Source organism: Caloenas nicobarica, chromosome 1, assembly GCF_036013445.1.
Source record: "Caloenas nicobarica isolate bCalNic1 chromosome 1, bCalNic1.hap1, whole genome shotgun sequence".
NCBI classification, from domain to species: Eukaryota; Metazoa; Chordata; class Aves; order Columbiformes; family Columbidae; genus Caloenas; species Caloenas nicobarica.
In genome coordinates, this window is record NC_088245.1 from 83,391,828 (window position 1) to 83,536,006 (window position 144,179).

General features: G+C 40.8%; 1 protein-coding gene across 1 annotated transcript; it reads left to right on the forward strand.

The window, feature by feature from the left end:
* Positions 1-1,174: 1,174 nt before the first annotated feature.
* RERG (RAS like estrogen regulated growth inhibitor) lies at positions 1,175-108,136 on the forward strand. The gene is made up of 5 exons (XM_065656732.1): positions 1,175-1,255; positions 2,919-3,093; positions 94,055-94,111; positions 106,769-106,842; positions 107,545-108,136. Exons 2-5 carry the CDS (start codon positions 3,033-3,035, stop codon positions 107,950-107,952), a joined length of 600 nt encoding a protein of 199 aa, XP_065512804.1. The 5' UTR covers positions 1,175-1,255; positions 2,919-3,032; the 3' UTR covers positions 107,953-108,136.
* Positions 108,137-144,179: the final 36,043 nt, after the last annotated feature.

Genomic DNA, 144,179 nt, shown 5'->3' on the forward strand with positions numbered 1-144,179 from the left:
TTTTTTTTCCTTTGTATGATATGCAGTACAACTATTTTAAGATCTGCTCCTGAGTGCCTGCAGCTGATATAACTTGGAGGGAATGGTAGGTGCTCGTTTCTCCTCAGGACTGCCACCCGACCCCCTAAATGCTTATCATGCTCTTGTAGAGAGACTTGGATCACGAAAGATCTTTTCCAACCCACCTTTAATTTTGTATCAAGAAAAACAGTGAGGAGAGAGCTTTTTCTTCTACTCATCTTGTATCTCATTCAGATCTGGGCTGGAACAGAAACAGAGGAGGAACATCCACTGAACTCTAAGTGCTTTCCAGCTTTTGTTCACATCTGTTACTAATGTATCTTTACATTACTGGATAGTTTAATAAACAAGGAAACCAGAGTTGCCCAGTGAATTTGGTCATATCATTTCAGAACTCCATCTCTGGCTCTGACACCGGCCTCTTGGAGAGACTGCTGTAATTACACAGTTGGTTCTCCCCATTTGCAAATTGAAATAACGATGCTTTCCTTTCCCATAAGCCATGTTGGGATGTAGAGAGGAAGAATTCTGGGTAAAAAGTTGGTGCTACTAGAAAGCAGTTTGATGAGGCAGCAAACTTCCTGTCACTTTGCTGCTATGGTTGTCAGGACAGAGAGAGACAATCTGGCTCTGTACAGTTATACAGGGCGGTACTGGTGGGCAGCAGCAAGCAAGCAGAGAAGGGAAAGAAAGTACTTGAAATGTTAAATTAAACTGTAGAGCAGACTTGGCCGGGCCCGCTAGCAAGCACTTAGCCAAAATTTATGCATGTGAACAACAGCCATTGTCCCACATAATTAAAGGCTGCGCTACCGTTAAATACGCCGAATTACAGGGCAGCGCTCGTTCCTCTCGGAGACCACGCCAGGCACCGGGTAACGCTTGCAGGAATGCGCAGCGAGGGGACGACGCCACCTCGCCCGCCCTCCGTATCCCGCCCGGCGCCCCCCGCCCGCCGGGCCCGGCACCCTGCGCACCGCCGCGCCGGGCGGCCGTGCTGCGCCCAGCGGCCGGCAGGGGACGCCGCAGTGCCGCACGGCGGCGGCGGGCGCTGCGGGAGCTGCCGCCGGGCGGGCGGAGGGGCGGGCGGCCTCGCCGCATTGTGCGGCCGCGCCGCTGCCGCCGGCGGGAGCGCCGGAGCCGGGCCGGGCCGCGCCTCCCTCGCTGAGCGCCGCGGTGCAGCCCGCACACCGCCGAGCGCGGCCGCTCCGCTATGCTCGCTGCGCGCAAAGAGGTGAGCGCCGGGGGGGCGGCGCGGAGCTGTGCACAGCCGCGGGGCTTCTCCGCGGGTGCGGGGAGGAGGAGCGTGAGTGGGAAGATGCGGCGCGGGGGACACGGTGCCCCCTGCTTGCGGGGCCGCGGACGCGGAGCAGGGCGTACAGGGGAGCTCTGCGCCAGGCGGGCGGCACCTGCCGGGACCCGGCCGGGGAGCAGAGCTCACCCGAAGTTACGGAGCAGGCGGTCATGAATCAATGATTACATAGAACTGTAAAGTATACCTGCCGGCAAAGGGCTGGCGGGGCTGCCGAGCGCCCGGCGGCGGGGAGCGGTGCCCGCGCGGGCGCGGAGCAGCGGTCGTGCCGCAGGAGGCGGCTCGCCGCTGGCCGGGCGCGCAGCCTCACGGCGGTGGGTTCGATACCGGCAGGCGTCTGGGAGCCTCTTTGGGAGGGAAATGCCGGTGTCCCCCTCACACCCCAACCAGATGGATGATACAGCTCCTGGAACACTTTGCCTTTCTACCTGTTCGTGTAAAGTGAGCGTGGTCTGATATTTACAGTGAGGCAAAATTAATGGAAGTGTAAAGACCTCAGAGATATATTGGGACCCTCCTCTACATTAGGCATCTTTACTCTTTCTTTTTGCAAGCTAGTTTTTATGGGCAAGTTCCCCAGGCCTTTATTTCAAGAAACATGTTTGTAATAAGTTTTGCTGTAGAGCGGCTAATAGTAACATAGAGCTTCCTGCATCACTGTTAGAATTTGTGGCTAAAGCGGACACTTTAGCACAACAGCAAACCTTTATATCAGGTTGCAGTCATAAGAGATATTCTACTCTGTTTTAAAGGGAGACTAAATTTTGGAGGTTTTAGTCAGGGGTGAGGATCATCATCATTGTTACAGGTGACCTTTTCTGCCCAAGATCTTAACGCATTTTACAGTGACAGGTGCTGTTATGTTTTTTACCCTGCAGGCTAGAGAAATCAAGGAGATGAAGCATCAGGTGACTTGCTCAAGGTCATGCAGCAAAGCTGTAAATATAGATAATTCCCACGTGGCCTATTTAAAGTGTGTTACCAGAAATTCTGGCATCCTTTTTCTAACCCTACGCTTTGCCAAATGTTTATGTATGAGCTGAGGCAGCTTAAACAAGGAGCACTAGAGAACTTCAGGGTACGGGTTTGTTTAGCAGAATAGGCAAGGTACAAGTGCTTAGAGGTTTTTAAGCAACTGCAGCTGAGTAATTGAAACCTTTCTGGAACTGGAGTGCTTGAGGAAAGATCAGCTACCTGCAGGCAGTATTAGTGAGTGCTCGTGGCTTTTAAATATGTTCTACAAAAACTAATTCATTGGAGTTGAGGCAAATCCAGTAAATATAAGCAATTGCAGCTGAAAGAGAAAGAAAGAATAAGAAACCTTATGCGTAGCTGTGAGGCAGATACTTTGAGTTGTTAAGTACCTTTTGCAATATTACAGTGCCAGTGTGAAGCAAACAGTGAGAGCTAGAAAGCTGAAGGTAGGTTTTGCATGAACAGTGCCTAATGTGTCAGTGGTGTTACTGCAATGTTTAAAGCAGGAATGTAGCATCAGTTATTGTGACTATTTAAGAATGAAAAAAAGGGGGAGGTTGCGGGAGAGCTGGGCTCCTTGCGGCTCCATCCTCATGGTGTTCTTCCCCAGGCTCTGCATTGACGTCACAATGACATGGTGAAGCCGAAGACAGGAGCTGGGAACGTTTTTTCTGCTTCACTTTTGATTATCGAGTGAATTTGTTGCCACTCCATTCCTTCCAGCATGGCTAAGAGTGCAGAAGTGAAGCTGGCGATCTTTGGTCGAGCCGGCGTGGGCAAGTCAGGTATGTTCACTGTCTGATTTTTTTTCTTCTGCTTGTCATCAGGTAACTTTTTGCTTCTGCTGTGCAGAAAAACTTTTTGTACAAAAAGACAGCTGCTGTGACCTTATTCTTGTCAGGGAGATCAGGATCAGGCCAGGAGTTCTCTCTTTCTTGCTTTCCACACTATTTTGTCCAGGTTCTCCAGAATAAAAATACTTTCATTGCTTTAAAGAAACCAAACAACAGTAAAAGAAACTTCCCACCCCAATTCAGTTGCACTTCTCATGAAGTGAGTGGCAAGATTCCTCTTGCCATTGGAACAGAATTAGTAATATTTAATTTGTCTCTTCATAGCTTGTGCTAGATCAAGGTATTTATGTTATGCTCCCTATCACCTGAGATCAGATCCTCTGTTAAATATTGGATAACTTTGTTATAGCTGTAATTCTGGTTGTTTTCACTGGGAAATGTTAGACTCAGCAACTCAAAGGATTTTTATTCTCAGTGCTCTCTTGGATTTACATATTTAACAGGAAACCAAGAAAATATGATGTGAAAAGTTTGCATGAGGAGAGATCCTTTGAGAAATAAACATAGTCTGGTGAGATAATATGGTAGAAACACAAGGGGGAGGCATTAATGTTAAAAAAACCACATTTCTACAGACAGCCTTTCCTTTGGTGAGACAAGAAGAGTAATACAGGTGTTGCACGCTCTCTTGGGTAGTTCGGTGGTGTTGCATTAATTTGACAGCTCCAGGACCACTCTAACACGTCCTTGCACCACAGGGATGAGGAAATAAGGAGACTGGGTCTAATCATGCTCCTATGCCAGTTTGGGAATTTGAGATACTGTTTATTTTAGAAAAATCTGCACAAGAGAAGCCAGGAGGTAGGATGTACTGGTAAGAGCATTAGGCAAGACCCTCAGTTGCTGTCAACCAACTCCAGTTCCTTGAAGTAACTTGTGTATTAGAAGTGCCAATGTTGTGGCCCATAAACATCTTACAGTTTCATTAGCTTCAGAATGGGTTGCTTATAAAAGCACATTTACCCAGAAGGTGTTTTACCAGAACACTTATCAGTGAAGTAGCTCTGTCAGCCTTCAGGAAAAAAGGCGTATGTGAGGCAGAGGTTGTCAGAGATTATACCACTTATATAAAGACAATGCATATTAAATTCTACCTTTTTGAATAAAATACCGGAGGGAATGCTGATAATATACTGGGATAACTTTAAACTGTTCCTTCTCCCCTGCTGTGCTCACCCCACCCCTCTTTTGTATTTATATCTCACTGTCCTGTCCAAGTTTTGCGAGTAACTTCACTCATTCTCCTTTTGGTTTGTCTTGCATTCAGTTGATGGTTTCTGTGGTCGTCCAGTCTTTTGGCTGGGTTCAAAACAATGCAAGAGGATGTTGAAGTATATACAGGAAAACTGAAACAGAAAAAGACTACCCTTGCTGTGATATTCGTAATCATTTGAGAGCTTGTATTTAAAAAATACAAAACTACCGGTTAAGTACTCAGTTAAAATGCCCCACCAGCACAGGATCAACAAGAGCCGTTTTCACCTGTTGTATCCTTTTTGTAGACTCCACTATACTAGGACTTTATCGTAAAAAATGTTTTCCTGTAGGCCTGGAACTGGGTGGGAGATCATTTTTCACGAAAAGCCAGTGAAAACATCCTAGTCCTTCAGCGTCCTCCTTCTCTCTCTTTCCTTTATCCCTTTGAGATGCAAGGAAATATTACATAAAATATGACTAAGGTCCCCTCTTTTTGGTTGTGACCACGCATGTCAATCTGTGTGGAAATGAAGGCACAAATAAGTGGGCAGCACAGCAAGGAGAATTTAAGGGGGTGGAGAGACTACAGAGTGCTGTCAGCCACCTCCACAGAGCAGCAACTGTGCCTCCCAGAATCTCCAGCTTGCTTATGAAAACCTCTCTTGTACATTCCCATAAAAGGATCCGGTTTCAACAGTTTGGCCAACTCCAGAGAAAAAAGTGTGTGTGTTTGTGGGAGGGGGGGTTGTCTGAAAATACCTATTTGCCTGTAGCCAACAGTAGCAACAGTGGGAGCTGTGGAAATGCTGTTACGCCTTTGCTAAAAGTGGAGCTGGACACAAAGTAGTCTCCATATAGCTGGATCTGGCAGATTAAGTATCCTACTAGATTGATGTTTATAGTGTCTTTTTTTTAGTATAGCCATGTAATTCCCTATCTCTGTGACCAGTTTGTAATATGTTGTTGAGACAGGATCCTGTGACCATAGGTTTCTAGAGTGGGCTTGGCCAGACAGCTGAAAGATAAGCCAGACTCTAGAAGCAAGAATGCAAGGCAGAGCACTGGAGCACACTAGATACATGTGATGAAAAGGAGTCATTGGGTGATAAATAAGGCCACTGTAATTGCCAGAAAGTCATGCCAAAATATGGTCACTGGCTTGCTTTCTTGGCTCATCTTCATTTGCTAAGGAATAGCCAGGCATTAGGTTCTTAATCTCTAAGTGGCTTCACCACCTCACAGCATCTGTGAAGTTACAGAGACATATTGTAATAACCTGGAGAGGCTTCTCTTCCTGTTCCTGACCAGGACTTTGGATCAGTGAGTCAAAGCAGCTATGAAGAAAGAAGTGTTGTGCTTCAGGATATGTGTAGAATTAAAGCTGTCCCTTATGCACCATGAAAGTCAATAGAGCTGTTACCATTACTGAAAGCTGAGGATCTTCCTAGTGTTGTTGTTAATGCTAGACATCTGTTTAATGGGATGCAAGATTCCTTGTTCTACTACGTAGTCCCTTCCAATTAATCCAAGACTCTTCTAAACATGAGGTGGGAAAACAGAACACTGTTCACAAGTCAGAATAGCGATAGCATCTCAAAAGAGTTAAAGCCAGAGAAACAAAACTTTTATCCGCTTTCTTGCTGCTTATCTAGTTTCTGTGGTTCAAAGGTTTGAAAAACAAACAAGAGGGAATAGCAAGTCTGAGTGTCAGCTTTTTACTGTTTTCCTTCCTTGCCTTGTCTCTCCCCTGCTTGCTGAAGAAGGCCAGCAGAATTGCTAATCAAATCACCTGTCCTTGTTTTGTTTTGTTTTTTTTACTTAATGTAGACCTCAACCTTTCAAATAGAAAAGGAGGAGCAAACAAACTCAGAAAGGGGCACATAAGAGTGCTCTTTTAAAACACTTGGTTCAGAATTACACTGAGTAGTAAATCACTGATCAGCTTGGCCTTCTCCTGGGCAAGCTCACCAGGTATGAGCATCCCAACCTACTGCTGTACAGTGGACTGGATGCTCCTCCTTTCACTTGGTTCTTATTGTATAAAAGGCCTTTAAACATTGCTTTAAACTAGCCGGATGTGGAAAAAAAAATAAATTAGGAGATCTGCCTGAGCCAAGGAGCACTTTGCTGCTGCTTTACTCGGGAAGAAGAGGAGACACTTTGTGGGTGGGAAGAGACATTGCTAAGCCCTGCTATAGATAACAAGGCTGCACCTCCTAATTTAGGCTAGTCAAGAGGCACTGAGCGGGAGAGAGAGCTTTTAAAGTCTTTTTCTTTATGTTCAAGAGGAGCTTGGAGGGAGCGGAGAATTAAAGTTGAAGTGAATTACTTAAACATTGCCATTTAAATTGTTCTGCTGAATCCTACAGCTTCATTCCTATGGTGACAAAAGTTAGAATTTCTGAAATGGCTCATTTTAAAAATACAGTAGAAACAATTGATAAAGGCTTAAAGGCCTTGTTCTTCCCTGTCATCACAAGGTACACTATGTGCCCAGAAAGCTAAAGAGCAGTGAAAATGTGTGAACCAGGAGGAGAAGAGAAGGGCATGTACCAGATAGCACTGCATGGCTGATGCTTTTCCAACTCATAACTCAGTTGACTATGAATGCTCAAAATACCTCTGCTTAGGAGCCTTTATATTTTGGCCAAAAAAAGAGAGAATGTCCAGCTGTGGCATGTGCTATCCAACTTGCCTTTTTGCTGTGTGTCTGCCAGGCCAAGTACTCCAAGTTTCTGCATTAGCGTGTGTGGTGCACCCATACACAGGGCAGATGCAGTTCTCATCTGTCTGGCTGGGTTGTACAGCTGTGGTATGTGACATGGAAATGTGTGTGGTTTCTAATGGTGATTAAGCGAGAGGGAAGATACTAAAGTTCTCACAGGCTCCCCGCAGTAAATATGTGTCTGCTTCTAGGCAGCTACACAAATCATTTTCTTATGCAGTCAGGTACACAAGATTTGTGGCTATTGTCAGCTTTTGATCCAGCAAACAGCTCAAATGCTTGTTTTTGGGCAAGAGGGTGATCAATAGAATGGCATCAGTAAATACCATCCCATCCAAGAAACAAAGACGTCACCAAGCTCAGTCACTGTAGTGTCACAGTTGGGAAAGTCCTGAGTAGCCATAGGTTTGTGTTCATTGGCTTATGCTATTTTCCTTGTCTAACGCAGGATGGGGGTATGTACCTGGGAGAAAGATATCTGGATTTGAAAGTTCCTACAGAACAAATTCAAGCAACAGCCAAGCCAGAGAGGCCTACAACAAATCTATGTTTTGTTTTCATTATTTGGGGATATGTCTGAAATATACTACCACAAATTACTTTGCAATTGTCCAGGCATGTGGGGGATAGAATTGAATTCAGCACCGGTCCCCTCCCTTAAATAAAACATACAGGTTACTGGGAAAGAAGCCCATTTCAAAGTGATTTTCTACTTCACAAATCCCTGCTCATGTGTTTTCCCCCACTATTTTCATTTCAGGGACTTTTGGGGAAGAAACATAAGTTATTAAGGAGCGATTAGTCATCTAGCTCACAGCTCTGCTAGTAAGGCAGGAAAAGCTTGTAATAAGGTGCCTCTGAAATCCAGAAATGTGGGTGGAAAGAGACTGTGGATTTTCTGTTGTTTGTGCCTTTTTTTTTTTTTTTTTTTTTACACTGGTGGAGTAGATCAGTTGCTTTTCTTTTTCGCCTTTGTTCTTAACAATGGCAATGACAACCAGATGCTTAAGCAATTATTCAGTGATCAAGTTTAACACCCCCTATATTACTTGTCCCCTAATATTTTGCTGGTAAAGTATTCATTAAACAGTCCCACTTTTTGCATACACTTTTCCACCAGGTACAGGTTCACTGAAGGTACTGTGTATGTTTATACATACTAGTAGAAATGTAGCAGTAATTAGGTCACTCTGGGTGAGGTTTTGCGAGGATTTCTCCCCCAGCAAGCATGCAAATATGTCCCCTTGGAGCAGGTAACGTTGCAAGCAACCAGTTGCATTAACATGACTTTTCTGCATTCCTGTCCAGTGGATGATGCTGATACTTTTATGGAAGGTGAGCCCTGGGTTCATGGATCAGTAAAATAAGTCACTGTCACTCACGACTGTGTGGCCATGAGAGTCCTTGCCATGCCAACAAGGAGGGTGGCCGCCGTTGTACTGGCCCCAACATGTGCAGTTTTGGTGCCAAACAGGGTGTACATTAACCAAGTGCAGGGCACTGCTGGGATCAGCAGTAGCTGTGGGCACCCCCAGCATGCTGCTTGGAAAAGCCATACTGGCATCACCACACAGATGCAAGTTTTTAGTCAGCAGCTGCATGACAACCAGTCTTGCTTGGACTTTCTCAAAACTGCGTTTGTTGGTTCTTGTTATGCTACCTGGGCTAGACAGAGAAGCATTTGCCCAGACTAGCAAGATGGTCTACTTGTATCTGTTACTTCCTCCCTTTCCTCTGCTTATTTGCCTGTCTGTGGTTCACCATAGCCTTGTCCTTGGTGTAGAAAGTATTCATGCTTTGCTTGACATCGATATTCCTTCTGGCTAACCATGAAATAATAAAAAGCAGCATTTCTCTAACCAAACACCAACGTTGTTCGTTCAAGCATAGCTGCCTTCCCTGTTCCATCTCATTTAACTACATCTGACATCGGCGCTACCTGCGTCCCTTCTGAACAGCTGGTGGCAGCTGTTAGAGTTAAGACTAGTCCTGCTGTTCTTTGTTTCTGTTTAGGTTGGGCTAAATATAGCCTGCTGCTTGATTACTGGGGAAGGAATGCCAGGGTTCAAGATTTATGTGTGCAGCACAGCTTTTTCTCTAGGCTCATGCCCAGCCACCCCCTGCAGCGCTTGCCTTGATAAAATAGCCATCCTGCCCACTTCTGTCTCCTGTAGTTGTTGCAAAAGACAACTGAATAGCTTCCTGGTGGAGTCCCAGGAATCCTTCTCCTGCTTACCATGATGCCTTGCAGTGTTTTGTCGGTCTGCAGTTCCCCACAGAGTTACTTAATGCACTGGTATCTTGCAGGCTGCTGACCCTAATGGTTCTTTCAAAATGCTTTGCTTCTCATTCTTCCACAAACTTGTTATTTGCTTCCCTGATAGCTGGAGTCCCTGCCTGCCCCTTGCCTTGCATATACGTTTTTTGCTTTGTTTCTCCTCAGCTGTCACCCTTTCCTCTCCCCTTGGCAGTTCTAGTACATATTCCCCAAAGTCTGTGTATGGTGGAATCACTTCTGCTTTGTACTTTACATTAAAACTTTGTATATACAGTTGCCTTTCCAGCCTTCTCACATAGTACTTCCTCCCATCTCTGTTTCTCCTCTCTAGCTCCTTCGTTACTCTTTGCCCACACTGTCAGTGCATCACTAAAGGCTCAGTGCATGAGATCCAGATGAGCCAACCTGGTAGCAATGATGCGATGTGGCAAAGAAGAGCCACTCTGAAGGGGTTCCCTCTGTCTTGGAAACCATTCCCTGGCATGGACTTTGAGGATGCTCCAAGCTTTGACTACTCCAAACAGTCCTTGTGTGAAGCCAGCTTCGTGCATGTTAAAAAAGGAAGTGGTGTATATCTTTACATAGCTAGCCTTAGTCATAGTGAATAGGTAAATTCACCTATTACAGTGTGTAAATTCACCTATTTTGGGCTCATAGCAGAGCAAGAGAAACAAGTTATGCCTGTATTTCCCAAGCAAACTTTCTTTTTCTGCATTTATCTTTGCACCACCCTTATGCCTTTTACATTTACAGCACCCAAATATAAATATGTAAGTATATTAAAAACTAACACTACCTTGAAGTAGGATGAACAAAATGCTTTGGGTTTCAGCTGAGCTGTAGTTACAGGGCTGTCATTAGCTGCTGTTGACTGAAGGTGTTTGTACCCTCTCACCGCACGCCTGGCAGGCACTCCCAACACTGTGGTGAGCGGGAGAGTGAAGTGGGCAAGGAAACTGTGGCATCCTCATCCATTGGCTCCTTTTATTCCAAGTGTGTGTTTGCTCGGTGTTGCTGACAGCCTGTTATTATAACCCGCTGCTGTAGAGGCAGAGTTACAACTTTGGGAGAAGCCACCCCTTGGCTTGCTTTCCCTTTCTATGCACAATTTATGAGGCACTGCCATTAGCACTCCTCTTTGCCACTCTACTGGTTATGGGACTCCCACCTCACCGGCTCTTAACCTGCCCTGCTGTTTCAATGAGCATTTCTTTCCATTTGCCTCAGATAAAACCAGCCCCCCCAATTTCATTGACTCTGACCTCTTCCTGGAGTCAGAAAAATAACTGAGAAGGGAGGTGCATCTGTTTCTATCGCCTTTTCGTAACTCTGAATGGGAAAAGCGCTTTTGTGATTGTTTTCCACCAGGTAGAGCATTCACACTGCTGGAGTTAGTCTGCAGCTGTTACAGTTTCTAATGGATTTGCCATGTAGGTGTTGGGAAATGCCATATATTATGGTAGTGAGGCTGTAGATAACTCATATTCTATGCATACAGTATGAAAAGATGAATGGCAAGAGAAGCATGAAGCCCTGGGGAAGGAAGTTGTAGATATGTTAAACATATGTGCAGCTTTAAAATGCCATAGAAATTGGCTGGAGTCTCCAGCTGCCTTTCCAGAAATGTTAGACAGTAGTCTGCGCACAGGAAAACAAGAGAGGATGTTGAAAACATCAAGCCGGGTTTTGAAAGCACATGAAGCTCCTGACGTTCACAGGTTGTTTTGCTGCTGCCGCTCAGGGGTTTGCAGAAAGGAGGCTGCAGACAAGCAAGAGCAGAGTCCTGGGTCAGCAACGCATTACCATGTGGGAACTGTTTAGATAAGTGGCTTGAAAAGTTTTCAAGCTGGAAGGATGCAACTGGAGAGTGCACAGGATATACTCTCCCAGGGAGAGAATTTTTTTTAGCACTTGAACAGCCCTTCAGCTTTCCAAAGGGCTGTGGGAACAAGGGCCACCACCATGGCGCTCCTGCAGGGCACGCCACTGTGGCTGTCCTCAAGTGGTCAAAACAGAAACTGAGGTGAAGGCAGGAGGAGTCTGATAGTCTCAAGTCACCAATGTAATTGTGAGACTTAGGCATTGCCAAAGCTTCTTTCCATGATTTCTCCTCTGGTCCAGGGCTGCAGATGGCTCCCAGGCAGGCAGTTGTTACCCAGCATCTGAGCCCCAACCAAATAGGCCCTGTTGGATCCTTATGACCCTTTATGGCTCTTCCACTGCCATTAAATATTGACAAAGAAATAAAGCATTGAAATAACATTTGTTTTCATTAAAAACATGTTTGGCATTCCTATCTTTCACTACTTATCCAATAGGGCTTAATTTCCTTTTGACCCACGGGACCACAAGCATAAAAAGAAGCTTGTTTTTACCTTCTTTGTCCCCTTTGTGCAGTTATATTTGCTATCCAACTCTGAGTATAACTGTAATATAATCTATCATAGATTTTCGCAACCCTACTGTAGAGGGCTGCTTTTGTCCATGGCTTATCTCTGTGCCTGCCATGGGAAACAGAATTCCCACTCCCCACAACAGCGGAAGCTGGTTATACAAAGCTGTCAACCATGATCTTTTCCTGACCTACACAGCAACTGACCTGTGCCCTCGAGGAGCTTTACAAGTGAGAACTTCAAGTCTGACATTTAGAGCAGGAAAGTGCAAGAAAAAAGGTAGAAGCCAAAAAATTGGACTGGGTGGTTTATTTCTTCACTGAAATAGGGCTGCAGAATAAATAGAAATATATTGGAGAGTCATCACAAAAGAATGTTGTATTAGACCCATGGGGAGCAGAAAACAAAACAAAACAACCCCCTACAAACAAACAAACAAACAAAAACCCAAACCCTCAACCTCTGCAAAACAGGGAGCATGGGATTGTGAGTGCCAAAACAAACACCTTGTGTTAACCAACCTCAGTGGCAGAATCTCTGACACCAAGCACTACTGCTTAACCCAGCTGAATGCTTGTGTGATTACATACATTGGAGCTGGTTCTGCTCCAGGCTGAATTCCAACATAACATAATTTAATAGTGATCCACAGCAGGAGTTTGTCCCATGAGTCCATGTCTGCTAGATCTATTGCCAAGCAAAGTTTTGGGAAATTTATCTCCTATTAAGAAAACTTGGCCTTTATCTACATGGAGCACAGTAGGTCACAGGAGGTTTTTGAAGAGGAGTGGAGAGAAATATCAGCATCCTTATTTTATGTTTTTATTTAGAAAGATGTCCTTCAGTGATGCGTGTCTTTTACCTGTTCTGGTAGTGGATGCCTGCTTACCCCAGATGAGAATCTGGCCAAACAAGCTTCTTTACAAAGCCTGGAGTGTGAAGTAGGCTGCCCACCTCCTGCTGCCATGTGGTGCCCGTGCAACTACCTTTCCATATGCAGCAAGCAGGAGCTGAGAAATTTGCCTTGTTTCCTGACCACAGTCAACAAATTGACTAAAGCAGGAGGATCGAGAGCTCTTGTAATTCATATCCTAGCAAATGCAACTGCAGATGTGGCCCTTACATCCACTTCTTCTGTTTATTCGTGTTTACCTTGCTGATCAAATGACAAAAACTGAGAGCACAGCAATTTTCCCATAAAGATGCATAATCATGAAAGAACAGCTGCCTCCGAAGAGCTGCAGGCAGAAAGGTTGAGGACAATAAGAGACAACTTTATCTAGGACACAGCTTACTGTATTTTAATTATCAAATATTCATGTATTCATGTACTGTGTCTTATTGATGAATTTGTGGCTAAAGAAATAGGTTCGGACACAGGGCTGTGAATAATCCAGCTGGAGGCTGGTGAACATAGGCTGGCCATAGATGGAAAACAATAAAAACTGAGTAGAAATAAACCCTTGCTTTTGAGATTTGATGAGTGAAAAATGTAAATCAAAATTGTCCTCATTAAGTGTCAATGGAGGAAGGTCATTAATGAGCTGTATTGGTAAGACATGAAAAAAGGAGGTGGCAGCAAAAGGATCCAGGCTCATGTTTTGCTTGAAAGGAAGTGACTGACCAGACTGGATGGCTCAGACCCCTTCAGAGAGAAAGGCAGACCTGTCCTGGAAGCGCCAGCTGACCATCCTTCTTTCTCCTTATATATCTGATCCCATCTTACTGAAATAAAAGCAAGCACCGGCTGAGGCAAGAAATCAAGTTCTGGTCTTTAATCTTCAGTGCCCCATGGTAATCTCATATAAGTACATCTCATGCAAGAATGTTCTTCCATCAGTGTTCAATGCTATTAAACCAGTCTGTTTCTCACCACCCCCACCATATATCCTCAATATCACTTTGGTAATTTCTTGGGGATTTTTGTTTGCAATTTCTGACCTGGCATTTGGAAAACAAAACAAAACACAACCCCCCCAAAAAACAAACCAAAACAAACACAAGCCTCCCTCATGAAAACTACCTCTATTTAAAGCATACTCAGTATGACTGTTTTCTTCGTTAATTTTCTATTTAGGTTCTAGCCTGAAAGAGGCATCTGAGCTTTGGCTTGGCACCACTATGGTCGAGACCAGTAGAAGTTCAGCATATGTTGGGAGGACTTTGGGAGCCTGTACTGTAAGAATTATTTGTATAATTTGGACAAGTCTTATGTATATATAGCGCTGCAGATTCTTAGGGCTGCAAGGAAAAAGATCATGCACTATTTCCACTTTTTCCTCCTTGAGAAGGCAAACACATTGGATTTTGAGCTAAGAAAGGAGCTTTGCCTGTTCTGATTTTCTAGCTCTGGAGCAGGCTAGCCTGGCATGCCTTTAAAGATGCGGCAAGAGGCAGACCACGGAACATGCAGAAGAATGACCCTAGAGGATTTTCTTAAGTTTGAGCACTTTACAGGTATGAAAAGTATAATTTCCTGCAGGAGGTCTCTAGACGCAACTGAAGAAAGCTTCAGTGTCATTAGGTCTAATTTCATGTGCAAGATTGTACATCTTGCCTCATATTATCTCATCTCCTATTATCTTGCCTCATATTAGGTCTATAACTAAAAGACTTTTTAGTCACCTGAAATAGTTTTGGCTGGCTCATTTATAGCATTTCTTCAATTGCCAAAGGTTCACTGAGTGATACTTTCTAGTAAGCTGTGAAAATTTTAATACCATCAAGTTTGAGAAACATTGTTGGACATTCTAGTGCTGCAGGAATTACTTTTTGTTCTCAGTGCTGCAGCATGGACAGGGACTGGCTGCAAATAAAAACCAAGGACTTAATGGAAAAGTGTGACCTTCACAGCTGAGTTAAAACAGTACCTTGCTGCCTTAGATCGTGCCTCTAGATTCTGCACAGGAGGTGACTACATTCATGTTGTTCAAAAAAGCAAGGAAAATACCAACAGTGGGAGTTGGAACAGGGCTTAGAGAAACACGTTCATGATTAAAACACCTTGAAGTTTGGTTGTCCACTGTCATTTTCTGTTCATTCCCATTAATACCATTGCTCTTGGTGGAGGTTAAAATGCTTTTCTGTTTTGTAGATAGCAACACAGAGCAGATGGAAAAAATGTCTTAATTTTCAAGCGTGGGTAGACTGACATCATCATGTGTTAAAAGTACTAAATCATTGCGCAGTTCCAGGACTTCTCTGTTGTCTCTAATAAGTGACAAGGAGTCAGGGCTCTACACTCCTGTTACATTCTAAAGGCATATTTCATATGACATTTCAGAACGCTTTGAACCTACTGATTGCAAAAGTGCTCTCAGATCACAAACTGTTCTGCTCAGAAAATAAAAGTTTCTAGGGCAGTCATGAACTTATGATGCACAGTGTGCCTACCAGAGCACTAACTTAGTGAGAGTAGTTTTGCACATAGGCCTCTTTTGTAACACATAATCCAGTTATACCTCTACAGTTTCTGATGAGTCTTAGGGATGGTCTTAATTATGTTGCTCTTGTATTTGGAGAACAAAATGAATGTGGTTGTTTGTTTTGGGTTTTTTTAGTCTGAATATTGACCTCTAAAAAACTTATCTGTCTCAAGCTTAAAGTACGGAGTGACATTTTCTAGTTTCCTGTTGGATTGCAGACTTTCTGAGGAGCAAGGCCAGTGTCCCAGTAAAAGTGATGGTACATGGCTCAAGAGATCCAAGTTTGATTCTTGTAAGCAAAGTGCCTGGGCTGCTGGCTTTCAGCTATTTTAAAACAACCAACCAACCCTCCTGGAGAAAAAAAAAAAAAAAAAAAAAGAATAAAAACACACCAAAAAAACCTCCAAACAAACAATAAAAACCAAAAAAGACCTCCAAAAAAACCAAAAACCAAACCAACAACCAAACCAACAACAAAAAAGCCCCAAACAAAACACAAAAAACCTCCAAAATAAACAACAACAAATAAAAACAACCAAACAAAAGACCCCCACACAACACAACTACCACCCACAAACCAAAACCCAAACCCCACACTCAAAAAACCACCATGAAGACAGGGTGGAAGAAAAGTACATGAATGCACGGAGTCACTAAGTGACTGCGGGAGTGAGGACTGTCTCTTGTAAAAAGTCTAATGATGGTTCTGCCTTCACTTTATCTCTGTACCCCTCACATGAGGGTAGCCAGTACTGAAAAAGCTTTATGGATTGGGACATCTTTTAGCACAGCACAGGAGTGTGCAGTGAAGGCAATGATACTAATGTATTAACTCCTCCTATCACTCAAGGACTTACTGGGACATGATCAGGCAATTCTGTTACCACGGTACAACTTCATAGCCACTACTTCTAAAAAGAAAAAAGAAAAAAAAATGTACCATCGTGAGGCTTTCTGGTGCACAGATAAGTGTTATTTTTCAACTTACTGTAGGAGGATTTATGCCATCTGTACCTCGAGAAGCCGAGTCACAGCAGCTCCCTCAACTTATGCATTTGAAAGGACATTGTTGCCTAAATGTCTTCATACACTTGCTACCATACTTTGATATTAAATTATCCTGGAGAAATTTTGAATGGCAGTAATGGGAGATATCCATATGGACTATCTGTACTCGTAGGGAGTCAGTGCAGAGTTCTCTAACGGTAGTCTCAGCAGTGCAGAAGTTGTCCGATTTTTGATAACTCATGAACTCCCTAGGATTTTATTCCTCAGTAAATAATTTACCCAGTGATAAGCATTTTATGTCCTTCGTTGCACGGGGGCCAGAACAGATGGCTGCAGTGACCCTTCCCAACTTGAAAGATGTGACATTGTTCACCATGAGTATATGAAATTAGGAATTTTTCTGTTTTCCTGAAAATAAGACCCATCCCAAAAATAAGCTGTAGCATGATTTTTCAGGATTTTTGAGGATGCTTGAAATATAAGCCCTACTCCAAAAATAAGCCCTAGTTACAATTCATTAAAGAAGTCAATTTAAATAGTGTCCAGGCAGCTATACATGTAAAAAAGTAACAGGTTTTGGAGCAAAAATTAATATAAGACCCTGTCTTATTTTCAAGGAAACAGGGTAGTTGCCATCCCCCCCTACCCAGCCTTCCCCCTTGAGCTAAATCGCTTTTATAGTCATGATTCTCTCCTCTGGGCCACCTGAACTTTCCTTTTTCTTAGCAGAGTTTGCATTCTACATATCTGATTATTCCTGCACACCATCTAACCACATGGAGCCCCATCCTCATTTTATAATATAAATGATTTTCATAATACAATTATGAAATCTCTTTACAGTATGTAAGAAAAAAAAAATCCGTAACTTCCTGTTAAAGAACAAAAAAATACGTGTAACTTTAGGGCACTAAGTTAAAAGCATTAGCTGAGTCAGTATTTGGACTGTACTACAGTGGTGTTAATGAGAACTTGCGAATTTTATGCATTTGAACTCATTAAAATGAACAGCACAATTTGTGCAGCAGTGGCTTATTTGCAAGAATAGGGATTAACAGGAACCTGTGGAATAGCAGAACACAGATGCAATTTCTTCTGTAAATTCACACGAACTTCCGAACAAAAATACAGAGCTTTCTGCTGACTCTTGCTAACATGAATATTTTAACCTCTGACCAGGATATAAGACATGTGAACACACTGGCAAAGAAACTAGGAGCTTGCACAGACGAGATCCTGCACGTATTGGGAGGGGGTGAGGGAGTAGGGTGTGCAAATCTAGAAGCAGACAGTTTTAGAAAGAAAATCTAAGTTAACACTCTTGGAAGATGAAAAAGCAACATCACAGAAAGGTGAGCTTTAGTTACAGCTCTTCAAGACTAGGTGAAAATTTCACTGGATTATTTGCAAAACGAAAGAACATCAGTTATGGGAAATATTATTAGTTAAATTAATTCAAGACTCCTCAAAATGTTAGGCTAAATAACATTCTACAGTGCCCTAAAGAAATGCCATGTCCCTCACAGACAGGAGGATGTTGATATAAAGATAAGATTTGATTTCAAACAATCTGAATTCCTCCTTGTTGGTGCCACTACTTCTCTTCACTGCTTTCTCATCCTTAGAGGTGATAACCTGCTAGGGATGTCCCAGTTTAAAGGAGGGTCTCCTTATTCATAGACAGCTCTGGGAGATTTGAAAAGTAGATGTTTCAAAATGCTCGCTGAGGGAAGGTGAGAAGGTAGGTGTTTTGGGATTTTTTTTTTTTAAATACCTTATTAAGAGGAGGTTTCCTTAGCCTTAGCTGCTCCAGGGACTTAAACAGAGCTGATCCAGGAGAATCTACAGTAATTTACAGGGAGACTTTTCTTTCTCTCCCCTCCAGAAAAATACAGTTTTGCATCTCTGAATTGCCATCTTTATTTAGTTTCCATAGCAATATTTTTAAAATTAAGAAGTATTGACAGACATCTGGAGATCAATCCAAAGTCTGTGGAAATCAGTGGAAAAGCATGTGTTTATTTCTGAGGGCTTTGGAACAGGTCCATGGAGGTCTGTGTCAGTTGTTCCATGGACCATGCTCACTGTCCCTTTGTCACACTTCCAGGGAGGAAAGCAGGAGTCTGGGGTATCCCCACACCTAGTGCTAGCAGACTCTCTCAGAAAGTAGTATAATGAACTGAAAGACAAAATACCATTTAAAAGCAGGCATTGTAAGAGCAAAACCATAGACACCAAGAGAATTGTGGCATGCCTTTTCCTCAGTCATAGGTGCTGCATTGTTTCACATTCAGAATTTGGAGTGCTTCCTACAAATTCTCTAAAATCTCATAATCAGAAAAAGTTGTAGTTCAGACTTCTTTTCCACCCCTGCCTTGCAAAAGCGATAGACTGCAAATAGTGCAGTACTATTGCAGTAGCACATATGTCACGTACTGAGGACAGGCACTGGGCAAAGACATGAAGAAACTGATACCAAGGTGGTAGCAGTGCCAGGGGCCCCACCCACATGTCTCCAGTTCAATCTAGACCCTGACTGCTTGGACCAAGAGCTCTCTTCCTGCTGTTTGCATGGTTTAAACTGCCATTATCAACATGTTAGATTTTTCAGTCACACAAATACAGACTTACCACAACCTACTGGCTTCATCTCTTAGATACAAGCAACGAGCGAAGTGCTTCTTATCACAGGACAATGAGGACATGCCCACAGTTGCTGTGTTTTTCTGTTCCATGGCAATGTGATACTTCTAGATGAGCCTGGCTCAGACTGGTCAGAGTGGTGGAAAAAAAAAGAGGTGGTTTGTTGAGCATTTTGGCAATTAAAATAATGAGAAGACAGTGCTAGTTAATAGTGCACGTAACATCAGGGTCACAGGTTCAATAAGAGTAACTATTTAGCTGTGCTGCTTCAAAATGCTGAGTTGTGTAAGTGATGTTAGCACAGCTCCTGCATTTCTTTCTCTGACAAAGGTGAGTGTCATTTGTTCAGGCTAAGCCTCAGTTTTTAGTCTGTCACGTGGAACTGGAAGCAACACTATTTAAGGTAGCCTTAAATTGTAGTAGAAGAGTACCTGATCTCATCTAAGTTTCTTAGGACATTGCTTAGATTTAACTATTCAGGCTGGATATTTCCATGAGGGGTATCTGCTTTGGGGTGTTTTTTTCTGGAAGATGTCTGCAGAGGTAATACAGTCTAAGAATTAGGTTAGAAAAAAAAATGGATTGTGTCCATGTTAAAAAAATATTCTTGCACCCATTTTACATAGGTTTTCTAGTATCATCATTCCCCAGAGAAGGAACTCAAAATACGACAGAGGGGGTTAGCATGTCAGCAAGACTATGCTTTTGCTATGCTCGTGAAAGTATACTTACATTTGGTAGCAAGCCAATTCCTCTGGAAGTCCTGAGTTGTGTTTCATGTGTTGGAGCTGGGAGTTAAATTTTCCTCACAAGTTTATCCTTATGTAAAACATTCTAGCTCTGGATACAGGACTATCTTTCTTTTCAAGGAGCTGTGTAAGGAAAAAAGTAGGCAAGCTGTCATTATTACTTTTCCTTTTTGCTGGCACAGACGTGCTGTGAAGAAGTAGTGAAGTGCATGGGAGACAGAAGTCCCAAGAAATAAAAAAACAAACAGCATTTTAGGATTAAGATTGCCTTTCCATTAATTTATCTGAAACAGATTTGTTTCTGGAAGCAGTCCTGGAAGCTAAAAGACTCGCTCACGTCTTCAGAGATCAGTGGCAGAATTTTAGTCGCTTTACCTTATCTGGCATCTAAGTCTCTGCACATCAGTGCAAACCTTTCTGTCTTCCACACGTGGGCTGCGATGGAACTTTTTACACTCTCCATCTTTTTTACATCCAGTGCAACTAGTAATAGTCAATCAGCCTCACCCACTTAAGGATACTTCCCTACTGGGTCACAAGATGTTGGCAAAGGGAGATCTCCCTCCTGCTACTGCCTGTGTGGTAGTCACACTATGGATAAGTGGAGATGTCCTGCCTCAAGGACTAGCAGCTCACCAGCACAAAAAATAAACCAAAGCACAGGGCTGAGGTTTACCTCACTGGTGGAGGAGAAAATGTTAGTTAAATAATATAAATAAACATACAGGGAGATGGTTGTACATGCACACACACAAATATATGTCTTCAAGTATCTTTTGGCACCTTGGGTTTGTGGCCTCATGTTCACTGTTTTTTGAATAGCCTGGGCAGAGCCTGCAATCCTATAAAACAAATTCCAGTTTTCAAACAGCACAAAGGTTATATGGGCTATTTATGAATGTAAGAAACTGAAGTGCTGCTAAAAAAGAAAAGCCTACCTTCATAAGACCTCTTCTCAAACATAGGCCACTAAGGGGACATCAGGATATAATTTATGTTTGTATTTTGTCAAATGTCCTAGATAAAAGCTATTCCAGAACAGCTATTTTCCCACCTATTTTGACTGAGAGACTGGTTTCTTGTGGACTCTGAGTGATTTTTTAAGAGGATTTTTAAGTACAGTGTTCAAGTGAGGCCACCAAGCAGCTTGGGAGGCAGTTTTAATACTCTGAGTACACACCATGCAGCAGCAGGCCAAAACACCATTGTTGGTGCATTGTATTAATTCTAGGTATTCATCTTTAGGTCTTCATCTTAGCTAGATGACTGTAAGACTCTCAAAAAATGACAGATAATCCAAATGCCTTCCCCAAAATTTTGCACTCGCACAGCAGTGAGAAAACTGCTGTTTAGCCTGAGATTCCAGTTTAGGCTGCCTCAAGTGATGAGTGTGGGGTGCTTCATGCATTGGCATTTACATCAGCTCAGCAGAACACTTATTTAGCTTTGGTGGAATTTTATAGCCTGCTTTACTGCAGCAAGAGCAGCCACACAATGAATCTTTTAAATAAATCTCATCTGATGGATTTGCTGGCGCCTTGTTTAGACTAGGGGTGAAAAGTATCCCACCCTCAAAGCTCAACACATTACCACCAACATAGGCACCATTTAACACCATTAGCACAGTTTTGACTAGGAAATTTATACAAAAAAAAATACACGTACTGTGTGGAGACACATCACAGATGAGCATTAAGTGCATGCAGTGAACAACTCAATGTTGAAACAAGCTTATCTTCAGTATTAACTAGCTTTAGTGAGAGGCCTACTACACAACTAGATAGGTCTTCTCTTCTCCTGTGTGTTTTTACCCAAATGCAACAAGTGAATTAAATGAGTGTTCTGGGGTTCATCTGCTGCTGAAACAAGTTGTGGGGAAAATAATTCTTTTAAGGGTAACTTCAATTTCATGTTCACTCAGACTATGATTTTAACCCAACTTCTTTTTGAAGAAACTTCTTCTCCCCTTCTCCCAGTTCCCCTCACTCTCTGCTTTTCTTGCTGCCGTCCCAAAGGAAGCTGTTTGGACGGTATTTCTCACCTTGTCTGAAACCGCCATGAGGAAATATGTTGTCTCCGTGAGAAAAAGGCAAATTTTGCAGACTCTTGAAAATCAAATAATTTTTGGACAAAACCCTAAACTTCTGGGAGTTTGTCCATATTTTGACTTCTGTTTGTGGATTACTCAGGCAAAACCAGAAAAAAGGCATGAGCTGGTATGTAGTTCTTGATCCCATATGCTATGGTATCTTAATTAAACTGTACCTTTGTTTGCTTAAGCCCTTAAGTAGGTGGAACTGAAAACTTAGCTAGGATCTATTTATAGTGTACTGTCACTGGTCTATGCAAGTGTTAAGTTAATAATTGCAACTGTTGCCTAGTGTATCTGTGATGTGACAGAAAACTCCTCTCCAGCATTTTTCCCTGTATGTAGGAGTTTCAGGGCCTGAAATACCCTATCTTTTGCCTAGTTCTTTTACGTATTGTTACAAAAGAGGTGAGGGATTTCCACTGCCTTCACCTTACTGCTTCTTTGCTTTCTGTTCCCCCCGAGATGTCTCTTGCTGAAGAACAGTGGAAAGGGGTTCTTACAGCTCTGCTGCCTTTCTCAGGGATACTTCATTCCACACTGGACACCTTCGGACCAGCTTTTTCCTTCTCAAAGCTTCGCTTTGCTCAAGGCTTTCTGAAAGCTGTATTGATTCAGTGTTTCCACTGTGGCTTGCAGGGGCATGAAACAAGTATTTATATTAACCTGAGGCATATTAATTTTGCATCTATCATGAGTGATAAAAGTCTGATCTTTAGCAAAGATACAGGAGCTGTCTGCAAATTCAGAATGCCACATTATTTTGTGACATTTGGACAATCAGTTGCAGAGGACCAGAAACTAAGCATACGAGAACTCAGATCCTGAATTGTCCATATTATATCCTTCACTGACAGTCAGGATAACTTCATATCCAGGTGAGAATTTCCAAATTGTAGGCTTTTTAAACATTTTATGATGTGCTGTTCCTAAAAGAGTTAACAAAAATACCTTGGAAAAAATATTCCTTTATGGAAATTTTCCCTCAACATATTTCTATATTTTTGTATAAGAAAATGTGCAGGTGATTTTGAGAAGAGCTTGAACCTTTTTGAGCAGTGGGCTTAAAATCTATTTTGAAAGGAGAGAGTTAATTGCTTTACTAGCTTCATATAGAATACTTAGTAATTTTCCTCACCTGATACAGGAAGAGAGCATCTCCTTGCCATTTTGCATTTCCGAGAGAATTATAATCTGACTTGCAGTGTCATTCATACAAGTTTGCATGAATGTCCAAGGGAATTCTCAGTGAATTTTAGTTGCTAAAGAGAACAGTTTCAATATGAATAGAAGTATTAGCATTGTGTTTATGTGCACATAGCAAATTAATGACAGTTTTAAAGTCCAAGTGTGTCTACACCAATAGTTAATTAGCAGCCAGAAAAAATACATATATTTCAGTAATTAAACTTGAAGTCAGATTGGTGTAAAGCTCTGAAGTAATGTCACATTAAAATGTTATCCAGATATTTTCTCTTGAAATGAACCACAGTGAGCTGTGGTTGACAGCAAGAGACTTTGGTCCTAGTTTTCTAGTGTCTGTTCTTGATTCTGCTGTTATTTGTTATATAACCCCAAGATGACAAATTTTCTCAAGGTTGCTTGCTCACCATCCTATGCTGAGATACAACGAGAAAGCTTTCTTAATCTCAGAAAAATGTGTGAAGTCCCTGAATAGAAAAAGCTGCACAAGTGCAAAATGTGGATGATAAAGAGAAAATTTCCTGAGGGTAGAGTAAGAGAAGAGGAAGGTGGAAGGGAGTTCCTGCACTCCTGCGATGTATAGTTCTGCAAGTGCTTCTGCAGGATAGGTGGCTCTCAGAAGTCGAGCTCAAGTCAAAGTGATGTTCATTTGTGACTGAGTTAAGCTTTTCAGTCAAGATGGAAAGGAGAGAATGAGAAACTAAGGGGTTGTAACAGCAGCTTTACAATGAGATGCTGGGAAAAAATGGGACTCCCCAGAAAGAAAGCAAATGGCAGAGGGAAGATATGATGAAGGTTTACACATCATTAAAATGGTGGGCAAAATGAGCACAGACTTCTTGAATACTACAGCACAAGGCCACTTGATGAAACTAGTATAAGACTGGCTTAAAACAGATGCAAGTATTTCTTTACAGAATGGGTAGCAAAATCCTGAAATTAGCTGCTAGAGTTTTAAAACACAGGCAGCATCAGCAAGTTCAAAAAGGATTTACACAAGTTCACGGATAACAGATCTACAAATGGATTCTGAAAGCAGAAGGCAGGGATGTGCCCTGTGACATCCTTAATACAACAATTCTCAGGGAGGGGAGTGGACTGCAGAAAGCAGCCAGGTTCACATGCTCTCCCTAGACAGCATCTGCTGTTGTCACTGTTGGAGACTAAGCACTTGGCTAAGATGGACTGCTGGTCTGACCTAAGGTGGCATTTTGTATGCTCCTGTGTTACAGGGAACAAATCACAGACAGTGCAGTAACTTTACGTGCTGAAGTTTTTCCTATAAGACACACCCTTTCCTTATTAGCTCCAGACTTCCAGATACCATCAGATCAGGACTAACCACTTTCCTGAACATATGCTACTACTGTCACCAAGACAGGAGGTTTCATTTTTGAAAATCCATGTTTTTAATTAACTGCCATTAAGATTTTTTAAAAATTTGCTTTCTGGTGTGAGGTTTCAGAACACACCTGCTTAACATTTTCAATCTTTTCTGTGAAATCAGGTTGACTGAACAAACATCTCCAGGGGCTTTCAAACAAAGCTGAGATTCTCAGAGTGTCTGCTGCCATCAGTCAGGACTGCAGTAAAGGTAGCAAATGTCAGAAAAATTGCGGTAAAGTCATGAGAGATGGCAATACTTTTGTGACTAAACAAGACTGCAGCTGGCCATCAGCCATCTGGATGATTTTATCTGCTTTCAGCTTCCACAAATCAAGAAGACTTCTGGAATTAATCTATTGCAAAGGTCTGCATCAAAGAAAAACAACCATTACAAGTGGCACTTGAAGTCCCAGCACAGGTATTAAAAAAATGAATAATAGCACTAGAAGTCTGTTTTCCTGGCAGGGGATACCTTTCACCACAGCCACAGCAGTATGGGGTGGTTTTTCTTGAGGCTGAACAGATGAATCATGTCTTGAAGTCTGTCATCTAGAAACTCCTGCAACAGGGCTTGACCACACAAACTGATGCTGGTGAACCAGAAAGCAAAATCTGGTCAATTGCGTTTCAGTTTGATGTCATTCTTGTGTTGTTGACCTGTGTTTTATTTTGCTTCTGCCTGGCTCCTTTCTTTTGCAAGAGCCCTTTCTCTGGAAGGCACAGTGCTATGCTTGCTGGGCCATATGATAGGTAGCCATCCATAGGGTATCCTTTTATTTTGGCAGCCTTGGAAGCAGGTATGGACTGCCTTTATATGAGAGATGATAAACACACACATGCTTATTCAGAAATCTAACAAAATTTCAAGCTAGAGCTATTAAAAGTGTTGTTTTGTTTTGTTTTTCCCTAAACAGTCACTCCTAAGAGTAGTTTCTAAGGCATAAAAAACCTAACGTGACTGTAGCCAAGCAGAGGAAAAGTTAGATCTGTCTCACTGTGAACAAATACTTTAGCTATACCCCTGCACTTTAAAACATCCTTATCAAAACCTCTGTAGGACCACAGAGTTCTTCAGAAGAACTCTACCAACCTGAACACGCAGCCTTGATATCATAAGTCCCTCAGTTAAGAGGGCTACACGTTTAAGTCACTAAAGCAAGAAGGTGTGCAGTATACTTGTGCCCAAGCAAAGAGTGGCTTATTTTGAGAAGTTGAGCTGTAAGTCTGATTCTTTGCCTGTGTCCTCAGGTGCCATAAGGAGCATAGGTAGCCAGGAGGTTATCTGGACATCCAGTGGGTGCATCAATGCCGTTCCCAAGTTTTATGATGCTTTATGTAGAACAGTCCTAGTTTTAATGTGAGAAGTCCCATATCTACTAATGAGAGCTGCAGACTAGGAAATAGGAGCCTGAGGGCTATTGATAATAGTTCACTCCTTGTGTGGTCTGGACGAGTCAATTGTTTGCTACCTCAAATTCTCCCAGCCCCTGAAGAATACAGTACCTTTTTATTTCCTGCTTCTTCTGTCATTATGGTAAGAACCAGCAAGCCCCAGCAGAGATTAGAAGACTCTCTGTTGTTTGCTATAAGGCAAACAAAAAAAGATGTGCAAAAATCAGCTGATGTTTGTATACTGACGAGTGTCTTGTTTGCAGTGCACCATATGGATGCAAAGTTTGTGTCTGGCATATTCTTACAAGCAGATGCCTGAAGGAGCAACTGCTCATCTGATTTTTTTACTAGAGGAACCTCCCGTTTCACTTATGCCACAACCTCCTTCTCTAACATATGGAAATTAAATGTAGTTATGACTCAGGGGAGTATTTGTCCTTAAAATTAAAGAGCTTTCCCTGAATGCACTTTCTGTGAGGCTTTTTCTTTGTTGCCTTTCTTACAAGCCATTTGTATAGTTTGCATGCTTCTATAGATTGTATTTGATATGTCAGCAGAAAGCCTTTTTTTGTACTAATGTTATGGGCCACTGATTTTGGAGACAGGTTTGCCATCTCAGTTGGCTTCAAAACCAAATCACAGCTTAGATATCAGCCCAACTGAATGGCTTGGTTCTCCCACTTTGTATCTGCAAGGAACTTTGTTTTTGCAAGTGCAACACAATGCTCAGTGATGGTTACATGAAGAATTAATCATGAGGCAGACATTAATTTCACATCTAATAGCTGCTCTGTGGCAACAGTTGTATGTTTGCATGTTCTTACCCTGTGGAAGATGCAAGGTAGCCTTAATGGGAGGAGAACTTCTTTCTTTGGGAAAGACTATGCACACAGCAGCTAGTGCGAGGAAAATGGGATGATGTAGTGCCTATCCAAATTTGCCTGGCCCAATTTATTTGGGTTCTCCATGTCTTACAATGTAGTTGTCATTAATGAACAGATGTCTTACTCTGAAAGCCAGTGACTTGAATTCAAGTTTCCCATCTGTCACAAGTTTCTTGTACAACCTTAGGTCAGTCACTTCACCTCTAACATGGTTATTAGAATATATCTACTTCAACAAAGCCTGGGGACTATAAATGCTTTCAGACCTTTCAGTAGTTGAATGTCACAGCAGTGGGAGGCTCCACATGTGAGCATGTCAGCTTGGGTTACAATTATATAAAAATTATTTGGAGGAAATAAAAGATATATCAGCATATACCATATAGAACAGAGTGTACTTAGGGTTGCTGAAGAAATTAGTTTACTGGGTAAAAAGGTAGATGAGCTTTCTTTTACCGCTGTCTACCTCCTTGGCCTCCACATTAGTTTTTCCTCAATATATTTTAATGTTCAAATAAATTTCTTGTATTAAAAAAAAGAATCCTTCTGTACTGCTCCCCAAAGAGTTAGGCTTAGCTTTAAATGCCCTCCCTCCCCCATTCTATTTGCCATGTACACAGGGCACCTTTGTTTTCACTTCTTTTTTTTTCACCAATTGTTTTGTTGGCCACTTCAAGATATCACACAAAACACCAGTAATTCAGAAACCACAGTCTGAAAAGCATCGTTCTAGAGGCTACTGCAATATCAGAGAAATGTTTGGAGGGGAGAATACAGAGAAAGCTCCTGTTTCCCAGGGAAGACAAAGCCAAAAATCAGAATACTTTTAGCTAAGGAGGTTGTTTCTTCACGTGCATCTTCACCGTCTTGCCCAAACATCTCTGTCAGTCTCCACAAAGTCAAGTTTCCTGTCTATTCACCAGGCATCCCATGGGCACCCAGAGTACGTTCTCCCTGATGAATCTTGAAGACACTAGGATTCAAGGAGCCTTCAACTCTAGGTGTTCCTGCTTGGAGCAACCAGAGTCCGCTACTCAGATGACTTCACTATGTCCTACAAAACATATCCTCATGCTCCTGCATTTCTTCCCACCTCACTGTTGAGGCATTTTTTTCCCCCACTAAAACTCACTATGCACACAAGCTCATACATGGCTAGGACATGCTGGCCTCAAGTACCTTCGCTGGAGCATATTCAAAGAGCAATCTAGTCAAACATCACAAGCACAACCAGAGATAATAACCGAGACTTATGCTGCTAGGAAGTCTGTGCAGTTCAGAGGATGGGACCTTGATGTTTTCAAAGACAATGGTTTCTAGAAGAGAAAGTGCTGACATGGGGGCCTGGGCAAATAATTCCCACACAGAGTATTTTTGTAGCCCCAGCTGAATATGGCATATCTCTGTTCTCAATTTAAGCATGTAAGAGTAGATCAGCATCCATGGATCCCTGTGCAAACACTCTGGATACTACACAGCCTACTATAATAGAAATTTTTGTCACTGCTAAGTCAGTAATTTGCACTGAGGTTTAGCAAACCAAAATGCCAGTAATGGCAATAACACTGATTGGTACTGCCTTGGAGCAGAGAGTTGACACATTTGGTACCTGACCCAGGGATACACCAGGACCCTTCTGAAAAGTTTGAAGCACGTTGGCTTCTGATAGAAGCAGGAGAGCTCTTCATGTGGCAAGGAGTGGGCTCACACACTTCCTTTAAAAAGACTGGAGGTTAGAAAATGTTTCCTAATGGAATGCAGGAGACTCAGCAAGTTGCTTTAAAGAAAATGTTTTTCCTCTCAGTCCATTTTAAACACTCTCCTGATGTTTTTCCCATTGGCACTGAAGCTCTCATCTGAAATAGCTCTCCCTGTAGAAGCTTCTGTCCCAGGGAGTGATGTGGTTGAGAGAACATCTTCATGCTATATACCAGAGGTACTTATTAGCCCTTAGATGTATACCTGATTCCCTTTTCCTTTGGCAACCAAGTGGGCTGAGACATTAAGCCTGCCTGTGGGCATCACGGCGCACTGAGAATTAAGAATGCCTCCTTTCAAGAACGAAGGTTATAGACAGAAAACTAGTCAGAAGTCAGTACTAAGCAAGGTGTTAGGCAAAAAGCATCCCTGCTTTTACTCTAAGTGTGAAGATTTACTAGTAATGACTACTATATACACACCCTGCTCCACATAATTATTTAGTCAAGACAGTTTACACCAGATGACATAATTAAATTGGCTGCGCAGGCCAAAGGACCTTCCCTCAGTATTATTGCCTGCATACATGGTGGCTTTGCAGCTATAGGTGTGTCATGGAAGATGTGCAGAATTTGTTCATCTAATGAACAAAGATGAGCAATCACAACCGTAGAAGTCCATTAAACGTAATTCATCTTCAGCACATTGCAATGACAGGCAGCTCCAAGATGAGCATGCCCTGCAAAGAACTGTGCTGGCATTCCTAGAAGACAAGGAAATCGCTTTGGAATAAGAAGGGACAGTGCTAACTCGGGGCATAACGACTATTCTAGAATACCTCTCTGTACAACATCCTGATTTTAAATCAAGCCTTTTATAATTTAGTTGAGTTCCTTTCTGGGTATTTGTCCTTGCTCAAAGTACAAGTCCAAGAGCTCAAGTTGTATATCTTCCATTTCCTCCATCAAGGATCTAGAAGTAAAATAAAAGCTTACAATATTGCCTGTGTGATATCAAATGACTTGTCTACATGTGGAACTGTCAAAAGTTTTGCATCCTGGTTTATGAGCCACCGTTATCATATTCCCAGTTTGGAGGGGCTTCAGTGCCTTACACGGTATTTCTTACAGGTTTTGCATCAAGATTCACAGGGGTGGTTCGAGATAATGAGATAGTTTTCTTTAGCTAGAGCTTAGGACTGTGGAATTCCACTTCATTATCACTTCAGATAGTGTCACCAAGACTGTCAAGAGTGGCACTGAAATGTGTAGAGACTGAACTTACTAAAAGAACAAGTTTCTTAGCTGTACCTGGTGAGAGTACTATATCAGAAGCAAGGCAAAGTGACAGTCTTTCAGACCTTCTGACACCAACTTGCATCGTCTGTCCTTGAGGTCTTCCCTTCTGTAGCACGTCTGTTGAACCTGTATACATCATACCAAGTGTCTTATTGAGACAGGCTTTGTGTCTTTAGGGAATTCATGTGCTGCTAAACTCAAAAGGTTGTCCATTTTATTTAGACAGCACATGGTGCTTACACACGTAGGTTTTTGGTGGCTACTGGATCAAAATGTAGTATCAGCAGCTAACAGCTAGTTACTAGATCACATAGTAGGATACACTGGCATGCAAGTGGAGTAGGATTATCAGATCCTGAAAAAACTTTCTCATTTGTTGTGTATCCCATAGAAACGGCATAACATTTTTCTTGGAGAAAGGCCACTCACAAATGAGTTGAGCCAAAAGTCTAGAAAAACAACAAAAAGCCCACTGAGTAGTTCAGGCTCAAGTACTAAACCTTCTCTACAGAACATTTTCTACCTAGGAAGGTTTCTCAGTGCTTTCCATTGACTGCAGCCAGGCACTACCTCTGTTTTCATGACATCAAATCATTCACATCCCCTTAAAAGCCGTTTTTCCTAGGATCTGCATGATGCTTGGGTCGGACAAGCAAAGGCAGCCAGTCTGTAGTAAGCAAGGGCTGCACCTCCTCACCTGGGCATCCCTTTGCATTCTTTCCCTCACTGTCGTCAGCCTCCTCATGAGTTCTTATCTGCAGTCCTTTCCTCAGGTCCCCTATTAGTGGAGTTACCATGAACATAGTAATGACAGACACATCATGAGAGGCACAAGCAATGCAAAGACAGGTAGGACATGACTGTTTGCTCACTCCTGCATATTTCACTTTCTGTTCATATTTTTCTGGCCTGCCTTTTCTCTGCCTTGGTTGGAACCCCCTGTTCTCCCACCCTCACCTCTCACTTTCTAAGACACATTTCTCCGCTTGCCTCTTCCCTGTGCTGTGTCTGGCACACAAAGGAACAGAGGGTCCAGCCTGGCTGGCCCCAGAGCAGGGGACAGAAAAGCACTGCCTTGATATGTTAGTGCTGCATCTCTGGCACCTGGTGAAGTGTAGGCCAAAACCCTATTTCTTTGCATTGTGGGTCCTAGGATGAAGCTGCTTATTTAAGTGTGTTTTGCCATGCAGCTTTGACCACATGGTGATTTCTGGACAAAGCTTTTCTCAAACAAGGAACACTATAGGGGAAACACTGTCACAAAGCACTTTGAGTCTGCAGTGGATCCATAGCACATGGAGGCATATCTGACCTCCAGGCTAGGAAGTAAAGTGGACTCAAATAGTCTGTCCCCTGTGCTCTGGAGATGTCCAGAGTTTGCACCCAAGAGCAGACTGGCATCTGAACAGCATAGGCAGGGAGCAAGCCTGCCAGGCTAAAGCTCCGTCAATAGTGCAGACACAGTGTGGGATGGAACAGCAGAGCACCCAAAATCACGGACAATGATCCTGACTCATGAGGTAAGAGCTTAGTTGAACTCCAGTCTTTTCAGGGCTGGGGACTGGATGAAAGCTGTGAGAACCTTTTCAGGCTGGGGTGTCGAGTAAAAAAGTGTTCAAACTTTCCTGGTCTGGAGGTGCCTGTTTGACAGGCTTGATGGCATCCTGGTGTTACTTCTTGTTCCTACATTGATCATTCAGTGCTGTGCATGGCAGCAACTTGAGACCCACATGGCTCACCTGCTGCCCAGGGTTAAGTCTGAGAAGGGGAAGGAGAATGCTGCAGTACAAGATGCATCCCCTCCCCGCCAATCTTCCCACCAGTGTATCTTCTATAATGGCAGTGGGCTGTGTTCTCCCTGCAAGCGGGGGGTGGTCCTGCACTCCGCTCTTGATGGACCTTATAGGACCCACCTGTAGGCAGGGTCAGGCCTATTTCCCATCAGCTGGGCCGAAGTAAGTTTAAAAAAGAAATAATCAAGGCAATGCAAAAAAAGAGAAGCTGCACATGTGCTCATAAACAGACAGAACAATGAATTCAGATCATTTAGGAAAATCTCCTAGATCGTCCCAAGGGTTATTTGAATATAGTATGCAGAGATCAGCTCTTACTTGCATTAACCTAAGTTGTATGGCTGGAGCTGAATATAACTTGTAAGTTACACCGCATCAGAGTTTTCCCATTAAGTGGTGAGAGTGCACCTTGACATAGATTGGATTCTCAGCATGTAGGAAAAGCATTGGGAAACAACTAATAAAGGAGGATATTTGGAGCCTTGAGTAAGGATAAAATAAGTTACAAGCAAAGCTAGATAAATAAGAGAAAATGTCTAGCTTACATGGTAGGAAGGGCCTTTGAAGTGGGATTGCAAAAACTCTGTAATGGTCTGACTCCATGCTGTTCAAACAGGCATTCATATCAGGCTTGTCTACCTTAATATAGAAGGATGGGTACAAGTGGTTCCCATCAGGAATCAGACAGGAGGGTTCTGTCCACTGGCCTCAATACATAGGCCCACAGGGCACTTGTACTTCTGAGCTGCTCTTCTTCCATCACCAGACCAGAGGCATCTGCTGAATCTCACATTTCTGGCCTGAATATAGGTATGGTTTGCATATGGGCAAGTAGTTCATATATAGTCCTATTACAAAAATTACACTTTCTTCATAAAAGCCATTTTTAAGAGCAGGTTTTCATTCAATTAAGTTGAAATGGATTCCTTTTCTCCAGTTAGACTAGCTCCAGAAGAAGAAACACTTCTAGCCCAGGAGTTGACCATGAGTGTCCACATTAAGGAAGAGTACTTTATTCTCTAGAAGTGTTTCATGTTCATATATATTTTGTCTTCCAGGACAAGCAAATCTTTTAACATTTATTGCAAGTTTAAAAACCAAAACATTCAAGCCCTGCAACACCACCCACTCCAGCTCCACACCAAAAAGCACCCTTCCAAAAATTAAAACCATTGTACTAATAAAAGGAAAACCACAGCAGCTAGAGCACCTGAAGCTGCATAGTCATGTTCTTGAGCAGAGACTGCTAATTAAAAACAAAATTGATGATATAGTACTTCTATCACACCGGAAGGATAAATGCACATATGACTGTTCATAGGAATGGTCATGGAGCCTCACCAACCACAGTTTAGGATTTATTAAAGCCACAGTCCTACAAGGTAAGATGTAGGATGCAAGTAATCTTGTGATAGTATTTGAAAGTATTAGCAACCAACTACAGTTCCAGGCTTAGAAATACGCAAGAGATCCAAAGCCTTCTTTTAAACCCATCAATAACAGCAGTGCCTGGGTTCCTCAAGTGGACAAGCAGGGGGAATTCACAGACCTGCCTACTCCTATTTCAAGCTCCTGCACCCAGGAAACAGTTCTCTAGCAGAAACCAACAGCAGCAGATTTCGGAGCTCCACAAAAGATCTGGTACTTTCAGCACACCCTGTTCCCAACTCCACACAATTACAAAAGTTGACTATAAAGTGATTTACTTATTTAAATAAGTCATGGTTCATTTTTGTCTCAGTTTAAAATCTTATGCAGGATGAAATGTTAAAACTGACAAGCTTGAAATGAAATATCAGAACATTCCTTGACCCTGTCATCACCACTCGCTTTTTACTTTTTTGTGCAATGAAAATACTTTTTAAAAAAATCATCATATTCCCATGAAACTTGTTGATTTCCATGAATTGGCATTTTCCAAGAGAAAAAAAAAAAAAAAGTCAGCTGGAAATGTTTCAAGCAGCTCTCTACACAAGAAATGCAAAGCAGAAAAATTGCCCCAGCCAGTCCAGTTTGAAATCTCCAAAGACTTCTCCTTTGCTCATTTAACCCTGGCCAGAAGATATAGCCTTCCCCAAATTCTCTTTTGCAGGGATATATACTTTTATATACTGGAAAATAGTTCTCACTGCTTCTTTGGTTACTTTACACTATCATAACTGTATATGTTATATTATAGTATAGTATAGTATAGTATAGTATTTCATATAAATTGCATATCCAGGCACAAAGTCATCATTTGGTTCAGGAGAGACATTGTAAATAATTTTTGTTGCTACAGCAACATGCACTGCACGTAACAAGATTTTATATTTTTTTAATATATCTACACAGATAAATAAATATATATATATAAGTTGTACTAACACATTTAAAAAGGAAGTGCCAAATAAGTCAAGTGATTACAGCAAGCACAGTATTTAAGACTACAAGAGATGAATGCCCAGACAGCAAGGAGTTTGAGTTCCCACAGAACATTTTATTTAGTAGCCACATCCTTCTAGTACAAAAACTCAGGCTCTTGGATTTGGCATTTTTCGTAGTACCATGCCCCCTGACAGTTACTGATTTCTCTGCAGGGCTCTTCACAGAATCACAGAATGGTTGGCATTGGAAGGGACCTCTGGAGATTGTGTAGTCCAACCCACCTACTAAAGCAGGTTCACCTAGAGTAGATTGCACAGGAATGTGTCCAGGCAGCTTTTGAACATCTCCAGAGAAGGAGACTCCACAACCTCTCTGGGCAGCGTGTTCCAGTGTTCTTGGCACTCTCAAAGTAAAGAAGTTTTTCCTCATATTCAGATGGAACCTCCTATGCTTCAATCTGTGCCCGTTGCCCCTCATCCTATTGTTGGGCACCACTGAAAGGAGTCTGGTCCCATCCTCTTGACACCCACCCGTGAGATATTTATAAACACTGATAAGATCCCCTCTCAGCCTTCTCTTCTCCAGACTGAACAGACCCAGTGCTCTCAGTCTCTCTTCATAAGAAAGCTGATGGAGAGAGAAGACACCACGCTATAAGCATGTCTCAAACTTCATAATCTAAGCCCATTGAAACAGATAGAAGTAAATACCAGTGTATCCAAGTGTGGAACATTTTGGGAGAGACTGTTAGCAGTACAGATGCTTTGGACATGTGCAACATTGTACCATCCAGTTCCAGCTACTGAAATCAAGAATAATGTACCTGAGTGGTCAACCAGAGTCCAGTGTACATTCCTGCATCCTGTGAAAAGCAGCATGCCAAGTAGTTACTGTGGTGCCAAAATACAGGTTTAAAGCTGGGATTTGATTTCTTACTCATGATGAGGAAAATTATCTAAACATATATTTTCAAAATTACAAGTGATATCTTTGAGTAAAAGCTGAATTTTTATGATTTACAGCTACATTTGATACTGGCCTTGCTAGTGACATAGTTTTTGTCTCTGTAACCTAGGAGTTATTCAGCAAAAACACAATCTTTCAGCTGCTAAAGGGAGAGTTTATCAAATGCTGCCTTTCAACAGAGTAAAAAGGAATCCTTTTGTGCTCGTGCAGAAACTTCGTGCAAGTTATCTCAGGATGTGGGCACTATCAGCCTATTATGTAGTATTTCCGATGGGCTGCAGACTTCAGAAGCAGGTTATATATTGAAAACTTGCCAGTATTCTGCTTCAGTTTTTCATAGATCTTCATGGTTTAATCTGTCGTATTTTTCATTTTTGCAGATAGTATAGGTTAGATACTACTGCAGCACATATGAAAACAGATCTGCTTGAAAGACCCTATGCAGAGATATCATAAACCATATATGCCATGGCTTTTAACCAAAAAAAAAAAAAAAAAAAAAAAAGAGAGAAAGGGAATAGCAAGCAAAAGAGAAATGATGGAACATTTCCAAGATGGAGATGAAGTACTCATCCCATCACTACTTTGCCATTGTTTTATTAGATTTGATATTTGGGCATACAGTCTTGAACAAAGGGTCAACAAATGGCCTTTGCAGTGTTTATATACTATTTCATTACACTAAGAATTGTGGTGAAACTGAGGCCTTAAAATGCTCCACTGCATATTTCACGTTTTGAAATGCTGAGGAAGGAGATGGCTTGCAAACCTCAGAGACTGTTTCTTTGAAATTAAAGAAAGGGAACTGTTTTGTAAGTAATCTTATTATAAAACTATTTTCTTGTCTAAGTGATTTTGCTGTTAAAAAGGTATCTCGAACTCTTTCCTGTAACTTGGTCAGAAAGGAACACAAAAAATCTATTTCGATTGTATTTATCAAAAGTTTCAGAACATCCAAAAGTAGTTTGGAAGTCTCGCAAGAATACACTTCTAATGAGATGTGTGGGGCTCTTTACTTCTGCTTAAACCGGAGCATAAAAGGGAAAAGATAGCACAACAAAGTTTAAGCAGGGTTTAATGAGCCTGAAATAGGTTTGGCTTGAGAAACGAATATAGTTTTATTTCATCTGTATCATCATGTTCACTTCCACATTTTATGAGCAGCATTGGTCCCTTCTATATCTCCATTGCTCAGAAAACCAGTTAGGTGCATCATGGTTACATTTCCCTGTGTATTTTGTTATTGTATTTTATTGGATGGTATTTTGGAAGTGTTAGCACATTTGACATAGCTTTAAATGATTCCTTTATTATTGTGGAAGAAATAAACAATGTTTAGCAAAGCAAATGGTGTAGTCAGGTGTATATTCCTATAAGAATAAATCACAGCGTACCACAATACTGTTCCTGCTACCGGTATTCAGAAGTGAGCTAGGAAAAGAGCCTAGAAACCTGTCATCTTTAGCCACTTGGAATTGCTTAAAGATGTTTTTTACATAAGTATTGTATCTTAGTATAAAGAGGTAATTGCTTATCCGTTATCTATTGACTATCAGTTTAAACAAGCAATGTTGTCCTTTAAAACTTCTTTCAGCAGGGCTGGGGACTGAAACCACCAAGCTAGCTTAAGCGCAAAACTGATTTACAATTCTGGAAACATCAAAGCAAAACGTTGTATTTAAGAAGAATTCAAATCTCTCTTCCTAATCGTCATCTGAATCTGAAGTTGGAAAGTAAATAATGACTGAGACTGAAGCTTTGATTAATAGAAATTTAAACTGAACATACAAACCCCATTTCAGCAGTTCCACACCTGTAGTTGAGTAAAAAAAGAAAATCCAGCTGAAGCTGCAGGAAGAATAGAAAATAATAGTAAAACTAAATTTGATCATAACAACATGGCTAACAGCTCTTCTCATGCAAAACAAGTAATATTATGTGATCTTGTTAAAAGAGGTATCAAGAACTTTTATCATTTCTCAGCTCAAAAAAAAAAAAAAAAGTGTGTTTCAAACAGCTGATGGATTTGGCTCAGAAAATATGTGTTAAGGAGCTGAGAGGATTCTGGACATTAAAAATTCTAAGTTTAGTGAAGGAATTAAACCCCAGTTACACGCTCAAATTCCTTCACTAGCAGCAGGAGTTTGTGTTAAAGGATGATATTTGGAAGTAACTAGCAAGGTCTCAGAGAAGCTGTGCATGCAGCGGTCCTGAAAAAAAAGCGTTGTCCTTTAGGAGCAAAGATACAGTAGAAGTCTCTGATCTTAGCCAACTTGTTGCATTTTTTGAGTAGGACAGGACCAGAGAAATGCATAATTCTACATAGTGATTTGAATTCCACAGGCCGTTGAATTAATCTTTCCTAAGCATGGATAGATTAAAACTAGAGATGGGGCTATATGGCTGGGGTTTGGTTGCTTAGGATGGGAATTAATGGATTTATATGGAATTTGGAATTGCTGTTGCTCAAAAAAAAAAAAAAAAGTAAACGAGAATGGCATACAACTAAAAAATCATAGAATTTATCTAGCAGAATCATAGCATAGAAGATTTTTCTGGATGTGCACGATCATAGCAGTATAATGACTGTTATTGAGACAGTATCTTAAACGTGCTTTGTGTTTGCTCTTCTCATCTCAAATTAACTTACTGTGGTCCATTATTTTATACACTGTAATTCTATCTCTCAGACTTTGAGAGGTGTGACTGTAATTGCATAAGAAATGCAAGTCAAATTGGAATGGGAAAAAACAGTAAGAGAAGTTACTTCTGGAAAGGTGTAAACTGTCAGAAGAGAAGATATGGAATGAGAAAATACATTTTGAATCCAAATGTCTCATTTTACTGTTGTAAATGTAAACTTTGTCATGCTGGTTTCCTAAGGAAACCATATTTTTTGTCTGTCACACTGTCTTGCTCTGTCTTACCATCTGTCTCTTATTTTAATAATTCGTTGACCAAACTCCACCCAAATTTGACAAGTAGTTAGTTAGCTGAAGCATATTATGTTCCAATAATGCGTGAAAAGCCTCAGTTGAATAAATGGTTGCATTGTAAACTCACCTCTTTAGACACCCGAGCTTACTCGTTGGACCCACATCTGAAAAAAACCTTGGACTTCATTAGTGTCCCTCTTCCCAGATTTAGTTGACTCCATAATTGTAGCAGTTCGTTTATCAGCACACCAGACCAGATTGTGTTAGGTGCTATGCAAACACAGACAAAGAAGAGCACAAGAACAAAGGTTATCATAAGAGGACTCACAGAGCAGAATAACGCCTAGAAAATAGTTCTAGAGTAAAATGCATATACCTAGACATACAAACAAGCCAAACAAACCACCAGCCTGGAGAAAAGATAGTTCTGACAGCATCCTGGACTGGACACCCATGAGCATTTTGTATTCGGGTCCCATGACATTCATTGGGTCCATGTATGGTTAATCTTCTGTTAATCCGAGTTGTCTTGTTCCTTCTTCCACACAGCTCTGTCTGTTGCCTGTAGGAGAAACGGCACATTGAAGAACTTTGCTCACAGCCTCATGGACCAGTTCTGTCTCCTCCCTCTCACATCTGCCACTGTTTCGGTGTACCCCTTCCCGGTGCTCCAACCTGGCTCTGCACTCACACACTATTTTCATTTGAGGTTCATGATGATCACATATACTCTAGGTTTTTGATGTTGTGTTACTGTGGTTTCACATGGCATAGCTATTCTACTGGCTTTACACAGCATACCTGCAGACGGACAGGCAGAGAGTTTCACTTTTCCCTTGCATACAACTAGACAGCTCAAAACCAGCCAGTTTCTCCTTAACCATCATGCCATTCAGTGGGCATTAAAGACCACGTCAAAGAGAACTAGAAAGCTATGAATGTGAAAGCAGACAGAAATAGTTATAAATAAGAATGTTTCTGAGCTAAACAAGCTTATCATCAACAAGAATTAGTAGAGCAAGAGGAGGTGTTGCTTGCTAATCCCACATTGATTCATTTTTGGTAATACAAGAAGAAGGGATGAAGAGCTGCACTTAGATTCCTGCCATAAAGGATGAGTTTAAGTGCAGTTCTTTGTCACTTCTTATATTCCCCAAATGAATCAAAGTGAGTATTAGAAGACTTCATTTGAAATTATTTTCAAGTGCAGGATTGAGCTGCAGCTCAAAAACTGAATTGGTGTGCCAAAACAGATGCCCCTGTTGCAGATGACTGTAGTTAATTATTCATAGTCCACAAACTGCAGTGAGAACCGACCTGGAGGCACAGAAGATTTTATGCTTGTAAGTCAAATTCATGAGCACTGAGCAAGCAGGTGCAGCCCTACTAATTTGAAAGAAAGAAGTTCTGCCAGGCCACCAGCAGAATTAGATAATTGTTTAGCGTGCAAATGGCAGGAGGTTTTGGAAGAAATGGATTTGTTTGATTTGCTTTTCATTGCAGTTCGAATGTAGTGTGCAGCTATATGCCATGTATTTACTACAACTTCTACTTTACTACAGCTGCTCTTCTGTCTGGAAATGAATGTTTTCAGGCCATGGTAACAGACGATATACAGGCAACATACTTCACTGATTCCCAAAACGTTATATGTGGTAACAGCCTAGGATGCTGAAGTTCTCCATACCCTGCAAGATGAATGTCATTGTGCTGTACCAAGCTCCTGAGCAAACACTGTAGTCCTTTCTGCACGATAAATGAAATATTTAGTCTTTAAATCCCTGTGGGTCGCAGGTGGAGCACAACAGGGATGTGGAGCTCTGCTCTCAGTGTGGTTCTGCATTTGCTCCTAGCATCAGTGCTACTCACATCCTGAAGGGCAAACCAACCAGGCAGAAACTACTTTTTGTGGCTTACACTAGCCAGACTAGCCACCGTTTTTTAACATGCCCTCTCCATTAAGGACATTGAAGCTGGGGGGAGAGGGACAGGAGATTGTTTGCTTACTGTTAGCACAGTTAGGGATGTTAATATCTTGCCAGGAAAATGTCTCCCTTTTTGGCATGTCCACCACTCAGAGAAAGTCGTTTTGCTGACTCCTGAAATGCAGGCTTCTTAGGGGGAAAGTGAGGATTCTGTTTCATAGCACAAAGTAGTGCTACATGAATTCTCTGGACAGAAAATTAAGGGGTCCTATAGCCATCCTAGCTTCCAGAGTGGAGGCTGGCAGAATGGAGGTGCCTGAGTCTGCCAGAAATAGCATAGCTCCTCTCTCCTGCAAGGGTGGCCATCTGTCCTGCTCTCCTCACACTGCCTTGGAACCGCACTGTAATCTTTGGCAACCACCCGCTTTCAGCCTTCTTGTTTGCAAAATGGGGACTTGTAATGTTTTCTCCACCTCCAAGGCCTGCTACGAAGCTCTAAGATGGAAGATGCTAGAGAGGTCTAAAAATACCATGGCTGTTAAAACTTGGACAGTATTTGGATTGGAAAAGCCAGTGAGAAGCTTCTGGGATATATCCAAGATCTAACAAAGTGCATTCATTTCCAGTTAGACTTTGTCATCTGGGTGGCAATAAGTCAAAGAGAGGAGACCTTCTATTTCACATGTGCTCTAGAAAGACACTGCGTTACTATTTGTAATACAAGTAAGTGTTAGATAATTATCCAAATAGGACTCGTTTGTATTTTGGTGCCTCTGGCAATGGTATTACGTGAATAAATATTGCAGTTCTGCATTGAAAGGTGATTTTGCTCAATAGAGAACTTAGATGGTTCAGAATTTGGTATTATTCTGACAAGAGGCATATTTTAAAATTCTCTATAAAAAGAAAAAGCCATGGGACTAGGACTCTGGGGCAGATATCTTGGCTCTCTTCCCCACAGGCAGTGCAATGCCAGGAGCCTTAAGAAACACAGCCTTTGTGCTGACTGATCCCAAAGCTTCCTGGGTTGTGAAGGAAGACTGTCAAAAGCAAACCATCTCTTCAGAATGTTTGAATTTTGATAAATAAGCAAATGCCAGTGGAAAAAGAGGGGAAAAAAACCCCCAACCCTGCTGGAATTTTTCTCAGCAGTGCTAGTAAACATTAAAGTGCAATGTCTCCAGCTAAGCAAACAAGAAAGCATACCTCACTGTCTAACTGTCCAATCTGGCAGTGGCAAAATAAAGACTAGCTTAAAGGTATGTTGGACCACAGCAACCAAGAGAGTTCTGGTTCTCTAAACAACATAACGTAACAAAACACAGAAAGATAGTGCCTCTTTATGAGCTGAACCCAGCCATGCAGGTAATCAAGGCTGATTTTGTAATGAAGCTATAAAGAAGAGCATACTGGAACCTGCTCTTGGCCAAAATAAATAAATAATGACTTCAGGAGAAGTACACATCTGTTCCCTCTGTTTGATTGGCAAAACCATCACTGGTATTCCAGTGCCTCCCTAATTTACAAAATTAGCCCTCAGGATAATTATGGTTGTCGTCTTTGTAAAGGGCTTTGAGTTTTGCGCAGGTACCGCTCTATACATAAAGTACAAAATAGTATTATTTCAGCACGGTTGCTGGGATACCATTATATTGCGCATTATGGGAGTACTCATGTTAGTGATACTGCCAGGAGGGGGTGTGAGAAAAACCAGAAATATCTTCCCTGCCCACCCTTCTTATTCAGTGCAATGGTAATTACTGTTCCCACTTTCTAAACTTTGCAAACATCCCAGCTGGCTGTGAAGAAGGCAGCTTTCCTATGGGAGCCGCACACCCTCCCTCCCTGCAGGACCACGAGCATGAGCCAAAGTTCCTTGGCCATTTTGGAGCCCATCAGTACAGCTCCTCACATGCTCAGTATTCAGCGTGTCCCAAGTAACTCACTGAATTAGGTCCTGTTTATGTTAAGCAATGATTTACCTCTCTCTGTGGCTAAAACGCTGTGTATGGCATCCCATCCCCTTCCCTGGGCATTTTGCAAACAAATCACCATCTAGGTCCACGGTGATTAAAAGCATTAAGTTTGCTCTAGCTGCCTAGTCTATGTTTCTCCAATTTCCATTTTGTTCTTTGCTTTGGGATTCATGTTTGAAGAGCTATGACTCACTCTATTCAGGCTCCTGCTGCTTGAAATTAAAACATAAAAGCTCCTCCCTCTATTCCCACTTTTCCCTCCCCCTCCCATTTTCTAATGTGTTGCTTTCTGAAGCCATACAACACCGTATAAATGTTTCACCAGAAGGGAGCTGCCAGAGCTTTCCCATCTGTCACATTAACACAGCCAGATTGGAAGCACTTTTAAAAATGTAAGATGTCATAGGGAGGGGGAGAGGGAGGGCATGAATAAGGAACTGCATGCATGACCAAGAGAAGCAGAGTTAATGGAAGACTATGAAGTATCACCAATTCGGGCTTGAGAATCTGGATCCACCTTGAAACATCCTTTAACATCCTTTACACATGACAAGCAACCACCACTCTCTGCCTGCACCATCGGTGCTTAGCACAACTGCGAGTTTGGCCCTTGCCATCTTGCTCGGGTCCCTTATAAACTGAACTGCCTTTACTAGAAGTGAAAAATACGGTGCCTTAACAATCGCCAGAGCTTGAGTAAGAATTCTTGAAAATTATCTCTGCCTATGTTTTCAAAGAGAAGAAGGATTATAAGATAACTTAACAATCAGTATTATTTCCCATGTCTTACCAAGTATTCATAACAGATAACAATTATACAGTCTTTCATTTCAGCCGACCTCCTGCCCCACCAAAATCACCGAGTTTTGCCATTGCTTTGGGCATGGCTGTGCTGGGATTTCAACCTTGGGTATGGCAACTCCATGTGAAATATTAAGTTCAGATCTCACCAAGTGAGCACTAAGTGGGATTGCTTGGGAAACGGAAGTGAACCATCCAGCTGGAATACATGCCTGCTCAGATTAATTATCCTTGCTTTTTAGCAAGGCTGGTTATTTTGGGCTTTGTCGCTGTGCCTGTACTGCTACACAAAATAGACCTAAAGATGAGTTCTTAGCCCTGAGACCTGGTGGCACCAAAGAGCTCAGGGCTAACTCCATTTGAAGCAGATTTGTCTTGGAGAGAACAAGTTAGCACAGTCTAAAATGAAGCCAGGGCAACCTAATGAGTGAACTGTCAGAATGACCAGGAGCTATTGCCCAGTCCTGCTTTCTGCTTCTATGTCATTAAGTGTTATATATTTGTGCTGTATAGACTTATCAGTTCACTCAGTCCTTTGGGCTTCTTCCACTCTGCGGCTGTCCTGAGCAGAAGCCCTTGGCAGCTGGCATTCACCTTACTGCATTGTCAAGTTGCAGTGGATGCATCTACATCATGGTGCGTGATATTCAAGCTGTAGAGTCAGTAAAAGGTTGTAATTAGTGCAGAAAACCAAAACAAAATAACTTTTTTTTTTCCCTAGGCTTGCTTTGATTCTGAGATGCAAGCACAGATAGTACATCTTTGTTTTTCTCAGCTCTCTTGAGTAGGAGGATGGCAGAAAAAGTGTTATATTGCAGCTTTCCAGGAACTTGCTTAATTCTGTCTCATTCACTATGTCACACACAGCAGCTCTGTCATCATGCAGTATGCTTTTCAGCTTGCGTTTTAGCCAGTGCCCACCTCACACACCACTGCCATGCAGCTCTCACTGGAGCTGAACACATATGCTATTATGAGCCAGCTGTACTGCAGGCCAATTTGCAAGAACACACGTGGACAGAAATGGCTGGCTTGAGAACCTGAATCGTGATTTCATTTCCACCTGTTATGCAAATGCTCTGTTGCATTGGGGTCTCGCTCTGTCAGTTTGTCTTCTACAAAGTAGTTATAACCTTACAATAGCAATCCAGATTTTCGAAAGAGCTCAGCCTCCCACTCTGACAGCCAGACTTTACAAGGAAATCACCTCCCATTTAGGCACCAAAATTTAATATTCACATGTAGTTAAGAAGTTTAGCACACTGGATCCTCAGCTTCTTACACAATCTGGGCAGCAGGCACTACTGTGAGGGTTGTTGGGAACTTTGAAAAACTTGCTCATTATTTAGGAACCTAAAAAAGAACCCAGTTTTTTGAAAGTCTGGCTCCAATTTAGGTGTTGAGCACTCAAAAAACTGAGTTTGAGTTCTCTGGAAAATCTGGCATCTAACGAAGGAGTGCTGTGAGGATAAATTCATTAATGTGAGATCAGTAACAGTGATGACAGTACTAGTAAACTTTGTAAAGTGAGGAATAGCTTAATGTGTTGAAATTTCAGTGAAAATACCTAGTAGGCAAGAAATTATGACCTACTGTGGGTCTGTCACAACACAAGGAGAACCAAAGTAGATTCTCCCATAGCTGAATTCTACCACCAGTAGAATGAGTACTGTTGCCAGGGACAGATATGATACTACTGGTACACAGGTTTAGAAGTTTAAAAATATTAAAGTATAGGCTTTTAATGTAGTGGAGAAACACATAGTAAATCTTTAATACTGACTTCTTGTGCAAGAAGTGCGAAGAGTATTTCAAAGCTGTTGCTCCGTTGCTATTAGTTTCATCAGAATATTTGTTGTCAGGTGGACGTAAATTTTCCAGATGACACTAATCACTGCAGGAAATGAGAGAGAGATGAAGCAATGTCTTTGAAACTGCTGAGAGACTAGTTTTGTAAAATATTTATGTAAATCTGATAATTGTGTATTTTTCTTTTGAACAGTTACTCTATATAAAAGGAAGAGAAGTGCATCTGGAAGATGCCTGGTTTTTGTTCTGTATGTTTACTGGTTTAATACCAGCTTAGCAAAAAGTGCCTGTGGCTGTCAAGGGTCTTCACTCATCCTCTCAGAGACAGGCATATAACCCTGCTTTGGGGGAGATGTTTCTAATGAGAAACAGGGTCTTACTTGTCATGTAGTTCATTCATTTCCTGGTAGTTTCTCAAATGCTGGTGAAGAGTAAGGCTAGATCTGGCACGTCATAAATCATAGAATCATAGAATCATTTTGGTTGGAAGAGAGCCTCAGGATCATTGAGTCCAACTAGAAGCTACTCTAGCACTAAACCATGTCCTGAAGAACCTCGTCTAAATGCCTTTGAAACGCCTCCAGGGATGGTGACTCCACCACTTCCCTGGGCAGCCTGTTCCAATGCCTGACAACCCTTTCCGTGAAGAATTTTTTCATAATATCCAATCTAAACCTCCACTCACACAAATTGAGGCCATTTCCTCTTGTCCTATCACTTGCTACTTGGGAGAAGAGACCAACACCCTCCATGCTACAACCTCCTTTCAGGTAGTTGTAGACAGCGATAAGGTCTCCCCTCAGCCTCCTTTTCTCCAGGCTAAACAGCCCCAGTTCCCTCAGCCGCTTCTCATCAGACTTGTGCTCCAGGCCCCTCACCAGCTTCATCACCCTCCTCTGCACTCTCTCTAGTACCTCAATGTTGTTATTATGATGAGAGGCCCAAGACTGAACACAGTATTCAAGGTGAGGCCCCACCAGCACCGAGTACAGTGGCACAATCACTTCTCTAGTCGTGCTGGCCACACTATTTGTGATACAAGCCAGGATGCTGTTGGCCTTTTTGGCCACCTGGGCACACTGCTGGCTCATATTCAGCTGGCTGGCAATCAGCACTCCAGACCCTTTTCCTCCAGGCAGCTTTCCAGCCACTCTTCCTCCAGCCTGTAGCATTGCATGGGGTTGTTATGTTCCAAGTGCAGGACTCGGCACTTGGCCTTGTTGAACCTCATACAGTTGGCCTCAGCCGAACAGTCCAGCCAGTCTGGATCCCTCTGCATGGCCATCCTACCCTCCAGCAGGTCAACACTCCCACCCAGTTTGGTGTCATCTACAAACTTACTGAGGGTGCACTCAGTTCCCTCATCCAGATCATTGATAAAGAGATTAAACAGAACTGGCCCCAGTACTGAGCCCTGGGGGAACACCACTCATGACTGCCCGCCGACTGGATTTGGCTCCGTTCACCACAACTCTTTGGGCCCGGCCCTCCAGCCAGTTCTTTATCCATCGCAGAGTACACCCATCTAGGCCCTGAGCTGCCACCTTCTCCAGGAGAATCCTGTGGGATACAGTGGCAAAGGTTTTACTGAAGTCTAAGTACACAACATCCACAGCCTTTCCCTCATCTACTAGGTGGATTACCTTGTCGTAGAAGGAGATCAGGTTGGTCAAACAGTACCTACCTTTCACAAACCCATGTTAACTGGGCCTGATCACATGATTTTCTTGTATGTGCCGTGTGACGTCACTCAGGATGTTCTGCTCCATGACGTCCTCACTCTGTGAGGTAGCCACATCTTCAGCAGAAGCTGAGTGCTGTAGCTGAAAGCTAGCAATATTTATTTCATAGCTTCACATTCCAAGGACCATCTATCTCTTTGGTTTGTAGTGAGCTAAGCAGCCACAATCTAACGAATACGTAATTCTGATGTGTTCAGCAAAACCACTCTTCAATATCAACAGAGGTAATTTTTTTTTTTTTTGAGATATGCTAGTTATTTGTACACACATAGATACATGCACTGCATAGCACTCCAAAGGCAGGGGAAACTAGGAGGTTGGCATTTTTGCCTTTCAGAAACTACCTTACGTGTTTTCTCAACTTTCTCTTTTGACCTTGTTATACTTAAGCCTCACGCCTGCTTCTGCTGATTAAAAAAAAAAAAAAAAAAAGAAAAGGTACGGGGAAAATGAAATGATTTCTGGAATGTGTCAGCAACAAGTAGAAGCTCTTGGGATTGCCTTTGACATACAGGAACAATAAGTCTGAGAGAGGAAATTGGTTTCCCCACGGCTGATGGTTTCCCTGGATTGGCTTACCCCACTCCCACAGTGTTGAAGCTATTGAACACTCAATTAGTATTCCCCAAAGTGTCAAAACGAATTGAACCAAATCCAGAAATTCTTCACTGCAGTTCATGTATCATTTCTCAGGCTTTGAGAGAAGGACTTACTGTTTCACTGTGTGCAGCAAAAAAATTGTCCCCTTCTCAACCCTGTTCCACTTTGCTATTTTTACTTGGTTCAAGGGCACCTGCAAAAATAAATAGGAATGGCAAGTTATTGCCTCCAGAATGTGTAGAGCACCTCAGCTAGCTAGTTTATAAATAGCTAGGCAGATGGATATAATGACTATAGTATCTTGAAGTATTTTGGGTTGGTTTTGTTTTGCTTTGGGCAGTTGCTATATTACACGATGTGATTCTGACAACAGTAATGGATTCCCAAAGTGCAGATGGCAGGCTACATTTTGAGCTACAGGCCAAAATCATACTGTCAAGCCTAAATGCTCAAAAATCGTGACCTAGATTTCACCCCAAATAATGGAATGTCCTCAGAATCTAGTGGAATTGTGTTTGTAAAAAAAAAAAAAAAAAGTTGCTTGCATTTCATAGTAATATGTTTGACTACATTTTCATCTCATCTTTATAACCAAGAGTTGTATATTTCTTCCTTAGTAAAAAAAATGCAGACCATAGTATGACTCCAAGAGCAAAAGCTCTAGGAAAAATGTTAATTTACACTAGAAATAATGAAATTAAGTTAGAAATCAACTATTTTGGGTGCAAGAAATTTCCAGTGATAACCCATTCTGCTTCATCCCAGTGCAAATTCTGAGAAAGCTGCATCTCAGCTTGAATCACTTATTAAGGTACTCAAGTGTGATAGTCTCTCCAGGTCTTATTTACATTAACTTCATTAGATTTGCTTATTATAATAATTCTTGACCCAGTCTTTGCTAGTGGTGATGGCTTCTTTTATGTTGGCCAGGCTTATGTTTGTGGTCAGAAGAAACAAACATAAATAAAAATAAGACATAGCTAAAATGAGTGCCGGGCAAGACTGAGTGTGTCATTTACCAAGGCACTCAGAAGAATGAAAAAGCAAAAGTTATTTGAACTTTAAATCTCAAATCACAGTTGGATTTTAATCTGAAGTAGCAAAGAAATTTCTAACAGCTTGCTATTTTATTCTGCAACAAGTAAGAACTTCGGTGCTTTGCAGTGAGACCAAGGACATGATTGAGATATTTAGCTGTAAGTCATAAAGAGCAGCTTTTCCCAGTTCAGTCAGAAACTGGTTATAAGAAATTTGCATGCACAGGGAAGCCTCAAAGAGGACCTCTCTGTAAAATGATGCAGTAAAAGAACTGAACAGAGAAGAGAGGCAGTGGCAGAGAGAAAATGGGTCAATTTGCAAATATTCTTTGTTAGCCTCTGATCTCTGAGAGGCATACTGCAGTTTACTGATTGATAATTTTGATGATGGTATGGAGAATGTACTTATGATACTAAGCTGGGATGGACAAGAAGTGTGTCAAAGAACAGAATAAGAATTCAAAATCATCCCAGTGGATGAAGTGGTGTAAGATGGCCATTCTTTTAAGAAAAAAGACCACTTGTATTTAGAAAAAGGTTGTGGTACAACATAGAGAAGTGGAAAGTGTGGCACAGGGGTTGAAGAAATTAATGACATGAACACATTAATGACATGAACATCCTTGGGGATGTTTGGCTGGGTATCAGTTTATACAGCAAGGATTTGAGGGTTATAATGAATCAGAAGCTATGACCACGAGTCAATCAGCCTCAGGCAAATAGCGAAAATATTATACTGGTATGTTTAAAACGGAGTATCATCTGTAAGAATGGTGAAATAATCACTCCACTCTACTTGGAGCTGCTTAAGACCAAGGGAGCAACGAGTAGTATTCTCCAATATTTAGAATGTAGTTGTGGGTACAACAAAAGCAATGGCTTTATGTTTGCAGTAAGGTGGGTTCAGTTAGACTTTAAGGACAAACATCTAACAGCAAGGATGACAGACCCTGGAACAGATTGCTGTGGGAAGGCTGAAGAATCACAGAAGGCTTTTACCCAGAAGATAAACATCTGTCAAGAACAGATATAGTTGAACTTTCACAGGGCAGATTTGGTGACCTCAGAGTCCTTATTTTCAATTATTTGTTAATAAAGCCTATATAAAAGAGGAAGAGCACAATACAATATATTCAGCATTACTTTAATATTCTGGGCAAAAATGAGCAACCAGAGACAGTGCCTCCCTTTTGGTACTTACTGATTCTGATGCTGGCAACAGCAGCCGTTCAGTGCATAAGGCAGTTTGCAGCAGAAGCAGTACAAGGGCAAGTGGAGAAGCAAGATGAGGCTGTTGACTCAGGCTGTACCATGTGTTCCAGCTTCAGAGCCACTTGCCATCACAGGATGCTCGGTAAATAGGTAATGGTACCATCACTGCCCACCACTCACTTGCTTCCAGCATGGGTGATGGTGCAGCCTGTGCCATGTAATGCCACATAAACAACAGCATTCAGAGCTCAACCCCTTTGGGCTTTACAGCACACATGAGGGTGTAGCTGTCTGGCCCAGAGAATTTATGAAAACCCCTTCATGCCTCACCTTTATCCCTGAATGGCATAAAGGGCTGCTACAGAAAAGTAGTTTGTCCACGTTTGGGCTTCTAGCAGGGTTCTCATTTGACATCTGTGAGAGAAATCTGATGTCCCACATGCCTCACTTCCTCCTGAAACCTATTGTAGAAGCTAAAATGGCTACCTAGAGCTTCAGTCCTTACCTACTGCAAACCTTATTCTAACTTGGCTTCTTATAAAATGTTATGCATGGTAGAAAATACTTTAAAAATACACTTGAGAAAGCCAAGAGAAAGAGATAATGAGAGTCAAAAATAGATCACTTTCAGGCATAGAGGGTATACAACCCATGAAACTCTATTTTCATTTTAGTTTTCAGCTTTCTGTCTTAAGAGTGCAAGAAAGTTCTAGGAGAGTCGGAGAGTGAGTGCTTTGACATGCACACAAAGACTTGTTCATTGGCAGAAAAGTTATAGCTGGTTTGCTACTATATCAAGAGCTTTGCTACATTGACTTCAGCACGTACAGTGTTTCCCAAAGTGATGTCTTTCTTCTGCAACTTCTCCATCTTGTATTTCCACTTTGAAACTATGTAATCAATAATTAAAACATTAGATAGGCTGCTAAACAGAAATAGGCATCAAATTAAAAAAATAGAATAGGTGAAGAAAGTGGTGGCAAATCAGGGAAGATTTGGATTAAGGGTGCGTAGAAACTTCTATTGGAAATAACATTCATAGCATTTTCTCAGCATCAGGCTAAGAAACCAAGACAGACAGATTGGCTAGTCCGTGGTACTGCCTCTTGTGTTTTATTGCCTTCCCATGGGTTTATTTTCCTGGGATAAGATCCATTTATTCAGCTAGCAGAGACACAGGTCTAGCAAGCAGAAGACAAAAGAAGCACAAAGCATTTGCACAAGGCACAGAGGGAGAGAGTGTCTCTATATACCTGTACTTAGGATGGTATTTAGAAGCCCTCTGTAGACCTGTGCCGTGGAAAAAAGTTGGTTCGTGGTTTTGTGGGCTCAGTTCAGCTGTGGGCTGAGCTTGTTAGTCCAGGCTAGGGTCACATTTCAGTACATACCAAACTGGGCATACACGAAAAGTCTCTCTGAAGTAACATTAATGTAAGCAGTAAGGCTGCTCTCTGGAGAGCCAAGCGGCAAGTCTGAGAACAGATGCTTAGTGAAGGGCTGCTCTGTTGGATGCCAAGGTGAAACTCGCTTGTGAAGACAGGCCAGAGCCAGTTTTCATTTACCCAAAGCTGGTCTCAGGATACCACAATGCCGACACCCAGCCACCTAGACTGTGGGTACTCAAGTTTGTCACCATGTACAGTTATAATATTTCCAATGCATACGCCCTCCATCGCAGCTCCCCGCCGATAGCCTCCGTTCAGTTTAGTTAAGCAGCTACTCTAGGAAAAAAGGTCATCTAAACCAGAGCATCTGATATAATTGAGTATGCAACAAATTATTTGTAATCTCAAAGCAATGAAATAGGGTTTCCATAAATAAATTCCTAACAAGCCTGTATTATTTTATTAAGGCATGACAACAATCTAACTAAATATAAATTAAGTGCAAATTTGGGGACTTTAATTGAAGGAATTACCCAAAATGCTTAGCTGAATCACCATCAATTACCATCTCTGTTTTCTCCTAACAGCTGCACTGTTATATGTGCACAATCTAAACAATATGCTGTTAAGCGTATTTGAACATGTGCTTACCTTCAAACCTCTCACTAGAACCACCACTTCAACCTCAGTGTTACATATGTGCTCAAAGATGTTGCTGACTCGCAGCCACAATCCAGAGTAGGCATCCAACACATTCAGTTGCCATCGACAGCATGAGCTTTCATGTGTGCATCAGAAAAGAGCACCAGAATTTTCTCTCCAAGATGCATTTAGTGCTGGTGACAGCTGCTGAACCTGCGACGTGCTACCCAGAGCATACATCCAGCTCAAGGGCTTTTGCAGCCAGCTGCCACGTGCAGCCACTCCTAAGACGTGTCAGTGAAGGGAGGTCCCTTTTCACAGCTTGTTCCCTGCTCTGGAAACCCTGGCCTCCCTCCCATTCCTGGTGTTTTATGCTCACCACAGGGGGTTTTGTTGGCAGCTGGAGTGGAAGAAGTGTGCTGGAGAGGTGGCAAGAGTGGCAGGCTGAGACAGAGCTCAGGGCTGCAAGACATTGCTACGGAGGACGGCAGCTAAACTCAGCTCAAGGAGAAGGGTTGGAGTGGGATTTCAGCTTACTCGTCAATTGCTGTTCGATTTGCAGCCAGCTCATGCTGGCAAAGTGTAAAATTTGCCAAAGGTGCCTATGGGCTGTTTTGGCAGCTACAAACCCACAATGCATAGAGGTGCATTGCCCATGGCCTTTTCCTTCTACATCATAGACCATTTGCTGGGGAACTTTTTGGAGCTGTTTAGGTTGAACTCAGGCCTGGGCAACCTAGGCTATAGCTAGCCTAAAAGGGGAAAAACCTTGAAATGCAGATGCAAGGAGATTCCAGCCCATTTCTAATGTCTCCCTGCACAAGCTGCCAAGCAGCCAGACAGTGGAGCCTCATGTTTTCCACAAACTGTAGAGCTACAGGGATTTAACCTGGTGAAAAGTTTTGTGTCCCATTACCAGTGCCTCAGCTTTTGTATGCTGATGACAGAGGGACTACCTGGTGTTGAGGAATTGCATTCCCATGCAAAATTTTAAACCTGAAATCTTAATTTAATTTTATTTTTCCTTTAGGACTTCTTTATTCTTTCAGGACTTTTGGGGGTAATTTATGCCCTGTTATTTAACTTTATTACACAAGATGCCAAGATTTATGTTAATAGAGGAAAATGCATTTAAAATGTCTCCTAATATATTTCCCTTGAAAAACATGAAGATTACAGCTGCTGCAATAAACTCATAATCTCTGAATGCTAGAATGGAAATGTTTGACATTAACAGGCTGCTTTTAGCAATGAAGTATCTGTAGTGAGGACATGGAGAACTTACAACCGACATCTAATTGTAACTGCATTTGAACTTTGCATGCTATTTGAGATTCAGGAGCGGGGGAGGAGGGAAGGGCAGGGGTGAAGTTAACTTTTTTACACATACCTCAACACTTCTTGATGTCAACCAGAAACAGAGGCAGCAGAAAATTCCACAGGAGAGAATGCTCCCTTTGCAATTCAGAGCCGAGAGGAACCAAGGAGCATATGAAATCTTGTGAGAAAGTCTGGTCCTTTGTATTTTCCAGTCTCAACAATTTCCATGGAAATTGGATGCTAGGGAATGCACACGGAAATTTATATCTCAACTGCAGCACAAATTTTAGAAATCTGGAATGGTGTGGGACAACTTTGGAAATAGTTGAGTTTGAATTAGCACTGGGTTCCTCACATGCCCTGGTCGAATATGTGACTGGGAGACCTTGAAAGTGGACAACCATCCTGCAGCCCTTCTGCATATAGTTTCATTACTTTCACAGCATGGAGGCAGGCTCTTCATGTTACTGTGAAGTGGCAAATGATGAAGAGACAAAAAGAGGTAGTCTCTGACCAGATTCCCTACTCTGCCACAGCAGTTTTGTGTCACTGAGATTTTACTAGTTTATCTCACTGTAAATCTGATGTAGTAGAGCAGAGATTAATTCTGGGTTTAGAAAAGCTGGGCAAGTTTGAAATTAAAGTATTACAGCAGAGCTGTAGTTCATACTACTGTTAGCAATCCTTAGTGCTTAAATAAGTCAAAGACCATTTTTATACATATGCAACTCCCACTGAACTCTGCAGGCATTGACAGGGCAATGACTAATTGCTCAAAATAAAATGATGGCCTGTTCTGGGTTCCTTTGTCTAAGAATCTAGATCCTTTTGATATACATAGGGTTATTTAAATCCTCTTTTGAAAAATGAACGTGGGAGTGTGGGTCTAAGCATGACAAAGACCTGAGACTTCCACTTTTGAATTGGGGAAAACTTGTAATAACAGTCATTCATCTGCTGGGAACAGTTTTGTTTGCATTCTAGGCATTAATTGCACAATGTGCTACAGAACAAAATGGTACCTTTCCCTTGTCCTGGAATACCCCAACAGAAGGAAATCAAGCTCAAAGTGGTTATACAACCTGAAGGAGGACAACTACTTTACTACTTTTCAAAGGATCACACAAAAATACAAGGCTGCCTGTGTCTAGAGAAACAAATAAACAAAACCAGAACCCCCCACCAAATCTGTTCTCCTTTAATAATATCAATAATTTGCTATTTTTTTTAATTGAAGAGCCTTTTTAGTGTTTAGTTTATTAATATATATTCTGTCCCTGCTACACAGATGTCAAAATTGAAACACGCCACAGACCAACCCAAAGAAAATAATATGTTATCACCGCTTCACTTTTCCATGTATTCAATGACAATAGACCAAATTCTGTTTGAGGTAAGGTCAAAAGAATTTCAAATAAATAAATAAAATTAAATCTGCAGTTATCTATGTAACTGAAAGCAGAATTTGATCCAATATGTGTTAACTGAGCTCTCTTAAAATAGGAAGTAACAGATTCTAGGCACATGTATCGTCAGTTCAAATTAGATTTTACCTTTTCAAGCATCCCAGCACAATGAAGAAACAGGTAGGAAAGGAATTGCTCAGTCATTGAGGAATACAGCATCTCCTACTGTTTATATTGTCTTTCCTGTATGTTTTCTTTTGTTCATCAGTAATAAAGTTTTTAGGTTTATAATGCAAGTTCCTTTTTCTGTTTGCTTCAGGTATTTTGTGTGCCTTATTCTGTAAAATCTAGAAGGATTATTAAATCTCCCTTTTTAGTCATTGAGCATTATTACTATTACATTTTATGTTTAGAAAAGACTCAGAACTGGTTCTTTGCTGAATAAAAATATAAAAGAAACAACAGTCCCATCCATAAAAAGTTTAGGAGGAAAATACTAATATGGTGGGATTCATCCTGTTTTAGGAAACTAAATTTAGCCCTTAATATATTTTAAAGAGAAATAACAACTTTATAGGGAAAAAAAATTACTTATTTGAGACACCCCCCCTCCCTCTCCCCCATCCTGTACTCAACAGAATCGTATTTGAGTGTTTTATCTGACTTGGTAGAACTGCTGAAAATGTCTTCTTTTGCACTTTGAAGGAATAAAGCAAAAGACATTTTGCTATTCCTGTAATGCTGAGAATTATAATTCTCTGTTCATGAACCTAAAAAAGCCCACAGAGTAAAGCACCTATTAGCAAAATTTAGCAAGTACAGCTTAAAAGCACAGATCACAACGTTAATCAGCTCAACAAAGCTGCTACATTATTAAGTCACCAAAGGCCTTTGTAATAATAGTGATACTAAACAATGAAGATGCAAATAACAGGACACTTGGATGAGTTTTACAATTATACTCTCTTCTTGAGGGGTGTATTTTATTTTGTTTTTCTTGAAGAAATATGGGATCTGTATATTGAAGTGTTTCATTTGAAGGTCATTTGACTAAGAGGAATAGAGTCAAAATTAAAAAAACATATGTTCATACTTGTTTATGTCCTAGTCTTGACTGCAATGAGAGTTGGGAGCTAATTCTCTTAGATGAAACACAGCATGCTGAAAAACTGAGGTTTTACCATATAATTTTCTTTCATTATGTGAACCTGGTTATATAGAGAAATATTTCATAAAAGTTATGGTTAAACAAAAGTCAATTTCTAGGTGAAGAGTGGTTTTGATGACAAATTTATGACCAGCTGTAGTCCGTAACCATAAGTAATTCTTAGGTGGGAAGTAAAGACCTTCCTTTTACTAAACATGTTAACTGCTGCAGCAGCAAATATGTTAAGGCCATTTTTCTCAGGTGGATCCTTACACAATCAGATCCAAAACTTAATTGCACAGTGTCCACCTCCATTTAATGAAGCAGATCTCAAATATATTGAAACTACCTTCATGATCAAAGCTCTTCCTTTCCTCTCCACCCAGTACATCAAATGTGCCAGAGGTCTTGAAAAAATAAGACATGATCATGTACCTAAAGGTTGTATAGTAGACACAAAATAATTAAATTAACATATTGTGGACAACTTGAATGCTCAATACTTGAAGCTTTTTTTTACGAACTTAGCAAGCATATTAATAATAACAGCAAAACTAAAAAAATCAGTTGTCCATGACAGCTAGTGTTAAAAAATTGATGTCCCATTAATTTTATGCACATAACATACTTGAAAAAATTGATTATATTTCATGTAAATAAATCTGTCATATGTAAATGGTGGAGTGGAGATATAGTCACATAGAACTGGAAGAGAGCTTGGTTGTTCACTGAGTCTAATCCTTCATGTCATGAGACTGCTATCAGATACTTGTTTTCTATATGAATAGTGTATTAAAAAAATCACCTCACTCATAGGTTGTTTTGTATTTTATAGATTAACAAATAAGTACGGTATTTGAAGTAGAAATCACGTTGTAAAAATCAGAAGCATATTGCTTTGATAGAGTGACGATAACAGAGATTAGGCATGTGAAAACCATCAGGAAGTGCCAAAGATGCTTCTTCACTCAAAGGTTGTTGCCTCGTTTAAGTTAAAAATGAGGAAAAATATTGCCTCAACTCTTCCTGTGTGTCTGTCATAGCGCTTTTAAGGTTTAATAGTGTTAATTAAATCAAGCCTAAGTTTTTTTAGGAGTGTTGTCATACCTTGGATACCTGTGTGTTTTCTGATGAACACTGAGTCAAGCTTCCTTTGCAGACAAATATTCTCTCTTCAACTCATTCTTATTGAATACACAGTAATGTCCTTGTGGATTTTGAAGTGTGCTTTCCTTGGAAAAGAACTGAGGAAAGCATGTGAGGATATGTCCATCATGCATATGTCAAGTATTCACAAAGTGAAGTTAACATAACACATTTATCTGAGTTTGACAAGTAGGTCATCTAAATATGTTGTGACTTTCATCCATAACTGAATGACTAAAATGCCCACTCTAACCTTATTCTAATTGATTAGCTCTTCTATCTATAATTCAAGGAAATAGCTCTGCTTTCAGAAATGACGACTGAAAACCAGGAGAATGATGCTCATGTACCTGATTTTTAGATTGTCTAAGCAGCTCTTCTGATGACCTGTGGGGCAAACTGATGAACCTGCTATTTCACGGTAGTGCTGGATGATGTGAGCTGCAATTAATGCTGTCAGAGGCAGCAGACAGTTCTGCTCATAGACTGCCACTTAGTCATGTAGCTTATGCAGCTGCACAGTAAATAGCTCTAAAGCACGCTTTTGGAGGTTAATTGTCCATCATGGCAATTATTCAGACATCACATTATGTACACAGTCCTTGATGCACCTAAATATCTGCTTCATGCATATTATCAGCTCTGCACATACATATTCACACACAGCACCTACGGCCCAGATTGTAGCTGCAAAACACTCTCCATCCAAAATGCAGTAGTTTGGAGGAGATTCACAGTTGCACCTTTCTTCCCCCTCACATAAAATTGCCATCCTTGACTTCTTGTTTCCAGTTCCAAGTTCGGTATGCTAAATCCTAGTAGAAAGCATAGGTATAGGAAGTAAAGCATATGTAAAAATGAGGTATTGCTGGCAGTTAATGACAAACTGCACTGAACCAAAGTGGTTTAGGTAATTCAATAACAATGTTCCCATTCCTTTAGCAAGCTAATACTACATAATGGGCTATATCTGTTCCATTTTATGCAAGTAATGATATAAACATACATACACAGTTCAGTAAGATAGTTATAAAAATGCAACGCTTCTCCCCGCTGACTGCTATTGTCTGGTGTTCCATTGCTGTGCACTTTGATTTGTAACATAAACACTTTGGGAGATCACCCTGTCAGCTTTGCAGAACCCTTCCATTAGGAATGACAGGAGAGCATGCCAATGCAGTGGGAACAGGACATAGCAGGAAGAAAGTCTGAATGCCTTTAGAAGCTTGAGAGCTCAGACGTGGGTCAGAGTACCCTCCTGCCACCAGAAATGGAGGTTGGGTGGCCAAGTTGAAAGAATGAGGACAGCTGGGACATTTCATTCAAGTCAAAATGAAACACTGTATTTCTCTTCTTCAGGTTAGTAAAGCCTTATATAAACGACGGAATGACAACAGAATGACAGAATGACAACAGATCAGCAATGGAAAAGCTATTTCCAAAGAAAAATCACTGTGTTGGGTTTTGTTCGTTTGTGGGGTTTTTGTTTGTTTGTTTGGGTTTTTGTTTGTTTGGTTTTGTTTGGTTTGGGTTTTGGGGTTTTTTTGGGTTTTTTTTCTGAAACAATGTTCTCCTTTCTTTTGGATTAGACCCCTTGCTGACTTGACAAATGGTTTCGGGTCTCCCTGAAGCTTCATTTTCCTTTGATTGCTACTATATTTACAAACCTCCTTCCTTTTCTACCTCCTCTCGTGTCCCTGGACTGATACCGTAGCATACAGATTCCATCCCCATCCAGCTGTGGGAGGCTGCTGAGCCTCATTTAATCCCCATATTCTACTGAAAACAAAAACTAGCTGTGTTGTTACCGGAGGTGAGAAGTGGCTTCCTATCCTTCCCCCCCGTAACCTGTACTCATGTAAAGCTTAAGTAGGAATATTTATTTCTCCTTCGATTAAGGGAGATTTTTTCAGTACCCGCTCGTTTCCCAGGATGGCAGGCAGTCAGAGAGCACAGTGATACAGGTTATAGGAACTGCTCTCCAGCTAGAAGGTGCTTCTCTTCAGTGGAGATGCAAAAGGCTCAGCACACAATACTCCCAGTATATTGCAAACGTGGCTGACTTACAGCACCAAAGGCAGCAGATAAAACAGCTTGTCTTCACATTTGCAGTGGTCTGGAGACACAGGTACAGAAAAACAACACTAATGCAGTGGTTTTCAGCTGTAGGCCTGCACAGAGCAACGTGCTGACCTCCATGTTCCTTTGAGCCTGGTAGTTAGGCAATTTGAGAGGAATGTTAGGGTAGATCTCCAGACACTTCTGGCTGTGCTGAGGGCACATCCATCATGGTCTCATCCTAGCTGCCTACTTCTTGGAAAGAGAAGAGCCAGGAGGTGGGAAGGATGAAGGCGAACTGCCCTGCCACTAAGGGCAGCAGCCATGACCCAGGACATTCCTCTCCCCAGACCTCTCTGTAAGGAAAAACATGAGCATTGTGAAAGGATGATAGCAACATATTAGAAAACTTGATTTTCTAAACCTGTGGGTTCTCAGTAAACTGATGAGGGGAGAAAAGAAAAAGAGCGAAACAAAATATTTGCAGCTGTTTGAATGGGAAATTTCTGTTTGATTCACATCTCAAAATCAGATTTTGTTCATGCATCAGCACACGTTGCTGCACTGGTTTTTACAAGACACTAGATGCTGATCTAAATTGCTTCACAGAAGCCATTAGCAGTTCAGGAGATATAGGAGGCTGCTGATAAGAGAAAATACAGCAGCTCTGTAAATTGTCTCATTACACATCAATAAAAGTTGAAGTGGGAGATTTCATCTACATTTGATCTCTTCCCAAATATGTAGAGTGGTTGAATACGCCCATTTTTCTGAAAAATAAAAATATTGATTTAAATCTTGTGGAAATTATAGAATCATAGAATCATTTCAGCTGGAAGAGACTCTCAGGATCATTGAGTCCCACCATAACCTAACTCTAGCACTAAACCATGTCCCCTGTCTAAATGCCTTTTAAACACCTCCAGGGATGGTGACTCCACCACTTCTCTGGACATTAGTAGGTTAATTCACCATCTTTCACTGAAGAGGCAGTTGTAGACATTTTTTTTTAACTGGCTTGTTTTGTTTTGTTTTTACATTAACCCTTTGGAGGCTACTGCTGACATTTGGTTATTGTGGTTTTAAATGGGTTTTATTTACAGTGTACCTGAAGCTGTTGTCAAAAGGTGTTTTCTATGCGCTGTATCAGCAAACCTAACTAATAATTCCCTCTGAATTTGATAAGTTATAGATGTTAGAGGTATGAATGTAAGTTTAGGGAGTAGTTATAGTTAACTGTAAATATTTTCCATTTGATTTTTAGTTGCTCCATCCTGTTTAATCAATCCTTTCTAAGTCATACTGCAGCTCATGGGAAGCAGTCCTTTTGATGGAACCGCTCTCAGCTCCATTTGAATGGAAGCAGCATCATGACAAAATACTTACGATAAGTTAGAAAATAAAGTAATCGGTACATTTACATGCCAGGATCTCTGCATTTACTGTTTCATTGTACCTGTCTGAAGCCATTTGAAGGCACTCACTTGTGTAAGGAGCAGAGCTGGACAGCATCACCCAAATCCTGGTACTATATCAGGGCTGACTGCATTGAGCAGCTACGGCTGTAACACTGTGCCCACCTCAGCTTAAGCAGTGGACAGAGGGGAAGAGAGAAAAGAAGAAGGAGTAGACAAGGATTCCACACTACACCTGGGGTGCCTGCTGCAGGTTTCCCACTGCGTTCCCAGGGTTCCTATTCAGAATCAAGTCCTCTGCAGCAAGCTTACCATCACTTAGTGTGAACAGAATTCGGATCAGAAATATGCTCAAACAGAAGCTAAAGTATTACAAGTGAAAATAGCCTTTTAAAATGAAATTATGATTAGTGGACTTACATTTCTTGCCCTTGCGATCTAAGTTTGTAGTCTGCTAAGGTTTGGGGTTTGAGGGTGGTGGTTTTGTTCAGGTGTTTAGTTTGGTTTTGTTTGGTTTGGCTTGTTCTTTTGGGGTTTTTTTGGGGTTTTTTTGTTTGCTTGATTGGTTGGTTTTTTTGTTTTTTGGGGTTTTTTAATTGTGATAAGTTTAGATATTTGCCAGCATGCTTTTCTAAATAACTTTTTTAGCTCGATGGCAGAGCCTAACATTTGCATCTTATTAGCTGAAATGTTCCAGTACACTCAAGTAATTTAAATGCTTCAGGGATTGCTACCCTAATTTCTTGAGAGCAAAACTTTAAATGTCACTTATAACAGAAGAAATTACAGCAAATATGCATATGAATAACATCACTTACAGTTAAAGAATAACTAAACATTGCTAGACATGGATATAAACCAGAACAATTGGATCAAAACATAGCCAGCCTTTCAGACAGACTGAGATCTGGTTACAATCTTTATAGCTGAAGCATCTCTCTAAATATCCCTGAAAGGAATGTATAACAACTCACACTGTAATATCTGAGTCACCTTTTAGCCAAGGGGGTAGAAGTGGTGAAGACAGCACTGAAAAAAGATTGAATATTAGGGGTGCCTTAGGAACTGTAAAATAAATAGCCAGTGTTGGGATAAGTAAGAGAAAAAGCTAATAAAAAAAGATCTCTTAAATTTCATGTGTTTGGTTCTGAAGCTACAAAGCTGTTGAATTGTGGACAACTAAAATGAAGGAAACTAAGCATGTACCTAATGTAAATAGAAAAGGAAAGGGAACCAGTCAGATGAGAATACACACTGCCTACTCATATTTGTATATGTAAGATCAGACTCAAGCTGCAAAGAAATCTGTTCAGAATATGTCCACACTGTCAGATAACTTACCTGCATGCTTTGGTCCCAGATCTGGTCCTTTGGTCATCCGCATGGGATGGAGTAAAACAACTGTATTCCTTTGCTCCCCTCCAAGTGTGATTCTGGGAATAGTTTGCTCTCTGGACTGTTCCTGTAGCAGCAGGGATGAAGAGCAAACACCTCCCCACCAGCCATGCACTCCCAAAGACCCCTAAGTAGTCTCCTGTTACTCTCCCATGGCATGCAGTAATCACCTGTGCCCTTGGGCTACAGAAACACCACTCTTTCAAGCTGTCGTATAGCCTACATGAGATCTCAGGCACCTATAAGTGAAAAACTGCAAGAAAGCAACTGTCTCTTAGAGCCATGAGGTCTATAGGGGATCAAGGCCAAGTGCTGGGTGGTGTGAAGGCAGCTGCGTGATTCTAAGTGGAGTTAGGTCTGAATGGTGGGAGTGTGACCCACTTAAAAACACTGGTCTGGGCAGTTCCCTGGGCAGGTGTCATTGGCAGAGTACATGGTACCCTTTCTCAGATAGAGGCAAACAAACTGGGATATGTAAAACTACTGTTAAAAATATGCATCTCTTTATACAGGACTAATTGATATCGTGGACTGAGAAGGCCAGAAATTATCGGTCTGAGAGTGCTCAAACAAGGAGGTTACAAAAGAATTTTATTGAATCAATTATTTCTACTGATAAACTGAAAGAAGTATGTGCATTTATTTTCTACATACTGAAAGGCTTGTCGAGCAGATTGGGAAAAGCTTATGATTACAGATACCAAAGGAAAGGTGACATGCTGGCTTTTGGCCATGGAGAGTCAGACCTGTCCAGATTAGAGACTAGATAATTATGTGTAGATATTTTAATAAGCTATTTCTCATCATGCATAAATGTATGCTGATCAGTAATTAAAACAGCTGTAGTATGAATCTCTGCAGTTTTTCTATAAACAGGGTTAACTATATTTTGCTGCCCATTCATTTCAGTCTCTTTTCACAACACTGTGCCAAATACAGTAAGACGAACTTTTTGGGAGACTAAGTGAGAATATATTCACATCCAGCAATAAACCATTGATTCGGTGGTTACAGCTCACTAGGTGTCATTTCAGAAGCCTTCCGTTTCCATCGCTGGTACAGACATTGGAGAGACAAGCTACACCTTGTGGCTGTGCGCAGAACGAAGACCACACAGGGGTCTCAAAGATAGGACAATTAATCTGTAATGACAGTGTTTGTTAACAACAGTAAAATGTGCAATGATCTCACATCAGGGGAAGAAAAGACTTAACTGCATTTTTATCCTAATTTGGCTGAGTGTAAGAGAATAAATCAATGGGATTTAAGAACAGGCCGATATGCTTTATGTGAGAGCTAGTACGAAAAGAATTGAGGGTAACACTGCCAAAAGCAGTAGTTTATCCTGTTGAAATTAGGAAGATTCCAAGACATCTTAGAGAGTATTATTAATGGAGTGTGTCTAAGAAAATAATAATTGAGGCTTGGGAGAAGTCTCAGAAAATACATGACTGTTCATATTTTTAATTCTTTTGCTGGTTTATTTTATGGTGGTTAGTATTGGAAAAGGAAAATATTTTACTTCATAATGGAAAATTAATATGCTCCTATGAGGCAGAAGTTTGGTCTATACTGCAAAGTAATTAAATTGCCAGTGAAAGAAAAGCAACTGAAAACCAAGAGGTCTGCATTTTTCCTCTGTGCTGGTACAGAAACAAAACAAAAATGTTCCTCAACGTTTTGTGAATAAAGCAAAAGAAGTCTGTGAAAAATGAATCTTTATTTTAAAAAACCTTCTTTAGCTGAAAAGTTATTCTAAAGATCATGCATAGTTGTATGGCATGTCTGATTTACAGCCCACATAGGACACCATAAGAAAGGAGGGCCAAATCCAGAGCAAGCATAAATCAATTGTTAGCCTAAATAGAGTGTTGGACTAGCTGAGGAACTCGTCCTTATTCTGCTATGTTGGTAGTAAAAGCAGCACTTCTTATTTCTGTCTGAATTAGCTCTCACTCTTGTAAAGGTTCTACACAACTTCCAAGTCCATTTTTATTCTTAGATGAAAGGCTTGTATTAATATATGACATTAAAAGATAGGGGAGAAACCGATTCTCTAGGTCGGAGTCTGTCATGGCTTAAAAAAAGCACAAATTCCATCTTCCCTGAATTTGGATGATTTTCCTTAGGAAATGAAGCCAGGGAAGATAGATGAGCCACTGGCTGAAAGGAAGAGTTATTATATAATAATAAATATTGTAGGAGACAGAGAGTCACCTTTTCACTGAACATTATAGAAGTTTCAAGATATATCACTCCTGCCATGACATTTAGCTGGGGCAGAAGAACCCACTCCCACTCAGTTGTTTGGGAAACCTCATTAAGCCGAATTCCGCTCCTTGACACATTTCCAGCAGCTGTTTAAAGACCATATGGAGCCATGCATGCATCTCAGGCAACCTAACATTGTTCTTTACCACTGAGTAATAAAGATCTCGCTATATCTTGCACTTTGCAAATGGGGAAATGGAGACACAGACAAAGACACTGTGATCTCCTCCCACATTGTGACAGAGGGAAAGACAAAACGTACTTTAGGTCAGAGGCCACTCTTCCCTCTTGAGACTGTGCTACGGATATTCATAAATGTTTATTCACTTCGTATTCCAAATATGGGTGATAGTGAAGGCAGTAGTAACATTAATTTAAGTATGTTTTTCATTTGCATTTTACTACATACTAGTGATGGCAAAACAGGGAAACTAGGGAAATGCTCTGTCTTCAATTTGATGGATGACCGCACCTATCTGATATGCAGTTCAAGCAAGTTAACAGAAAAATTTGGTACTACACATACTTCTGTACTGTGGAAGCATCTTCAAGAGTAATGATCACCCTAACACACAGAAACTATGTAAGACCTGTGTATCACCATGAAGGCAAATAATGTTTTAACTTGTACATGCTGTTTGAGTGCTCCCTTCTACACTGGGATTAATTCCCCTGTACAGAAAACACTCCTCAGATAAAAATGATATCATAATCTGACACAAAATCGAGCTGAAAAATGAATTTACTTGGCTGAAATGAATTAAATATTGTGATGGGTGTTTTCTGAACACTAGTGAACACAGTAGGCCAGATTCTGTCTTCATTCTGTATAATAAATGTTTGGTAATGGAGCAAAATAAAATTGAAATGTATCTTCATATTTGCAGAATTATCAAAGTATGGATACAGTAGTATAAAATTGGAGGAACCTAATGATAAAACAGCTCCATGAAATCTGAAAATATAGAAAATACTTTTTTGTAGAAATGCATCTCCACTGTATATTTCATTATGTCCTTGGGAGTTGCTTACGTGTATCATCTGCACAGAACAGAGTGAAATTCATCTTTGGAGTATTTTGCTGCTAGCTGGGAAATCAACAAAATGTTCATAAAGAGGATCTACTAAATGCATTACTGATTCCCAGGGGGAAGCATTTCTAGTGGCAGCAGGCATGAGTAGCTCTATTTTCTACATTGTCAGACTTTCAGCTAAAAGTGAACCGAGAAGTTTGCACTAGGAGCTAACGACTGGTATGTGGGAAGGCAGTAAAAAGATTATGTTCCTTTTCATCCTTGGTTCAGATGTATTCCACGTGGCCATTGGTCAAAAGTCTTTTCACAACCAAATGCATCTGTAGATAAGCCAGGATACTCGAGATGCGTTACAGCTTGTAGAGCTGGGTTGCTGCCTACATCATATCCTAACTTGATCTAACTGGAATTTGCACTGTTGATTTGAGCATTGAGAGTGATATGTCCTCTCCAGCTTGCTTGATGCAATCAGAATGTTTGAGCAAATATACTTCAAGTGAGAGCAGCTGTAGAGAGCAAAGGGACTAGCAGTTAGACCATGCCCAGTAGAGCTGTCTCTGTGTCCCAGCTCCATCCCTAGGTCCATCATCTGCAGGATAAACCTTCAGCCCAGCAGCAAGCCATTTCCTTCCAGCTTGAAGCCTCACTTGGGTTCTTGAAAAGTGTATATGGATGGCGATCAGGCCACCACTCTAGTTGTGCTTAAGACTGTTGTCGCTCCCGCAGCATAACAGCAGCATACTGCAAGTTGGGTTGTGTGTGGCACTGCTGTCCCTGGCCTGCCAGATCTCTGGAAAAACAGACCTACCAGCACCTTCAAGCAGGGAAAAGTCCCTTGCTGGTTTCCTAGAGTCAGAGGGAATTCAGTACATAGTGGTTTTAAATTGTTTATGTTCACTGTATTATATACTTCCCTGAGGTAATACCAACTGCACTAACAGCATGAGAAATTTGATCTGCCCATTTCCTGGTTTTGGCCACAGCTTGTGAAATCACAGCTATCAAATGCAGAGTCTGCATAAAAGAGCCATTCTCTGCTATCTACACAGCTATTTTTGGTTCTTCGTAGCTTATAAATTAAATAATCTTTGAGACTGGAATTGCTCAGGATGTTTTTTTCAACCAAATGGCAAGTGCTTTTAGAGCACCTGGGGAGATGAAAGTCAAAATAATTTTTGAGTCACAACTGCGGGGTTTTTTAATGTTTAAAACTGAAAATTTGTTCCTAAAAAAAACAGATACACATATACTCTGAGTTTGATCCTCTCCCTGGAGAAGCATTCATAGCTTTAGTGATTTCCATGGAGTTATGTCAAATTACATGAGCTGGATATTTGCTCCAGGCCATTTTGCAATCCCAAACAGCAGCAACATGATAAAGATCTTGACATATTTCTGAAAGGAAAGCAAATGTGACTTCATTAATAAAAAGTCACGAGTGACCGAAAGGGATACAAATGACATATTTCACCTGTTTGGAGCTTCATTTTGCAGTCCCTTTAATGGTATTTATCAACCGCATTTTCCTAATCTTTTCAAAGATCTGTCTTCCTCTCAGAATGAAGGTTTATTTTTTGTGCGATTTAAGGTCTGCATTTGGGAACCTTGGAGAGAAAAGTCTTTCAGTCTCTAAGCCCGGGTACATCCTGGAAAGACAATCAGGCCAAAGGACTACCACTGCAAGATAAGAGGGAACCTAAGATATTAAATGAGGCTCAAACCAAAGACTGTAAAATGCAGGTGTAAGTAGAGGCAGCAGCACTGGTGGTGTATGAAGTAGCAAGCACTGTAATTACAGATGGTGTTCTGAGGCCACACATGCTTACTGTGTGAGCATGTAGAGACTAAAAGCATAAAGTGTGACCTAATCCAGAACACAGTAGCATCCTTGGAAAGAAGCTCCAAAGAAAATTAAGGCAAAAGAGATACAATCTCATAGCATCAAGCATGACATGACTGAATACTTTGACTTCTTCAGTTACTCCTACCTTAGGCAATAAAAACAAGCTTATGCTCTAGGGGGAGAAGGAAAATTTGTGAGATTTATAGAAATTGATCACAGTGTTTTATTTGTCAACGGTGTGCAGGAATTTCTCAGAATCCAGAGTAGTCTTTTTTGCCCCTCCCCACCCACTCCCATCCCCCCAAACATGAACAAGGAATATGCACTGAATTAGAGTTGAAGTCTGGTTTTCCAAGATAAAGAGCTGTAGCATAAGCAAGAACACAGTCCTACTTAGGAGGCACAAAAACTCTAATCCCCTGATTTGTGCAGCAACAGAGGTGAAGATCTCGAATTCTTGCACAACACATAATCCATAATGGAATTAAATTCTAAACCAGGTACAAAATGTTGAAGCTTTTATACTATGTAGCTTTTTCTCCTCTTCTCGAAACTGATATTAGTGAATAAGTATGAATAGATAGCACTGGAATTGACTAACGGTAGGGATAACCTCAAAGTAGTTGTAGAGTTATTCCTGTTCCCTGTCTGACCTGCTCTGCTTTATGTCAGTGTCTACTTTAAGGAGTAGGAATTGTCTTTCTGTACTGTGGTTTATGTAGTGTCACAAATGTTGATATTGTTCTCTTGCAGAAAAGCTATCTGTTTGATCTCACTAGTATAAGAGCATGTATGTTATTTTCTTCAGGGCCTTTCCAGTCACTTGATTCATTAGTTTTGCACAAAGCATGATTGCAACTGGGCAGTGAGGAGGGGGAAGTTGTATGTGCAGAATAAGATCTAGCAGTTCCTATATTTCCCGTAATACAGAGCCTTTTTTGTGGTTGGCTTATTATGTTTGGTCTTCATTAAAAAAAAAAAGAAAAAAGAAGTATCTCCCCAAAAGTGTCTCCCCAAAGCAGAGAGCAATGGCATCTAATTTTCCCATCCACTGTTTGTAAAATCTTTATTAAATAAACTTATATTTTACCTTCTCCCTCTTAACTTCTCCACTAATTCTCTGACATGGTAGCTTTGTTCTGAGTGTAAATGTCCTTCCTCTCCCAGTCAGAGATAATAAATGTCCTCGACAAAATAGTACATCTTCATTTTTTCACAACAGAGTTGCCATCCTGTTGGCTGCTTAGAAGGCAAAATTATTTTTTTATCTGTGGGAGCAATTTAAGCTGAGATAAACTGTGGGTATTAGCCTCTCAGATATCATCCCAAGCTGACGTTATGTTATAACCTTGTTCAGTTGATACATCTGGTGGTATATGAGCTCTCCCATAGCTGTATCCACATAAAAGGTTTAGTTTTGGATCATACAATGGCATTATGAATCTGTAACACTACCACTGTCACAGGTGGGTATTCTCCTAAGTGAACTCTGACTCACTTGTCATTTGCATTCTTGTAAGGAGGAAAATCCTTAGAGATGTAAATCAAAGGTATTAGTAGGAAACAACTCACATTAATCTGCAGGAAGCAGGAAAAAAAGTAAAAATCACCATGGTCTTGCATTATATCATCTCCCTCATAGGATCAGTTGAGCATTATTATTGGGTCACAGTTACTCCCAAGCTGTTCGACATCCTGTGGATGTGAATTTAGGTGTGAAGTCTCATAGAAAGTCTACTGTGAAGAAGATGTTGAGAGAGACTCAGGGTAGGGTTCGATTTCAGAAACTGAAATTCAACATACCTGCTTGTTCGTGTTTACATGGGAATAAAGGGTCCATGCTCTTCATGTCCAGCCAGGGCTCCATGTGGTTGCTTAAACAGAGTCTCTTAAGTGTCACCTGAGATGTGCTGCCTGAGAGAGCTACAAGAGGCCAGCTGGCATGAGACAGGACCTGTCAAGACCCATGCTTTTCTAAATGGCAGCCAGAGCCATGTAATGTACTACAGGGAATTTCAAATGCCACTTCATACCTGCATTCAACCAACTGAATTGAGCCCTAAAGTATCTCTTCTGCTCCTTGTGCAGACAGCCAAGCAGCAATCACAGCCCAGAAAGCAAATGGCACTGGTCACCAGAAAACTGAGCGAACAGCACTGCTTCTCTTAGTCAAAACATCTTCCAAGGCAGAAATTTCTCTGACAGAAATTAATTTCCTCCCTGCACTTGCCCCAAAGTAGAGCAGAAACAGTGCATCCCTGCACCTTTCTCTTTTCCTGTCTACCTACACTTTTAGATTTTCTCTGACACAGAAAAAGTAACATTTGAAGCTCTGTGTGGTGACAGCGAGTCCAGCTCAAGGTCTAGAAAACTATTTAATATCCAAGGATGTTGAATTGTGAGAACTAGCCAACTTATTTGCCTCTCAAATCCTGTCCTTGGTTCTCTTTGCCTTTCTCATATATTCTTTTAGATATCATGGGAGGCTGTATTTAAGTAACAAAGACGTTTTTGACACACTCCGGTGGAATAGCATCATTATTCTAGGGCTTTATAGCCTACAAGTGCTTCAGAACAAAGAGGCTTGTTTTTTTGCTGTGCAATAGGTCCCTGGTGTCTACTCTCCCAAGTAAATATGTGACTCATTCATCCTACAACAGTGTAGGACCATAAATATCAGGCTTCTAATCGCTTGACAGAAGGCCATGTTCACGTGTGGCTGATGAATGCAAGTCTCTAGACAGTAAACATTCAGGCCCAAAACAACCCAAGCCTGCCACCAGGAATACAGAACTTTCCTGTTTTGTAGAATTTCATGTTACAAGGTAGTCACTAGATCAAGAGTAGTCTCTGGTAAGAATTATGCTATCTGACTTTTAATAACAAAAATGTATAACAAGTATTAACTAAGTTTTGTTGTTGTTCCCATTTCAGTGTCCTTTTAAGGCCAAAAAATATGTTCATTGTGTCATGAACTGTTTCCAGTCAAAATATGCTTGACAGATTCTAATTAATACTTTCAAAGGGACAGTTTTAGTACAGTTTCCCACAGACACTTCTGTAGCAATTGTATTCCAAGGGGGCAATGAAACCACAAGGAGGTTTTGTACTATAATAACATTTGGCTGTTTATCTGGGCTCAAGGTTACTTGGGTGTTACATATTCTTTCCTGGTGGAGGAGAATGAATTTAAGAATGAAAATGCCAGGCATCTTTCAGGTAGGGGGCTGCACCATCTTGGAGATTTTTTAGCAAAACAAATTCAGAGGTCTTAGCTCTAGCAGAGCTAGAAAGAGCTCGAGGACACATACATGCTCCTTTACATTCAGGTAATTTCCACTTGAGCTACTTGTTGCTGTGGTGCAAGTCAAATCCAGCACAGAGATAGCACTACAGAAATAACCCTAGGGACTGCAGTATTACAGGTACATTGACAACTGCACTTAAAGCAACATTAAAATCTTGCTGGTTCACAAATTAATGGTAACTTTGGAAACCAAATTCTAACACAATAGCTCTTTAGGGGACAATCTGGAGGAGGGAAAGCGTTTTCATTTGGCTTTGACAATGTCACTTGTTTTTTCGGCCCCTATTTTGCTAACAGCCACTTCAAACCTAGCAGTTGCAGAGTACACACACCCTAGTACAAGTCTCAGGATACATGGCACATTTCAAAATTTTAATCACAGTCACCGATCATTGTTCTTCATAAACTAATTTAGTTCTGCAAACGAGACAGTTAAAATGCCAAGCTTCATCAGTTGCATTGATTTTCCAGAGCAGCCTCCCACTTGGCTACAGCCTTGACTGGAAATGTCTCCCTACAGGCTCTGCTCTTTCCTCGCCCTATTCAAATCCCAGGACCAATCTTGAGAAGCAGAAACTCTTAGACAGAAAGACTTTCTTATTTGCCTGTGATTTCTGATGACATGTAGAGGGTGCAAGAGAAACAGGAGTAACTTTCCAGCAAACCCTAAAGCATTGCTGCTCAACAAAATACAGTTTTCTACTGTAGGAACTGTCAGTCCTCCAGTCCAACTAGCAGCAGCAAGGCAGAACCTCCCCGTGATGAACTTCCTGCACAACAACTTTTCAAGCTTCAGTTTCTAACCAGAGTATATACTTTAACAAGAGCTGAATCCCATAGCAGGAGAAGAAACAACATGTCTTTAAAGACTGGTAGAGAGTTCATCCTCTTCAAACCTTCCTACATTTGAAGAGAAATAGCTACTTGTGCCTTACGAGAATCATAGAATTATTTTGGTTGGAAAAGACCTTTAAGATCGTTGAGTCCAACTGTTAAGCTAACATTGCCAAGTCCACCTCTAAGACATGTCCCTAAGGACCTCATCTACATGTCCAAGAGTACACCCATCCAAGCCATGAGCTGCCAGCTTCTCCAGGGAATGCTGTGGGAAACAGTGTCAAAGGCTTTACCAAAGTCTAGGTACACAAACATCCACAGCCTTTCCTTCATCCACCAAGTGGGTCACCTTGTCATAGAAGGAGATCAGGTTGGTCAAGCAGAACCTGACTTTCATAAACCCATGCTGACTGGGCCTGGTTGCTTGGTTGTCTTGTATGTGCCACATGATGGTACTCAGGATGATCTGCTCCATGACCTTCCCTGGCACTGAGGTCAGACTGACAGGCGTGTAGTTCCCCAAATCCTCCTTGTAGATGAGTGTCAGATTTGTCAACTACCAGTCAACAGGGACCTCCCCAGTTAGCCAGGACTGCTGACAAACAATTGAAAGTGGCTTGGTGATCATCTCTGCCAGCTCCCTCAGTACCCTTCGGTGGACCCTATCTGGCCCCATAGATTTGTGAATGTCTAAGTGGTGTAGAAGGTCGCTAACCATTTCTGCTTGGATTATTGAGGCTTCATTCTACTTCCTGTCCCTGTCTTCCAGCTCAGGGGGCTGAGTACCTGGAGCACAACTGGTCTTACTATTAAAGACTGAGGCAAAGAAGGCGTTTAGTACCTCAGCCTTTTTCTTATCCTCTGTCAACTGTGTTTCCCCTCACATCCAATAACTGATGGAGATTCTCCTTAGCCCTCCTTTTGTTGCTTATGTATGTAGAGAAACATTTACTGTTGCCTTTCACAGTGGTAGAGAGGCTCAGCTCATGTTGGGCTTGGGCCCTTCTAATTTTCTCCCTGCATAACTTCACAGCATCCTTGTAGTCCTCCTGAATTGCCTGCCCCTTCTTTGTGGTAGTACTTTGGTTCCAGAGTAAATGTCGTCAAATGGGTACATCAGATCTAGGGTCCAACATAAAAACTACCATAATAAAATTATACTGCACAATAACTCATCTTCATAATCATTCCTAACTACTGAAGTCTAGACTGCTCCAACTGTACCTTAACCAAAAATTGAGCTTTAAAAAATTCAGAGGAGGGCACAACAGAATCTACACAGTGTGGGATAAAAATTAAGTACAGATGAGAAGTAAGAGAAAATATGTAATTATGAAGGGAAAGGTGAAATCTAGTCACTTCTTCCTGTTTCTCTAACGTTACAATGAGAGAACATCACTCTGGAAAGATTAATAGCTGCTAGATATAGCTTAGAGCAAAATAAGAGGAAATAATTCTCCAAACAGCAGCTGTTTAACTTGTGCATTGCACATTAAGAGAAGATCACCGCATGATTTTCATTGTCAAAATGTTGAAACAGTTTATGGTCTTCAATAAATACCTCTAATTATAGATGGTAGGAGGACTTCATGAAAGAGTCATGATTTAGACCTTTAGAGGAGTAGTGCCAGGCCCAAAGTCTGTTTTATTGTGGATATAAATGCTGGGCTCACACTACCAGGAATGTTTAATCCATGACTAAATCAGAACGATCTGAGTCCACAGCATAAAAAATAACCCTGAGGTCTACATTGTTGGGTAGTCAGGATTGTTAAGCACTAGAAGGCAGTAATCAAACATGCCAGAATTTACAAGATCAAGTAAGATTTACAAGATCAAGATTTACTCCTGTCCTGACTCCTAAAAAGATTGGATAGTATATGCATCCTAATCTGAAAAGGTATTTGAACGTACTTCATCTAGAAATAAAACTGGGCATCTTATGGCAGCACACTTCTGTAGAATAGTAACTGTCTTTCCCAGAGCTGAGATGACAGCCACCTTGAATCTCACAATTTTTTATACCTCACCCCCTCACTCCTCCAAAGATTCCTGTTTAGTTAAAAAATATTGACAGTAGGAGATCTTAATTTTTGGCAACACTTTCCTTTTTTGCGTTTAAGTCAAGCCAGTGCTACTGGACCAAATATTCAGCTGATATAAATCAGCATGAATCTCTTACTTTCACTGAACCTCACATGAAGATCAGACTTGTCTCTTAGCTTCAGTCACACTGGTCTAATCTACACAGAGGGTTTGCCATACTGCTCATTGTAGTTCATGTAGGTCGTGGTTCACTGACCATCTTCCCTTAAGCTAGAGCCAGTGAGACCTCTGACCTGATCTCCTTAGGGCTTTCACAACCCAGGAAGGATGCAGACCAAATGGTCACTCCCTCCTTGTCACCACTTGGTAGACAACTGGAACATGGAACAGTGCCCCCAAATTGTGTCACTGTGCTTCTGGGATTTATAACTGAGAGAGGTTTTGGAAGAAAATTACTCCAGTTACCTTCGGATATCTGGTATGACTGCACATTTGAGATTTTTAGGGTCTGCACATTATTAAGATGCTCATGAGACTAGGATTGCCAGCAATGAGGAATGAACCAGGGAACCCACCTTCTCATTGTGGGAACCCTCTTATTGCATGAGGTCTTTCAGCTGTTACATAAAGCTCTAGCAAGATCTTCAGCTTTCCTGTGTAGTTCAGCCACCTGGAACACAATCATATTACATGCATATTTTCTCTGGCATCTTAGAGTGATGTCCTTTGCAATTCACAGCTGAAAGAATCAAGAGTCAGTTTGGGATTTAGTGACCATTTAATTGTATGTCCTCCCTATTCTATGTTATTCATATGCACAAATATGAACAGTCTATGTGACTCCAAGTTTGATAAAAAATATACAACTAAATGTACATTAGAAAGGTATATGTGTAAGTAAGTTTTAAGGTAAGGGAAAAATATAGAAAAAGATACTTGCAATTTCTAGATAGATCATTGCAGGTACAGAATTATGCACCTACTATTTTCACTTACTATTTTTTCCCCCACCTGCCCTCTGAATTTTTGGCATTCCCTTGCTGTCATACACCTTGCACTGTTTGTTGCTTTAGGTGAATCTAAATGCTAAAAAAGAAAAAAAAAAGAAAAAAAAAAAAGAGTAATTCAATGGCAAATTGAAGGAACATTTAATCTAATGAATGCCTGCTTTGAACTTCTGCAATGGTATGAAAACTTGTCAAATTACTGTAATTACACAGTGTGGCTGCTATTCATCAGACTGCGCATTGTATGTTATTTAGTGCTGCATGTAGGTGCCCCCAGAGCTCAGGACTGTGGTCACATGTGCAGAAACATCTTGATGCTTTGTTGCAACCTATTCTGGTTGCACAAGTACTATCAGAATCTTAAAAGAACTTCCTGTGAGGAAAAATTCAGTGTTTTTTCCAGGTTTCATTGAAAACCAAGAAGAACAGAAGTACATGAAAAACTAATGGAAAAAGTAAGTCAACTGAACTATTTCAAACTTCAAAAGAAGAGCTGAGCAATTTCAGTTTAAAGGAAGCTTCAAGTAACAGAAACAAGTAAACATTAATTTGGATAAAATCAAGATTGTATTCAAAGTAAATCTGAGCACTGTTTTTCCTCATAGAATTATACTTAGTGGATGTAATATACTTTATATTTTTAAAAAAAATATAGGCAATAAAGTCTTAACTTTACAGAATAATTTCAGCTTACACAGGCAAATGTCACACAGTAGCGTTATTTGATGGAATCCAGAACTGGAGAGTGGCTCGCAGCAAGTTATACTGTATCTGCGTACCTTGTGTTTATCATAAAGTGCCAAAATATGTTCTTCTAGTGAAGAAGTCGTCTTACAGAATTGTGAGTAAAAACAGAATTATTTAAGAGCTAATACCAAATCTTTGTATTAACTTGCTTATATAGCTGAAAACATCCCATGAATAGAAGCTACATGCAAGTGTGCAGTTGTCGAGCATTAACTGGAAAGCAGGAAACATCGATTGCTTATTAGTGGATAAATCGGCAGGATTGGCAAAATTGAATGCTGTTAGATATGTGCACAATAATTAGGGACCCAAAATTTAGCTCATGTAAAGTCATGAAAAGTACTAGAGGCACTAGGTGAGAAATCAGGAAAAGAGTAATGCCAAAATTGATCTGGAAGCTGCACTGAATTGCAAACAAATCAAAAGTTGTAACATTATATGATTGTAAAGAACAGCAGCAGGTGCTTGGGTTTTGTGAAAGTTTGTATCAATGTAGAAAGTATGTAACAAAAATCTTAAAAGCTGCTTTAGTATCTGAAACATAAGTACATCTATGTTTGGCTTTCATTTATTAATTTTACGGCATGCTTTAGGCAAAACGAGTATAGAGGAGGAAACAGGAGAATATGCAACAAAAAAATGACAGGGAGTGAGTGGGTGAATACGTAACCAAAAAAATTAAAGGACAGAATAATCTGGAAGGCAGCAATAATGTCAAAAACCTAAAGCTATTCCCTAAGCCTTATTCTTGCAAAAATGTGTTTTTATAAAGGATTTTTTTTTAGTATTCTAAACACTATTAATTATAGAACAAACACGCCATATTGTTTGTGGAAACCAAGTAAAAGAATGTAAAGCAAATATGCAAGTAAACTAATAACTAGTGTTTATTCAATTACTGTTTTGTACAAACAAGCAGAGTGTTTTAATATCAGTTTGTAAACATCTCTCCTTACTCCAACTGTATGTTCAGTTGATCATCATCTACACGCAAGTCGGTTGAAAATAAGCACATGCAAAAAACAGGCTAAAATTCAAAGGAAAGAGCCCTTAAAAGCACAATAAGAAGGGATGGAAAAGGATGAAGAAAACCAAGGAATATATAAAAGTAATTGTTCAAACTTTTTACTTGATAAACAATGCCAGAAAACAGTCAACCAGAGAAAGACAGAAAAAATATCTGCTCATCTTGTACAAACTCAGTTGTGGATTGGCAAATGGAAGATTTTAAACAAGACTGTCTGCCAAGAAGAGAAGTGGAAGTCCCAGCTGTAATTAAATAGATTGACTCCTCTTCCTCTGGAAGCAGCAGAGCAAGAGTTCCTCTTTGACGTCTCTCAAAATGTCCGCCTTTCCATGGCTATTGCGGTGAAGACCACCTGGCTCAAGGCAGGCTGAATTAGGAACAGTGGAGGAACTGGAGATTTTTAGGACTTACAACCTTTTCATTCAGGTCTTTGCATGAGAAGGAAAAGGATCTATTTAGGGAAAGAAGGAGTGCCCCAGCTGAGGACCTATCTTCCTTCCTGCCAGGGGAGCTTCCAGCCTGCCAGGGAATTCAGGGAGGGGAAAAGGTCAAAAATTGCCCTCAGCTGCTTCCCCTCCTCTGCTGAGAGAGATGCTTACAATGCAGATTGATGGGCTCTCTCCTATGAGGAGGTTAAAACAGAAGGGAATTTGCTTTTCAAAGGTTATTAGCTTTGATGAATAAACCATAGATCCTAGTTAGCTGTCCCCTTCAGTAGATCCACTCCCTTCCTCACTGAGGCAGTTAAATTATGCATGAAACTGAGGACACGCATCCTTTACTGAAACATCTGAATCTTCTCAAGCCAGTTTTCAGGTTTCTCAGTTTTTCTACCCCAACTGATATTGGTTGAGCAACTATTCAGATTTCCTATTAGGATAAGCCAAGGATGAAGAATTTCTAGGACATGATGTAGTCCCTTATATGAGGGCAAATCAGCAAAGTAGCGACTTGTTTTTACAGCTTCCTTTCAAATACACTTTTCCTTCGCTCTGTCCTCTCTCCTGAAGTGCACAGCCCCAGAAGCTAGTGCAACCCTGCAGAATGCCAGCTGCTCAAAACCCAAGCGGAAGCTGCCCTTGATGGTGCCCTTTACTGTCTGGCTGTGGCCTTGCTGGTTGGGCCAGCCAGCTGCTCCACTGGAGGATGCTGTGGGGGTGGTTGGTTTGTCGTGCACCTCAATAGTCAGCATCTCATGGGAGGAATCCAGGCTCTTCTTTCCAAGCTACCTTGTTATGGAAATCTGAATGTTATTAGATTCTGCAAGACCTGACCTTTAAAAGTCAGGAGTGCAATTAACCAATCTGGCCAGCTCCACATCAACAGCTCATGATAGCCTGGGAGAGGCAGGAACCAGACAGTTCACTTCTGACTAATGTTATTACAGAGGAACAGGAGGTGGACTCAGACACTCTAATTAAACTGCAGCAGATCTGCTCAGCGGGCTGTTATGATTGAGTGCAAAGCAGAGATACCACGCAAAGCATGCTCGAATCCCTGAGCTTCATCTAATTACGTGGCATATCCATTTTTGTGTTGATTTTCTGGCAGTAGCCTGTCATGCAGCTGGTAAAAGAAAAGGAAGGTATCCAGAGAAATGGGGATTCTGCGCTGTCAACGCTCTGCTGCAGAGGCCTCTTTATCAAAACTAGTGCATAAAAGCAAGGCTAGAATGGAGGGAAAGGCAGTGTGGCCAGGAGATTGCCTTCATTATCTGTGTGGATGACCCTCTGCTCTGCTGTCATTTTTATGTCAAACGGCCCTGCATGTAAGTGTGCCTCTGAAGATCAGAATAATCATTTGCTCGAGTCTGACTCAGTGTTTCTTTGGTGTAGGCTGAAGATCCAGCCTCTAGAGCTTCTGGCCAGTGATAAATGGTCACTCCTCTCTCTCCCTGACCAATCTACTTTAGATATGGACTTTAATGGCAAAATAGAAATTCTGCAGAAAGGTGAATCTTGCGGCTCTGTTGGGCTCATTTTTGCTTTTTGTGGTATGTCAGTTGGCTTGAATAGTGGACTGCATTTGGGTCAGTGTTTGCTGTGCTTTCCACTGGGGATCTACTGACATTTCTTGCTTCATTCGTCCTGCTCAGAGTGAATTGCCTCTGATTCTGTGCAGCTCTTTTCTGTTAACACACAGAAAACCTCAGACTTAAGATAAAACTACCTTTTACTTGGATTAAATGGGTCAAGTCTGAATTTGGCTTTTATTTAGGCTGGAAACATGCCCACTCTGCAGTACAAACATTAAAGCAAACCTGGTCAGTAGATGCTTATTGTTTTGGCCTCTTGTTTCACTCATGTCTTATTCAGAGAAGCAGATGAGTTTTCTTAACAGTTCACTGTGGAAGAACCACAGGCTCTCTGTTTAGTCACAGAGAGCCTTGGGCTGTCCCTAACCTTCCTACCGTGTGCTAAAATGATCCTGCATACTCAAGGAACCCAAATATTCTTAACATTATTGGCAGCCGACTATGTCATGGGAAAAAACAGGAAGGATGTTCTTGAGTGTGGCATTAGCTCCCTGCAACTCTTTACTAAGGGACAGACATGGGCTCCTCCACGTTGTAATCCAATGTAGGAGCCTAATCTATCAATTAGAAAAACATCTTGGAGAAATTAGTCTTGTGAGGCTAAGGCCAGCTATTGAGACTACGTCCCTAACGCAGCTTAGATCTTAGCCTAAGCCTCTAAGTTTTCTTGCATTTAGCTGATGGGGCAAGTGAGCACTTATACATTTCATGTCTATTAAGTAAACTGGGTGCAGGAGCTTGTGCACTGATGTGTTTAGGGTTAAGAACCTAACCCAAAATCATTTGGAGCTTTCTAATGATTTCTCAGCTAAGCCTCTGGATACCCTCTCTTTCTTGCCTTTCTCTGTTTGAATACTGCTGGTAGATTTCGCAGCTGAAAAACATACTACTTAGACTTTCAGAAAAACATTGTTTTTTGGAACAACACACTCTAACAATTTTGTATTTGCTCCTGATTTATGTCTGTGGTTTTTCACCTCTACTTTGCTTTCCCATATACCAGAGTAATATTCATCCAGTTCCATAATAATGCACAAAACTTCTGATTATTTTAAAATAGAAATTATAAGAATAATTAGATATATTGCCAATATAAACTATAATGGAAGTCTAAACTGGCATTGGGTGCATTAGTACTTGCAAAGTGCGTGGAGGTTGTACCTCTTTTTGGAAATAATGAAAATTACAGAATTTGCAAGTTATAAACAGGGACCGAGGGCTGAAATTTTAAACATAAGTATGTCCCTAGAGCTGCAAATACATGCCAGGAAACTTGGTGCTTCTGGAAAATCTGATTAGGCCCCTATTTGCATCATAAGACCTTAAATATACTCATGCTTATGGTAAATTAGAACTTTCAACAGAGGCTGATGTTGGATCTGGGCCTTTGAAAAATATCTGTCCTCACTGATGTGATTAGGAAATCTTTCAAAGGCCTTTTAAAGACTTCTCAATCTTTTAAGTTCAGGTCATCCAAAATTTTGACAGTCATAGAACAAATGATATTATAGGAGTTTACTTAGATTGGGCTTTTGGAGACAAATATAGTTTATGATCTTATAGGGCAGTGGAAAAATCTTTTTGACAGGACTAGGTGGAAAAGACCCATGGGCCATCAGCTGTGCAGCCATGCACCAAGTTTATGGCATGAGTAGTTACTCATTAACCCCCTTTTTTATGATACTTGCTACTGTTCAAAGGTAGAAAAAGCCTCATATTTACAGCAATTCAAGTCCTATTGGAGAGAAGCATAAGAAAGTTTATCTACTACATAATCTTTTCAAATGGAATTAAAGTGAATTTAATTTGACTTAAATCATATACTCGTCCCCTCTGTGGATAGATCACAGCTTACTTGCCTATGTTTGAGAATCAAGATTCACACAGGTACTGAAATCGAAAGACTGCTGGGAAACGTGGCGGATGCTATTTAGATGAGTAAGGGTAAAGACAGGGTATGGGAACATTATTTCTAAGAACTAGTTCAAACCAGTTAGCTGAAAAGTTACCACATTTTTTGTTTGAAGATCCTTCTAGTGAAACAAAAAAAAATAGATTCCTTCCTAAAAGGCCAGGAAAAGAAAGAGAGTGTGATCAAGCAGAAGCATGGGGAAACCTACCATGAAATTTTACCTAAATTTGAAGTATTCCAATTTTCCTTTCAGAAAATGGAAGATGGTGTTTGGAGTGGCAATAGCCTAAAATGGCAGCATTTTCATCAAAAAAGTTCTCTACCAACAAGGGCAATGTGTGCTAGTCATAATGATACTAATTTTTCTCCGTGTACTTCCTCTTCTTCCCTTATATTGATTTAACTACTGTTTGCCCCCTCAGGCCTCTGATTGTACTAAACCATAAACCAGCATTTTTACCGTGATCCCTTTGGCACACAGCCCTGAGATAGCTCCTTGGATGCACTAGTCACCCATTGTGGTTCACAGCACATCCATCTGCCATTCGTTAGTGCTCTAGTCACAGCTAGTGGGAAGCTAGTTCAGGTCTGGTGGAGCAGGACTGTAATGAAGCAACATCTGAGGCTAATCCTAGCTAGCAGTTATTGTCCATGTTTCATTACCTGTGTGTTTATAGAACTTTGTGGGATGTTGTTTTCCTCCTCTATTAGGCTACATGGGTTTTTTTAGTAACTAGCATAGCTTGAAGAAAGATCCACTGGAATGGATAAATGAGCCCTTTGCTTAGTGAAAATGACAGGAACAGACAGGTAAGAACTTGGACTGATGCCTTCTACCCAAATTGGACGCTTGTAAAGTACATGCTTCTAAAGGAATAACCCTGCCAACACACTTCACAGCAAGATCCTGAACTCCCCCAGCAACAGCTGGTGAGCGGCTGCAGTCCTCCCCGCCAGCACCATCTAGACAGTTGTGGAAGGCCCAGGCAAGCAGGTGAGCAATTAAAGAATAAAGAGAAAAAGTAGCTAGCCAGTTGTTGAGTTCTCTGCCCAAAGAGTCAGAATTTCACCTAACAATCCTTTTCCCAGTGATTTTTGAGGTTGATTTAGTTTAACCAAGCTTCATTAGAGAAGGACCAGGAGTAAGCCTATCCACATAAGAGCTATTGAGAAATAGCAGTTGGACTTTGATTTATACGTGAGATGATTTTCCCAGCGCAGACAAGCTTTTCAGAGCCATGACTAGCAAAGCAAACACGTAGGTCTTAAGATCAGTATCTAGTTAAATGCTTGCAAGAACCCTCACACAGCAGACATTGGAGAGATGAGAAGCTCGCTCTTTAGGAGACTGCCCTGTGATGCAGTAATTTAGCCTAAGCCTTCTTGTTTCCAGCTACTGCAGGCACAGTGATTTCAGTCTTAACTTCTATCTTGTAGGGGTGGGGCTACTGCTGGTATCAATTTGAGAACATTGCTTATCGCACCTAAACAACTCCCCAGGGGCATGAGCTTCAACCTACAGAACGAAAGGCAAAGATGTTGATGACTTCAGTGGGTTGTGCCTCAGGCTCCATTCAAGGAAGGAAGAATTCAGTACAAGAGTCATCCCAGAAATATATAGCTAGGTTGAGCAATGGCAGGCCCCTTGCCAGCTGTTCAACAATTTAAAAGCCCAATCAAAAATAGCTTCCCGATGCATATTCCTCTAGGAATAATTACAATGGCATGTGAATTTTCTGCCCTTTCATTGTCAGCTTGATTTTCAGGAATGTTTTTTCTCTTTCCCAGCCAATGCCTTCTGTCACAGTGGCTTATCTGACAATAGGTTGCAATGAGTCTGCTGCTTCTCTGCTTTCCCAAACACACAGTCCTGGCCTTCTTATATCCTCTATTAATGAGTGACATACCTTTAAATGTTGTACTTTATCTAATTAGAATTAGTATAATGCATGCTCCTTTTCTAACCAGACCGTGCTCATTCCTTTATAGTGAATTATTCATCTCTTCATCTCTTCTTGCCTCTTCTTGTGCGGGGAGGGGGTGGGGGGGCGGGCAGGAACTAAACCCTGAGGAATTGGGAGGGAAGGGAATTCAGAGAATGGAGAGGAATAACAAAATTCCTCCTCCAGCTCTGACATCGATAACAGTGGGGAAAGCAGGAGTCACTGCCTTGACTGCTCATCCTCCACGAAAACAGGTCAAGCACATAGAGAAGCTAAGCCTGCCTGGAGCAGAAGTGTGGTGGAGCAATGCTGCTGGGGCCAGGAGCAGGAGCATTACAGCTTTTTTTACCATCCCGAGGCTCCATGTCACTGGGGCTCCATCACATCTGCCCCAGGTGGATGGGCAGGAGGTGCCACAGCCCTCTCAAGTGCTTTGGCATCTAAGCAGCAATGCCACACGCTCCTGTAAGTGGAGCTTGAAGACTGTATCTTTTATTCTATATGAAACCAAAACAATGCAGAGGAGATCAGGCTACTTGAAAAATAACCCTTGCTCCTATAAGAACAGTGAGCAAAGCTCTCAGCTTTGGCTTTAGCTCAGCTGGAGCTGAAGAGTTCATTCACCCTGCAGCAGAGTCATTTGTGAGACCACAAGACTCATCTTCATCTCCTAGGGAGGCTATGTCAGGGTGCATCAAGAAAGAAAAATATCAGCTAAATTTGCATCCTCTTTTAAAAGCATTTAAGGAACTATCCTTGCTGTCTGTAAACAGCTCATTGAAAATGCAGTTCCTAACAAACGAGAAAATAAAATGAATGCTTTCCTTAAAGGTACATCAATGAAAGCATTGTTTCAGCATCCAAGCAAAAAGTACTATATGTATTTCCAAAACACTTCTGCTTTGTCAGCATCAGCTTGTCTACAGTGATAATCCATTTATCCTGGCAGCGATACCATTACACCTGGGTTCCAGATGAAACTGAGGAACGTACACAGAAACTAAAGACCAAATTTTTCAAAAGCTGGTGAGGGGCTGAAAGAGGAGGCTATGTTGTGAAAGAAATTTCTAAAAATGCCCTAGTGTAAGTTAAATCACCAGGTGTAGGGTGTGTTTTCTCCAGCAGCAAAGCAAATTTAAGCATTCCCCACACTGCCATCTGCTTTCAGTTTGGCCACTTCGGCTTTTGGAGGCATTGTGCCTTTTTTTCAGGATCAGTGGAATGATTTATTAAATAAATAAAAAACAAAAACAAAACAGTCTTGGGGAAAGAGCATCTTTTGAATCAGGATAATTTCATTAGTTCCACGTAGAGCTCATCCCCACAAACACATGAATCAGCACAGCTGGGTGGGTGGACTTGGAGAGCTACAGGCTCAAGAGTGACAACAGGAGACTTGGTGGAGGGAGAGGGATGAGAGAACACTGGGGAAGGACATCCTTAGAGACCAACACCATTTAAATGCTATTGGGCATCATGCTGGCTACCTCTCTGCCCTGCTAGGCACACTAAGATTTGAAAATGTGATCATCCATTAGTCTGGGCAAAGCCAAACGAAAAGCATGGCAAAGCAGGAATGTAAACCACATCTTGGACTGGCTCCCTGGCCACTGCATCAGCCTTCATTATGAGCAATTGGAGGTTTTCTTACTTGTCAAATTCCAGATTCCCACGGCTGTGTTTCCTCACAGCTCATATGATGTCATTGTGGATGGCTAAGCAAATGCAGATTGCTGCAGTCAGTATACAGCACTCTGCAGGGCAGTAACAGGAAAAATAAATGTATATTGTTTTATTCAAGTGCTGGCAGAGAAAGTAGAATTGTTTATATTCTCTCTACTCACTCTAAAAAGACCACGGGGTGAAACTGAGGAAGTGTTCTTAAAAAAAAGTATGGAAAGAAAAACTCAGCAGTGAGAGGTTTATTATGCTGGCCTGAGAAAATAATAGAAGCTACTACCACCATAATTACAAACTTCCTTAGTCCTGAAGGATCTCCGAGCCCCTGACACTGTTATCCACTGCAGTGGCATGTACCTGCAGACCCTCAGGAAGGAGGAGAGGTTCCCATCAGGGAAAGATGACACAATGCACTTGCAAAACTGCCATGGGATCTTTAACATCCCCCTAGAATAAACAGGAACTTGGTGTTTGCAGCCTCATGTAAAAGGAATGAAGAAAATCCCATCAGTAAGGTCACTTTAAACTGAATAAACCACTGAATGAGGTAATCACTGGAAGATTCCTGAATCTATGACTTGTTATCTTTTCTATCTGTGTAATTTCTATGGACAAGAGGATCTCACACAGATAGCGCCTCAGATTTTTGGGGTATAACTTATTATTCAGCATGAATAAAGGTCACGGAGCTTCCTCTTAAAGCAGACCTTTAACTAAGTATATATAGTTACATAGCTGAGACAAGGAGAACACTCCCTGTAGCTATTGCACTCTGGGGAGGCAGGGCCAGGTCTCCTGGCAGCTGTGGTGAACATCATAAACTAAGTTATGTTAATACTCCAAGCTTCAGACTTGAGATAAGTCAGAGGTTTTACAACATCCATTATCTACTACTGTGTCTTTTATTTTGTTTGGAGACATATGGTGTTTATTAGCTGAATGTCCTTAAACATTGAAAATGAAAGCAGAAATTTACCATTTAAATTTAGATCATGTTTTACTCCTGCCACACACACACACATAATTTTAAAGTTTACTCTGAACAGTTCCCAGGATTGTGTGTCCAGATTCCAAGCAGAAGGCTAATAATAACCCCTACATTATTGCAGGCACTAAATGAGTGCTTATAAAGCTGTAGTTGCAGCCAGAGATAAGAGATGATAGTTGTTTATCAAAACAACGAATTAATTTAAATTCATTTAATGGTGTCACTAGTACTGGGAACCAAGCACACCACGCTGTAGTATACTGGCTGGACCACTTAGCAGTGTTTATCTTTGCCCATTGTAACATGCACTAGCTCTGATAGGAAATCATTACTTCCAGGTTCTGGGATGAATTAATCTTCCTACTGACAGTGATTGTATGGGATGAGTAGTGATGTGAGATTAGGCAGATCATCAATTAGGCTTCAGATTTAAACAGGATTTGGTCACTAGTGATTTATGAAGAGTTGCTCTCCGAACACACCTGCTCTTCCAGCCTGCTCTACAAAAGAAAAGAACTGATGCTGTTACATCCCCTTAGGTGGCTTACCAGTCTCATCTCCCTTAAGGTCATTTTTTTTGGCCGTAGAAATGAGCACCCCTACAGCATGTTAGAAAACCTTTATTCAGACTGAGCTTTCTTCTTCAGCTAATCATTTCTCCACTTTGCAACATACTTCTTTGTACTGTGAGAAAGAAGCATGTGGTCCATAGCATTTAACTTATGTTTTACTTCAATTGTTGATCACAGCCTTTCTGTCATTCACTTTTCTTGTTGTTTAGTATCACAAACCCTACTGTGGAAATGATATCTTTGTCTCTTAAAGAGTTTCTCTGCTCCTACTGCTGTGTCTCTTCATTCTTCATGTGTAATGACGAAGCTGTTTGCTGTAAAAAAAGAGATTGCTGGTACAAGCAAAAGTTCAAAATTCCAGGTGGCAAGCAAGTAACAGGAGCAGATGTCTTAACGACATATAGAAATGGAGGGAGGGTGAAAAAAAGAAAAAGCATAGATAAAGCATGAGAGCAGCTGTCAAGACATTTGCTACCACTTTCCATCAGATGCTAGAGGCAGTGGGAAGATTATACACTGTGTTGCTACTAACTAGTCACACAAGCCTGAAAACCATTGTGGTTTATGTCACTGTCTGATGTATCTGTTCTTACATGCCTTTCTCCATTCATTTTTCTGGGAACTTCTCCAGGTGTCTGGTTCAGGTACTTGGCAATGAGCCTGTCAGAAAGAAAACTTCCTTATCTTCTGCCTTCAAAATTCCAGGTAGCCAAGGAGCTGCAATGCAAAATCAACTAATAGCACAATTTGAAAAGAACGGGTTCCCATAAATATTGTATTGTGCAGTGTATTAAAAAGATGTAACATTTATCAAGGCTTATGCCTTATAAAAAAGAGGATCATGAAAAATGCATGAGTCAGTTTTCAATGTATTTTGTTGCCCTAATTCTTCATTTTCCTGTGACACAGGCACCTTACAGGCATGCCTCTATCGATTGATGAGCCACAAGATCAGTCAATAAGGCTGATACAAACTTTTAGTGTTCACTTAAGCTCCTTTGTCAAAGAAAGCTGGAAATTGCACAGGACATATGATCTTTCAAGATTTTACTGTATATCCTACTCCAGCTGGATTGTAATTGCAATGTAAAGTTTTTCCAGGTTATCTGACATTTTCATGGAGCCAAACCCAGAAAGCCAGGGTGTGGATGTAAAAGAAATGAAGTATATCACAGAAAAACCCAGGGAACAGCTTGTTTTTCATTTGATGTGAGCTCTAGTCTCATCTGATAAACTGTACACAGACTTAAAATAAGATGAGAAAATTGTTACAGTTCAGCTGAGAAGAGAGTGATAGTCTGTTCAGACTGACCACACAGAAACAGCCAGTGCTGTCTACCAAAATGAAATAGCTCTGCATCCCTTTACATCACTGGGTTTCTGAGATAAATGAGAGAAGGTAGACTTTCTGCCATTTCTAGTTACCTTTTGTGCTCACATATACAGACTTCGTGAAACAGTAGCACAGCAAGGCACTTTCACAAAGGTACTTTTTGCCATTGTGAAGGTTACAAATACAGGCAGTGATCCAGAATTAATGCCAGTGGCCTTGCTCACAGTGTGCTAACTGCCCTCTCATTCAGACTGACTCACCAGGGCCTGATAAAACCCCATTTTTAAACATTTAGCATTGCACTATGTCATCAGCCTAGCAGCAAAAGAGTACGTTTCATCTTTCCAAAATGTGTTTGTCAGATCAGGACATACCCCAGGAAACAAAATGTCTTTTGCTCCTGGCACAAACAGCAGTCAGTGGGATGATGAAACACCAGCCAGCCCTCAAAACTATCAAGTGCTCGTCCAGCTCACTGAGCTCCGTAGCAGTGGCCTCCCTGCTAAGCAGGGGTAAGGATTTACAGCCAGGTTGCTGCTGGCAGGCAGGATGCTCTTGCAGAACAGCTGGGCCTTGTTGACCAGTCGCTATGCTGACCAAGGATTCACACAGAGCTGGCTTTTCACTTTGTTGGCAACATTTCTTCATCTCTTTCGGGCATTAGACCACGCTTCTTCCCCTACTCCCTGTGGAAGGGATGCACAGCTCTCCCAGGACATGCATACCCTCTCTAATTACCCTCTCTAATAAGGCAACTTCACTTTTCTGCCCTTTCTTCCAGTTTCTCCTATTCATGTCTTGCCTTCTGAGCAGGGGAAGGGATCAGAGCAAGAGTCATAGGAAGAGCTGAAGGCAAGCCTTAAAAAATAAACCAAACCAAAACAACAACAAAAATAAATTAAAAAATAACAACAGCATCAAATTAAAAAAACAAAACCAAAACAAAAACAAACAAAACAACAAAACAAAAACAAAACAAACAAAAAACCCACAACAAAACAAAAAACAGAACAGCAACAAAAATCCCCATTATCCTGCACTGTCTGTGGCTTCCTTCTGTGCTCATGCATGTTCCTCCCTTTGCACTGGCAGGAATGAGGCAGCAGCTCCACACTGTTCTAGAAGCAGCTCAAGACACCTCCCAGATGGCCAGCCAGTCCTTTCCTTCAGGAATGCCACTCACGTAACTCACATTGCCTGCACCTGCTCATCACCAGCAGAGCAAAATCAACTTTGAGCCCTTTTGGGACATAAAGATCATCTGAAGCTGAGTAGCTGGTGGATGCTACAGCCAAGAAAGCGCATCCTTGCCATCTCCCAGTAACAGTGGATCTGGTTAAAAAAACCCCACAATTTAGTCCCACACATTTCTCCAGTGCAATACAAAATAACACTGCAGTGAATAAAAGAACAAAAGGTAGGCTAGTGAGGCAGGGTTTGTTTGTTTGATTTAAATCTGCATTTCCTAAATTACAGTTTCTTTAAGAACAAATGGTGAGGTGTTTAGGCATTTCCTTTGAAAGAGAAATCTAAAAAAACTAGCTCACTCCCAAAAGATGGCCTTTCTGTTCAAAGTGCATTTTCCAACAAAAATTCATTCATACAAAAATGCTTTCACAATAAACAGAAGATCATCCTTCCATCTAAAGTAGTACAGAATTCCCGCCTTTATTTCCTTTCTTTCTTTTTCCATTTAAAGATGACAAACTAATTTGACAAAAAGAAGAGAGTAGGATATTTTCTAAAGTCATCGCTGGGAGAAAAGCAAGGATTTAAAAACAAAAAAAAAAAGCTACAGCCCCCTGAAAATGTTGTCATCTTGCCATTGTCCTAATGAAGGACTGGATTTTTAAAGAAAAAAAAAATCTTCCCACCCCTTCTTTCTTCTGAAAATATTTTGTTTCTTTTTTCAATTCTTTCTCAAATAAATCACACTTTTTTTTTTTTTTTTTACCTTGAGATGGGAAAGATGGGGCTTATGTCAAAGTTTTATACTGAGAATCCTATTCTACTTTACTTTGCCCAGTGTCTTTCAAAACAGCATGCAAATTCAAACCTAACCTGCATCAGTCATCTAGAAAAGCAACAGTTACTTGTGTGATTTCATCCATAAGACTTGCTCTACAGCCCAATCAGAAATATACTGTCTCAGACACAGACATCTGGAGGTGTTACAATTAACTATGTTTTGAAAAAACATATGTGTTAGTAATAGCACACCAGAAAGTTTAGGCTTCACAAAGAGACGACATAACAACTTATACAGTGAAGTCAAGAGAGGAGAAATGGTAGAAGTATGGTTATTATACACTGTGTTCCTAAAATGATCAAAACCATTAGACACATCAGCCTGATCATTTATCTTTTGTACGAGAGGTGCCCTGTAAAATAAACAACCTTGTATTAGAACAGTGTATTGCGGAACGGAATAATATAAATTAAGCCTTCTGCTTGTATTCCAGCCGTTGTAAAAAAAATGCCTCCAGCACTGAAGGCAATGGGCAGAACATTACTACAAAAATCCTCCTGTTCAGTGGCCATGGGAGGAATGACTATCATAATTGTGTATTTTGCAAAATTCACGGTAGACTATTCCAGATGAATATACAGAGAGATTCTTTTTCTCATGAAATTACCACACCAGAAGCAAGACAAGAAACACATTCTGCTATTAACATTAGGATGTGGTTATAATAAAAAATTTTGACAAGCGACTCCTGCATTTTCTGCATTCGGTACTGAATAAGGGAAGTGGCCTTCATTCCACTAACGTGCCTGTGCCAAGATTGCTTTCTCCCTTGTCTCTGAATAGTGGCAAATTTTGCCTCTAGCACGGGAGGCCAGACATCTCAGTAAAGGGACAGACTGACAATTCCCTGATGTCTGACTCAATCGATGCAAATGCTACAAGCCTATGAAAGCAGGATCTGGCATAGCTAGATGTTGCAGAAGCGCTGGAGCACCCACAAGGCTCCATGCCTGTGCATACACAGGCAGGTAGCACCCCTAAGCCTGGGCATCCCACCTGTGCTGTCTGGTGAGTGTCCTGGTTTCAGCTGAGGTAGAGTTCATTTTCTTCCTAGTAGCTGGTAGAGTGCTGTGTTTTGGATCTAGTATGAGAATAATGTTGATAACACAGTGGTTTAGTTGCTGCTAAGCAGTCAAGGACTTTTCAGCTTCTCATAGGGGCTTGCCAACGAGAATGTGGGGAGTGCACAAAAGATTTGGAGGGACACAGATGGGACAGCTGACCCGAACTGGCCAAAGGGATATTCCATACCATGTGATGCCATGCTCAGTATATAAAGGTGGGGGAAGAAAACGAAGCTGGGGGGGAAATGTTCAGAGTTACAGTGTTTGCCTTCCCAAGTAACAGTTACGTGTGATGGAGCCCTGCTGTCCTGGAGATGGCTGAACACCTGCCTGCCCTTGGGAAGTAGTGAATAAACTCCTTGTTTTGCTTTGCTTGTGTGTGCAGCTTTTGCTTTACCTTTTAAACTGCCTTTATCTCAACCCATGAGTTTTCTCACTTTCACTCCTCTGATTCTCTCTGATATTTATATATAAAGTTTACATATTTTTTAAATTTATATCATCAGTCAGCAGAGGACCTCACTGTGCTGTTACCAAACAAAATGTACAAGAATACACAGTGATTTCTCTAAACACTTCACTGCATAAGACGGCGATTAAAATATGTGTAAAACATGCAGTTTGAGACAGAAAGGTAGTGTAAAACAGACCACTTTTTTGGTACAATTCTTCCTTTTTTTTCCTCCCACTGTTCTCATTTTGCTCCATTAAATTTATGTTAGGTCTTACCATCAGAACTGACCACAGTGAATGAACCAAGAGAACAGGGAAGGCAGAGAAATCCTCCTGTTGATGTCTCACTCACTGCTCACATCCCCACGTCACTGAATTGTCAGAGATACTGTCAAAACTGAGTGAAACCCTGGCCCATGTATGCAGAGCCAGGAGTAATGACTGCATGTTTACATCCATGACATACCAGGATCAGAAAATGACTCTGCGTTACAAGTTCATACTTTCCCATGCACCCCTCCCCAAAAAACGTGCAGTTTCAGTAGTAAATTCAGTTGGTAGTGTTTTTAAAAGAAACCATTACTTCCCAAAGCTGGACACAGAGCTGTTTAAGGAGGCAGCACATCGCCTGCCAGAATCCTGTGGCACCACCATCCTGCATGCTGGAGCTCACCACGTGTTCCAAGGGGACTGGAATTCCAATAAATGAGGGGCCTCCGAGAGGGTGAATGGGGGATGAACTCTCTAACAAAAATATATGCTTTAAAAAAAATGAAATACTTGGTTTGTGAAAGTGCCTTTTGATCATTATAACCTCTGGTTTTAACCACTCTGGTGCCTCCTGCCAAATACGCTTTACTGATGACACATCATCATGGCACCAGGAATGGACTTGTTGATATGTTAAATAATGGGCCTAGTTTCAGGCCATTTTTATAGCTGAAAATTCTCATGGTGTAAAAGAGTCATCATACAGTTATTTCACTGCAGAGAACTGTTATTTTTCTTAGAATAACTTTGAACTCTGTAGCTTTTGGGGAAGGGGGGTGTTTTTCAAATAAAACCCTTCTTCCATTCTGCCCCCAAAAGCTCAGCCTGTATTAGTTGGAACAATAACAAGTTCATGAAGATATGTATTCAGACAGATTGTAAATTTAGCCAGAGCATTTATATGTTACTAAATCCAAACAAAGATCTAAAGCAAGGCACAAAACACCACCAAAAAAAAGCTCCAACAGATATGGACTGAGACTTTTAAAGCTGAGTAAGGGACTCAGCCACACAAGTCCCAAAGAAATTGATTAATTATGTGGTTGATAATGTCAGTTTATAAGCCAAGTTAATTCCTGATATAACTTCTTTGTCTTCAATGGAGTTACACTGCAAATATATTTGACAGATAGTCATCTTTCTTCTCCAAGAAAAACTTCTAAGGCAGAGGGTTTAAACATGAGTGAATGAAAGTCCTGGGCCAAGTTCTACCCTAATTTAAACCCTGAACAAAACAGCTGACTTGGAAGAGAGGGTGTAGGGAAAGGCAGAAAGAGACATGAGTCTGTTCTTCCTTTGCCGGGACGTTACATCAATTCCCTTAGGTAACAGTCCTGTCTCCAAAAAACACAATGGGAATCCAAATTGCAGTTTGTTGGAGAGTCTTTCCTTCTAAGCCTGCAAATTCTTGTATTTCACAAGCAATAAGTGACTGGACTAGTCTCAGTGGAGGACCATGAAATCCACTCCTATTATGTGCTGCATCAATTCCAATTTTAACCCTCCTTCAAAATGCATTTCATTTTCTTTGAGAATGAGCACTGGAAATGGTCATTTTAATAGGAACATTGGAATTAGTCACCTAATTTAATCAGAAAACAATGCATTTCAGGCATTCTCAACCGCAATTTTATTTTGAATCAAAACCTAGCATTTGGATTATTGTTTTTAGTATATTGGGTTATTTTTGGCTTATTATTAGTATTAGAGTTAAGCATAACTAAATTAAGGCTGACAGGTCAAAGAGGGTGCATACGTCTTTGCTAAGTGAGAAGGAAGTAATGCCCATCTCAACTCTTTGTATGCAGCATTGCTAAGGACACAGGGAAGTTTTACTGCTTTGCCTGAAGTGTCATTTATGCCAGCGGCAGAAGTCTGAGTGCTACAGTTCTTCTGCTGGCAGAAGTTGTTTTACTAAAAAGGGGTGTAATCTGGCAGTAAGTGAGCTCAACATAAACAAAAAGGCTCCACAGTAATACCCTTGCTCTAGGGGGATCACTACTAGGGCAGCTGGCACAGGCCAGCAAGCTGGTCTCCGGACTGACAGCCCAAGCACTTGGATGCCCTTCCCATCTCTCTTCTCATAGCTATCTGATTTGACTGAAAACAGTCAAAATCAAATACATTGTTTTATTACTCAACTAGATGTCAGGGGCCCATCAGCTAAGCACCCCTAATGAGGCAGAAGTGAAGACATTTCCCATCCCACATAGTTTGCAATAGTTATAAACAGAACAGACAGTGGATCAAGAGCATCTCATGTTCCACATCTGTAAAATGCAGCTGCTGATCTTCAGCCCTGCAAAATAGTGTGGAAGTGAGAAGCTCCATAGGATGGGCTGAGACCATTGCCATGAAGGAGAGCAGGAGAGAAGCAGCCAGGCCAGAAGTGGAGAGGCCAAGCAGAGCTAGCCCTGTGGGAAGAGCAGCTCTGCATGGCCTCCCATGTGCACAGCCCCAAAGCTGACACAGAGCACATGGCTCTGAAGGTGACACTTCCCAAGTCACCTAGGGTTGCGCTGAAGTGACATTTTCTTCCCTTCACCAGACCCAAGCAAGCCTTATGCAAGAGCTGGCAGTGCCTGGCAAGTGACTCACTGGGCTTGCTGTGCTCCCCACTGAGACCTGCTAGCGAGGGAGACTAATTGCCATCTGGTCCTGCATGTGGCAGCCACTTCCCACCCTTCCTTTCTTTTCTTCAAGTCCCTACTTCATATGTGATTACTTGTTATTTCTGCATACAGGCCTCCCTACTGGAGATGAATACAACCTACTTTTCTCTGCCTCACGAGAGCTCGTGTCTGTGATCTCTAATTCTTCACCCCTGTAGCACTCAATGCGTGTACCATTTCATCCAGCATGCAGAGCCGTACCTCGGTTATCCCAGGCTCATCTCAACAGTTGTGATCCAGTTCGACCTTTCCTTCTTATTGCTTGTTGTCCTCTCACCTCCTTCATTTGGGCTACCTCCAAAATCAGCTCTTTTCCCTGTGGTCCTTCAGAGATGCTGCTCTCTATCACCTGTCTCAGATGTTAGTGCTTGATGGACTTTCTTTCAGTCCCTGTCATCACTTTTACCCTCCTCTCCATCAAGTTTCATCTACAAGTAGAAGGTTATGATAACTACGTGAACCATGTTTAAATATGAAAATAGCTGGACAGGCTCTCCTACTCTCTTCTGCCTTTTCTCTCTCTCCATTAGCTACTCCACGAGTCCAGACACAGACTCAGGGTAAGGCACTGCAACACAAGTAGCACATCACTACTTCTCCTTCAGAATACAGCTGTGAAAGAAGAAAGCAGTTTTAAAATCTGTTCTTGAAAGAGAAGATGGTAAAGAATCTTCCGAAACCATGTCAGGAGAACTTTTACCCTGCATAGCTTCCCCAGTCAAAATGGAAAAAGAAAAAAAAAAAAATAATGTGCTGTGTATTTTACTAGAAATTAGAGAATTAGAGGACCTATTACTAGCAATTAGAGAGGAGTCATGACCAAACTTTTGAAACATCAAAATGTTTAAACTATTCCAGCTGAGGTAAACTGTGTGGTAAAATAAGCAACAGAGATCTTCTTGTAGTATAATGACATCCACATTAGGACTATGCCTTGAGAAGTTACTTTGGCTGAGAATTGCCACATTAACTCCAAGGGCCAAGGAGAGCATTTCTTCATAGAAAAAAAAAAAAAAAAAAAAAAGGATTTCCTAAGGAAAATAGAAACTTAACATAACACCAGTATAAAATTGCTTCTTGTGTAGTGATCTCATTTCCTTAGGATCATCTTATTACCCCTCCAAGTGTGAGGCATAGTTAAATATTCCTGGAAACTAATGTTCTGATTGTATTTAAAAAACAGGTTCCAATTAAGCAAAGCTTAATTAATTTTATATATTCTGCAGAGTGTTGCCTTGTCCTACTCTTGGGCACAGAAATCTGGGATGTGGGGCATTCTCATGGCTTTAATTTTGAAAAGGATCAGAACTGGGTTTAGCTGTCACCTTTTACTTCCTGTCTGCAACTGAAAGAAAAACAGAGCAATCTCATAGGGCTGACAACAAGCAAAATTTTTCCTATAGCTGAAATCACTGCAGTCGTAGCTACTGCAGTGATATCTCTTACCTCCATTTTGGAAATGCAGAAAGGATTTTGAATACTTGGTAGTGGTGAATGCTTTGTTTATACCACCACAAATTCAAGGTACTGCTTAGTTTTAAATTAGAATGTAATCAATATCCTGACAAAGACTTTGTAAGTTATTTTTTTAAAGGAAGTGGAGGGGTAGAAAAAATTAAATATAAGAACATAAGTAGCAAGATGTTGGCCCATAAACTGAAACTGAGAACTCATTATCCAGTGCTCTAAAAATCTAAAGCTTTATTTCTACTTCTGCAAATTAGTGAATAGCATTCGTTGACCACTGGTTTAAAATATTATAGCTGATTGCTTCAAGTGACAAGTAGGCAAAACATGGAAGATAAATTGTTGCAAGGAAGGCATGTCAAAATACAGAAGGAAGCTATTTAGCCAATTATGTTTACCTTACAAGGTTTAAAATCTGAAGGGAAAGTTTTCAAAAATTAAATTATTTTGAACACCACTAGGTCAGATGCTTCAAAGTGTCCTTATTGCCAAGCTTTTTTCCACTCGTTATAGGAAATCTCAAGGATCCAAAACAGTGGGTTTTTTCAATGATCATCTGCTCATAGCACTGAAAATGGTTGGTTTTGCTTTTTAAAGATAGAAGGTATTGTGACCAAAATTTTAGAAAAGTGGAAAAAAGTGAGAGACTACCATTGAAACATCATTGTTATGTGAGTGAATGATTAATGCTGTAGCATGTTTTGGGTTCTTTTTTCGCCTGATTTCCCCCTTCCAAAAGTGGTGGTTCACAACAGTGAAAAGGTCTCAACTGCTGCAATGAGCAACCCTGGATTTCTGCTCACAGTTCAGGGGAACTGCTATATGCCCATTCACACAGAGAAGTTTGCTTGTAAAACCAGATGAGTTGATGGCTTACACGTCTCACCTGGGATCTTTTTGTTCCTCCAGCTCTCGTCGTACGCTTCCTGACCAAACGGTTCATCTGGGAGTATGACCCGACGCTAGGTAGGTTGCACTTTATTCTGCACACATAGAGTGCTGTATATAATAGTGATTCTGTGATTCTGTGAATAGCACAGCTGAAGTAATGGAAATTCATAGAGTTAAAATTCCAAGCCTCAGTCAACCTTTAAATTTGCTGTAAAAAATCTTCTCTATGGCCATTTAAAGCTGAAAGAAATTATTACCTAAGATGGCAGAATAGAGAAGCAGTAACACAGATGAAAGCAGAATTAATATATGAGGCACATTTCTGCCCACACAGAAGTCAGTGGGAATTTTGCCATTGAAAGCAATTACATTAGTATTTCACTCTGAAAATTATTTAGTGTGTGATCAGTTTTCTGCTTTTGGGTAACCCAAACAGCAGCTGCTAGAGAATAAGATGGCTGGGATACAGATCTCAAAAAATTCAAGGGGAAAAAAAAAAACAGGTACCTAAAATTTTTTTCCCCTTGAATTTTTTGAGAAGCTGACACAGATCTCTCAGAAAGAGATGTCATACTGTTGCTCTGAATTAGAGGCCTTGCTTTAAAGTTTGGGCCAAGGTCCAATTTCTTAGTATTTGTAAGTTAGCATATACAAGGCATTTCAAAAAGATGGACCCAATTTTAAAGCAGTATATTTCACAATGGAAGCAGGTTACAATTACACAAAAATTTACAAATGGTTTACTGAGTTATCAAGTTTTAGTAACCTTTTTTTTGAAACTCTATGCCCTGCCTTTTCAAGCGGTAAGAGTTTCACTCATGGGCAGTTCATGGTTGCAGAGATACAGTGATTTCAAATTGGTTCCATCTTTTTGAAACACCCTGTACTTGAATGCCCTGCACCAGAGAAAACTCATGCGAAGAAGTCTGAGATGAGGAATCCACATCTTAAAAGGCACCTTCAATACCTCAGTGATTTGCACATGAACTAAGGGGCCAGGAAGTTTCCTTTTCTCTGACAATCTGTTGCGATCTCATTCCTAACCTTTCTTTTGAGACTCAAATAATGATCATACAGTTAAATACCTATTTGTTTCTTAAGGCTCCTTTTCTAAGAGGTCTCACTAAAGAAGCGGAAAACAAATAAAGCTTGCACAGCAGAAACAAAAGATGAAGTTTAATACACTTTATTGCAAAATCCAGGCAGCCCTTTCAACAAGGCAAAGTATCCAGTATATAGTACTAAATATTTTCATCTGGTAAGATGAAGAAATGCCAGATATCAGAAATCTTGGGAAAATAATTCTCAGACCAACCTGAACTCAAAACCATTCTTTTATTGGCTAACATCAATATATTAATCAGTGAATTATGTGTCACCTGCCTTGTACTGCACAGTGAAATGTTCATTATAATGTCCTATTAGTATTATTAGTATCTGTTCTTTACATCTCTATCACTAATACGTCATTTAAGAACTTGACAATAAAAGTATATAAAGTGTTTTGTATCAGTATAGTCCAAATTCATTAATTTCTTACAGGGACACTGCATATGCAAAATTATCCTTGTTGCCTTGTTTAAACACAAACTATATTAGCAAGCTGCAAGGTATGTTATTTTTTTGCACCATTATGAAGGCCCCATGCCCTTTAGGTCTACAAGACTTGACATTTGTTTCTGTTTTACAAATGAATACAACTGCAAATTAACCATGCCCCTCAGGAATCTAATAATCTTCTGTTTGCAACACAGAAAGCTTTCATGCAGACAACAGTCCTATCTCAATAAAACAAAAATTAAATCTCTTCTGACTTACTGAATTCTATGTTCTGATCTAGTTTAGAGGATAGCAGCTTAAATTATGTATTACAGTAATTGTGAAGCTAAATGGTTTAAGTTGCTCAGAGGAAAAGGTTTGAGAAACTAAAACACTAATAAACTCTTGTCAGTAAGTTATTTCTTAATCACAATAATCTCTGGTGGAAGCTGCCCATCAGAGATTGTTTTTTAAAGCATTCTATTTTCAAACTATGGATCACAATGGGATTCAAAGGAGGCTCTGAAATTTGGAAAGAAAAAAAAAAAAATATCCTGAAATTCTAACCACTATTCAGACCTTCAGAGATCAATCAGAAAGGGACCATACCTTCAAAAGCTTTGAGAAATAGTGCTTGAAAGCAAGCATTTCTGTCTTTATCATGATCATCCAGCAGTGATTTAGTGTCCAGTTAACATCTCCAAGCTTAATTTACTGAGAAACTTTAGTGGAATGGATCAATTTTTTTCTTAGCAGTCATGGACTGGCAGTTGGATGGAAAGAGGGATATCTACATATTCTACCAATATAAAAAGTTTGTGTCAGTGAGACCCATTTTCCTTATGGGGGAATAAGCAGTTTTGTCAAATAATTTTGAAAGGGCAGGGGTAAAACAGATGCAAACTATCTAGCTACTAAGCAACAGGAGGTTCTGGCAAAAATTACTGGGGCTGTGACAAAAATGTCACATTTATAGTTTATTCCTTATGTCAAGTTTTCAACCACCCATTAGCCTTCTGATGTAAGGAATCCTTAGATAATTCCTATTTTTAGGAAAGCTGTCACCAAGCTGTACAAGGTCTGATGGAAATTCAGCATTATCCTAAGCTAAGCATCAGGCTATAAAACCTTGTCCTCTTTTAATTCAAGGGTGGCACATTTTAACTGGAAAGGAAAAAACACACCTTATAAATATTCTTTACTACTCTAACCTGCCAGAAGGAAATGAAGGACCATATTTTTACCAGCATCTGGATATACTGCTGTGTCTTCAGGAGCCAAATTACAAACCACAAAATAACATTTTCTGGCGGGAAGACCATCAATGAATCTTGCAAGCTTTGGCACATGGGGCTGCTGCTGAAGTCAGGGCTTTGCAGCTCTGCCACTTTTGTGCATGATGTTGGATCTGTGCAAGCATCAGTAGGACAGCTGCATCTTTGTAAAAGTACATAGCACTGTGCTTTTTATTTTATTATTCTAAGCCAAGGGGTAACAACTGCAGCAAAGGTCATTTTCTGAGGACTGTTAACCATCAGCCTTGACCTATCCATCATTTCTGCTTAACTGGCAAGTCACTGTCAACATCTTGGCATGTTTTTATTTTTCTTTTGTTTTAAAAAAGTGCCTAGTCTCTTTGGCTAAGTGGTTACCTGGCATTATTGAGGTGAATCTCGTGATTCGAGGTGGTCTTGTGCCATCTATTCTAGTTGAACCTGCTTTAGCCGGTGGGTTGGACTAGGTGATGTCTAGAGGTCTCTTCCAACCCCGGCCATTCTGTGACCATTCTGTGAATGAATTTCCACTTTCAGTCTTTATAGTAAATCACACACCTGTATCATGCATGAAACAGGATTAGAATGTTCAATGAAAGAGGTCTATGTAGAAATGGGCTAGAAGTGCACATTTTAAATAAATATATATGCTTGTTTTCCAAAATATTAGATATATTATTTCAGCATTAAACTTAGTCTTCTTTAGCTAGTTAAATGGGATTGGGTTACCATATGAATTTCACCAAAATTCATTAATGTTTTCATTTTTTTTAAATAGAACACAATTTGCGAATTAATAAGCAAATACAGTGTTGTGGTAGAAGGCCTAAAAACACCTGGCCTGGTTAGGGCACCATTTAAGCCACAGCCTAAAAGCGCTTCACAAACATAAGCAACACATCTGTGGTGGACTGAATACACAACTGGAAATTTGTGCTATTTTTCAATTGGTAAAACTTTCTTTTGAGAGATTCATAGAAGCTGCAGGGAAATGAGCATTCCAATGTACCATTTCAGCAGCGCTTGCCAGGAACTGAGTGGCAGCAGGCTGACACTTTGCCTGTCACCGAGGCAGCTTGGCTCAGGGAGAGTTTGCAGCTGGCGAGCCACTGGTCTCACAGCAGCGCCACTGCAAGTGGACCTCCCAAGGCTTCATCACCTTGGCTGCTGCTGCAACCATGGAAGTGTAAAAATGCACAACATCTGCCAGCCAGCATCATCTCAGGGATAGACGTATTCTATGGGGATGACTTTCAAGGCGGAGGTGCAAAGACCTTTAGTTTGCCTGACTGTGAGACTCCCATGGAGTGACCCAGGGCTTCACACCATGATTTTCAAGGCTGCTGTGAGTAGCTGCTCCCCTCAGTGCTAGTAAATAGGAATAACAGTCTAGATCTCAGCAATTTCACCTATGAGCAAGTAGCAGTGCCCAGAATTCAGGGTGTCTTCACCCAGCCTCAAAGCTGGAGAGATACTGTGGCTTGCCATCAAACAACAAAAAAAGTTATATTTAATTGATTTTAAAATTGGAGATGATGAATCAAAGTCATCAAGGGAACAGGTCAATTTATTTTTTCCTGAGGGGGTGAAGGGGGTGAGTGGGGAAAGGAGAAGGAAGCCCAAAGAGCCATCACAGCAGTAGACAGACAGCACTGATGGCCTGCAGAATAATACTTCATGGGCAACAGCAAATTACCTGCCTCCATAAGCCATGACAGGCAGGGAGAATCCCCTGGATCATGTGATGAAAGGAGAAAATTCATCATAGCTATGGCTAAGTGGAAGCTTTTTAAAATAAATTTTGCAGTATTTCACTGAGAATATATTCATCGTTCTACCATAATCAGGACAATTTGCCTAACTAGAAAGAGAGCTAGAATATTCAAGATTCAAAAAAGAGGGGATTATGAACTGGGTTGTGTAATTAGTTATGAATTAACATTTTTATGTACAGTTGGGAGAATCAGGTGCTTTGAGGTGCAGGAACCTAAAATGCCCTTTTTTGCTGTACAGGGAAGAAAACCAAACAAATAAAGCCCCAAGAAAGTGCAGGAGACAGGTTCCTCAGATCTTTTCTTGGTTCTGTCACTGATTTGTTGCCTGCAATCTCTCTGCCTCTGCTTCAAACTTCTAAAATCCTTCGTCTCATAGAAGAGTTTTAAATCCTTTAAGTAACTGATACTTACGAAGTCAAAACACTCATACCAAAGGTGTACAGAAACATCAAGCTTTCCTTCAAAGACTGAATTTTAAACAAAGGTCTACTTATACGAATAACAGCAACCAAGGAGTTAACACTTTTGCTGACCTTTCTAAAAGTCAGTTGGCTTTCTCACACTGCCCCTAGATGTCTTTCTCTAGCTGTTCACATATTTCATACAACTTTGCTAATCCTCTGAAAGGAAAACTGTCTCTGAGCAGATAACTGGCAGAACAGTGGATGACAGATTGGCCCATCTGTGGAGGCAAAGAGAGATAGAAAGAATAGGAGTTTATTTAATTTGAATGGAATAGATAAAAGACTATTCATTACTTTGAAGAAGCAGAGGTAACCATAAAGAAACATGAGTCTTAAGAAAAACTATAATTTTGCAAGGACCACTAGATTTAATAGTGTCGTTTTTAAAGAGTATTTAGTCCAACTATGTTACAATTTCTGTAAGTCACTCAGGTTTTTGTTCACTCTTTTTCAGCTGGAGGGGAAAAAAAATCTGAGCTGCTGTTTCCATAAACTGCTGCCTAATTGAACATACATTCAGCCCATAAGACACCATGAGTAAAATGTGTAGGTATTAGTAAAGCAGCAATGATAGGAGATAAGATGGTGTAAATGGCTGTCCCATTAACTTACGAAAGACACATGAAAGCACTGTTCTTGTGCAACATGACATGAAACAGCCAAAGGACTGTGGAAAGCTACACTAGATAAGTATTTGAGAGAGATACGTCTGTTAGTGCCCTGAATTATCTGAGAGCAGAGAACTTTGTCTCCTTTAGACCAGCTTAAATTTCACTGCTGTGGCAAGAACAGCAGAAATCACTTTGTGGAGATACTGTTTACATTGGCAAGAAGGCTTTTCCCATTGGAAAGCTTGTTGCAAGGAAGATTATTTTTACATTACAAGTGTAGTTTTGCCTGTATAACCACATCTGTAACTGGGGCTACTTTTAGCAAAACGGTGTCATTAAGGGCCCACAAGGGAAGTTTGCAGATAGCATACATAATGCAATTAACATTACAACCCTAGCAAATATTGCTAGCCCTAGTCTCTTTTCTGAACCTGAGACATACAGATTGGTACAAACAACATAAACAACAGAGCAGAGTAGGAACATATCCAAACTAGCCTCTATCAAAATGGTTGAGAACCAGAAACAGCGTAGCTGTGCAAGTCAAGACCTCACTAAAAATAATTTACTCTAGCAAGAAAGGATACAAGAACTATCTTTCTAGGCCAACTTCGTGCCAATGCAGCCATGAAAAAGAGCTCAGATCCTCAGAACCAAATACAGTTCTCAAGGACCACCTTTGCTCTCTGGTTCACTCAGCTGTCCCCAGGTTCGCTTTCACTGCTGAAGATCACAAGAAGAAACACATCTTTGTATATTGTAGATTTCTAATTTTCTTCACTTGTGGTTCACTCGGCAAGTTTGTCTTAGCACTCCTGCAGGTTTACTGCCTGCCTCTACTGTAAAAATACTAATTCCCAGCAGCACAGTTGAGAGAGAAGCTGCCCAGACAGCAAACAGAACTTTTAACAAATGGCCCCATACTAAAATAAGTGTTAATAAATCATTAACTGATGGTCCCTTCAGCCCGAGGGTGTAGAGGTTGACAGACCAGCAGCCCCAGGAGGAGAACAGCCTGAGGAAGCCTCCCCTCCTAGCCCTCTCTTCCTCCTGCTGCACAACAGGTCACTGCAGTCTGCATAGCGCTACAGACCAGATCATCCACATGCTCATGATTAGAAATAACCATTTTCCATAGCAAGCAAAAGAGGAGAGAGTTCTGCCATCATCTCCCACAACTTTGTGTATTTCATCTGAACACCCATGTTGACAACTTCAGCTTATCCGAGCACGAGCTAGGACTGGCATATGTGGTCCAGCACGGGCTTTCAGCCAAAGTGAGATGTAATGGTAACCGACCATTTGGGGCTAGGAGGAATGGCTGCCAACCTGTTTTCAGGGAGTACCATGACAAATGTGTAGACACTTAATAAATTGCTGGAAAACAGCCTTATTTTCAAGCCAGAGTCTAGCTATTAACATCCTAAATTTTTATTAACAAAATTACTCATTGCTTCTGCCTCAGGGCTTAATAGATTCAGTCCTCAATAGCTGAGATTGTGCTTCATTAAGTGTCTGCCTGGGCTTTTATTTTTCCCCACCTCAAAACAGTAGAAACCTTAACTTGATATACACTTAATATGTTATATCATTTTTACTATACTCCTCAGTAGTAGGATTTTACATGGAATGTATTATGGCAATAAGCCGTGAAAACATTCCCAATTTCTCTGAGGTGTTTGTAAGGAAATGGAATGGTATGGCCTAGAGCACCTTAATCCCCCAACACTGGCTTCTAAAACGCTCAAGAAAGACTCGAAATGATGAAATTGTAATTGAGAGCAGCAGAGGAAGATTCTTAAAATAACATGGGAAGCAGTTATCTGAAAATGTGGTCGGTTTTCTTTCATACAAGTCTCAAGATAAAGATGTTCCTGATGCCAATAATGAAAAGATTGCCTTTTTACGGTAGCTCAACAGACAGCAAATATCAGGAATGGCACTGGCTGTTCTTGCTGTAGCTACAGCTGCAAAAGATTTTGCCCCTGGTTTTCTTGCTCATCATATTCTGAAATGTTCTCTGAATGAGCAGAAGTTTCCAGTGTTTGTTTTTGCACCTTCAGGAGACCAGACTTTTGCTTTGCTTGTTTTAGGTGTGACAAAAGTCTCGCTGGGTAGTTTTCATTTATATTGGCAGAAATAAGGTGAAACTCGCAGCTTTGCTAATGAAGACTTCTTGCCACAATCAAACAAAAAAGCGTGGTGGAAAATGGTTTATTTAGAATTAAACTTGTCATGGGCATAATTCCCACCAGGAACTAATGCCTTTGCTCAGCATTGATGGGAAAGTTTAAATCAGAAAATTAAAAAACAGCAACAACCCCACACAGTTAAAGCCTTGAAGCTTTCCCCCTGCTAGTTACCACTGCTTCAGCTTTGTTGGTTTTGTTTTTATCAATTGTTTTAGCATGCCTTAACTCATCCAGTTCCCAGGTATCTGTACACATTTTCTCTGCCTATCTCAGTACAAGCTGGATGAGGACAGAACCAATAGGAAAGGAAATGTAACACCACTCCCCTTCTCCTCGAAAGACACCCAGTGTTCGCAAGGAGGAGAAAAATCATATGCAGCAGAAGTCAACAAATAGACATACTTCCCATTATTTTTAGAGGTATCTTCAAGAGAACTGTATTCTTGGATTTCTGTTTGGAGGTCAAAATGTTATTTATTGAAAACACCAACACATCAAGAAAAAAAAGCTTTTCTCGAGATTTATATCTCCCATGCGTTCTACCTAAAAAGCAAATTTTGGGGATGCAACAGATCCTTTCATGGCAAGATGAGAACTTCATAGTCTAGTGGAGTTATGCGTGCACTAGCCATCTATTTTCCTTCCCACTTTATTAAAAATACAAAAACGTGATAAATCCCAAACTGCTCACTAAGAAGCAGACCTAATGAAGCCTCATTTCTTCTGAATTTGTTCTCCATACTTCATACTGCAGTCGCTGGGGTTTTTTTGCATGTGTCCCTGTGCTTCACAGAGCCTCCCATGGCCCCATGAGTCCTCACAGCACCTGGAGCTTAATCTAAGATCACCTACTAATGGAATTTGCTTGTCTGCATGGACCAGGGACAGCCCCACAGCTTGACTTGTGCAGAGGCACATGCCTGCAGACTACCTAGAGCGTACACTGGCTCTTCTGCCTTGTGCCTCCTTAGCAGCATTAATAGGGTCTCTGCCCTCTGCTCAACCTGGATTTATACAGGACAGAAATATTTGAGAGCTTTGCCTTGGCCTGAAAATGGCAACTAAAAGCAGCTCAGCAAGCTGAGACACACTCACTGCCTGCAGTGCCTCCCACATGACTTTTTAATGCTCAGCTTTAATCTGACTAGTTTGGGAATACCTGCTGTACTGCAATCACAATTCTGATTAGAGCAAATATAGTCTTGTAGAAGGCAGACACAAGAGCCAAAAATGAAGTAAGAAAATAAACTCCATTGAACTTCACCATATCAATTTCAAAAGCAGCGTTCACAACAGCCGACTGCATGTGGAGCAGGCTAGAGTCCCTGGAGTTTAATTAAATATCACTGCAAACAAATACCACCTTCTTTCATACACATTTTGGTTTAAATTTGTAGCTTGACAATAATGTTCGTGTAATGCAGTAGTCATACATATAAAGCATGTCACAGGTACCGTACGACCTCCTGGAACTTTTCCTTCTGTATTTCCAGAGTCTTGGGGTTACTCACACAGAAACACGACATTGAAGAGTCCAATTATCAGAGGTGCCAGAGTCACAATAGTTTCTTTTCAGTAACTTTCTTTTGAATATTTTTTCTTCCTTTACATGTGATAATAATGATTGCAATAACAATGCATGGCATATCATTTGATGGTATTACTGATAAATAACTATGCTTATTTTGGGGTCTGTAATATCAGTTAACAGAGAGACATGTGGGGATACACTGCATCAGCATTAGAAATATGTTCTAAATACACAAGGACAGTACTGTGCTTACTGTAAAACCACAGATGGTTGCAGAATAAAAACCCTCTTGTGAGGTAAATAATTGATGGAGTAAGTAACAACAAGATGCAAGCAAGAAAAATACATTCAGCTGAGTTTTGAGAAGAGCTGGGGCAGGGGAAGGAAGAAGGCAGGGGAGACTTTCCAAGTCAGGAAGGTACATTCAACTTACAGAGGCTTTCTAAAAGCTGAAATGTTCCTGAAGCAGCAAGGAAATGCAGAGGGAGACAGATTCACAAAGGCGGGCTGAAGGAAGTCTCTGGAGAACATATCAAACAGCACCAGGGTTAGTAATGGACGTAAATTGTTTTACAAATGGGCTGTCAAAGTCACTGTTCTCAAATGTGGTAGAGACAGGTGCCATCCTGATAGATGTCAAAGCTTACAGGAGTCTAAATGAGCAAGGAGTTTATTTAAGAAAAAAAAAAAGGAACTTATTATGTAATCAGAGATAATTATGGGAAATTTTAGTCTTTTAAAAATACTGCTGCATTGCTATAAAACACAGCTTAGAAGTTCATGCCTATTAGCTGTAGGTTTTTGGTCTGGAAATTCAGCTATAATTATTACACAAAAGCTCTTTCTCTAGATCTCTTTCAGTTCACAGATCCAACTGGCTGAAAGCCACCATGAGACCCAAGTTTCTTAGAGCATTTTTATATTTTATATGTTTGTTTTATTAACCTTTCTTGACAAAAATGAACTAAAATTCTGAGTTTGGGTCCCTCTGTACTTAAATGCAAACAAGAGAGACCAGTCTGTTACTTAAATTTACATGTTGAATGGTTTATGTCATTGCTCCATCTCAGCTGATTTACCTACAAGTGTTTTCCTTTCATTGCTCTATCTCAGCTGATTTACCTACAAGTGTTTTCCTAAAACCAATAAACCCTTACAATGCAAATATTTCATTCCAGAGTTGTGACATAGGCCCAATATATATTGCCTGTTCAAAATAAACATGTACTGAAAACAGTTTTTTACATCATTGCAAATATAAACCAAGATCTAGCAATTACTTCTCAGAAAATAGTTTTTCTTTAGAATATAGAATCTTTTGGAACAGATATATTCAATAGATCAGGACAGTCCTGGACAAATAGGTTTAATAAATGACCAGCTAAGTCTTATAGGCCAAAACTTTATTAACTGTGTCACAAAAAGCACAGCACAAGGCTACGATGTGGTCAAGGTGTAACTGAACATCATATCCATGCAACAAGCAGAAGTCTACTCCTTGAGATTTATTCTCCCATTTCACAGGGAAAAGCTGTATGGACTGCTGCACTCTGCCTCTTAAGAAGGACATTTCACAGATAAGCTGTAAACATGGTAGGGTGAGCACTTTCTCAAGTTGTGTCAACCAGTTCTCAGCAGCTACTTGTGAAGCAGGGCCAAACAGTTGAGGGCATTTAAGCATTCCAATGCCTAAACAAGGAAGAACTTATGTCACATTACTCACCTAGAGAGCCACCTCTTCTTCCCCAAAAGAAACAAAGTACAAGTTCCTAAATGACCTTGGACATGGAGCCTCAGGGAGTCTCAGCCTAGCACTGAACATTTTAGCTGTTGAAATAACTGGTTGAAGGGGTATCACTGCAGCTTCACGGCAAACTAGAGCCCCTGCCTTCTCCTGGGGGAATTGCTGCAGCTAGGAGGGTGTGCCAAAGGGACAGATAAGGCATACCACTGAAAGACTTAGATAAATCTTACTCTGATGTATAGATATAGCCTCAGGATCACAGAGGTTCAACTCCAACTCCTTCAACAGCCTTGCAATACTAAACAGAAGGGGTATTTACAGCCTTTAAAAAACCTAATCTTCATTGCCTGAAACCCTACAGCAAGATTACTTGCCATCTGCCTAATTAGGTTGACCATTTGTCCCTATTAGAGGCAGCTGGGCTACTTAAAGCAATTAAGGTGGCACAGGAGGGAACTGATATTTTTGGTTTGGGAAGAGAATGCTTACAGCACTGACAGCATTGAAACATTCATCACTATGAAGAGGTGACATTCCTAAGTAGGTAACAAAAAATGGCATTCACCAGATGAGTCCTTTCAGAAGTTCAAATTCAAAAAATGTGTTTTCTTAAATATATCCTTCATTCCTATAGAAGAGATTTGCACCAAATAAAAGAACTGTGTCTCTGACAATGCAAAGTATTCATAGTCACTGGCCACAGTTTTACAGCATAGACATTTGCCTTTAGATATAGGACATCTGTGAGCTGGCAACAGTAATAAATCTGAATGTTAGCACAGATAATTTTCCAAGTTCTAGGTCAAATGCTATCAAATTTAACTTATCAGCTCATTAAGATAAAACGAGCCCTTTTGTCATTACTTTTCTTTTTAGTTGCTTGGTTCCAGAACCTAGGACACAGCAAATATGTTCTCTTTTTATCCTGTAGCATAGTGTGAATGCTGAATGCCCACTGTGGTTATCCTTATAAATCGTACACAGGGAAATCACTGCTTGAGCCCTTGTTAGAAGAGGGGAATATAATGATTTCAGCATGTTTCAAAGAGACATTCCTAAAATAGCTAACTGTTCTGTAATTTTATCATAGTATAAGGCCTCAGCTTAGTGGTTCGTTTCCTTGATTTGAAACCATACTGATTTTGAACTTGTCAGACTTCAACCCTAGCAGTGACAGACTTTTGAGCTGGATACTTCGAGAGTAGTGGTATTTGAGTTTCATAGGTGGCAGCCTTCCCTATGAGCAAGTATGGAAAATGGGCTGCAGCCTTGCAGAGCTCTTTGCCACAGGAAACTCTGTCCTTTTGTTGGGCAAAGAGTGCAGGATCCAAAGTCACAGCCCTTTGCAGGTATAAGACATGGGAGAGAAAGAGTTGTGACATATGGGGAGAGGTAAAACAGTGACCACTGTAGAAAGGAGGACTTGAGTGTGCTCCAGAATGGCTGGAAGAGCTCCAAGAAATAAAATTTAGTGAAGCTGTACGTCACGTATCAGGTCTTGTGCTGGGATAGCTGTAAGGAAGATACAAAAAACCCAACCAAACAAACAAAAACCCCTACACCTTCTTTTAATACATTTCACAAAATGTGTTCTAATTTTAGAGTCTACATATCGTCACCAAGCTACCATTGATGATGAAGTGGTTTCCATGGAGATACTAGATACAGCTGGTCAGGTGCGTGGGTACATGTACTATTATCCCATATCTTGGCTCAGATAGTGCGGTGGTGGCAGCAGTGTGGTGGGTGGCAGGTGTGCTCCACTTCCGGGGACAGAGATTTGCTTCTGAGCAGAGCTCCCCGTCCTCCACCACCATCAGCTTGCTGCTGGACCCAGCATGCTGGATCCAGACCCTTCTGCAAGGGACCCTGCTTAGAGTTTTTGAATACTGGAAGAACAAAGTCAGGGTTTATGCGGGGATCAAAATGATTTTATTTTCATTCCTTGATTCAAGGCCAACCCAACAACACATTGTTACTATGCATGAAGTCATAGTCTATTTCTGCATTCAAGTGATGAAGTTTGACAGCCTCAGTCAATGATTCCCACCAAAATAAAGAGCAGTTTTGCCATAGCCAGGTCTCCCTTCTTTTCAAAACATGGTGGATTCTCAGGCTGCAGAGTCCTGTGTGGTTCATGTGCTGTGTATCATTCAGCAGACACCCTGTTCCAATTGCCTGCTACCAGCTTGCCCACAGGCAGCCCAAGACACCTTGATAGAGTAAATCTCTTAGGCATCGTGATAAAAAAGGGGATGTGCATGAAGTATCAAGTAACGCAGATGTACATGGCTTTGAAAAACCAATGTCTATTTGGCGACCTGGTGTCTTCTTCGTAAATCGAATTCCTAAGGCTAGTGTCTGTCTTTTCAAAACAGGAGGACGCTATTCAGAAAGAAGGACATGTGCGATGGGGTGAAGGCTTCGTGCTGGTTTACGACATCACGGACAGAGGCAGCTTTGAGGAAGTGCTGCCGCTAAAGAACTTGCTGGATGAAGTTAAAAAACCCAAAAATGTCACTCTGATCCTGGTGGGGAACAAAGCAGACTTGGATCACTCCAGGCAGGTCAGCACAGAAGAAGGTGAAAAGCTGGCCACAGAACTAGCATGTGCTTTTTATGAGTGCTCTGCTTGCACAGGAGAGGGCAACATTATGGAGGCCTTCTATGAGCTCTGTCGTGAGGTACGGCGTCGAAAGATGGTCCAGGGCAAGACTCGGAGACGAAGCTCCACTACCCATGTCAAGCAGGCAATTAATAAGATGCTTACAAAGATCAGCAGCTAAGCCAGAGAAGCATTTTAGAGCATATTCACTTGGAGCAGTGACAAGGCAGGCAGAGCACATTTAATTAAAAATGATCAAAGCTTTGCAATTAAAAAAATAGGAAAGGCAAACCACACCACTTTTTTGAGTAACATGGGGTCAGACTTTTTTCCTGTTATGAGATGTATTTAGCCACACTGCTTCTGGCTAACGTGGGGGGAGGCGGGGTGGGTGGGGGGGGACGGGGGAAGGAAAAAAAAAAGAAAAAAGAAGGCAAACTCCAAAGGACTAGATGATTGTGGGGATTGGCACTGAGAGTGTGTTCTGCTTCTGCAAGGCTGGCTCCAATCCCCTGCAACTCAGTAGTGCCTAAACATCATTTCCAGCCATCCAGCTGCTCAATAGCTGTTGGAGAGTAAGATTCAGTCCTCAGTCCGTCAACAACCATGACAACTGGTGTTCTCAAGGACTGAATATACGTAGAGGCTGCTGTGTTTTACCAGAAAGTTCGTTTGACATTTTTCACCAGATTGGCGCATTGTGTGCTTTTACTCCAAACTGTCCTTCCTTGTTGTTATTTTTGTCAAACCTATGAGTGCTGATGTTCTTAGAGAAGTACGCACAAAATATAGGTCTTTTTATTGGAGCGTTTAGCCATCAAGACACAGATTTCAACAGAGCTGAAGTTCAGCTGCTTTTCCAGACCCTCTGAAACTGCAGAATTCATCAATAAATAATCATCTAGTCCAGTGGCATTTCAGCATTTCCCCCTCAAAGTGCAGTACTGTACTTAGGGAAATGGGAGTCTATGTGTTGGGAAATCAAACTAAAAAAATAACCATATTACTATTGATTTAGTTATGGGTAGTTTTTAGCTTTTGTTTACATTTTTGTTTTGGTCTTATTTAAATTCAAGTAGTTCCTCTTATTCTATTTTATACCAAAGGGGAACTGAATCCATGCAAAGGCAAGTATTTAAAGTCTAAGTCCAAATGTAAATCAGATGTGAATGGCCTCTACCATATCAAAAGGCCATAATTTCCAGCTGTTTAAACTTCCAGATGTTGCTTGAAGCACTCTGTGGTTTCAACCAGCACAGATTTTTTGTGACTCTATCTGGCACATTCAATTGAAAGTACACTTTATCAGATTTTTGTGCCTGGGATAAAAGGTGTCCATTTTTTTTCTCCTCTCTTCTCCACCCTTATGCATCTCATTTAAGCCAGTGATCAAGTTCTGCCTTGTTACTTGGCTTATTAACTATATGCTAAGAGATACAAGAACTGAGACTGAAAGACTTTCATTCAGATTGTGCTCGTCTCCCACCAATTGTGTTGCATCCCTTTGGGCTGTGAGGTGTGCAGCTCAGACTGGCACCATGTAGAACCACATCCAAAGGTTAGGATAATAAATGAGAATATTAACAGTATTCTTCTTTGGGGAACAGCCATCTTGTAGCTTACGACTTTATTCTCCACTGCTTTGTACTTCATATGGTTATTTGCCTCCGTGAGGAAGTAACAGCAAAAGGCTATCAAACACAAATTGCCACAGATGTAGGAGAGTGAGGATGTCTGGTTGGACAGCTTTTTATACAGTTCTAGGTAGCCATATAAGAGGTGGAACTGTCTGGAGAATCAAGCCTGTATATCCCTGTGGAAGGAGAAAAGCCCCAAGTCAAGACTTTTCAAAAGGGTTTGCATAAAGATACTTTACCAAAGTAATTTTTTTTAAACATTCTGTTATCTGTATATTTTACCCAACCAGCGTCAAAGAACACCATGTTCAGGTGTATATTTTATTTGTACTGTTGTTTACTTTCTCTGTTTCCCCCATTCTAAGAAGCAAAAATTCATTCCATTCTTCTAGAATCAATATCTATATTTTGGTCCTCATATTCAGATATGTTGTCATATACCAGCTACACACACCACAATAGAAACTTCACCATGTGCGTCCGAGCAGGAGGTTCTTGCAAAAGGTGACATCGCTGTCTCCATGACACACCTGTTCCCCAGCTATTGATCATATCTCTAACTTTTGTTAAAAAAAAAAAAAAGAGAAGTTTTGCCATTTTTAGTCCTATTAGTAATTCAGAATCAATACAAGTGTAAAAGAAAGAGCTAGTGCCTGTTCACGCATCAGTACTCATAAGAGGAAGGTCTGAACTTGCAAATACATATGTTTGTATGTTAGAAGCCAGAGTGAGCATTTCACTAAGTCATTCAGTTATCTTACAAGTCAGTGCTGTTGCATGAATCTGAAGTAAACAAAATTCTTACCTGCAATTCCATGGCAACAGAGCTGATGAGGAAAGTCTTTATGTCAGTATTCTATTGGTTTATCCCTCTCTAAGACAACTTCAGCAGTTCTTTTCTCTGAAAACCTTTCTTGGGTTTCAGAGTAATGTTATATTTAAAATACAGAAAGGTAATATATGAATTACAAGAGAAAATAAATTAACCATATTCATATTAGGAGAGTTGAAATTAAGGAGAGGCTAAGTTATAGCCCTAATACTTTCCAAAAGAATCTCAGCAAATTATATCATCTTTTATGATGTCTGAATGGAGAAGTTATAAAATCCTGGTGAAAGAAAATGTTCCACTGTGTAGACATGACTTGTTACATAAAGAACCTCTAAGAAAAATAGTAACATTCCTTTGCAAAGACTAAATTTGGAAGTTGTCGAACATGATAAACACTCAGTCCAAAAGGAGGCTGCTATTTTGTGACCTTTCCTCCCACACAAACAGAAATTTCTTTACTTAATTGCTCATTATTTTTTTCCTTGGTTTAATGGGCTACTTGTCAAGCCAGTTATAATATAGTATATTATAATCTGTTTATACACATTACATAGTATTAAATGCAGTCTGATTTACTGTTGCTCACAATGTTGCAACATATTATTGGCTATGCTAGAAATGTGTCATATTTCTACAATGTACAAATTGAGCCAAAAAAAGTGCCCAAGCATTGAGAAGGCCAAATGTACCATGAACCCACATTCAGTAGCCTTTCTGCAGCAGACATCAACAGTTTAAATTCTGTTTCTACTGCTGCTATGTAAATGTACATAGATGATGCTGACATTAAATTCCTCTCCTCTGCCCGTTATCGTTTTTGCAGAGAGAGGATGGAAAGGATGATAAACAAGTAGGGGGAGGACAGGTTAAATGGATACTTGTTACCTACAACAAGTTGATTGTCATTTATGAAGTTTTTAAATATTTATCTTCAATTGATGAAGAGTTAGTCATGCCCATGCTGCAAGACCTGGATCAGGAACCAAGACTTCCCTAGAAGTTTGAGAATCTTCATATCTGGGGGTTCAGTGCAACCACGGATGGAAGTGAGGATCAGCCACCGGGTTTGCACTTGGATCCAGACAAGTTGTCCCCAAACCTGGGGATAGTTGCATCTGGCAGTTTGCTACAAGGCTAGTTGATTTTTATATATATTATGATCTGTATGCATTTTTACATTAAAAATATGAAAGCTTGTGCTTGTAGATAATATATAAGAAAAATAAAAAAATTGTGCTCTCTGTACTGAACTCTTACGCATTGATCTTCTAGTAATTGTCTCTGAAGTGTTGTCTTTCAGCTTTTAAGGTGCCAGTTCTAAAAGTCCTGATTCAGTTTTGATTTAATCTGCACCTAAAGAAAACAAACAGTGAACTTTGCCTGAATGAGCACTTCTGCATTTGGAACAGTTTATTTGAACTTGGCTGCTAGGCCCAGATTTGAGAGGTCGGGCAGCATCTTCTGTGAAGTACAGAACCCAATGTCCTTGCTAACTATTTCAAGGCTGATCAGAAAAGCCACAGTGCCAGGGTTATTAAATGACCTCAGTGAAACCCTCTACCCAAGCTCTGTCCTGCTACCTAAATAACAAGTATATTGATCCCAAGCTTCTCAGGAAAAATCTTGGGCTAAAAGGTCTGGGAGATCTATGCGAGTTATTTTGACAGCGGCACTTTTTCATGCTGACAGCTCTGCCCATTTTCCAAGGGTAAATACAATGCACTGCTGTTCTGAAGAGAAGGTACATTATATGTGCCTTATTTAAGGTACGTTATGTCAGTGGTATTCAATCACACATAATGTGGGTATTAAGCTGTAGCAGAGGAAGCTCCATCACAGAAGAGAGGAACCAGCTGTAATCCACTCTCTTCTTTTCCTCCACCAAGTAACCCAAAGCATCAGCATAAGCAGCTGAATGGCAGCGGGGGTTAGGGTTTGGGTTAGAGGGTTAGGGTTAGGGTATAAGATTGCCACCTGTGCAGACCACTGCATGAAGTCTGGATGCAGGATCTGTGCTGTGAGGTGAAACCTTCTAAAACTAGGTTTAAGGCATCTTTCCAGTCGCTGCCTCTGTAGCACTGCAAAGCAGCCTTGAGTTATGTCAAGCTGCACTATAACTTGCTCCAGTCAAAACAATGTTTCCTACAAAATTACTAGCTGCAGTCATAAAGGCTGTGTATAAACAGTGTTTGGGGTTCCTTTTATCTTTCTCTTTAATGGCTCAATCCATTTGCATATCTTGAGAAGAAGAGAAAAAAGATAGAGGCTTTAATTCAAAAAGGTTCCTTGGCATTTTGATGTATCTGCCTTTATGTTCTTTGGAAAACTAAGCTTATAATGAAAACAGTGTCATTTTGAAAATTCTGAAGTTATGCACTTTATTTCCATTACAAATGCCAGGCACTAATTACTGCAAGGTTATGAAAACACAGAGCAGCATCCTGTCGTCCTGTACTTTGCAAGGTTACTAGGAGGTGATAACAATGGCTTGTGTGAGGCCAGTTCAGTCTGGTTTCTGTAAATGCAGTTTCACATGAGGAAAGCTATTACTGCAGCTCACAGCAAAAAGAGACAGGCTAAGTTCCCAGTGGGGTTATGCAGGGGATGGGTCAAACCCCTGGTTCATAGCCTTGGTAGTTGACATGTGGAGAAAACACTCAAATAGCCAACCTCATTTATCCACTTGAACTATCCTCCATTTTTGGTCAGAAGTAGACCAGTAGGAAACTGCGAGGTAAGTTTACACTACTGCCTGTCATCTAATAAATCGGAGAATACGATGGGAGTTTGGTCTTCTGCCTTTTTGTTTTGAACAAGTCTCTCTCACCTCTGCTAAATTCCCCAAAGCAGCATTTTTCTTTTCAAACTGCTATTGTTTTAAAATAAGGTGGTGTGGGGTTTTTGGTTGGTTTTGTTGTGGTGATGGTTGTTTGTTTGTTTGTTTGTTCATTTCTTTTAAATGACAGATGTCAATATACTCTGATATCCAGGGATATTGTATGAGCAAATAGTCTGCATCGCTTCTTGGAGGTCTCTCTCACAGTAACGCAATATTTACAAATGCCTCTGGATGTAAATTCTTAAAACTAGACATAGCTGCTCTGAAGGGTTGGGAATCCATTTCTGTTGATAAAGGATCATCTAGTAGTTAAAGTGTAGACCACTTTCTCAAGTAGCATGGTCCTAAGCCAGACTGAAACATTGTTTATCACTAGGAACAGCTACATCCCACTACGAAATATTAACGTGCGTAATGATAATAATCTAAAAAATCAAAACAGTTTGTAGACAGACCTCAAATTATACCTCACAGACCAAACCTATACTTTTTTTTTCATTTTTAGTTTTATTTATGTAGTATCAGTAATATAGAGAACCTCATTTCAAAATCTAGTAAGTTCTAATTACTGAGGATATATCAGTAAAAATTGATGGTTTATTATCAAACTACTTTGTTAGTACACATTGTTTAACTCTATCCTGCTTCCTCTAGCCTAATCAAAATTGTCATTGCTACAACGTATACCAAGGAGACATAGAAGGAACTTTTGACAGGAAAAAAAATCAAATAAAAGAAACAATAAATAACTCCAAAGGAACATAACCTAAATTAAAGGTGAAATTCACATTTTCCTGAAAAGCAATTGTAAGATTTAGTACATTAACACTGGCACAGAGGTGATCTGACCAAACTAAGTAATCAGAGAATGTTGAATATTTTGATTTAAGAGTTGGGTTTGTTTATTTTTGTAAATCTAACTGATTTTTTTTTTTCCTTTTCGATGAAGGAGGCAACTGGGCATAGAAAAGGTAAATCATTTGTCTTAAGTATCTCAGTGGCTTGTGAAATGTCAGCAATAGAACACATCCTCTGAGTCACTGGTTTCTGCTTTCAAAAATCCAGAAAATTCATGTGAAGCTTTCAGTTCTATTTAGTCTGTGCTTAAAAAAAAAAAAAAAAAAAAAAAAAATCCACACAATTTTGTTTTCGTTCTCAGGATTTCTCTGTGCAGAGCTTTCTGTAGTTCCATGCAAAAGCCTTTGCTAGAACAGTGAACAATGATGCTTGGTATCCAAAAATCTTGTCTCTCCTAAGGACAAATATAATCTCAACCACATTGATGTAAAAGTTCAACTCAATTCAGTACAAATCTGGCATAAAAGTTTGTATCTACTCCAATCCAAATTATTTATTTTTTGCACTCTGAAAGCAGAGCATATTTCCCCTCTGTAGAATAGAATTCGATGCCAAAGCAGTGAGTGTTATCAACAATATTAAATACGCACAGTTTTATTATGCCAAAATGTATTTAACAGAAATCCTTAAACAAAAAAAATTATATGCCTGTGTGAACTGAAGAGAACGAAGGATGTTGGATAATTTCTATAAAAGCTCAATTTCTTTTAATAGACCCATGAGTCTCCTTTTCCTTTTCTGTGTTTTTCAGTATTTGAAATAGCCACAATAAATGCAAAAAGCCTGCAACTTTCTTCAGGGGCTTTCTCTGAAGGACAGTATTTCTCTGATGCGGAGCTAAAACATTCGAAGTTTATAACTCAATAGGAAACATATAGTGAATGAAATCAGAAATGACAGAATGTAGTTTTAAAGAAGAAGAAAGGCAGGGAAGAGAGAGATCCAGACTTGCTAGAAAAGAAGCTAATTAAATCTCCCTGAAGGACTCTGACATTTATACATAGTGATGAGCCGTTATCTGAGATTTAATCTTGGATTCTTTGGAAATAATTATTACTCCTGGGAAGAAAAAGGAGATGGATGAGATGGTATGTTTTGGTAGCAGGCCATCAGGTCTTCATTTCTGGGCTAGGTTTGTCGTCTTTCTGAAGCAAAGAGTTAGTTACCAGCCTGGTTTCAGATGATTTTCCCACTAAAAGCTACTGCCACTCCATTTGTTTGCAAGCAGATGGCAGTACAAAAGGAGCTAGAGACTGAAGAATTACAGTGTTTAATTAACCTTAGTCGCCCTTAAGCATTTCTTGGGATTTGAGAGATGACTGCAGACAGAAATCCAGAAGGTACTGAACACATCTGTAACACAAGCAGGATGCTCTCTTCCACGCTTCATCCATCCGTTGGCCCAAAGTTTTCACCACCGAATTCTGGGCTGTTTTAATGTCTTTCTCCTCTTCAAGGAAAAACTCAAAAATTTTCGATGCACAAAGATAGTGATTTGGGGGTGGATTTTTGAGTTTGTTTTGTTGGTGTGTTTGAGTTTTGTGTATGCATTGTTTTTGTGGGGTTTTGGTTGGTTGGTTGGTTTTGGCTGGGGTTTGTGTGTGTTCTTGTTTCTTTTTTTGTTTAATAATTATTAGTATACTGAAATCACTCCTTTGAGGTAAAGAAGGCTGTGGAGATTTGTTGAATGAGATTTAGCTTCACTTGCAGGAAGGCTAAATGAGATACAGAGGTCAGAGCCAATATAATGCACTGACACATTTCCAAAGCAGTCACTATATTTCAGATGGAAATGTGCCACATGCTTTGTGTTCCATGAGTTGTTCCTTCTGCCTGTTTAGCCCAGGTCTCAAGTCAGAAAATAATGTCTACATTGTCCAGAGCTCATTTGGCTTGCATTCACACATTTGAATGTCTGTTTGCCATTTAGATGGCACAGAGATATTTAAGGCTGGGTCCCACTCTGTGCTTACCTGGGGATCCAGTGGGGAAAGTTTGTTGCTGAACTCTCCATTACCCACCTCAGATTACATTATGCCACCTTCTGTTACCATGGCTGAGGCTGGCCACCCCGCATCACTAGTCCCTGAGGAAGGGGTGGAACAGCATCCTGAGGCTCCTTGAGCCTCCAGAAAGAGATTTCAAAAAACTAGTCACTGTATCTCAAAGAAAAGCTTCTAATGCAAATGCTTTTTGAGAAGAAACACACCACCTCGGTGGGGTTTGCAAGCCTCATATCTGCATCATCATGGGTCTTTAATATGGCTTGCCAAGACATGTCCTTGGCCACACCACTCAGCTGACCAACAACTCCAGCTGCAGATGATGTCTCTTAATCTATCATCTGCACTTGATTTACAGCCACAGCATGCTTTTCAACTTCAATGCAGAAAGGCTGTGGACTTTTCGCACGTTTCTTCATGGATTTGATCCAGTTGCTTCCATGACCCAGTCTGAACTTTAAACACAAAGAGCACAAAAAGCATGGTGTTTTCAACATGCAATTATTGCGGCTATGAAGTTCCAAGAAGGAAATAAGATGCTTCTAATTACATGAAGGGAATTTGTAGCAATGGCGGACTTTCATAGTAGTCAGGAAAAGTATTCAAAACTACCAAAGACTGGTGAATGTATCAATAACACTGTTGAGAGGCAATTTTCTGAATTATTTTTTTTCTTTTCAAATACAAAATTATACAGCAAGACATGTCTAGAATACATAGCAATTCACACCCTAAAGACATTCACTGAGACTAAGTTCAGTTTTCAGACTGCCTTCAGACTTTGATGCTGAGCAAATAATTTAAGACCTGTTTCATAGTTTACTGGAGTAAACTATTAATAAAAATCATTCCAAATATGTTTTCAGTAGATTTGGGATCTGAATCTTTACTCTTACACTTCTCTTCCCTTTATTGGATGCAAGGAATACCAGTTTACTGACCTTTTAATATAATGCCAGTTTACTGACCTTAATCCCTTTTAATATTTCTATGGCATATCATGTTAAATACGTATACAACTCCTGGCATAATGGAAGCCTAAACTCCACATCCTGGAGACAGTAGGCAGTAAGATGAAAAATTAAGATTTATAATCTCATCTAATAGGCTCAGTGAATCCATATCAGACCAGTCATGACCAAGCCTATCTAATTACCCAACTGCCTTAAAAGAATTGCTGACTTTATTCTACTAGTGCGTAGGCAGTGATTTGTAAAAGCTGCCACCACTGTTCTTATGAGACCAGCTTCCTATCAGTCCCATGACAGAGGCATTTTCTTGAGGTCCCGTGTCATGGATCAAAAAAATACTTGAAGATGGGTGGGTGTACTCTTCAGTGGATAAAAAACTGGCTGGAGAGCTGGGCCCGAAGAGTTGTGGTGAATGGAGCCAAATCCAGTTGGCGGCTGGTCACAAGTGGTGTTCCCCAGGGCTTAGTATTGGGGCCAGTTCTGTCAAATCTCTTTATCAAAGACCTGGATGAAGGGATTGAGTGCACCCTCAGTAAGTTTGCAGATGACACCAAATTGGTGGGAGTGTTGATCTGCTTGAGGGTAGGAAGGCCATACAGAGGGATCTGGACTGGCTGGATTGTTGGACTGAGGCCAATAGCATGAGGTTTAACAAGGCCAAGTGTCAGGTCCAGCACATGGGACACAACAACCCCAGGAAACACTACAGGCTCAGGGAAGTTTGGCTAGAAAGCTGCCTGGTGGAAAAGGATCTGGGGGTGTTGATTGACAGCCAGCTGAATATGACCCAGCAGTCTGCCCAGGTGGCCAAAAAGGCCAACAGCATCCTGGCTTGTATCACAAATAGTGTGGCCAGCATGACTAGAGAAGTGATTGTGCCATTATACTTGGTGCTGGTGAGGCCCCACCTTGAACACTGTGTTCAGTTTTGGGCCCCTCATCATAAGAAGGACATTGAGGTACTAGAGAGAGTGCAGAGGAGGGCGACAAAGCTGGTGAGGGGCCTGGAGCAAAAGTCTTAGGAGCAACGGCTGAGGGAGCTGGGGCTGTTTAGCCTGGAGAAAAGGAGGCTGAGGGGAGACCTTATTGCTGTCTACAACTACCTGAAAGGAGGTTGTAGCATGGAGGGTGTTGGTCTCTTCTCCCAAGTAGCAAGTGATAGGACAAGAGGAAATGGCCTCAATTTGTGTGAGTGGAGGTTTAGATTGGATATTATGAAAAAATTCTTCACGGAAAGGGTTGTCAGGCATTGGAACAGGCTGCCCAGGGAAGTGGTGGAGTCACCATCCCTGGAGGTGTTTAAAAGGTCACAGAATCACAGAATCACAGAATGTTAGGGATTGGAAGGGACCTCGAAAGATCATCTAGTCCAATCCCCCTGCCAGGGCAGGAACACCTAGATGAGGTAACACAGGAAGGCGTCCAGCCGGGTTTTGAATGTCTCCAGAGAAGGAGAATCCACAACCTCCCTGGGCAGCCTGTTCCAGTGTTCCGTCACCCTCACTGAGAAGAAGTTTCTTCTCAAATTTAAGTGGAACCTCTTGTGTTCCAGCTTGAACCCATTACCGCTTGTCCTATCATTGATTGTCACCGAGAAGAGCCTGGCTCCATCCTCGTGACACCCACCCTTTGTATATTTATAAACATTGATGAGGTCACCCCTCAGTCTCCTCTTCTCCAAGCTAAAGAGCCCCAGCTCCCTCAGCCTTTCCTCATAAGGGAGATGCTCCACTCCCTTAATCATCTTTGTGGCCCTGCGCTGGACTCTCTCCAGCAGTTCCCTATCCTTCTTGAACTGAGGGGCCCAGAACTGGACACAATATTCCAGATGAGGTCTCACCAGGGCAGAGTAGAGGAGAAGGAGAACCTCTCTAGACCTACTAACCACCCCCCTTCTAATACACCCCAGGATGCCATTGGCCTTCTTGGCCACAAGGGCACAGTGCTGGCTCATGGTCATCCTGCTGTCCACCAGGACCCCCAGGTCCCTTTCCCCTACACTGCTCTCTAATAGGTCATTCCCCAACCTATACTGGAACCTGGGGTTGTTCCTGCCCAGATGCAAGACTCTACATTTTCCCTTGTTATATTTCATTAAATTTTTCCCCGCCCAACTCTCTAGCCTGTCCAGATCTTGCTGGATGGCAGCACAGCCCTCTGGCATGTCAGCCACTCTTACCAGCTTGGTGTCATCAGCAAACTTGCTGATAGTACACTCAATTCCCTCATCCAAGTCATTGATGAATATATTGAATAGTATTGGTCCCAGAACTGACCCTTGAGGCACTCCACTAGATACAGGCCTCCAACTAGACTCTGCCCCATTGACCACGACTCTCTGGCTTCTCTCCTTCAGCCAGTTTGCAGTCCACCTCACTACCCAATCATCCAGTCCACACTTCCTCAGTTTTGCCGTGAGGATGCTGTGGGAGACGGTGTCAAATGCTTTGCTGAAGTCAAGGTAGACCACATCCACTGCTCTGCCATCATCAATCCACCTTGTTACGTCTTCATAAAAGGCTATGAGGTTGGTCAAACACGACTTCCTCTTGGTGAAGCCATGTTGACTGTCCCTGATGACCCTCTTATCCTTGATATGCCTTAAGATGGCACCAAGGATAAGGTGTTCCATCACTTTCCCAGGGATGGAGGTGAGGCTGACCGGTCTATAGTTGCCCGGGTCCTCCTTCTTGCCCTTTTTGAAGACCAGAGTGACATTTGCTTTCCTCCAGTCCTCAGGCACCTCTCCCGTTTCCCAAGACTTGGCAAAGATGATGGAGAGCGGTCCAGCAATGACTTCAGCCAGCTCCCTCAGCACCCGCGGGTGCATCCCATCTGGACCCATGGATTTATGGATGTCCAGATTGCTTAACTGGTCCCTAACCCAGTCCTCATCAACTGAGGCAAACTCCTCCATTGCCCTGCCTTCCTCTGGGGCCTCAGGGGTACGGGCCTCCTCAGGACAGCTTCCGGCAGAGTAGACAGAGACAAAGGCGGCATTCAGTAATTCTGCCTTCTCTGTATCTTCTGTCACCAGGGCACCCACCCCATTCATCAGTGGGCCTACATTGCCTCTGGTGTTAGTTTTATCTGCCATGTATTTGAAGAAGCTCTTTCTGTTGTCCTTGACCCCTCTCACCAGGTTTAACTCTAAGGAGGCCTTAGCTTTCCTAGTTGCCTCCCTACATCCTCTGACAACAGCCTTATATTCTTCCCAAGTGGCCAGCCCCTCCTTCCATGATTTGTAAACCCTCCTCTTCCACTTGAGTTTGCCCAGCAGTTCCCTGTTTAACCACGCAGGTCTCCTGGCTCCCCTCCTTGACTTCCTGTGCGTCGGGATGCACTGATCTTGAGCTTGGTAGAAGCAGTCCCTGAATGTTAACCAACTATCTTGGGCCCCTTTACCTTCAAGCAGCCTTGCCCACGGGATTTCCTCCAGCAATTGTTTGAAAAGGCCAAAGTCGGCCCTGCTGAAGTGCAGGGTTGCAATTCTGCTCGGTATTCTGCTCCCACCACAGGAGATTCTGAACTCCACCATCTCATGGTCACTGCAACCAAGGCAGCCCCCCACCTTTACTGCTTCAACCAGACCCTCCTTGTTAGCGAGGACGAGATCCAGCAGCGCACCTCTCCTAGTCGGCTCCTCCTAGGTGTTTAGACGAGGTTCTTCAGGACGTGGTTTAGTGTTAGAATTAGGTTACGGTTGGATTCGATGATCCTGGTGGTCTCTTCCAACTGAAATTATTCTATGATTCTATGAACCTTTCATTGTCACAGGTTTTAAGTCTTGTGGCTGCAGAGAGAGAGCAGAAGATGACCTAAATATTCATGAGGCTGCAATAAAATTGCCAATTGAGACTGTCTCAAGAATTCTTTTAAAGCTTATGTTAGACTACTGTGTGGATATGGCAATGACTAAGTCTTACAGGACACACTAAAATCTGGAGATTCAGTTCAGGAAGAACTCTCATATCTTGAAAATAAATCTTGACTCCTGTATGTCATCACTCCTCACAAAGCAAAGTGATGGTATTGCATAATTCGAACACACAGACACACAAGTACTAGCTAATAAAAGCATTTTTAACTGGTTTATTTGTTTCACATGGATAACATATTCTTCAAAGAAAGCATAGCTTTCGTACAAAAGAAGAAAAAGAAAACTCTTTTCTGGAACATGATGTTAGCTTACCGTCCTCTGAGTGGACAGTAGACTAAGTCCCTTCCAACCTAGATTATCTTGCAATTGTGCGAGGAATTTTAAATGTTTGCCTCTACAGCATGTCTCACTCAGACATCCTGCCATGGAAAAGAGGGTGGTAACCATCTGAAGACCTTCTGATGCTGGGATTAAAAAAGAAAAATCAATAAGCAGCTCCTCTCAAAAAACTGAGTTCCCCTTCCTCTGGACTAAATAAATTGAAAGAGGTGAGGGGCCTGTTCCTACCAGAATGATTAACCTACATCAAGATGCTTTTTCAAAAGCAACTATTTTTCTCCAGTTTTGTTGATCAAAAAATTTCATGAACATTGATAATATTACGGTCAGATATTGGCGGCGGGTGGAGGGGGGGGCGGGGAGCGGGCAGGCGGGCAGGGAGGAGTGTGTGGCTCATTATTAAAAGCTTTTTGTTACAAATTTTCTCCTACCTGTTCAAACATCTGAAGACAGGTCCATACCACCATAGTAATCTTCAGACCAATCATATTCCTTTAAAAAAGTCATTTATAACCTTTCCAATAGGGATAACAACAAAAATTGCCAGTACTGACTTTAAAGGCTTTGGCAACTCATGCTGAGCTGCTTTTCTCCAAAAGCTGCCGCCATCTTGGGTCTATTAACCTGTCTTGCACTCTTCTAACTAAACTGATGACACCATTTAAGGCCTGTGTGTTTTCTTTCTCTGCCCTTCTGTGTAGGCATCTTCTCACCTCCAATTCAGTCAAAAAAATAATCTTGCCAAGTCAAAAACCATTCTTTCCAAGACACTTACCAGAAGAGTTCAAAGTATGTTACTTAAATCAAGTTCCTTGGCACTGAGAGATTTACTTTCTCTTCCATATATTCTGTCTAGTGTTGAGCAAACAGCTAGCACCAGACAGGATTAGAGCAGTAATACTTGGCACACCTCAAATTTTGGCCTCTATGCAGAAAAAAAGTCTAAAAGAAAATCTCTCTGTGGCTTGTTACTTCCCTTTTCTTCTGGAGAATTTTCCTATGATGGCATCATGCACAAATTTTCATCATTGCATTAGGGCAGTCTATTTCCTTATTCTCACTCACGATAATGAGAATTTATCTTAGGGCAACAGAAAAGGATAGCCTCATAATTAGCATCTTCTTAGCACTATATGTTGAAAGGAAAAGGATTGATTAGACAATGAAAGCAAATTATATAATTACTTCTAACGTCAGCTGTTTTTGGTAAATAGGAAAGCTGAAAGTACACAAATTCTATTGTCTCCAGTCACTAGCTTTGCTTCTTCTCCACTGGCAATTGTTCTTTGTCCATAGGAAGTCAGCTAACCACTCTGAAAAGATCACCTTATATAATGCTTAACACAATTGCATGTTCAAACAAAATTTCTTCGTATTTTGGAAACAAATACTTAACTGGTGATGGGAGGAGGTCAAGCCAAGTGAATTTTAAAATATAGCATGTTGAAACTAAGCTTTGTAGCTTTCTCACTGAGATGACAGTTGCTCCACTGTTCTTTTCCTGTCCTCAGTGGATGTTTGCCCTAAGAAAAATAAGCCAGACACAACGCTGCGAATAGAGAACAGAAAATTCACCCAAGAGCTGCTTGTCATTTCTCTGTCCTAGTTGGCAGTGCTGAAAGTCATACTGAATTGGATCCATGAGTTCATCAGTCTGTGAAATTATAGCAAGAATAGTAGTGGCTTCTCATCCCCTCTAATGAACGACTGATGTTTCTTTTTTTTCATTTTACATACCAAAATGATCTAGTACATGAATCATAGAATAGTTTGGGTTGGAAGGCATCTTTAAAGGTCATCTAGTCCAACCACCTGGCAATGAGCAGGGACATCTTCAACTAGACCAGGTTGCTCAGAGCCCCATCCAGCCTGGCCTTGACTGTTTCCAGGGATGGGGCATTTACCACTTCTCTGGTCAACTTGTTCCAGTGTTTCACCACCCTCATTGTAAAAAAATTCTTCCTGATGTCTGGGTGCGACCATCTAGCCAGTTCCTCATCCACAAAAATATCCATTCATCAAAACCATACCTCTCCAATTTAGAGAGAAGGATGTTGCAGGGGACCGTGTCAAAGGCTTCACAGAAGTCCAGATAGATGACATCTGTAGCCCTTCCTTTGTCCACTGGTGTAGTTACTCCATTGTAGAAGGCCACTAGGTTGTTTAGGCAGGACTTGCCCTTGGTGAAGCCATGCTGGCTGTCTTGAATCACCTCCCTGCCCTCCATGTGCCTTAGCATAGCTTCTAGGAGGATCTGTTCCATGATCTTCCCAGGCACAGAGGTGGGGCTGACAGGTTCATAGTTCCTGGGGTCCTCCTTTCTACCCTTTCAAAAAGTGGTTGCGATGCTTCCCTTTTTCCAGTCAGCAGGGACTTCACCTGACAGCCAGGACTTCTCAAATATCATGGAGATTGGCTTGGCAACTACATCAGCCAGTTCACTCAGGACTGTGGGATGCATCTCATCAGGTCACATGGACTTATGTATGTTCAGGTTCCTTAAGTGGTCGAGTGATCACTCCAGTGATGGTTTACATGGACAGTTTGTCAGCAGAAAGGAATAGGTCTCTTTTCAAGTCCATCTAAACCCACTAAGAAATATTAAGAAATTATCTAGGAACTGAAAGATCAGGAGTCTACTTTGGGCTCTACTACAAAACTTATGTCTACATTGGCCCTGATTGCTCATTTGAAAAGACAGTAATGCTTATCAACCCCATCAAGATTCCTGAGCCGTAATTTATTAGTGGAGTTGACTCACTTGGTTCAAGTACACCTCAGTCACTCCCTCTGAGGTTTTGTACTATTTATTGGAAATACAGTCTACATCGTGATAAAATCCAGGGAACTTCACCCTAGGAGGCTGAGACTGCATGGTTATCACACACTGGAAAGAAACTACTCGCGTAGATCCAGATCATCAGGATAAGGAGACCATAGCTGGAGACAGTATGGTCTGCTTCTGTGCTCTCAACCACAGAACTAGGTCACCAGAGTTGAAGGCAAATAGTAAATGTGTCTGTGTTGTAGTTACCCTGGCAGCTTGTTTTGGTACACAAAACCTTGAAAATTTTACTGGACAACAGAAGAAAGATAAACAGTCCCCTCCTCTTACTCTTCAAGGTCAACTAGCTTTCATAACCCCTTGAATCCCACGTGAAACTGTTTCATAGAAATTGATAGACATTATTTCCACCATCTCCAGGTATTCAATCTAAATGTGAAGTTATTATGAAAGGATTAGATTGCTAATAAAGCCTAACTAACCTTTGTGGGAAAAAAAATGATAATAATAAAAAACCAGACAAAACCCAATACATTGCATTATACAGACTCTAGACACTCTGCAGGCAGCAGTCCTGGAGTCTTATTCTTCTGAGTCACAGTGGTAAAATCACTTCAGCTCTCTGAGACTGGTTTTTATTTGTAAATGGGGCATATGGCATATGCCCTTATTTGAGATTCATATATGAAATATGTTAGATGACAGGTTAGAGGTATTGATCAGAGAAAATTAGCAAAGATAGGTCAAAGAGAAATGATGGATTCTGTCTGGAAAAGTGACAAATATTTAGATTTTCAAACTTTGCTCTTATCTATGAGAAGTCTTGTTTGCCAGATATACTTCCAGACAATTTTAATTTTATAATACCATTAGAACAATAACAACAAAAGTAGAATATTCTGAATCCTAGATAAACACCTATTAGTAAAATTATTTTTATGAACTTGGAAAGTTTTTCTCAGAACTTTTCTCATAGATAGTTTTGCTATCGTTGCATCTTTTAAAACAGTAGAATAGCATGGCCAACACTTTGATGTATAATGAAACAGAATTTACAAGAATTCTTGTCATCTTGAGTATTTTCTAAAGGAAGCAGCAGGAAGAATTACGGATTGAAGAAGATGCTGACATAATCAACTTTCTCTCTCTTTTGGATTTCAAAACAACAATGAACAGACGCTGTGGGTCCAGCATTCTCCTCAGTGTAACTCCAGTGAGGCCCAGAGTGCTGAACAAGTGGGATTTAGCCAGAAACATATTATTGGTCATTGTATGCTTTGGAAGGCTGGTGCAAGTTTCTGGTTTCTATCAAGGCAAGCATTCTGTAGCAACCATGTTCTTGTCTACCTGGTAGCCAGGTGGCTAAAGAAACTGTTGATGTTTCTGTTCCAGTGTCCCTTAGCTGGAATTGTATTATTGTCAGAAAAGGATTCAAAACTGTGGACAGAAATTGGAATATAAACAAAGTTTCAGATTTCACAGCTGGAACCTGTGTCTTCCATGAGCAGATCAGAAACACTAGGTCTGAACATCCCTCAAATTTGGATCCTTTTCAGATTTAAATTCTCTTGCAAGATGCAGGTCGAGCAATACTGGTATCTAGATTCATATGCCTGCAAACATGTAAACTAAGCAGAGTTTGAAGTCCAGCTCAGAAAATTTCTATAGTCTTAACTAACCCTTTTCTCCACCAGCTGTTTGAGTAACATAGAAGATAATTTTACATTGCTGAAGTAGCACAAAATAGCACAGAGAAATAAAATTGTCAAGATGGAGGGACTAAGGTCAACAGGTCAGTTCTCAATTTTGAGAAAAAGGCTTTAGAAGGAGAGCAGATAAGGCATGCCCTGAAGAAAATAATTAGTCAAGAGAAAGCATTTTTGCTGGATTGTGGGAACAACCTAAAATGTCTTTCCCTTCGGGACCTCAGTTGCAGTGGCATTGCTGGCTGTCCCAGAAGACTTCCTTATTGTCTTTGGGTCATGGAGCTGCCTTCTGGGAAACAATTGCTGGAACCAGAGGGGAGAATGAACCACAGGGAGGAAGAAGGTGGCTAAACAGCCTACTTGCAACCTTTGCAGAGGAAGGCAATGCAGTGGAGCTCAGGCAACCATATTTAATCAAATTTTGCTACCTTCGAAGAATAGGATATCAGAGTAGATTAAAAAAACAGGTTTCACTGTACACAATATTAGTAAAAACAGGTCGTGGAGCACTGCATACAGAGGAGATGGAGAAGGGAACAGTCGAGCGTTATTGGCAGCAACTAGAAAGGGGAAAACAAAACTGACACTTCTGATAAACAGTCTCAGGCCTGAAGATACCTTTATTTTTTGCCAAAAAATGTTAAACAAAGTGGAGTGGTGTTTTCCCCCTGCAAGATTAATTTTTTAAAAATGCAGAAAAACCCATGCACATTCCCACATGCTCTATTGCTGACTGCTTTCAGAGCTGGTTCTCAGCAAATAATACAATGCAACAATCTATCTCTGGTATGCACCCAAATAAGTCAATAAAGCAACCCGAAAGAAGAGCATTTTTCCATTTTATGTGAAATAGCCTATTGTAAAAAATGGAAAGAGAGGAAAGATCACCATTCACTTCAGACAATTAATTTAGATTCCCTGAACAAATATTTGAATACTTGCCAGTGTAGCTCCTGGATATATTAATAACTTAGAACAAGACATAAAAGGACACAATAATATTCTGTATAATTTGTTTCTATAATTACGTTACTTGAGAAAACAATCTTCAAGATAGATCCACCTGCATTTGACTAGTTATGTATTTTGAAGTTTCAGAATATCACTTCTGAATTGTATCGGGTTTTCAAAATCTAAAGCGAAAAAATATATCCACATCTTTCTGAGGCACAGTATATGGCTGGTGTATTAAAAATTATGCTAAGGTTCAAAAACGTATAAGATGCAAAATTAAAATTGTTTGCAAAGTTTATGGACCCCCAAGCACACCTTTAAGTGATTTTTACATGGGCTCATTTCCACAGTTGAACAAACATGAAGTCAATATTACAGTACTTGACTTTCTCAGATCAGTTTACAGCTGAAAAACATACATTGATTTAAAATTGCCACTTTTCTTTTGAGAACTCCCTACCAATAGCAGTCCCCACCAGAGGGTAGGTCTCAGCAGCGCTACTACCTAGTGGCACGGTGTTCCTGATGAGGAGGTGGCCAGCCATCAAAACCCTACAGACCAAACACTCATCAATGTTGTTGAACTCTGGAGTGCCCAGCAGATATTTTCCCCTGTTACAAATTGCTCCAAAGCCCAGGGACATCCATTTGTCAGCCTGGAGATGGACAAACCCCAGTGTGCTGCACATTACTGCAGGTTCACACATTGCCTGCAAGGAATAAGGAAGGTGGTTATCTTCCAAGAAGGAAGTGAATATGATATTTTTATTAGCATCCAAAATGCTAATATATGGCATCTATACAGCAGATGGTCCTGTAACAGCTTAGAAAACTTTTCAACATCTTATGTACAGAACCACAGGTCTCTACACTGAAAGCACTCAACACCAAAGAACATGGAATGTCTGAAAGTTAAGCAGGAGAGGAAATGGGATGAGGGAATCGCACCCCAAAAGAAAAAAAAAATGCAAGAGAAATAATAATAAGGAAGGTCCTGCAAGGGTGCCTTAAACACCTAAATGCTACTGTGTTAAAGATGGGGTATGGAAGCTTGAGGACAAAATCCAAACACTACGAGGGACTGTTAAGAGTGGGACATCTTCCCCAGCAGATGGAAAAGAAACTGGGTTAACTACTGCCAGGAGTACTTACATGTGGAGCAAATAAATGCTTAATATTTAACTCCATTTACCTTTTGTTGCCATTCCTACTACCTTTCCTAAGATCCAACTTTATGACTGCAAACACTTTCCCCTGGATAGGTTTTCTTGTTTGTAACACAGCTCCCCACACAGCTGACAGTGGAGAATTTCTGTAAGCTAGAGGTCTTCAGTGAGATGACATATAGTCCGATTTTCAGAGCATGGTAGCATGCCAGATTACTTGCTTTCAAAGGCACTATAGACAAGTGCAACACAGTTATTTGGTTGGATTTAGTCAGCTCATAGAAGGTTGATAACCTGCATTATAATACATATTAATAGCAAGGCACCTATTTTCCTAGGAATACAGCAAATGTCACAGAGCCCGTCACTGTATCATGAGACAGAGAATTACCCTATGCACATTTCAAAAAGCAATCGAGAGAATATGGGGGTCGCAAAGATAATTTGTTCCATAGCTGGGAACAAGAGCCAGTTATCTCAAGTTGCAACAACATGGTCAACCTATTCTGAGCTCCATAGATCAGATTAAGTAAGGGCAGCAGAAAAAATGAGATAATTCCAACTGAGCAGCAGGCCATAAACTAAGCTTGTCATGGCCTCTTGCTATTTAAAAGAAGAATATGCAGACAGAAGATAAAGCAAAACAAATCAAGGTACAAAATACATCTCTGAACAACTGAACTGGTTTAACTCTGTTGAAAACTGTAGTGGACTTTGTATACTTAGAGTGCATCAAAAGAAGAAACTGTTGCTCCGGCCACAGAGGCAGAAGTAAAGAAATAAGAAAAGCATCCACATCAGACTTTGCATCAGACAGACTTTGTGAGAGGAATGGGAAGGATTTAATGACAGCAAAAGGCCACTGTGAGTTGCCATCTCACCAGTTTCTAAATGGTGACTGAGGTCATGTCTCGTCAATGCGTGAATAAGAAAAGCCAGAGAAGAAAATGGATGAAGCTTCTGTCACTGGTGCTCTGCTGCTTGAGGCAGCACTCACTGTGTTTTTTGCTCTGATTCCAAAACCAGAGGGCTAGTAATTGAGATGTGGGGTGTAGATGACTGGTTGAACTGCAGCCTGCCTTTTTCTCTTGACAGCCTCAAAAAGGACAGCTGCCTTGACAGACTTTTCCTTTTCACATTTACAATTCATGCTGCACTTCTGCAATCAACTATATCTCACTCTTTTAACAGGCACATTTTACTCCATGGTTTCTACAGTATGAAAAGCATAGAAAGTAATTCTTCTGAGAAGATGATCTAATGAGACAGTCAGCAAAGTTCTCTGGAGAAACAGTGACAAACCCAGTGAAATGATGGGTTGCCACACATCTGCAAAATAAGAAGTCAGGCTCATCAATCTTTTGCTATCAAAACACTCTCACACATACAAATCTCTTCACTCACTTTTGTAAAGCTGTTTCAGTGAAGCATGACAAATGCTAGAGAGGAGATGAGGATAACAGAAGGGACTGTGGTGAATTTAGATGGTGCAAAGCACATATATAATTTGCAGACACCCAGTGGAAGTATCTGATCAGAGTTTGGATGGAGTACATGCTGCAACTAGCTACCTTGAGAGATCAGTATTGTGGATGTAGCTAAATAAATGCTGAAGCTTTGTTTCTTTCCCATTCTGCCTCCTTATTATTAAGGAAGGACCTGAACACCTTACCATTTTAGAGGTAATTTGGATACAGCTTCTTACAAAAGATGTACTTCTATTTGTTTTGCTTTAGCTGTGGCTTGCCTTCAGCTAGCTAAAAACTGTTTCAGCTGGAAGCACATAGTCAGCTGTCAATGTCAGAGAAAACTCAGGTTAACGTTTATTAAGAAACAGCATCTCTAGCACATTGAGCTGCAGCAACCCTGAGTGTAGAAAGACATGTTAAACCATCAGTGCCACTTTCTTCAACACCTGTGTGTTCCTTGAGGGTGGATTGGACCAGCCTGCCTTTACCTTTCGAGCTTTGATGAATTTCCCTGAAATGCAGCCAGGTTTCTGGCCAGTAATGACCTGCGGTTCTGCAATTTAATTTCACTCCTCCAGTGTGTGGGGGCTAAATTACAAATGTCTGAAGAGATAACTACAGATAAGTCAAGTAAGTGGATGCCAGTGGACTCCCATTCAGAAAGCAGACTGTGAGGATAAAATGTTACAGAACTAAATAAGTGAAATACAGAGAAACAAGAGAGCATTGCCAAGTAATAATGACATTCAGGTGTTTTACATACATACAGTTTTTATACATTCATATATATGAATATATAAATTCATACCTTTCTGAACTTATACACACAGACACACACACTTAAATGGTTAGAGAGAGAATATTGGGAAAATTTTCCACTCCTCCTCAACAAAAGAAAGGCTAGTCTAATTCAAGCAGATTTTTCACACAGGTCATTTTCATGAAAATTAAAGTACCATTGTGTTTGCAGTATCTTTGAGTAGTTTTGGAAAAAAGAATTGCTGGAGGGTCAGATATGCTACGGTTTGAAAAGAAAAACAAACAAACAAACAAACAACAACGAAAAAACCAACCCAACAAAAACCAGCAGCATTTTACACAAGCTCTCCAGTGCTCTGTCTATAACTGTATCAAATAAGAGTTTCACAGCAGTTGAAGCCCTTTATTTATTTATATATTACTTGGGACTGTTAAAACAGATAGAGGAATCATGCAGAGATAGAAGCCCATAATTACTATATGTAGCTATGCACAAAGCCAAACTTTGTTAATTCAGTACTAACCTTGCAGCTCAGAGGATACAGAATAACTTCTGTCCCTCTGGGTCCTGACACTGGGTCATTCTCAAGTTGTTAAAGAAACACTATGAGGAAAACACAGAGCCAAATGTTCTCTAGCAATTCTTTCATGCCTCAACAGTTCAAGTCAAACCAAAGAAGGAAAATCTGTGGTTTTATGTGTGTGTCGTAAGTACAACTCACGCCATCCCCAGAGTGATGCTAAAGGATCCATCTGAGCAGGAGTGAAAGTGAACTAGTAGCCACTGTGCAAAAGGAAAAAGGCTCTACAACACAGGCAGCAGTCATCCCAGAAGAGAAAGAGCAGAATACTCCACTCCTCCCCTCAAATCTGTTCCACTGTCCATGTAAGGTGGGTTAACAGATATGGGGGTGGAGAGATGGTCAAGCGCCCAATTAGACATCCCGCCTCTGGCACCATATGACTTCCATGACCTTCAGAACACCTATACCAATTTTAATGTGAAATAGACATTTAAAGTCTTTATTCCCTATGCAACCTAGACTCTGGGCTTTTCTGAAATTACATCTTTAGGAGGAAGAGATAGAAGTTATATAAAACCTGCAATTATTTCTTTTTAAGCACACCTTAATGAAATGTTTTTGAGCAAATCAAGCAGCCCTGACTCAGCTCAATAGACAGACACCAATTTCCTGCCTCCACAAAACAGGCAGCAGCACGCTCTGTCATTAAATAACTCAAGCAAGAAGCATTTCCACAATGTTGGTTTGAAATCTGTTTCTTGACAGTCAACCTCAATTTTCCTTTCCCTCTACTTCATCCCATCATGTGAAGACCCACCTTTCAAGACACCTCAGTCTCCTCTTCATTGTTGTTCTCAAATATTTTTGTCTTAGTCGCCACTCTGCCAGATGGTTGAAAAGAACAGACCTGATCATAGAGAGCTTCCACTCCCTTTCCCAACCACTGCGGAGAAGACGCGTTTCCTTTTCTAACAAAAGTCCTCTATAATTTCAGCCTGAACATGAGCAGATTTACTTTTCTGCTCCTACAACTGAGAACTCGCTTGAAGGCGAAATGCAATCTTTTCTTTCCAAGTCAGCATGTAATTACATACAGTTCAGACATGGTCTATAGCATTTTCACAGTTATTTTTGTCCCAGAAAAGGATTAGGCTGGGTGCAGCACTATACAATATATTCTAACATAAGAGTCAGAGCCAAAAAGCACTGAAATAGAAGCCTCTGACTACTCTCAGTGTAAATTCTAGCCTAGAGTCACTGGTACTTTTGCATCTCCCATGCTTGAGCTACCTGGGTAACCAAAACTATTGTGCATTACTTCACTGCTTCACTGTGAGGTAGGAACTACTAATATCCCTCTTTTGGAAATAAGCAACCAAGGCACAGAAAGAGCAAGATCTCTGCATGAAACTGAATGTTGATTTCTTTACCCTTAATGAGTCAAAACTAAAGTCCAAGTGCTTCCTCCACTGCACTGGAACCAGAGTCCGTAACAAGAGTTAAATCTTGTGTTTTCATGGGTACTGCATTCATATAAAAAAACAAACCAGCCACTCCCCTCTCTCCTCACACTGAAATGATTAACTAAAGAGAAGAACACTTGTGTACACAGCAAAGTACAAATTGTGCTTTGATTTGAGTACAGATTTGAAACAGTTCAAACTGGGAATAGGGTCTCAAAAGAAAATCCAAATATTAAGTCTAAAACCATAACAAGATATTGTTAAAAGCAAATTGATAAGTGAGGAACAATACATATCGATTGGCTGAGGTATGGCAACTTATATATTTCACAGAATCACAGAATGTTAGGGACTGGAAGGGAACTCTAAAGATCATCCAGTCCAATCCCCCTGCCGGAGCAGGAACACCCAGATGAGGCTACACAGGAAGGCGTCCAGGCGGGTTTGGAATGTCTCCAGAGAAGGAGACTCCACAACCTCCCTGGGCAGCCTGTTCCAGTGCCACGTCACTCTCATTGTGAAGAAGTTTCTTCTCATATTTAAGTGGAACCTCCTGTGTTCCATTTTGTACCCATTGCCCCTTGTCTTATCATTGGCTGTCACCGAGAAGAGCCTGGCTCCATCCTCGTGACACTCACCCTTTACATATTTATAAACATGAATGTGGTCACCCCTCAGTCTCCTCCAAGCTAAAGAAACCCAGCTCCCTCAGCCTTTCCTCATACTGCTTTTGCAGTATATTTTCAATTTAATCAGTCCTGAAATGTTACATCCTCCCATGTCTTCTAAAATATTTTTTCAGTTCTTAATCCTCGATTTCAAAAACTGGAGCTGAGCACTGGTACCAAGAATACTAAATCAACCCACTACCAGTCTGGTGTTTACAGCTGGCATGACTGGAAAATCAATGAGTGTGTTTTTAAGTCACATCCTCATTTAAAATGAGAGCACTAGAAGCTTAAATTAAACCACATTTCTTCTACAAAATCGCTGGGTATCTGAACAAAGTTACTGGGGACATTCAGCTGTTGGGAAGGTATCTGCAGAACTGGCAGCAGGAACAAATAACCCAGCTCTGGCAAAGACATTAAGGCTAATAATTGTATATTACCGGTCATAATTCGGTGCTGTCTGGTCAAGCAACAGTTCATTTCATTTCATTCAGAAATGACTGTACACTACCTGGTTGTCAAGCACAGGTGGAGCAAGTACTTCATATCTTATTACTGATGCCAGGCTTTCATTGCTCAGAAACTGCAGGTGACAATGGACAGAGCTCTCCATTCAGCAGGAGATCCAACAGCACATAAGGTCCTTTCACAGAGCTACCAGTTTCAGCAAGATCATGCCTCAGCCTGCACTCCTTCAAGGTGTTGCCTTCCCCTTTACACCCCTCACCCTCTGGCTCACTTCTCCCTCCCACCCTCTTCCTGCCTCCTATTCTCCCCACACCCTGCCCACCTCCTCTCAGGTATCAAAGCACTGTTCAAGACAGCAGCTTATTTTGCTGACCAACTTGCTTTCTCAGTTTATCACTCCATCTGGAGCAGCAGCTCCAAGATTGTCTTTCTCCAGTGGACAGAAAACCATCTGTTAGACCAAAGCTTTTGTGAAAATAGTATAACTGGTATGTTTATTTCCCCAGGGGAAGTGCCTCCAAAGTCTGGTTTTCATAAAACTTTCAACAGGAATCCTGTGTTACTCTCCTCAACTGAAGCATCCAAGCAAAATTAAGTAGGAGCTGTTCGAGTATACTTTTTCTTATATAGTAGCATTCAGATGTATAGTCACAAGAAGCTAACAAACCTGTAAACTAACAGGCCTGATAGCATCAGAAATAATAATCTATCTTTACTCCTGGTTGACAGTAGCGTACAATTTTTCTTTGGATAAGACATATTGCTACTATTTTTAAAACAAGACTGAGATATATCATTGTTCCTTAGAATTTCAAACAAGATGTTTGGCATATGTTCTTTAATGAAATTAAATGTGCAATATAGCAAATATTACTGTCTCAGTCTATTCAAAACAGGCTGCAGGATCAGAAATATGAGAGATCACATCTACTGGATTGTCAATGAAGCCTTCAGGGTAGCCCCTCAGAAAGGGATGAGAATCAAAACACCTGGCAGTAAGTGTATCTCTGGAATAAAATTCTGAATCCAGAAGTTTTCTGACTTCAAAACTGGTTAAGAAATTTTCAGTTTGACCACCTCTGTGGCATCATGTAGAGAGTGCTCTAACACATCCTGAACTAGCATCAGGTAATCTCTGCTCATTTTCTAAGTCACCTGTGCATATGTTTTGTCACAGAAGGAGCCACCTCTAGGTAGAATAGGATGTGTGAATCTACTGAATAGGATTAATATCTAGAAGCAATCTGGAAAATATTGATCCAAAGTTCACTGAAATCAACATACAGTGTCTGAGAAACACAGGCATTCATAATCTGGCCCCATTCAAGGTGGAGGAACCGCATGTTCTTAATTTCAGCTATTCTTAATTTCATAAGCACCTACACGGCACATGTGTACAAAATGCTTTAGAAATATGAACTCTCAAAACCACATTGCCTTTAATCTTCAAACCATTGCTGTCACCCTGCATTAAAAATAGTGCATCCTGCATTTCTAAAGGGTGAGCCTGACTCTGATGGAACTGAGAAAATGTCCAAGTTTGTTTTTTGTTCATGCTAGAACTACATTTTGAAGGTCAGTGGAATAGCTATGGCTTCATTTATACACTGATCACCATTTGTTATCTTAATTCTAAGAGCATCTTCAAGCAAAATGCTACAATCTGCAATTGTAATTATTTACCAGGCATGCTTTCTGAAGGGAGTTTATGAGGAGAAAAATGCAATTCAGAAAACCGGTTGATGAAGAGAGAAAGTCATTCCTTCCAATTACTTACAAGGTAACTATCACTCTTTGGGTACAGCAGGTGCTGATCAGGGACAGGAATTTGTTTTTCCTATATATCCATACCATCTGCTTAGAGCACAGTGGAACATTTCCATTAGTTTGCCTGTAGGATCTTTACTACTACATTGATACGGAAGTCACAGACAGGATTTTTAATGCATTTAATGCAGAAGTGCTGGAAGTAAGGTGTATATTTTCATAGCTTGTCTAACTGAAGCAATATAAAAGGTCAGAGGAAGCAGTCAAAGCAACAGGGTTGTGAATGGAGGAGAAAAAAAGAGGAGTTGTGTTAATAAGAGATGGAAAGCTAACTGCCAGTCTTTGTAATACTGACCAATTACATACATAATCAGAGGAGGAAAAACTGCCAAATAGCCTTCTATGCAAGATGAAGAATCTCTGGCCTTATGAATTTTTTTAACATTTAGAAAAACTTATCATTGCCAAGCCACCTCAGTAACATGTAAATCAGCATCAGCTGTCCCCAGACTAATCCAAAAGTGAAGCTGTGTTTTACCACCTCACGATGTAAAAGCCTTTCGTTTGTCTGTAAACTTCCATTATGGTTAAGAGATAATGGTGTACTTCTTCATTCTTCATGTGATATGCTGCTCACATTTCATCTCAGATTCAGCAACCAAGTGCGTCAGTGGCTCAGAACAGTAGTAATCAAGGTTTTATATATGGTTCACTCTGTGGGTTTCTACTTTTCCTTCAGAAGCAATGCTTCCTCCAATGCAGCTGCTACCAGGACCCAGACTAAGACTTGCAAACAACAATGTCGCTTCTGGAACCAGGTCATTTTCCACCAATATAATATTAAAAAACAAAAGACAAAAAAAAAAAAGACAACGAACAACCACCACCTCACCAAGAATACAGAAGAAACAAATTAATTTACCCAATTCAAATTCTGACTCATGCCACACATTTCTCCATGGCAGAAATAAAACACTGAGCAGTCTGATAATGCATACTGCCAAACAACCTGCAGCTGCCAGACCAAAGTGACAGAGGAAACCAGGTTTTGATATTAGAAGCTTCTCTCATCAAGGAGACAACGGGAGAAATCCAAAAGGTGGAAAGTAAAAAAAGGAAATTGATTGTGGATAGTAGATACTAAATGAAAAGTTACCTATTTGGATTCTTTGCCTTTGCTGACGTCTCTCTCAAATGTACAGATGCTAGCTAGGACACATCAGTCATGACACAGAGGAAGGGCATATCCCTGTGGTTCTTGCCTGGCATCGCATGGTTTGTTGCAGTGCATGTGTCAAGTTGGATGACATTAATTAAGGCTCTGTGCTCTCTCCACCCTTCTCCCTGCTCACCTTCATTAACTTCTCATCTCCAATTACTTCAGTTGCAAGGCAGTAAGGCTGGATACAAGACTAAGTGAATAATTGTGACAGGTTATAAAAATAGCTTAAATTGTGAATGCTAACAAGCAGCAGAGAGTTGAGTTTGTGTTGGTAGGTAGGTGGGTGAATGTCCAAAACTGAACTTCTGAACTCTCCAACAGAAGCCTGATACAAATGCTGTCTGTTGTAGATTTTGAAAATACCTGGACTAAACAAAAGTGGCACATCTTAAACCTTTCAATAAAGAAAAAGACATGAGACAAAACCACCAATTAGGGGGCTGACCACACTCTGTGCTTTTTCACACACACTATTTAGATTGGGACATTCAGGGAATTATAGTTTCAGAAAGGAGTCCAGAAAGGGAATTTCCCATAGAGAAACAGTGGTCTTTGAGAGAAGAGGGCCTGGAAAAGAGAGAAGTGAAGATCCCGTCTGGAGAAAGATCCTAGAAGTAGTGGAAGATTCAGGATATCAATGAGCTGTGTGGATACAAATCCTGGGGGAGGTCCAGGGGAGTTGGCGAGTAGCACCAAATACTGGCGATTGGAAGCAGCAGCACAGTGTGAAGTATCCTGACTTTCTGCCCAACTTTCCCAGACCAACAGTGACTTCCCTATAGGGAAATTGAGATCTAGTGAATGTAACACTGATAGGGGGGAACACATGAGTGAGAGGGAGAATCAGGGAGGGTAAAACTTGTTTAAAAGCTTGTAGGTTTTTATTGTTTGTTTGTTGTTTGGGGTTTTTTTGGTTGGTTGGTTGGTTGGTTGGTTGTTTTTTGAGAGTACTTAAATAAATCCCAGTAAAACTCCACTACAGGCTGCCACTAACTCTGTCATCGATGACTGTGATATTCAATGTACATTCACAGTAATGCAGAAGAGATTCACCCATTGCAATGGCTCATACTGGGCACACAGATCATAGCACAGGGCTGCTGGACATAACATCATCAGCACCCACAGCACTAGAGAGCCCTTAAACTAATTTTCCTTGCCCAAGGCTGCTCCGCCCCTTTCCAGAGATCTCTGGTTTCCAAAAGCTTTCCCCTCATGTCAGCTGATCAAGTGACATGCCACCAACTGAAGTGGCACTGACCAGAGGAAGGGGAAGGCAGGAACTGCAGCAAGAAAGGAGATGAGATTGCTGCTCCTTCTCCTGGCACTAGAGGTTACCAGGATGGTGGAGCTACAGGGGTAGTTTGCCAGTGGGGTAAGAATCCAAAATCCTATGCATGACCCCATATTTTCTGGAGTGAGGAGCAGGAGAAAGCAGATCTCTAGCTGGAATATGTGCTAGCAGTATGGCGAGGAATGTTAAACAGAAAATGCAACCCCTTTTTACCCTTCCCTCCCATTCTCCATGTAATCATAAGGCAAGATGACCTGAAAAATGAGTATGCTACAGCTACAAGGGAACAGTAACAGAAACATGAACAGCTCTTGAGAGGTGGGATGTCTGATCTTCTGTTCCAGTGCTAAGACACATACTTGGGAGTAGTAGACATGATCCAAAATCTCTCAAATGTGAATAGTTCTCAGACTCCTACAATAAACCTTTCCTCAGCTCAGCTAGAAAAAAAAAAATAGACAAACATCAAAAATACCAATCCATTTGCGGTGACTCATCTGGTTACTAGTCACTTTTGTATGATATAATTTGCATGGTATTCATAAACTGCATTTTGGTCACCAATGTTACAAGCCAGCGAACTCACAACAACAAAGGCCTTCTGACTTCCACAGAAACCCTGTAGGGAGAAGGCTTGCAGGGCTGTGCTATAGTTTACTGGTTAGGATGCATAAGCCAGGCTGCAGCTACGTATGCATGGAAGGAGCTTGTAAATTGCCTATATTCCAAGGAAGGAGCTGCCAAAATCCCTCACTCCATGAGGCAGTGAGTGAGAAGATCCTGTTTGCCGGATCAAAATATCACTGCCCACTTTCCCAGTCTCGATGTCTCAACCTCCACATACAATGTCCACCTACCGTAGGTTGGCCCTTGGCTATAGCTTGCAGACCTCAGTTTGGCTAGCATCTACAATTCGGTTAGCACCTGCAATTTGGCTACACCTGGGCCTGCCTAAACTCACTGTGCAACCTGAAAAAAATATTTTATGCCAAAAATATAAGCATATTACATTGACTGACTTTCTAATGAAACTTAGCTGCTGCATTCACGCTAAATTCACTTTGCATAAGTTAACATGATGAAAACAATAAAGTTGAGTAATAAGAAAGGATATACCTTGCTGGGAAGCAGATCAGTAAAAAACCCACCTCAAACCAAATTTCTTTGTGACTGTCAGGTACTTACTTTCCTGTAAACTTATTTAAAGAAAATAACATTTGAATATCGAAAGATTATGGGTTAATGCAACCTTAGGATTATAGGCAAGATACTAAGCTTGCAAATACCAAGTTTTACAGATTCATTATAGTTCTTCACTGAAAATCTATTTAAATACACTCTGAAAAGCAGGGTTAGATTTTAAATTTCGCACATTTCTACAATTCTGGCCACTTTTAAACTGAATTTGGGTATAATAACTGGTTATTTAAGTCCTTAGTCAAAAAGCAATTGGGTCAGATGAGTTTCTTAATAATTCAGGACACATTTTTGATATGGATGGTACAAGATCAGTTCATTTACAGGAGGTGTCACCAACCAGCATGTTTATGGTCTTACTTCAGTGGAGACAGAACTGTCTTTTTATTGTTTTGCATGCTAGCTTCTTTATGGAAGTTGTAGCAGTCAGCAGGGAATTTAACTCCATCTTAATACTTACCTAGAGTCACTTTTGCATAACTCAGAGTCAATTCTTGGGACACTGGCTATATATAAACTGCTAAATCGAGCATGATCATGGAATGACCCAAGGCAAAGAGGCACTGACTTCCACCCACCTTGTGCAGGATGAACCCACTGCATCACACAGTTGTCTGCAGCACTGGAACAGTCCAAAGCAGAGCCAGGAAGAGAGTGAGCACTGGGAACCAGAGGGCTGGGGCAAGAATTCTATCTTTTATTTAACAGTATACACATACCCATATCCTAGGAGTCTCATCCTGATGCTTAGAGAGAGCTGAAAACAGGTCACTTGCCTGTATTTCACTGACCATTCTTATGCTAAAAATAGCATAAATAATGTAAATAAAAATTTATTTCAATACATGCCCAGGTTGCACTATCAAAAGTTTCCAGAAGACAATAGCTGCTGCTCAGCAGAATGATGAATCAATATATTAAACTGTCCAGGGCACACGGGCTGAGGATATGAAGAGAATAACCAATTTTGCAGAATGCCTTCAAGTGACAAGCTGCAATTTAACCATCATGGCAAATGAGAGACTTGGTACTAGGACTTTAACCCCTTTGCCACATCAGGGAAGGGGACCACAGCTGCAGGAACCACCCCATAGGATTAAGAATCTTTCACACTAAGAGCTGAATGTTATGAAACAATATGAGTAATTTTACAAGAAAATCTTAAAACCTCTAACAAGAGACTTAAAACCAAAACCCAGCAATGACAACAAAAACCAACACAACAGAAAAAGGCAAGTACATTCCAATTTTTGCTTTCTAACAACCAAACCATAACAAGCTACTAACCCTGTGCATAATTCCATTTTATTCTCCATGCACTTATGCATACTCTTATATGAGACAAGGAAGAAAGAAAGGACTTCTGCAAAGCCGTGACTTCAGAACTGTTAGCTTTGCATGGTCAGGGTGATAATAGTATTGTCTGACAGATATGCAGATATGGAAGATGCTTATGGATTCCTCCCACTATCAGCAGTGATTTCTTTAACTAAGTAGCTGAAAACATTAGGGTTGACTTCAGCTTCATAGATAGTCAATGGCAAGAACATCAACTGACTCTGGAGAATATCCGAACCATTGAAAAGATACTTATTACAGGTGACAGGTATTCCTGTTAAATTAAGTTATTTGGTGGTCATCACAAATTAAAACACCCTTGGAAATGCAGAGCTGTTCAACTGCAATCAACCTCAAATTCATTAAATAGCAAAGGGATTCACCTGCTGGAAAGGTGTGGAAAACAGCTCATGTGAGCTGTTTACAAGCAGAATCTCTGAGCAAGGGATCAACAAATATGCTGATTTACCTGAACTGTGGCATTAATGTTCTTTGCTGTCTCTCTCCACTGAATACATGAAAGCTCTAATCTTTTTCCAAAGGTGAAAACAGATGCTTTTGAGACAACTAGGCACTAAATGCTTTCTCGATTTCTGTCCTAAACTGGACTGTTGCCAGCTCAAGCATTATTTTGTTTTCCTTAAAGCTACAGCAGTTTGAGTTAGTAGAATCTCATCTTTTAACTGTTCTGCATTTTTAACTAAGTAATTCAGCATTTGTTATTCTAGAATGAAGAGGAAGATATGTCATCAATTTAAATTCAAAAACTAGCTATAAAAATGTTTTCTTCTCCTAAATTCAAATAAAAGTAAATCAGGAATTTTAACCTAGTTTCTGGTGGTCACTGAATATTTGTGACTAATCCTACCAAGCCCATAGCAACTTTTATGGCACTAGTTACTATTTATCACACTGTGTGTGAGAGTGTAGAAGCAGTTGCATGCAAATACCTATGCCTTTAGTCCTTCTCGCTCCAAAAAAGCTTGGGAAAGAGCCAAGCAGGTAGGAGGTACATATCCTTCATGTCTTTAAGTATTAGAAGATAGATAGACAGACAGATAGATAGACAGACAAGAAGCTGGGTAAAGGAGAAGCACTTCAGCTGTTTCTACCATCGGCAACAGCATGTGTTCATTGCTCATCAGACATCAGAGTATCACATACGTACACTCCCCCTGAAAAGTACCTCTGTAAAACAGAACTCCCAAGACCCTTGGTTCTCAGAAAACTTGTTTGATTTATAATTGCAGAACTCAGCTTATTTATAAAACAATCAGTTGCCTATCTATATCTAAATACATTTCAAAGTTTGGAAGTTAAAAAAAAGAAATAGTTTAATCTATTCCTTTAATCTATTCTCCCCTAACACATGCTGTCTGTGCTGTCATCCCAACTTCCAGATGGAAAACCATTTCCAAAAACACAGCATTCTTCTTTCTAAAATATAACCCAACCAGAAGCTATGAGTTTGATGCAGCTATTAGTGGCTGGATTCTTTGGCTTGCACTATGCAGAAGATCTGACTGAGTTATTACAATGGACAGGTTTGGCTGTAAAACAAAACCAATACAAAACAATGCAACATACAACACCTAATTTGCCTTTTCCCCTTCTAAAGACCACAAATAGCTGAGAACTAACTTCTTCAGAAAGAAACCTAACAGTATATGCTGTGGGTACACCAACCCATGCCAGTGAAGTAATCTTATTAGTTTCATCCCCATAGTGATTGCATAGTATTTCTGGGAAGTGGAGCTCTTGGCCTACAAATCAGGACTCACAACTATTATTCTTACTGTTAGATGGAGCTCTGTGCAACATGTGGCGCTCAGTGCACAGGACTTGATGCTTGTGGACTGGTTTCCCTGCTGCACCTGTGCCTTCCCTTCTAGGAGAGGATGTGAGTCATCTTGGGACTGTCTTCAGACCTAACTCCAACACTGCAAGGTGGCTTTTGGTTTGTAACTCTCCAGGAAAAGCTAGACTCTGGAAGGTACTAAGAGCTTTTTCAGGATACTCTGTATCTCAGAAAAAAAAGTGACAGAAACTGGTGCTTTCCAGATTTAAACTGCAAGAGCTAATACTAATCTCCACTATTAGTAGCTACACCCCTTACAGCGCCTGTCAAGCATGACACAGCTGGGTATTTTGGGAGTAGCCCAAGCATACTGAATCTAAAACTTTGGAAGGGGACACTTGTTGGGAGATGGGCACCTATTTTCTCTGACAACCCACCTGAGATGAAGTATAAAAGGCTGCCAGCTTCACCTGGTTTCCTCCACATATTTTCTTGGCTGAGGTTGTATTAAGTCTATTCATAGATTCAAAAAGTTGGTCTGCCTGGCATTATTTAGCATCAACAGTATCATTGATGTGGCAGTAGTGCTACCTAGGGATTAAAATACAATCTGTTGCCTCAATGTACCCAGTGTGTACAATGCATCCCAGACAGCAGCATTTTGAGAAACTCTGGAGAGAGCACCAAATATTGTAAAATGTTGTTAAAAGCAGCAAGCCAAGCTTTACAAAGCAAGTAAAAATTTAGCCCTGGTGTAGTGCAACTATATTTCTTGATTCAAATTGCCAGATTTCGATTAGGCAGAAATCAATGAAACTCCATCTTCTGGCCCAAACCTTCCAAAAGACAAAAATCTCATCAAGGCATTTGCCTCTTGATAAGACTGAAAAATGCATCCCAGCAAGTGTAACGCTGGGAGAATACCAAACAAACCTCCTGCTCTTTCTCCAAGGCCAGCTTCACACTTACTCCAGATGCTGCAGCTACCAGTCAATATCAGTTGGATTTCACACTAATATCCCAGTTAATCTTAATGATTTCAGTTGCTGCAGACTCTCATTACTAATCTCTAGGATTCATACAGTGGCTGCAGAGGTATAAGATAAGAGTATAGTATAAAGACATAGGTGGACATTTATTATAATTTTTTTTGCCATGCACATAATAAACCACTTCTTGCCAAAAGTAAATGCACATAGCAGTTTGTTTTCTATATTTTGCATCCGATTTTGTTTTTGCTAAATATTACAATCAAAACCACCCTGCAAGAGCAAATTTTTTACTAAAGTTTATACCACAGGGTGAATTTCATTCTTGAAACTGGGATGCTGACTGAAGGAAGTACAAGCCAAGGTTAGAAATGGAAATGTTACTTTTTGTAACACCTTTGGATCCAGCAAAATCATTTGCCTAACAAACACAGACAATTCTTAGTTCGCTTTGGACCAACACTAGGAAAAAATAAGCTTTGCATAAGCTGTCAGGTTTTTTTAGTCAGGAGAATAAATTTACCTTACAAATGTTTATGAAGGAAATACTTTTCTTGCCATTCTTCTCTCAGTTTTCTATGCCAGCCCCTTAATGTTAACTGGATTTCTCAAGTCAAACAACATTTATTAGAGACTGAAGAAGTATACATATGCCTTTTACACGCAAAGGTGCTGGTGGACACTATGACTGACGAAACAAAAGAGGACCAACCCGTAACCTTAAGAAGGGGAATAAAGACTTTGTACTGTGAATCTTAGTGTAAGGACACCAAGGGACTTTCTTTTCTCACAGGGAAAGAGAAAGTATTGCCCAAGTAGAATATCCAGACAAACATGGAAATTGAGTGGACAGCAGATAAGCTTTGCTAAATGAGAAAATGGAATAAAAAAAAGAGAAATGTTAACACCGTTGATTGTATTAGCCACTCAGGTGCAGAGAAAGGAAAAATGATAACTTAGATATAATGTCATTTAGGGTGTCTACGTACTAGCTATAGTAGATCAAGCTGGCAATTTACATAAAGCAGAGCTGGTTTGCTCAGCTCTGACATATAGGATTAGCTGTATGTCAGACAACGAAATCTTTAAGCCCTCTTTCACCTGAGGTTTCCTAGCTAATTTTAAGTAAAGTACATATATTAGATTAAGTCTCGGCATGCAGATCATCTTGTCAGTTACAGATCTCTTTGTTGGTTGGATGGCCTCTATGAAATATCTTGATAATTTGTTTACTTGGCCAGACCCCTTCCAAATAGAGTTAATATACTCAGATTATCCCAATCCCAAATATCTGTTCCTAATCTGTATTATGTTTACTGATACAGTTGACAACATAGCAACTAGAAAGAGAAACCATCTGCTGCCAAAGAGAGTGTGAAAAGTTTGACATTTAGCAAGGTCATTGGTGAGAAATGAGCACATCTCTCTGGCACTGAGCCTGTTGATGTTAGCAAAGTCCTAGGAATGGCTGAACCTCAG

Coding starts and splice junctions, on each gene's coding strand:
- RERG (XM_065656732.1), top strand. CDS start 3,033: ATGGCTAAGAGTGCAGAAGTGAAGCTGGCGATCTTTGGTCGAGCCGGC. Junction 3,094..94,054: donor AGCCGGCGTGGGCAAGTCAG/GTATGTTCACTG, acceptor TTGTTCCTCCAG/CTCTCGTCGTACGCTTCCTG. Junction 106,843..107,544: donor TACTAGATACAGCTGGTCAG/GTGCGTGGGTAC, acceptor TTTTCAAAACAG/GAGGACGCTATTCAGAAAGA.